Genomic DNA, 144,179 nt, shown 5'->3' on the forward strand with positions numbered 1-144,179 from the left:
CCCTTTGGTCCCTAAACAACAATTATATCAGATTATAATCAATATATTGGGTTATTTGTTCTTGTGTGGGAGGCCAAGTCAAATGTCAGGCAATCCAGGTGGAATCAAGCCAAGCACAGGCCGCTCCCTTCTCATTTCTTGCTTTCCCATCACGAAGGTCAAGCGTGAAGGCCTTACCTGCTGATTTTCCATCTACGCCCTCCCATGGGAGGTGAAGAGCTACCACAACAAAAGTTCTCTCTCCCTCCCTTTCCACCACTCACATGTTCTCATTTACACAGACATATACATTTCTGTAATATCTGCAGGCAAAATTTACAGACACAACCTGTTCAAGTATATCAAGAAAAGAAAATCTCCCCACACATTTGCCAAACCATTTTAGAGCCGCAGTTATGCCTTGGTCATCCATGGGATTTATTTTACAAATTTTGATTTAGAATCTCACTCTGAAGAGCTACATTTTTAAACTATGTTTTCTTATGAAAAACTGAGAAGTACCTCCATCTCTGCATTATAAGATGAACCCTAAAGGATATATTCAGATGCTAGATTTTTTCCGTCAAAACAAAGAGACTATCTACTCCAAAAGCATATTTGAGTACCAACCCCTTGTCAGGCAAAAAGTGTTTTCAAGCCAGGCGTGGTGGCTCACACCTGTAATCCCAGCACTTTGGGAGGCCGAGGCGGGTGGATCACGAGGTCAGGAGGTCAAGACCATCCTGGCTAACACGGTTGAAACCCTGTCTCTACTAAAAATACAAAAAAATTAGCCAGGTGTAGTTGGCAGATGCCTGTACTCCCAGCTACTCGGGAGGCTGAGGCAAGAGAATGGCATGAACCCGGGAGGCGGAGCTTGCAGTGAGCTGAGATGGTGCCACTGCACTCCAGCCTGGGCGACAGAGCAAGATTCCATCTCAAAAAAAAAAGAAAAAAAGTGTTTTCAGCTTATAAATAACAATAATTACACACAACAAAACTTCAGCTTGCCCCAAGTCTCAATCAGGACTGTGAAATGAGAAAACATAATAAGATATTATTCAGAATCCCTTTTTGACACTTGCATGATTCCACTTTTCAGATTTTCCCCCAAATTATTAAAGTATGAAAAATAAGCAGAAGAACCTGGGTACCAGTTCTTTGAGATTCTTACTAATTGTGAATCCTTGAGGATATGGACAGGAGTGATTGCCTGAGGAGCCCAGTGTGGTAGTCCCTTATACAGAAAAAAACGGGAAGCAGGTCACTTATGTTACACTAATGGCCACTGTGCTGCTGGTGTGGGTGGCATCAGGTGTCATCCTGGAGACTTCGGAGAAGAAGGAAGGGTTGAAGATGAATTTTTACATGAAACTAGCATTCCAAAGTAAATGCCCAAATTTGGTGCAAACAGAGAAAAGTGGTAGAGTTACATTCGTCCAGGAGTTTCTCCAGGTACGTTGAATTGTTCACTAAGCTGGCAGTTGTTACCTACATGCTCACTAACCCCTTCAGTAAGTTTCAGAATAATTAAGCGGGGCAGAGCTGTCCTGTGGGCTCTTTGGTTCTAATATAACTTTGCAGGGAACATAAGTCAAGTTAGATATGATGATGTAGGAGAATGGATCCTAATTAAAACACAGTGGTAGTGTGCATGCCTCACTGGTATTCCTTGAAACTTCTTCAAGGTGAATGTGCCAACCCCAGGAAAAACAGAAAATAAAGCTCATTATCTCAGAAATGGGAAAAAGAATTTGCAAAAACAAAAAAGAGCTCCCTTTATCTTTCTTGCTTACACATTCTAGACAGACTCCCAGGGAATATTTACTTCCAAAATGCTTTCTTCTCTTTTTGTATCTTACTGTCACAGCATTCTGTTAATTCCTAGAACTATAAATACTTTTCCAGGTGGAAGGCTTTTACAAATTGATAATTATTCTAACACTGCTGACATTTTATAATGAAATTGCAGATAAAAGTATTCATATAAAAATAAATTGTATAAATGATAGAAAACATATAAATGTATAACATGTCTATGTACAGATATAATCTCTCTTGTACAGCACATGATAACTGACATATATCTTGAAGGCTACATTTGGCTCAGGCTGAAGACAAAATCCAGTCAGTAGAAAAGTGTCTTGGAGATACTGCCAAGCCTCATTTGGCGACAATAGTGATGTGTGACCGCACTTAATGAAATATCATATCTTTTCAATTAAAATTTTATATACTGGAGGTTTACTTAAATTATACCAAATAATTTTTGAGTCTAGAGCTCACTGAGGCATCAGAGAATGAACTGTGTGCTATATCGAAGCATTCATGTGAACACTTCATTATTTTTCATCATTAAAAAAACACTTTTCCCCCAAATAATAAATATTGAGAGAAATGAGTGTTCTGTAAAACAACACCTATTTTTATTTTAAATGATTTATCCATTTCTGAAGAGCCAAAAGAAATTTAAACTTCATCAAAAGTGTTATTCATGCTTTCCAAACCAGAATTAATAGCCTGTCATTTTACTTATGCCGTTCTTTCATTTCTTTGATTATGGAACAGCGGTTTTCTGATTTGTTTCTTCCAGTGTGGGCAGCTGATGGTATACAGTGGTTAGCTGATATTTGTCTGGAAGTCACCATCAGTGCATTGTGGGAAGTTTCAGTCTAGAATCCTTGTCAGTGGTTCTGTCTGAGAATCAGAAAAAGGGCAAAATATATTCAGAACCTTTTTTTTTGGTCACAATTATAAAAGCAGCAGACGTGTACATTTATGAAAGATTGATTAAATGCTTCAAGCAATGCTTTTAGATGGAATTGGTAGATGCCAGATTGTCATTATGAAACTATCCAGAAGAGGAAAAGCCATTTTTAGATGAAAAGATTGCTTTCTATTTATTTTTATGTCAGTGCATGTGTACATATGACAAACTAATGGCCCTAGGAATTATCAAATTAGTAGATTTTGCATCTGCTGATTTCTCTATTTCTCAATCTCATAGTTAATTTATTTAACTGCCTCCTCATTAGGAGTTCTTAGCAAATAATATCACCATTTAGTTGGGCAGCTTTTTATGCTTTGTAAAATTCTTCAACATCTATGCTTTATTATTTTATCTTAAAAATGCCTTTGGTGCAATTGGGCTGATATTATTTTACCAACAAAGAACCTGAAACTCAGAGAGGGTACACGACCTACTTTCCGTGTATACTGCCGTTTTAAAAGCTAGAGTTAAATAGAATTTCCTCATTCCTAGTAGGATAATCTTTCCACTCTACCATATAGCCCCCACAAATGATATTTCTTCACGAATTGTGCAACTGATCCTGAAAACAAAAGTAAAGACAAGAACAGTTGTTCATTTTGCAGCCTTTCATATGGAAAATTTGGTGTGGCAACAGCTCCATATAATACAGTAACAATCAAATATATGGATTATTATAAGAAAAAGTGTCAAAAATAACTAACTGGTTGTTAGTAGGCAGTAGCCAGCTGATAGACTAATTGAGATCACATTCACAAACAGGCTTGAAGGAATTCAGGCTGGAAGGCCACAAATGACCTTTCTCTTTGGCTTCATTATCTGGGACATTTATGAAACTAGCATTGTCCCTCACCCCCATTTCTCCTTTTACTTCCCCTACATGTCATCTGACTCCTTGTCTCCCCCAGCCATCTTCCAGCACCCATACTGATATGGTTTGGTTGTTTCCCCACCCAAATATCATCTTGAATTGTAGTTCCCACAATTCCCACATGTTGTGGGAGGGACCTGGTGGGAGGTGATTGAATCATGGGGGCAGGTCTACCCCATGCTGTTCTCATAATAGTGAATAAGTCTCACCAGATCTGATGGTTTTATAAGGGGAGGTTTCCCTGCACAAGCTCTCCTCTCTTGTCTGCTGCCATGTGAGACTTGCCTTTCACCTTCCACCATGATAGTGAGACTTCCCCAGCCACGTGGAACTATGAGTCCATTAAGCTTTTTTCTTTTGTAAATTGCCTATTCTCAGGTATGTCTTTATCAGTAGCATGAAAATGGACTAATACACATACTTATTAAGAACACTGAATAGGGGTAGAGGAAGTGCTTTCCCACTCAGTCATAGAATGTTTTCTCCTTACTAAGAAATAACAAATATCAGCAACAACTTAAATCAGTGCACTTTAATCACAGCAGTGCCTCTTTGACATATATGATCTCATTTGATCATGAGACCTTTGTGAAATAAGCCAAGATAAAAGCCACCTTTGAGAGATAGAGACGACTGAGGTTCGGTGAGGGGAAAGGATCTCCTCAAGGTCCCACAGCTCAGGAGAGGCAGGTCAGGAATCATAATTCAAACATTTTGACTCTAAATTCAGCACTCTTTGAACCACATCTGTGAAAGCAGAGAACCCAGAAACTTGCTTTGAACTTTTTTTGTTTTATTTTGTTTTGTTTTTGTTTTTTTACTTCTTCTGTCGTCTTTAAAGAGGTGACTATAAGCTGATTGCCCCAGGGATATTACGTAAAGTGGTTCTAGCCTCTCTGGTGGAAACAGAGAGTAATGCTAGGACCCTTTAGACATTTTCTCATTTCTCAACAAAAATGTTGATAAGGCTTTTTCCATTAGGGAAATGCAAGCAACAGGACATATGAGGCAGGAAACAGATTTTGTACTGCCTGAAGCTTATACAACTTGGGCACCCCTTTTTTTAAGAAAAATAATACAAAATTATAAATACAAAATTAGGTATTAAAGCAAATGCTTAATTAGAATGATTCAAGAAATCTCAAATCAATTACAAATGTTAAAAAAATGTAAAATCCAGAAAACTAACATGTTATTATTTATTTACTAACCAACACATATCTAAAATACTATTTTTCTACATCGTTAGCTGAATAGCCTTTGATGGCCCCTTCATATGACAAGGATTTTGTCATATAATTTTCAATAAAGAAAGGAAAAAGATTATTCTGTCTTTTCTCTAGCATGCTTTCTTTCCTCCTCACAAATTTGGAAGCCAAACTTCATAAGGCATGTTTGTATAACTTTTACGTATGTTTAATGTAACTCTGGCCTCCATCTCCATGTCAGGATGGTAAGCATAGTGTGTAGGAAGGTTATTATGGGAAGATATTCCTATACCAGGAGAGGTTAAATAGAGGTTACTCAGTGCTCCCTAGAGGTTGCAGTCGACAATACCAGCTAGGAAACACCTTTCCAGGTAACCATCTAACAAAAACTGGTAGTGCAGAAGACACACACAGTCATGCTGGAAAATGTCCATGCTATCAAACCATAAGAGAAGCAGTAGCTTCTAAGTTTTTGTCCTAGCCTGGAAAAGTGTGGCAGAGTTTTTTTCCCACAGGCACAGAGCAAAAAGTAGTCTGTTTCCAGAAGCCGTTCTGACTGATCCTCCTTTTCATTCATTCATTCAACAAACACACACACACACACACACACACACACACACACACACAGGAGGCCAGTGTGGGGGAGTGACTTCCATGTGCCAGGCACTAAGCTAAGCACTGGAAAGGTAAGCAGTGTTCCATCTGTACCACCTTAGAGCTCACCTTTGACTGCTTAATAGAGAATGTATATTCTCCAGTGGATATAAGATTTGGGGGTAGAAAAAGTGAATTCCCCAGGAAACACTTTACAATTGTTTTCCCAGTGGTTTTATGGAATTCTTGAATTTTGACTCTAGGTTGAACTAGCTGGAGCACTACTCATGTCTGACCATCACAGGGATTAGTTCCATGTAGACACATTTCATGTGCTGACATTTGGTATCCTACATTCTATAATACAAATGAAGTCTCTGTAGCAATAATGGCAGTAGCAACATAACATTACAGGAGCAATTTAAGCCATAAAAGAAATATCTCCTCACAAGAACTCCCTGTGACAGGGCTGAGCAGAGTTATTCTATTTATTTATTTATTTATTTATTTATTTATTTAGAGATGGAGTATTGCTCTGTTGCCCAGGCTGGAGTGCTGTGGCATGACCTTGGCTCACTGCAACCTCTGCCTCCTAGGTTCAAGCAATTTTCATGTCTCGGCCTCCTGAGTAACTGGGATTACAGGCATGCACCACCATGCCTGGCTAATTTTTGTATTTTTAGTAGAGACAGGGTTTTTGCCATGTTGGCCAGGCTGGTCTCGAACTCCTCACCTCAGGTGAGCCACCCTCCTTGGCCTCCAAAAGTGCTGGGATTACAGGCGTGAGCCACTGCGCCCGACCTCCATTATTTTAAATTCATACCATAACAAAAAATTCTAGATGCCAGAAATCCCTTCAGAATGTAGACAATTGCCCACATGACACGTCACATTTTGGGGCACATTTTCATCACTACTCATTGTGTTTGTCACAAACACTTGATACTATAAACAAGACCTTCATTTTAAGAACTTCATATTCTGACACCTAATTGTCCCCCAAAAGCTATAATCCTTTGCCTGTGAAATCATCATTTATTCCTATGGAAATATGATTATGACTTCAGGTGAAGGAATAAACAGGAGAAACAGTTGAAACTTTTAAAAGCATCATTTTTCATGTAAAACTCTCTAGCAATAAAGTCAGAATTTAGAAAATAGCAAAGGCATGATGAGCTAGTGGAACTGTGACTAAATATACTGCTTGTAAAAATTTCTCAGCACCAGGTGCTTGAACGTACACAGCTTATTTAGGATGTCTGCAAGTGCTACCTCTGTGTGCCTTTTTTTTTTCAACTTTGATTTGGGGTTACTTTTAACATTGCACAGAATTTGTACCTTACTTAATTTTTAAATTTCACTCTTTCTGTAAATATTTTTAACTTTTCTCAACTAATTTTATCCAAACGGGTGAAATTTCTAAAGGACATATTTATGTCCGCAGCTTTCAGGATGAATTCTACAAATTGCCTTGTAGGTCACTGACTTTCTAACATTGTATATTTAAAATAGTAAAAAAAAAAAAAAAGTTTTAGTTTAGAACTTTTAATAAACTAATAAAACTATTAGAACTAATAAAAATACACTTATTTACTGATAGTGGTAGTTACACTGGATTAATTTCTTCAAACTGAATTCTTTTGCCCAAATTCCCTTGTTTACATTATTATTATACTCAATGATATGTTTCTCCTAAGTTCCTATTGTTGATCGTATTTTATTTTTTTAACTATTGATGTACTCAACTTCTTGATCCTTTCTCTTTTCTGGCATCACTGACATGTCTCTCTCCTGGCTCTCTTTCTGCATCTCTGATCACTCCTTCTTGGGTCTCTCTCTCAGGCTTCCACACATCATCCAGCACCTAAGTGAGGCAATTCCACAAGCCTCCAATATTGACCCTTTGCTTTTATTTCTCTGATTCATGCCTCTGTGTTTACCCCCAATCTGATGGCATTCAATGCCACCCCCTATCAAAGTCTCCAGATCAAATTCTTCCGACTTCACTTTCTAATCAGCCCATAAGATTTCTCTTGGTGGACATCCTCCTTGTGGATCACATCACATCACACTCAACAAGCAAGAAAAATGTTTTTCTAAACTTTAGACCCTTTCTTTAGCAGTTTTTGCTGCAAGTGACTTCAACATTCTTTTTATCTCAACCAGAAACCTTGAAGTTATTTTTAAATTTTCTCTATGCCTCATCCTCTGAATCCGGTGTGTCACTGTATCAAAACATTTCCATATTTAAAATGTCCTCTTTCTCTTTATTCCCACATCATTCTCATAACTGGAGACCTCATCACCATCCGGGATAGAGCTCCCAGCTGACCTTGCTCTAATCTCCTTGCCTCAACATTACTCATTCTTCCAAACAAAAATGGATTGATGATCTCCAAACAGCCCATTAAGCATACTAGTCCCTGTTTCAAGAGTATTATATTCTCCATATTTTCCATGTCATACTTCTAAACTAATATCCTTCTCATCTTGTGTATCCAACTTGATTTCCAACTAATTCCCACAATATGGTTTATAATCCAAATGTGTTTTCTAGCAATCTCTCTATTAGTACCTTTGTTCATGCTGCTTCTCTATCCAGAATGGCATCATTATTGTCTCCACCTTTTCAAACGCTATTCCTCCTTCAAAGTCCAGCAAAGTTCCCTGCTTCTACAAAGTTCACACACTCCCATCTCTAATCTGTCATAGTGAAGTTCTCAGCCACTTGTGACAATACTAACAAATGACTGAGGCTGCCTGGATGCCTACTTTAGGCCAGGTCTCATGGAGTGGCTGTGCCCTAATGAATTCACCATCATTGTAGCTATGATAACCACATTTGCACTTTCATAAACTCAAATTCTTCTGAACACCCAGGTATCATCAGGCCCTAGGCAGTAGAAAAGAGAGAAAGAGAGAGAGAAAAAAAGAGTAGGCTGGATTAGTTCTAAGTCAAGCCTAACAACACACAGCCATATGAATTCAAGAAAGTTGTTCAAACTTTCGTAAGTCTTCAGTTCCTCATGGTTAAAATTGAGGTGTTAATATCAATCTTCCCTAACATACTACACTGTTATGGAAACTAAATAAGATAATTTATGTAGAAGAACACTATAAAGCATTATACAGACTTATTTCTAATTCATGATAACAAAATTCATGAGATACTTAGTTTTAAGCCATAAAGTTAATTTAATAATTTATAAAGAGGAATAAAGATTTCTGCTGACTGGAGAGATATGTGTGCTCTAGAGGTAAAACTTGGATAAAAGGATCTAAGGAACTGACTAAATAATTATAAGGTTTTGGAAAAATAAGTCTTAGGGGACTTGAGTGGTCTTGAGTGATAGTTTGCAGTAATCCTTGATCTTTTAGGGAGGTAGTGGGTAGGTAGCAGATATAGGAGTCCTGGGCTCCTTTCTACTCTACGGTGGCATGAGAATTTGTGTTAGCTTTGAGAACAGAAGATGGTTATATTTTTTTCTTTTTTTTTATTATTATTATACTTTAAGTTTTAGGGTACATGTGCACATTGTGCAGGTTAGTTACGTATGTATACATGTGCCATGCTGGTGCGCTGCACCCACTAACTCGTCATCTAGCATTAGGTATATCTCCCAATGCTATCCCTCCCCGCTCCCCCCTCCCCACCACAGTCCCCAGAGTGTGATATTCCCCTTCCTGTGTCCATGTGATCCCATTGTTCAATTCCCACCTATGAGTGAGAATATGCGATGTTTGGTTTTTTGTTCTTGCGATAGTTTACTGAGAATGATGGTTTCCAATTTCATCCATGTCCCTACATAGGACATGAACTCATCATTTTTTATGGCTGCATATCTGTGTATTCTCCATGCAGTTGGAGACAACTTATACTTTATCACTAACAATTAACCCATGAAGATAAAGTGGCTTATAATATTTTCAAGTCTCTCAGCATTATACTCTAAGAATGAATTGCTTCCTTTTATGCGTCACATTATAACTTTATTTGTAGAATGTGGAAACCAAGCTGCCTGAAATCATACACTAGCTCTGTCACTTACTAGTTGGTTATCTTGAGTAAGTTACTTCACATACCTGTATACCTTAGTTTTCCAATCTGTAAAATGGAAATAATAATGTACTTAAATCATAGGTTGCATTGAGGATTAAGTGAGCTAATGAATGGAATATTTAAGTACTCAATAATTTCTTTGTTGCTTTAGCACGTATTTCATTATGCATTGTGTTGTAACAATTTACTTGCATATCTGTCTACTCTGCCAGACTGTAAGCATCTTCCAGACACATATTCTGTCTTACTCCTCTTTGTTAGCTTCTCAGCATCTTCCATAATGTTTTGCTCACTGAACGTGTGCAATATATTTAATGAATACATTCAGGGCTCTTTCCTGCAGGTGTTTTGCTTTCTCAACTAATATTGATTATGAAAGCTTTGTAAGTCCTCCTTGAAGGACAAAGTTATGTTTGATATTTTTCTTTTTTACATCTCCCAAATAACAGGCACTTAAATGTTGATGATTAATTGATTGTACACACAGCAGTTTCTAACATAATCATGAAACCTGAAAATGAAGTATGTTGGTTCATGATTTTTATCCCATATTCCCTTTTATATTCCCTTTTGCCATATGCCTTCAACGCCTATAGCATCAATCAGAGTAGCAGTGACTAGGACAGTGCCAATTATATGCAAAGCCAACTACAGAAGCATTGCAAATCTCATCACAGAAACAAGCACTTCTGAGATAATAAAATATTAATTGATACTTTACTACACTTTGGAAGAAACTAAATAGCACAAAAATTAATAACGACACACTGCAAAATGGCAGAAAACAAAAGCTATGAGAACAAGACCATTCATGCGCTATGGAAAAAAACTGCAAATCTGAAAGGATGTTACTCACTGATGCCTCATTTTCTTCAGAAACATAAAATGAATCCTTTCCTCCACCAACATAATGGGTAACTATCGATAGTATCACCCTGCAATATTGTCATAAGATTATTCTTTTTGCTAATTTTGCATAAACTTATTTTGATGCCGCCTTATTCTCTAAAAAACGATTTATATTCATATGTTGGATAATTCAATTAAATCTGAATTTTTAATCACCTACAATACAGTGCTATCTCTGACTATCCAGGAGAAATGATTTAATCTATTTTCGCTCTATTGTATTTTATAGCTATAAACTATATTGTTTTTTAAGAACTAATTTACATATCTATTCCACAAAATACAGCACATCTTCAATTAGGTTATGAGCTAATATAGGTGGAAGTCCTGTGTTAATTTTCCCCTGTAAGGACGTAGGACCATGTCTAGCACATGGTAGGTACTTAATAAAAGGTTGTAAAATAACTTAATGAATGAATAAAGAAACAAATACATGTTCACCGAATGCCAAGGTTCTGGGAGCTTCAAATAAAATATAAGAATGAGTGTTTGTCTGTAGGGGTTTACAATAAAGTTGAAGACAAATTATACTCAATTCAAATATAACAATATAAGACATATGGCTTTGACTTCTAGTTACAACAGTACCTGATACTGAAGTTGTCCTACCGTAAACAAATATAAAATTGGACAAAGTCACAGAGATAAGGAAGCCCCATGTTTTTCTTAGTTCTATCCACAGAGACAATTTCCCAAAAATAGCACAGATAAATGAAGCCCAAGCAGGGCACAGTGGTCTGCTAAACTAAGGAGACAAATATAGGAGTTTGAGTTGCAGAGGCTGCAGAAATCTTCATGGGAGGAAACTAGAGACAACTGATGTCGATTGAGGTGGGTTTTAAAAATCTGTGTGGAAGTTCCCCATGAGTCCTCAGCCAAAGTTTGGATATGCATACACAGGGTGAGACCACATGAGGTTTATTAGCAAATGACTACCATGGGGTTAAGAGTAGGAGACTTTGGAATGTTGTAGCAGCCAGAGTAGACAGACATTGTTCACACCATCGCTATCCAAATAAAACACAATAAAATCTACACCTTTGAATATTTCACTTAGAAGTGAAAACTATATTGCAGAGTAAAAGCTACTCTAGATCCACCATCACAATACCTAAAATGAACACTGACAAAATTCACAGAAAAGACAAAGTTTGCAATTTAAATTATACAATGTATAGAGGAGCTTTTAAAAATATGTTGAGTTTCCAATGATGCACGCTAATGAAACTAAAAATACACACATTCAGGTTGATCATCCTATAGAATAACTTCTTGTTAAAAAGGAACCATCATTCTTCAAAAAATTAATAGAATATAATTTCTCTTTAACGTATTATCTACTATACAGTAAACAGTAAACATTACTAAGCATGCAAAAAAAATGAGAATTTTTTTATAAAAAGGAGATAAAGAATGGACAAGATAAGTGAGCTGTTGGACTTAGCAAACATTCTCTCTATATATATAACTGGAGTCACAGAAAAAAAGGAGATTGGGACTAGGGCAGAAAAAATATCTGAAGGCAAAATAGTCAAAAATTTAACTAATTTTATGGCTAACAGTAATTTGATTATATAAGAAGAGAACCCCATGCAGAATCAATACAAAGAAAATCGCACCTAGATAGGCAAATGGTGAAAACCAAAAGTAAATGGAAAATCATAAAATATATCATATAAAATTCATATATGATTCATATATTTTGACATTCATATTTCATGTAAATTTTATATTCAACAAAATGTCTTTTTAAAACAAGTATGAAATAGACATTTTCAGATGAATTTAAAAAATGAAAGAAATTGTCAACAGCAGACATGCACTATAAGACACACTAAGGGTTGTTGTTCTAGCTGAAGCAAAGTGATAATAAATGGCAAATTGTATGTAGAGGAAAGAATTTAGTTGCTAAGGCAAAAACTATAAAATAGTAAAACTTAAAACTTTAAAGAAATATTTTTTAAAAAACTAATACAGGACAGCACAGAGAATTCTCATACACCTTCTACCTTATAAACACAGGTTCTCCTATTGTTTACATCTTGCATGAGTGTGGTACATTGGTAATAAATAATATTATTTTTGGACAATTCTCAGCCATTAGTGTTTTAAATATTTCTTCTTCTCTTTTCTGTTTTTCTACTCTTTCTGGTATATCGATGACTGGTATGTAACACCTTTTGTATTGGTCCTACAGGTCCTGGATATTCTGTTCTGGTTTGGAGTGATCTTTTTGTTTGTTTTACTCTGTGCATTTCAGTTGATAAGTTTCTATTGCCATATCTTCAAGCTCACTGATTGTTTTCTGAGTCATGTCTAATCTAGTGATGAACCTATCCAAGGCATTCTTCATTTCTGTTACAGTGCTTTTTATTTCTTGCATTTCCTTTTGATTTTCTTCGTGGAGTTTTCATTGTTCCCATTGCTTATATCACACATCTATTCTGGAATATTGTCAACTCTTCCCACTAGAACCCTTAATGTATTCATCATAGTTATTTTAAATTTTCTATCTGATAATTATAAAATCTATGTCATACCTGAGTCTAGTTCTGATCCTTGTTTCATCTCCTTACTTAATTTTTTGTTGAAAGCTGAACATAATGTGTCAATTAGCAGAAACTGAGTTAACTAAGTTTTTAATGTGAGGTTTTTACATTACACCTGGCTAGGAGCTTAGTGGTATTTAATGTTTGCAGTGAATGTAGATGCAAGAGTCTTCAGTTTTGTCTAGTTTCTTTGTTCTTTTGTTTGCTTGTTTTTTACCTCCTGTTGTTTTGGGGTTTCTCTCAGACCTCCTTCTTAAATTGAATCTGTGTCTTGCAGTTCTGTCAGTTGTAATCTACTGCTATACTGGAGCCCTGTTGATGTGGTACAAACAGAAGCATTCTATAATCTTATGACTGAATCTCAGCTTTTTAGTGGGCCAGAGTCATTTACTAGCCATTTTTCTTTCTTCTATGTAAGAGAGAAAAGCTCGAGGAGGCTATAGTTGTCTAACTGTCCTTGCTTCACGTCAGATAAAATTCAGGTAAAGTGGTTTCCTTTGGGAGGCAGGCATTTTTATGGAGAATTTTCTAGGTGTATTTAAAACTGTCTAATTTTATCTTTTTCTTGCCCAAAAGAGAGGAGATTTTGTTCTCTAATATTTTCTGTGAGAACCTAGTGGGGCCTAGTTTTAAGAGGTTGGGGGGTCTCATCCTTTCATGGGTCTTACCTCTAGTAAAACCTTTGTCAACACTTGGTATTGTCAATTGTTTTAGTTTTAAAATTGTTATTATAGTGAGTGTAAAGTTTTATCTCATTGTGCTTTTAATCTGCATTTCTCTAATGATTAATGATGTGAAGGACATTTATTAATATTTTCTCCAAAACTAGGCCCCCAGAAATTCTAACCATCAAGTCAGTCTACACTCAGACTCCAGCAATTCCTCAAAATTACCATAGAAGTGTTACCACTTGTTTCTGTCTCCAAGAGTTTCTGCTTCACTCTAGCTGATCTCAACTGTGATTGCATTCAGGTCACTCATCTTTCCAGAGTGGTGGTTTGCTCTGTGACCTCAGTTATCTGATATCTAGAAGAAGTCATTAATTTTTACTTTGTTTGCCTTTTTTCTCATTGTGAGGACAGGAGAGTAATAACATCCATGCTCCTTACATGTCAGATCTTAAACCAGAAGTCATCAACTGATTTTTGACAAGTTGCCAAAGTAATTCAATGAAGATACCTGTCATTTGAACAACTAGAATTCTTTATGAAAAATAAATGAATACCAAACAGTACCTCATACAAGAAAATTAAATTAATTGAAAATGAGTCATGAGGTGAAACATGAAAACTAAAAATTAAAAATATTTAGGAGAAACATAAAATCCTCATAATTTGAGGCAGGTAGAAAATTATTAGAAATGGCACCAAAAAACTCAAACTGTAAAAATATATTGAAAAATTGGACTCTATTAAAATAAAAAATATCTGCTCTTCAGAAGACACTATTTGATATTTTTAACACGGCATAGACTATGAGATATATATTTCAGTATATATATATGTATATACATACACATACACATACAAAAAGAACTCATGTGGTTCAAAAACAAGAAAAATAGGGACTTGGCTAGAACAAGCACTTTATAAAATAAAATAGACAAATGGTAAATAAGCAAATACTAAAGATGATCAATATCATTAATTAGGGAAATGCAAATTAAAACCACAATGATATATAACTTTACACCCACTATAATAAAAATTTTAAAAGTAAAAGGCAATACAAAGTGTTGACAAAGATTTTGAATAACTGAAACTATTACATATTACTGTTATGGATGGGGGTGTAAAATTCCACAACCAGTTAGGGAAACAGTTTGGAAATTTCTTACCCATTAAAAAATACACCTTCCATATGATTCAGCAATTCCTTTCATAGTGTTAAAGAGAAATGCAAATATTCTTCAAGAAAAGTATTTTTACATAAATACTTATAAATGTTTATAAAAACTTTATTCACAAAAGCTAGGAACTAAAACCAACCCAAACATCCATCAACAGATGATTTAAAAAATAAGCAAATATTCACATAAGTACATAGCCCACAGAGCCTAAAAAGCAACCACACAGTAGAAAGTATAAAGCAACCAGCTAACAAGTTCATGATATGATCAAAAGGTCACGTATGAATATTAATGAGGAATGTAAATGGCTAAATGCCCCCAAATAAAAGGCACAGAGTTGCAAGGCGGAATTAAAAAAAAAAAAAAGACCCATCCATCTGTTGTATTTGAGAGATCCATCTCAAATATAATGACAGCCATTGGTTTAAAATAAAGGGGTAGAGAAAGATCGATCATGCAAATGGAAAACAAAAAAGAACAGTGGTCACTATTCCTATATCAAACAAACTTTAAACCAACAACAATTAAAAAGGACAAAGGGCACTGTATAATGCTAAAGGGTTCAATTCAACAAGAATACTTAACTATCCTCTATAGATACATAGCCAACATTGCAGCACCCAGATTAATAAAACAAGAACTTCTAGACCTATGAAAAGACTTAGCCACAAAATAATAGTGGAGGACTTCAACACTTCACTGATAGCATTTGGCAGATTACGAAAGCAGAAAACTAACAAAGAAATCCTGGACTTAAATTTGACCCGTGATCAACCAGACCTAATAGACATCTACAGAACACTCCACCTGTCAGCCACAGAATACACATGATCCTCACCTGCACATGGAACATACTCTAAGATTAACCACATGCTCAGCCGAAAAGCAGGTCTCAATAAATGCAAAAAAACTGATATAATGCCAACATACCCTCAGACCACAGTGGAATAAACATAGAGCCCAATACTAAAAAGATCTCTCAAAATCTCAGAATTACATGGATATTATTTATTATTATTATTATTATTATTATTCAGACAGGGTCTCGCTCTGTCGTCCAGGCTGGAGTACAGTGGCATCATCACAGATGACTGCAGGCTTGACTTCCCCAGCCCAAGCAATCTTCCCACCTCAGCTTCCCAAATAGCTGGCACTACAGGCACATGCCACCACTTGACTAATTTTTATATTTTTTATAGGGACAGGGTTTCACCACGTTGCCCAGGCTGGTCTCAAATTCTCGGACTCAAGCAATCCACCTGCCTCAGCCTCCCAAAGTGCTGGAATTACAGGCATGAGCCACCACACCCAATTACATGGAAATTAAACAACCCAGTGACATTTGGGTGAATAACTAAATTAAGGCAGAAATAAGTATTCTTTGAAATAAATGAAAACAGAGACACACCATTAAAAATATCTGGGATGCAGCAAAAGCAGTGTTAAGAGGAAAGCTTATAGCACTAAATGCCTACCTCAAAAAGTTAGAAAGATTTTCAAATTAATGATCTAACACCACACCTTGGGGTACTAGAACAACAAACTCTAAAGTTAGCAGAAGAAAAGAAGTAACTAAAATCAGATCAGAACTGAATGAAATTGAGACCCAAAAATGTATACAAAGAATCAATAAAATCAAAAGTTAGGTCTTCGAAATGAAAAACAAAACCAAGACTGCTAACTAAATTAGCAAAGAAAAAAGAGAGAAGATCCAAATAAGCATCATCAGAAATGACAAAGGTGACATTAACACCAATCCCACAGAAGCACAAAAGATCCTCACAGACTATTATGAACACCTCTATGTACACAAACCAGAAAATCTAGAGGAAATGAATAAATTCCTGAAAACACATAACCTCCAGAGATTGAATGAGAAGAAATTGAAACCTTGAACAGGTAATTATAGAGTTCTGAAAATGAGTCAGTAGTATATAAACTTACTCACCAAAAAAGCCCCAGATCAAATGGACTCACAGCTAAATTTTACTGTACATACAAAGGAAGAACTGGTATCAATTCTATTGAAACTATTCCAAAAAATTGAGGAGGAGGCGCTCCTCTCTAACTCATTCTACAAAGCCAGCATCACCTTGATACCAAAACCTGACAAAGGCACAATGAGAAAAGAAAACTACAAGCCATCTTCCCTAACGAATATAATAGGGTTTGTGCTCCAGTGAGAATCTAATGCCGCCGCTGATCTGACAGAAGGCGGAGCTCAAGTGGTCATGTGCCAGTGAGCACAGCACACCTCCGGCTCTGCGGCCTGGCTCCTAACAGGCAAAGGACAGGTGCCAGTCCATGGCCTGGGGGTTTGAAACCCTTGTTCTAAAGGTAGAGAAAGATTCAGATAATCAGCAAGGCAATAAATAACTCGACAACATGCTTCCATGGAAAGAAGAAATCTATGATGAAAATTAAATCAGGATAAGGGAATAGAAAGTGAATCTATAAGAACTTTGATCAATTTTGATAAAGTGATGAAATAAGTCTTTCCTGGGGCAGTAACATTTGAACTAAACATTGAATGGAGTGATGATGCCAGCCTCATAAATATTTTAGGTGAAAGCCTTCTAGGTTAAGACCACAAGGATAGAAAGTGGTGGCATATTCCCATCACAGCAAGAAGGCCCAAGTGGCCAGAGCAGCATGGGCCAGGGCAATGATGGGAAATGAATCTGGAGAATTACTCTGGCCCAGACCATAAAGGCCCTTGTTGACTGTATTAACAGTTTGGATTTAATTTGTTAAACCAATGGGAAGCTATTTGAGGGTTTTGAATAGGGGTTATTATAACAACGTGAGCTGATGTGGGACTGAGAGATAAAGCAATGAAAGTCTAATACTAGAGAGAGCAAGTCAAAGACCACTGACAGGGAAATTTTTGATGGCTGGGACTAGGGTGGTAGAAATATTTATTGGTTTAACTATACTTTACTCCTTGTGCTATTTCCCACAAATTTCTAATTTACTTTTTGATTTCCATTTTAACTGCTAGTACTTTAATCTAGGTTCTCAACTCTTGGTTCTTAAATATATTATCTGATTATTATTACATTTGTCATAGAATATAACAGGTTTTCCTGATTCTATTCATTCATAAATTCAATCCCTCCAGCATGCCACTAGTACTGATTAAAAGTTACTCATTACAATTCCAAAGAGAGCTTTCAGTTCAAGATACATTTCTTCATTATTCTAAGAATACTCATATTCATTTATGTCTCTGTCTTTTCTCAAATGCTGGTTCCTTTTCTCAAAGAGAAAACCATTTCCTATTTATAATTGAGGTGTCTTTCAAGGTCCAATGAAATTGCCTTAACCTCCCTTCCAAACTCTCTTACCAAGTTCTTTGATCTTCTACAGTAATTATTGTCTGTACAATTCATCCCAAACTGAATTGTATGTTATTTTGTATTCATTTATTTAATTATTCATACATATGTTACTTAAATAGCTATTTAATTTGAAAAATGTTTACTAAAAAACCTATTATGTGCCAGGTATTTTGCTTTATTTCTGGGTTCTCTATTCTGTTCCATTGGTCTGTGTGCCTATTTTTATACCAATACCATGTTGTTTGGTTGACTACAGCCTTATAGTATAGTTTGAAATCAGGTAATGTGATGCCTCCAGATTTGTTCTCTTTGCTTAGTCTTGGTTTGGCCATGCAGGCTCTTTTTTTGTTCCACATGAATTTTAGAATTGTTTTTTCTAATTCTGTGAAGAATGATGGTGGTATATTGATGGGGATAGCATTGAATTTGTAGGTTGCTTTTAGCAATATGGTCATTTACACAATATTGATTCTACCCATCCATGAGCATGGGATGTGTTTCCATTTGTTTGTGTCACCTATAATCTCTTTCAGCAGTGTTCTGTAGTTTTACTTGTAGAAGTCTTTTGCCTCCTGGGTTAGGTATATTTCTAAGTTTTTTTGTTTGCTTGTTTTTGGGGGGTTTTTTTTGGCAGCCATTGTAAAGGGGGTTGAGTTCTTGATTATATTCTCTGCTTGGTCACTGTCGCTGTACAGAACAGCTACTGATTTGTGTACATTAACCTTGTATCTGGAAACATTGCTGAATTATTTTATCAGTTCTAGGAGCTTTCTGGAGGAGTCTTTAGGGTTCTCAAGGTAAACGATCATATTGTGAGCAAACACTGACAGTTTGACTTCCTCTTTACCTATTTGGATGCCCTTTATTTCTTTCTCCATCTGATTGCTCTGGCTAGGACTTCCAGTACTATGTTGAAGAGGAGTGGTAACAGTAGGCATCCTTGTCTTGTTCCAGGTCTCAGAAAAAATGCTTTCAGCTTTTTCCCATCATTATATTGGCTGCGGGGTTTGTCATAGATGGCTTTTATTACATTTTTTCTAAGATTTTTAATCATAAAGAGATGCTGGAATTTGTCAAATGCTTTTTCTGCATTTATTGAGATGATCATGTGATTTTTGTTTTTAATTCTGTTTACATGGTGTGTCACATTTATTGACTTGCATATCTTAAACCATCTCTACATCCCTGGTATGAAATCCAATTGACCATGGTGAGTTATCTTTTTCGTATGTTCTTGGATTTGGTTAGTTAGTATTTTGTTAAGGATTTTGGCGTCTGTGTCCGTCAGGGATATGGGTCTATAGACTTCTCTTTTGATTATGTCCTTCCCTAGTTTTGGTATTGGGATGATGCTGGCTTCACAGAATGAATTAGGGAGGGTTCCCTCTTTATCTTGTAAAATAGTGCCAATAGGATTGGTACCAATTCTTCTTTGAATGTCTGGTAGAATTCTGCTGTGAATCCATCTGGTCCTGGAATTTTTTGTGGTTGGTGAGTTTTAAATTACCACTTCAATCTCACTACTTGTTGTTAGTCTGTTCAGGGTATCTAATTCTTCCTGATTTAAGCTAGAAGGGTTCTATTTTTCCAGGAATTTATCCATCTCTTTTAAATTTTCCAGTTTATGTGTAAAGGTATTCATAGCAGCCTTGAATGATCTTTTGTATTTCAGTTGTTTCAGCTGTAATATTTCCATTTTGTTTCTTAATGAGGTAATTTGGATTTTCTCTCTTCTTTTCTTGGTTAATCTTGCTAATGGCCTGTCAATTTTATTTATCTTTTCAAGGAACCAGCTTTTTGTTTCATTTATCTTTTGTATTTCTTTTGTTTCAATTTCACTTAATTCTGCTCTGATCTTGGTTATTTCCTTTCTTCTGCTGGGTTTGGGTTTGGTTTGTTCTCATTTCTCTAGTTGCTTGAGGTGCGACCTTAGAAAGTCAGTTTGTGCTCTTTCAGTCTTTTTGATGTAGACGTTTAGGGCTATGAACTTTTCTCTTAGCACCTCCTTTGCTGTATCCCAGAGGTTTTGATAGGTTGTGTCATTATTGTCATTCAGTTCTAAGAATTTTTAAATTTCCATCTTGATTTTGGTTTTGCCCAAATGATGATTCAGGAGCAGGTTATTTAATTTCCATGTATTTGCATGGTTTTGAAGGTTACTTTCAGAGTTGATTTCCAGCTTTATTCCACTGTGATCTGAGAGAGTGCTTGATATAATTTTAATTTTCTTAAATTTATTGAGGCTCATTTTGTGGCCTATCATATGGTCTATCTTGGAGACAGTTCCATGCACTGTTGAATAGAATGTGTATTTTGCAGTTGTTGGATGAGATTTTCTGTATATATATTAAGTCAATTTGTTACAAGGTATAGTTTAAATCCATTGTTTATTTGTTGACTTTCTTTCTTGATGACCTGTCTCGTGCTGTCAGTGGACTATTGAAGCCACCTGCTATTATTGTGTTGCTGTCTATCTCATTTCTTTGGTCTATTAGTAATTGTTTTATAAATTTGGGATCTCCAGTGTTAAGTGCATATATGTTTAGGATTGTGATATTTTCCTGTTGGATAAGGCCTTTTACCATTATATAATGTCCCTCTTTGTCTCTTTTAATTGCTACTGTTTTAAAGTTTGTTTTGTCTGATATAATAGCTACCCCTGCTCACTTTTGGTGTCCATTTGCATGAAATGCCTTTTTCCACCCCTTTAAGTTTATGTGAGTGCTTATATGTTAGGTGAGTCTCCTGAAGGCAACAGATAGTTGGTTGGTGAGTTCTTATCCATTCTGCAGTTCTGTATCTGTTAAGTGGAGCATTTAGGTCATTTACATTCAATGTTAGTATTGAAATGTGAGATACCATTGCATTCACTGTGCTCTTTGTTGCCTGTGTAACTTGTTTTTGTTTTTTGTTTTTGCTTTTTAAATTGTATTTTTGTTTTATAGGTCTTGTGTGATTTATGCTTTAAAGAGGTTCTGTTTTGATGTGTTTCCAGGATTAGTTTCAAGATTTAGAGCTCCTTTTAGCAGTTCTTATAGTGGGGGATTGGTAGTGGCAAATTATCACAGCATTTGTTTGTCTGAAAAAGACTGTATTTTCCCTTCATATGTGATATGTAATTTTGCTGGAAACAAAATTCTTGACTGATAATTGGCTTGAGGAGGCTGAAGATAGGGCCCCAATCCCTTCTAGCTTGTAGGGTTCCTGCTGAGAAATCTGCTGTTAACCTGATAGGTTTTCATATATAGGTTACCTGGTGCTTTTGTCTCACAGCTCTTAAGATTCTTTCCTTCTTAATTTTAGATAACCCAATGAAAATGTGCCTAGGTGATGACCTTTTTGTGATGAATTTCCCAGATGTTCTTTGTGCTTCTTGTATTTGAATATCTAGGTCACTAGCAAGGCTGCTGAGACTTTCCAGAGCATTTTGCATTTCTATAAGTGTGTCCAATGTTTCCTGAGGATTTTATTGTTTTTTCTTTATGCTTTTTCCTTGAATATTTCTTTCTTCACTTCTTGTATCGTTTTTTGGATTTGTTTGCATTGGGCTTTGCCTTTCTCTGCTGCCTCCCTGATTCGCTTAATAACTAACCTCCTGAATTCTTTTTCAGGTAAATCAGGGATTTCTTCTTGGTTTGGATCCATTGCTGGCGAACTAGTGTGATTTTGGGGGGAGGTTAAAGAGCCTTGTTTTGTCATATTACCAAAGTTAATGTTCTGGTTCCTTCTCATTTGCTTAGGCTTTGTCAGAGGGAAGGTCTAGTGCTGAAGGCTGTTTTTGAGATTCTTTTGTCCCACCAGATGTTCCCTTGATATAGTACTCTCCCTCTTTTCCTACAGATGTGGATTCCTGTGAACTGAGCTGCAGTGATTGTTATCTCTCTTCTGTGTCTAGCCACCCAGCAAGTCTACCCAACTCTGGACTGGTACTCAGAGTTGTCTGCATAGAGTCCTGTGTTGTGAACTGTCTACGGGTATCTCAGCTGTGGATACCAGCACCTGTTCTGGTGGACATGGCTTGGGGGTGAAATGGACTCTGTGAGGCTTCTTAGCTTTGGTGGTTTAATGTTCTATTTTTGTGCTGGTTGGCCTCCTGCCAGGAGGTGGCGCTTTCCAGAGAGCATCAGCAGTGGTAGTATAGAGAATCGATGGTGGGTGGAGCCCTAGAATTCCCAAGAGTATATGCCCTTTGTCTTCCCCTACCAGGGTGGGTAGGGAAGGACCATCAGGTGCAGGCGGAGCTAGACGTCTATGAGCTCAGACTCTCTGGGCAGATCTTGCTGCGGCTGCTGTCAGGGATGGGGGGGTGAGGTTCCCAGATCAATAGAGTTATATACCTAGGAGGATTATGGCTGCCTCTGCTGAGTCATGCAGGTTATCAGGGAAGTGGGGGAAAGCTGGCAGTCACAGGCCTTACCTAGCTCCCATGCAATCCGAAGGGCCAGTCTCACTCCCAAGGTGTCACCCCACCCAACAGCGCCGAGTCTATTTCCAGGCAGTGACGATCAGGGCTTGAGAACTTGCCCCAGGCTACCCACCTCCCAGCTGGGAAAGAAAAGGGCTTTGGTTCTTCCTCCACCTGTGGAGTCTGCATGCTGGATTCGCACCCTTTCTAGAGTTCTGGTCAGGAGGCTTCTTGCCGAGTTCAAACTGTTACAAGTTTCAGCTGGAGACTTGCTTCTCCCTGTGGCATTTTACCCTGCACCTCTGGCCGCCCTCCTGAAGGATCCCTGTGGTGCCAGGCAGGAATAGCCTGCTTAGGGATGCGGTGAGCTCCCAGGCCTTTCCTGCTGCTACCTCTACCCCTGTATTTCGCTCGGGTCTCTAAATTGACTCAGCTCCCCATATAGTCAGAAACTTCTCCTGCAAACTAGACTTTCAGTTTCCCCGGTGGTGGGTGTGTGATCAGGAGCAGAGGATCTCCCTTGCCCACTTCTGCAGTTTGGGTACTCACAGTATTTGGGGTGTCCCCCAGGTCGTGCAGGAGCAGTCGGCTTCCTTCAGAGGCTCTGTGGGTCCTCTTGGGATTCCTAGGTTTAATATTTTTGAATAGAAGATACAGCACAGGAGGAGAGTGGGCAAGATAACTTCCCAAGGTAAGGAGACTTCTTCAGATCTCCTTGCTCCACATGAGAGCATTTGGGATTAATTATCCCATATGAATTTTAGATAACTTCTTCTAATTAAATTAAAAATGACTTTGGTAGTTTGATAGGAATACTGTTGAATTTGTAAATTGCTTTGGGCAGTATGGCCATTTTAACAATATTGATTCTTCCTATCCATGACCATGGAATCTAGAGGTCTAGGTTGCATGCTCCTTATAAGAATCTTAACTAATGCCTGATGATCTGAGGTGGAGCAGTTTCATCCATAAAGCATCCCTCCACTAAACCCCTCTGTCTGTGAAAATATTGTCTTCCATGAAACTGGTCCCTGGTGCCAAAAATGTCGGGGACCGCTGTTGTAGAATATAATAAGTTCCATGAGAACAGGGCTCTTGTTCACTAGTGGTTCTCCAAAGACTTTTGTGAGTGAATGAGTGGGTCAGAAAAGCCCATCTCCAACACTAATTAGCTGTGTGCACTTAGGAAAGTTACTTAAATTTTTTAAGTCTAAGAATCATCATTCCTTTAATGGAGATAAACTACCACTACCCAGGGTTTTATGAGAATTTAATTGGAGAATGAATATATTTAAAGGACCCAATATAGTGCCAACCCTGAATAAGCAATGAATAAATGGTAGTTCTCACCAGTTGGATGTAGCAAATGCATTCTGGCATCTTAAAAGATGACGAATTTTAACGTTCTTCCATTTATAGTAAAGGATATGTATTTTTCCCCAAAATTCTGAAGGCTTTTCTTATCAGAGTTCCCATCCATGTATTCACTTTCGGTTCTAGGAAAGCCCACGTGGAAAATTATTAGCAAAGTTCTAGGGCATAAGGCTCCATGTTTTCATTTGTTTGATTTTTAAAACAGACTAAGCTCACATGCTCTATCTGTAGAACAACCATTTATAGAGCTTACGGTTGTTGTGATTCCTTGAGGCAAACGACTATAAACTTGTTTAAGAGAAAATGAAAAAAAATAGTTTCACCTTTCATGTCAGTTCAAGTTATTGAAGTTTTGGTTGTAACATGATTCCAAGTATATAAAAATTCAATCTGAAGTGAAGGCGTTTACAACCCAGTTGGTGAATGCACCATAAAAGGATGAAACACATCACACATCCCATGACCAGGTGCACAACTGCAGCTTCCCAGGCCAGGTCATGCAAACCTGGGTAACATGCATCACTCCCACCATGATAGAAAACTGAGTTCCCAGAACCATTCTACTGGACATTGGAAGACATAATTTGTCCACACTCTGTATTATAAAAACACTTTTCAACATCAGGAAATAACTTGGAAGACTAAGGAGAAAAGCTCATTTTATTACAGCTTCGCTATTTTAAAATATTTATCCCAGTACCACATATGTTGTCTCTGGGTCTCTGAAAACAGATTTTGTGTGGCCACAAGTCATTCAAAGGAATTTTATGTGGAAGTCCAGGTAGCTCCCCAATGAGTCTCACCATCCCCATTCTAATCTGTGTTCCATACTTCTAGTAGAAGAATATGCCCAACATGCAATATTTTTCCTGCCAGTCCTTTCCACAGGCATTTATTGGGTTCCCCACATCTATGGTTTGAAGCCCAAATGTCTGGGGTTGACATTCAAAAGCCTGAACTTTTGATTATCTTACTAATCATATCTCCTACTACTCCCGTATGGATACTCTCACTTCTTGCTAAATATCGTTTCCAAATTGGTGCTTTTCTATCCCTGGGCCCTACTCACCTCATTTTCCCTTCTAGGTGGACCATTTACACCCTTATTCTGTCCAAATATTCGTAAAATTAGAGTCTACCTTGAGAATCTCTTGGCTTTCTTTTTGTATATTACTTCCACTCTTTGTAACACTACGTGTTTAGATAAGACTGTTGTACCTGTGACAATTTCTGCTCATTCATTTTAATCGTTCCATGCATTTCTACTAGGCACCAGGTGCTATGCTAGGCAGTGGAGCTTCAGTACTTAACAGAAACAGACTAGAGTGTTGATCTCATGGCATTTTAGTTAGTGGGCCTTCAGATATTATCTACATGTCAGAAACATATGTAAAATTATAACCATGACAATGAATTCGAGATACAAAAGCTATGAGTCTCTATTATAGTAAATTTGACCTAGTTAAGAAGATTAGGAAAGGCTTGACTAAGGAAATGGCAACGGGAATAATGAAATCAGAAAATGTCTTCAAGGTTACTGGATACAGAGGGTTAGAAAGAGAGTTTCCGTCAGTGACCTGTGTTGGAAGGGAATAGGATAAGGGACTGAAAATGTCATGGCTCAGAGAGAGAAGGTTGGCGTGGAAAGTTAGGTAAGTGACTTGGAAAGTTAGGTAGTGCCAAGCTATGAGTGACATTCCAGACCTGTGATTCTCAAATGTTTTAGTGTCAAGAAACCCTCACACTCTTAAAAGTTACCAAGAACTCCAAGAAGCTTTTGCTCATGTGCAGTATATCTATTATTTATTCTATTTTATTTATTTATTTATTTGAGATGGAATCTCACTCTATCGCCCAGGCTGCAGTGCAGTGGCACAATCTCGGCTGACTGCAATCTTCGCCTCTCCGGTTCAAGCAATTCTCCTGACTCAGCCTCCCAAGTAGCTGGGATTATAAGCGCCCACAACCATGACCAGCTAATTTTTGTAATTTTAGTAGAGATGGAGTTTCACCATGTTGGACCAGGCTGGTCTCAAACTCCTGATCTCAGGTGATCTGCCCACCTTGGCCCCCCAAAGTGCTGGGATTACAGGTGTGAGCCAATGCGCCCGGCCAATGTCCACTATTTTTATCTGAGGTAGCTATCATAGTATTTGGCACATAATTGATGTGCTGAAATATCGGCTGCTCCAAGTCAGCTCCTGTGTTACCCTGTGGTTTTCCTTTGCTATGCAGACAGGAAATTCTCAGCTGTTTGCTTTCCCAACTTTTGTTTTTGAGATGGAGTATTGCTCTGTCGCCCAGGCTGGAGTGCAGTGGCGTGATCTCAGCTCACTGCAACCTCCGCCTTCCGGGTTCACACCATTCTCCTGCCTCAGCCTCCCGAGTAGCTGGGACTACAGGCGCCTGCCATCATGCCCGGCTAATTTTCTGTATTTTTAGTAGAGACAGGGTTTCACCGTGTTAGCCAGGATGGTCTCAATCTCCTGACCTCATGATCCATCCACCTAGGCCTCCCAAAGTGCTGGGATTACAGGCGTGAGCCACTGCGCCTGGCCAAACCTGAGAGTTTTCTAAAGAATTTGTCCTATTCCATTTGTGCTGTGCTGCTATAAAGAAATTACCACAAAATGAGTAATTTATAAACAATATAAATGTATTTCTAACTGTTCTGGAGGCTGGGAAGTCTAAGATCAAGGCACCAGTAGGTTCAGTGTCTGAGGAAGGCTCAGTCTCTGCTTCCAAGATGGTACCTTGAATTCAAGGTTTATAAATTACTCATTTTGTGGTAATTTCTTTTAACAGCTACCTCAGATAAAAATACAAAAGGGAGAACATTTATACTCTGGAGATAGACATTTGTAAATATATAATTTCAAACCAATGTGCTTTGTGCCATGTTTTTCTTAGTCTCTTTCCATTGCTTGAAAGAAAAGGTGCAAGGAGTTTAAATTCTCTGTGATAACAAGGGTATTGAAAAGGCAGTGGAACCTGGAATTTGAAGAAATTAAGCAGCAGCCAAGAATTCAAACTATAGGAAGTTACAGTAAGGCTTACTTAGATCCAATAGAAATGACATCTAATCTTTAGAGAAATCTATGTATTTTGGCAAAAAAAAAAAAAAAATCAGCAAAAGCAGAAACACTGGAGGTGAAATATTGCCTATAGTTTTGACTTGGGTTAATTGACAACCAAACAGGCAAACTAGACCAAAGAGACTATTGGTTGTAGCTGTAACCAAAAAATGGAGGCAGCTATTAAAAGAAACCAGAGGTATTTGTTACTATCTTGCCTAGGATGTTATTCTAGTTAACTTCTTCAAATATTTGAGATAAGTGACTGAAAGAAAAATCAAAGTTAGCTTACATTCTAATTGTGGAAATAACATTTGTACAAAATATATTACTTTAGCCCTAGAATTTTTATTTTCTTATACCTGCCTTAAGTTACTTTGTAGAGTACTGGTTGATAAATACATTTTTGTGGGAAAAGGTTATTTATTAATTTTAAAAGTGTTTTTGACTCTATGTGTGATACAATGTGCTAGTTAATTATGGGATTGAAGGCAACTCAAACATGGTGTAGATTTATTCACCTCTTTGAGCACTTTACAAGAAATTAATGAAGGTAAACTTTAACAGGATAGCAGAATGTTCTAACAAATACATACTACCTAGAATCTTGTTAACATGTTCAATATCAGAAATTAAGCAGGAATAAAATCAGAGTGCATGTCAGAGATATTCCTCCTCTGTGTGCCTTTGGACATTTGCTATGGATCAGGAAGAAATGTAATTTTTACCAAGTTACTGTTGGTGGTCAGTCGCCAAGACTTAACCCACTCCTATTTCCTTACAGCACAGGACAAGGAATATGAGAGAAGCTTACTAAATGTGTGTGGAATTCAGTTGATTAAAAAAAAAAAAAGAGCAAGATATATGAATATAAACCTTTACCCAAAAATTTCACTGTAAATTTGACCCATGATGCGGTGACAATAAACCCACCATGGACTCAGCTTAGTGCGGTAGGTAAACATGTTTTAAAATAACGGGCTAAGATGAAAGAGAAAATGGCAGGATGTCCAAAGTGCTACTGGAACAAATGTGAGAGCTACAAAATGACCTAGAAGGAGGATAACCCAAAAAAGAAATGTTTGAGGTGTGTTTTAAACACTGATAGACATTTGCCAAGAAAAGAAAAAGTGAGCAAGCCAGGCTAGGTAGGGAGGCAAAATAATCAAAGAAACAGTACGGCACAAGAATATGGTATATCTGTGGATTGATCATCATCTGGCATTGCTCACGTAAGATGATTTTTGGATTGGGACTGACAGAACTTGAGCCTTAAAAAGGCTGAAGGAAAAACACCAGATGGTGAAGATCCTCTGATACCATATAAAGGAGTTTGGGCTTTAGCTATACATTTGCAGAAGAAAGATTTTAACATCAATTTCCTATTTTATAAAACTATATCATTTATAAAAGTTTAATTCATGAAAACAAATAAAAATGAACAAGAAGTAGAATACCCACACCACATTTAGTACCTTCTTCAATCCTGGAGGGGATGGAGAAGAAAACAGAGAGTGTGAGAGTCAAGCAATGCTGAGGAAGTAGCATTGGATCATCCCATCCTTAGAGACCTACCCAGCCAAACTTGTAAGCTGCCTTCCCGCAGGAGGGAAGGTAAGTCTTCTCTGACCACACTCCATCCATGTTATTTGTTCTACCCATCCAATATTATCTATGAGTCATCATCACAGGATTCAATCTATGTATTTGTCCTTTACAAGTTGTTCGACAGGAGTTCCACCTTAAACTATTCCTTACCCTACATACTTTTTGTAAGATCTCATCCTCTCTTGTGGCTTAATTAAGACCCTTATGCCAATGACCCCCAAATGCATATCATTAATCCTGCTATCTCACCTGAAAATCTACATGGCTGTCTCCTCATCTCAAACTCAGAATGCTAAAATCATGGTATTAGAAAGGATTTGAAAGATCTTTCTTTCCTATGCCTACATTTTGCCAATGAGAAACAAAACCTGGAGATGTTGACTGCTCCCTCCAAGTTGTTCTTTCTGTTCCGTGTCTGAAATGAGGATAGAGCCCAAACGCCCCGACTCATATTTCTCCTTCCCTCCATTATGTAATTTGACATATGCATTGACCCCAGTGAGACTCTGTGGTATGGGAAAAGCACTGATCTAAACACCTTAAGAAACATAAAGATGAATAAGATACTCCAAGCAGCTTATAATCAAGTAAAAAGAACAAATATATACCAGAACACAAGGGAAAAGATAAATGCCCCATGAGAGCTATAAAGAAAGAGTGATGGGGTTTAAATGAGGGATGCTGTGTGTTGCTTTGTTTTTGTATTTTTAAAGATATGATATGCATTTGTATGTTTCTTGAAGAATGTAGCTATATTCCTAACCACATTTACTTTCTCATATCAAACAGAGTTGGCATGCACATAGTTCCTAGTCAAAGGAAAGTTAAAAATTAACTTTAGGATCATAGCTGGGGTTTTGCGTATTTTTCCCCAAACAGGAGCATCAATTCATTAACTCTCTAAGTCTGGGAAAATACGGGGGTGGAAACAGATATAAAAGGGCAGTAAGTGAAGCAAGTTGAGGGCATTGAGTCTGGCATGTCACAGAAACTGCACAGTAGATCATAAGACAAGACATCAGGACCTCTTCCCACACTGCTGCAACACTTCAGCAGAGCCTTGAATTCAGAAAACAGCCTGTTTGTTTCTTTCAACTGCAGCAACCATGAGAGGGAGTCAAGCTTTCAATTGCAGCATCCACCATAGTTCTTTCTGCCTTCTCTGAGACTTCCTTAGGTTAAGAACTCATTAGGGAAGCAGAGCTCACTAAAGTACAATGCATATCACTAGGAACCTTTTCACTTTAAGTTTGTAGAGAGAATACCTATTAGGAAAGACGTTACTGCATGAGATCCCCGAAGTCCTCTTATGGACTGTGAACGATGATAATAAAGAACAAGAGTTTGGCAAGATCCACTGAGAATCTAAATTTTAAAAAGGGTCTGACTGGCATTTTCCTAGGTTATACCCTCCGGCTCAGAAAAAAGAGGAAAATTATGACAATGAAAAAGTAACATTAATCTTCCCTGGGTCCCCCATAGCTCTTGTACCTGCAAAATTCAAAGCAGCATAAAATGATCATAGATTCATTCCCGGTGCAGTAGGAGAGCTGGGGAGAAAGTGCCCTGAGTAACAGTGAAAGGACTGGGAAATAAACTTCGAAGGAAAACTTATAGGCAAGAACGCTGAAAAAGTATCCCTCATGACATCAATACGTGCAATATATTTGTAAAAACACACCACAAAATACAGGACTAAAGATATCCAAGAGGTAGCTTGGTATAAAGCAGGGATTTTTCAAACCTTAATGAGAGTCTAAATCACCTAGACAAGTTATTAAAATGCAGATTCTGTGCCAGTAGATCTTGGAAAGGGCCTGGGATTCTGCATTTTTAACAAGTTTCCAGGTAATGCTGCAGATTCTGTGTACTCATGGACCACACTCCAAATAGCCAGAGGAAGGAAAGGGGAATAGCGGATGAGAGGTGGAGTACACCTCCTCCCTTCTCCCCACTGCAAACACACCACAAACTATAATCTGTAGCCAGAAACCTAACGTTATTAAATTGTATAATCTGCAGCCAGCAACCTAACCTGACTGGGCCTCAATTCCTATAAAATGAGATACTAATTATAAAATAGAGTTTAGTTGAGAAATAATGTGTATGAAAATACTTTAAGTATAAATGAACATATAAATACATTGTTACTGTTATTTGAATGAACAAAAATTGTTTATCTTAAAAGAAGAAACACTAAGGGCAGTGATGGTTAGTATGTAAAAGTTTCTTCTTTTAGAAAATGGAATTAAATTGCTCCTTTTTCTCTGGAGACAACAGCTTTGCATCTATACGAGTGGTTCTTAAACTTGCTGCTCATTAACTCACCCAAAGAGCTTTAAAAACAATAACAACAACAACAACAACAAAAACACTGGCCAGGCGCTGTGGCTCACACCTGTAATCCCAGCACTTTGGGAGGCCGAGGCTGGTGAATTACAAGGTCAGGAGATCGAGACCATCCTGGCCAACATGGTGAAACCCTGTCTCTACTAAAAATACAAAAATTAGCTGGGTGTGGTGGCGGGCGCCTGTAGTCCCAGCTACTCAGGAGGCTGAGGCAGGAGAATGGCTTGAACCCGGGAGGTGGAAGTTGCAGTGAGCTGAGATCACGCCACTGCACTCCAGTCTGGGTGACAGAGCAAGACTCCATCTCAAAAACAAAACAAAACAAAACAACCACTGCCTGAGCACTCCTCATCTTGACGTATGATTCTGATGCAATTGGTCTAAAGGGAGACTCAGGCACAAAGAGGTTTCCTAAAAAAAACTCTACAAGTAATTCTGATGGATAGTCAGAATTACTGACTTGAGTTGAAATTACAACTTGAGTTGAAAGGAATAATTGAGCAGAGCCAGCTGGGAATGTCAGGGAAAGTTGACTGGGCTGCTACAGAAATGGAAAAGGAGATCCAGAGGGATGTCCATGTCTAATGTGCTCTTTTCCACTGAAGAAAAACTGGTTTGTCCATTGAAAAGATATTCAAAGAAAATGGGAGCAGCTGGCAAAGGTGATAATAAGGCTTATCTCCCTATTGGTTGTTAGGATCAAATGAGATAATGTCTATAAAGGCACTTGAAGGTCTGTTAAGTGCCATAAAAATATGAAGGGCTGTTGTTAACAGATTCATCAAACATTTCTTATTACGAGAAGACAGTGTAAGTGTTAAGAAAGGTTCCTTTAAAGCAGTCTCCTTCAGAATTTCCCTTTTAACACAACGTCTTGTATACTGACCAAAATTAACAGAGGAATCTGTGCAGTATGAACTAAGTAGACTCTCTGTTATCTGCATTGTGTTGTTGTTGGTATTTTTTTTTATATTAAAGATTATTCAGTACTTTATTATGTGCTCTTGGAAACTTCAGTTCTGAAACAGAAACAAGTTTTTGGCAGCCACTTAAAAACAAAACAAAAAACCTTTAAGTGGCTGCAAACAAAAATAAAAATAATAAATTAGAGACAGACAGGTGTGTTGCAGACAAATTTATGTAACAAGCAGGTGTTGAAAATAAAAATCCAGTAGAAGAGAAAGCATTTGCCCAAAGGAATGGTGTAGAGAGGAGGTGAGGCAGCATTTCCTGTTCTCTGCAATGGCATAAAAAGTTCATAGCACTTTGCCCAATGCTATCTAGGAAACCATCACAGGCTCTTATCCATAAAATGATCTTGGACATAAAGTCTTTCAGGAGTGTCAGGGACTCTGCAGTATGGAGAATGAATATAATAGTGTTGAGACACAGTTAGCAAGATGAATCTCATTTGGGGAAAAACCACTGGAGGTGAGACATGTCAATTGCTGATGAGAAAGTGAGCACTGGGGTAGAACTAACATTCCTAGTTGGGTAACTGGGAAATCACTGTTGTCCTTAACAGTGCTGTTTCAGAAGATGGTTTGAAATAGGTGGGTTTCTAATTCCAGGGATTCAAGAAATGAGTTACATGATGGGAAAATGAGGACATCCAAGGACTTTAGCAGATAAGGAAAGGAGAGAGATTGGATTGAATTGAAAATGCAAGCAAGAGAGATCATCAGTGAAAATCTCAAAGGATTTAGATTACACGATTTAGGATATAAAGAGGTGAAACTGTATCTGGAAGGAGAAAAGTCTGAATAGAGATTGTGTAAACAGCAGCATGAATATATACATATATATGTGTATATATATATGTGTGTGTATATATGTTATATATGTGTGTGTGTATATATATATATATATATATATATATATATAGAGAGAGAGAGAGAGAGAGAGAGAGTAAGTGGAAAGTCTGAAGCGGAAAGAAAGAAATCAGAGGTAAATCATGGCATCTAGTCCCATGCCTGCCCCCACCGAACTAAAGAAGGTGATAAAGTCTTCTTAAAAATGGAATCAACAGGAATAGGATGAGTCATTTAAGGAGAGTCACAAATGCATATAACACAGAAAGTACTGCCTATAGCGTGAGCTAACTGTAGTCAGAAATCATATCTGGGTCCCTGGCTCTACATAAAGTATCTTTTACTGAAAAGCTGCTTAGTTCCCATTGCCTAGTGAATAAGTGGTTTGGATTTATAGAGGAAGAAAGTGAGAAGTCTTAATTCGGGTAGTCTGATTATGTCATTCTTTCCCATACAGAATCAAGTCTAAACTCTTCGGCATGGCTCACAATATCTCTCATGATCTGGCCACAACCTAACTTTCTAGCCTGCCTTCCTGCATCTTCTCCCACAGGCCAATTCCTCTGGCCCAGCTAAATTGTTCTCTATTCCTGTAATAGGCTGTGCTTTAAATTTTTAAGACTTTGTGCATGCTGTTCATTCCATCTAGATGGCATTCCAAGTGGGATATGTTATCATCTTACCATGAATGCCTGCTAAACTCCAACCCATCTTTTAAGCCACTGATTAAATGTCTCCTCCTTTTTGAAACTTTGCAATTCTCATCACATAATTATACTCTGACTTCTCTTGGTTTCTTTGGCATTTTATAGATAACCTAACTTTATGACATTTATTGCACTGTATTTTACTACTTGTTAGTATGTTCAAGTAGCTCAGGATCAGGGTCCATCTTATACACAGCTGTAAACACCCGGGATCCATTACTACAATGCTTGGAATATATTATACCCTCAATATGCTTTTACTATATGAATGAATAATCAGCATATTTAAACAACTGCCTTTTTCCAATGCTGTTTTATTGAACAAGATTTGAATCACTGATATGTCTGGTAAAATCACAATTTTAAATTTATCACAAATTTATGAGGACAAAGCCTTGTATATTATATGCTAAAATGAGTAATGTTGGCTTTACCAACCATACCTAAAAAAAAATCAAGATATCATTGTTTGTGGCAGAAAAACATATAAAATATACTTATAACTTTGCCCAGATATTAAGTCAATCAAATTTAAAAGAGATAGAGACAGAAATGACACCAGCAAAATAGCAAAGTAGGCAGCTCCAAATGCTCATCACGCCACAGAAACAACAAAAAAACAGCAGAAACTATTAGAACTAACTTCCTCCAAACTCTAGAATAAAGTCAAAAGTTTACAGCAACCAAGCAAATGCTGTTTCAAGAAAAAGCAACTTGAAAACAGAGTGAAAGCTTTGTGGTATTTCCACTTGTCCTTTCCTAATCCCTCCCCAGCTCAGCAGCCATCTTGAATGTGGCAGCCTGCATGTCCAGTGTGGAAACATGGAACCTGATTCCAGGGGAGGCAAAATAGCCCTTACATGAAATATTATGCTCGTCTATTCTAACCTGTATGGAGCTACCTGAAACACTAATTCAAGACAGTAGTCTCGATTTCACCCCTCATACTCATGGAAAAGTGGCAAGAATTGCTTGGAAACATTGTAAGGTGAATGAAAAATGTATAGCCACCTGGGGTGAAAAGGTTAGGATCGAGACAAATAATATATAGTCATGCTCATGCTCAGAGCAGAATGAATGCTCACAGAAGATCTGAGAAGACCCTAAGCTTTCACCTCTGGCTGATCTCTAGACTCAGTGCAAGCAGTAAGTGAAGTCTAAGGCACAGTTGTAAATGGCCTAAGTGTTGAAGAAGTGCCACAGCACAGAGCCAATCCATAAAGACTGGAGTAAGTGTTTGTTTATTCTGTTTTAGCCTCTGGTGTCCAGAAAATTTTGTCAAAACACTAGCTTAATACAAACTAAAGAAACAAAGACTTCAGTGAATACACATGACAAAGAATATAATCATAGCAAAAATCACTGGAAAAAGTAACTAAACAGATGACTATAGCCTTCAACAAGCAAGAAGAGCAAACTATGAGGAAGGAGAATTTTATTTTCAGAGTAACCATGTCATAATATTCAATTGTGTAGTTTTCACAAAAAAAAATCACAAATCATAGAAACAAAAAGTATTGTTCAAAAAAATCTATTCAAATAAAAAAGAATAGATTTTTTTCTATTCCCTGAGGAAGCCCAGACATTGAACATACTTATCAAAGACATTAAATCAACTATCAAAAAAGACAGAGGGATGTTTACAAATGCAAAAACAGGTCAATATTTTAGCATTATTTCTAGAAAATAACATTGAATCTACGTTTTGAATCATGTTCTACATGAGCCAGTAATGGAATGAGGTTTACAAGTTCTGCATCATTTTAACATAGAAGTGTTAATCAAGTCTTGGGGTAAAAAAAAAGTTTGGGATAGACGTTACCAGCTGAACTGACCATCTCTAAAAACTTCTAGCTAGACAACCTTAGAGAAATAGACACATCTTAAGAACTACTCTCATGTATATGCTTTGATGAGTGTCAACTTATAAAATGTATCCCTGTGGTCTGAATAATTTCAATTGTAGAAAGTTTTGCTATACAGCAATTCCAACTCCACCTACAAAGAGAAAAAAACTATTTTCTGAGTATTTAGTATGCGATAAGCAATGTGTCAAACACTTTATATGGAAATTTTCATAGGAACTCTCAGAAATAACTGTCATTCCCATTTTTCTGATAAGAGAAAATAGGCTTAAAGAAGTTGAACAATTAACGAAAAATCTCAGTGACAGTCAGTGGGAGAGGAGAGTTGAACACCATTGACTCACTCCAGAGCTTATAAACACTTATCTACCATGGTAGTGTCTCCCATGTGCTGTAAACAAAAGCCATCTAGGTAATTCAGAGTATTTGTTTATTTTTATCCCATCCTTGTTAAGAAGGTAGAGCTCAGCTTTCTTATATTTGATCATCCAGTAAAAATATATCAAGCCTGTAATTTATAGCAATCCTCAGGATTTAATATGTAATATCTAACACAATTAATATTAGACAACTCAATAAAGACTAGAATTAGTAGCACAGATGTCTGCCAACTTAAGTATTTTTACCTTATGAATGTGTGAGTCTCTTACTACTCAAATAGAGTTTACCATATACCCATGTTCTCCACTTCTAAAATTAAAGCAAACACAACTGGCTACTGTAGTTAATCCCTTGCCTTCCATTTAAAAAGGTAAAGAACAAGACTTTCTATTTTGAACAAATTTCTAGTAGTACATGCCTTTTAGACAGCTTGGTTCAGCTGAAAATGTGAATGACCAGTAATTGACATAAAAGTAAAAGATGTAAAAATACATGGCATATATATGCATATATATAGCATAGTTATTAAAAAAGTAAAATAGCAAAACTAAGTAATAAAAACAAATAATTGTTATACCTAAGTGGTTTGGAAAATTCTTGGCAATGAATTCTGTGGCAATAAATCGAATGTTTTCATTCTGAAATATTATCCTTGCCTTTCACCTTGATGAGTTGAAAGTCCTAAATGAGAGATTGAGTCAGGATGGTTATTGGGAGAACCAGAGAAGCAAGTGGGCATAAAGAGAGAATGAAATTGAAGCACTGCTGAGGACAGAAAAGAATATTTACTTTTCAAGTGGAAATTGGGCCCAACACAGGATGAGGGAAACCCCGCTGGAGAGAGCGCACTGCAGACAAAAGTGAAGAACACAGGTGGCTAATGGACAGAATGATTCACCTGACGCTGAATTTTTCTAAAAAACCGCATTTCTAAATTGGGCATCTTTTGTTATGAGTGTCAGGAGAATACAAAGACAGTCTAAATCCAACAAAGGAAATCATTGATTCAAAAAGAAGAGATGAAAACCCATTGATAATAATCCCCAGAGCAATTCAACCTCAAAAATATTTGGCAGCACACACTGAATGTGGCTCACCTCCTTAGGGAATTTCATACCCAGCCAAAGACTTGTCCCAGGATTTTATTATCATTTTAGCAAATTCTCTTTAATTGGGATGACTTTTATTTAGTACTGAGGACACATTTATAAAACTTTATCCTGGCTAAAAAACAAAAGTCAGTGTACTGAAGAGCCATTCATATTTTTCAATCATGGCTTTAGAAGGTTTCTCTCACTCTGATACATAACTCAGCAACTTCCAAATGTGTCACATTGCTTTGTTTTTACCTATCTTTCTTACCCAAGAGTATTTGGACAAAGTTTAAATAATCAGCTAGCCTCAGTCCACTGAGCTATAGAAAAATTAGAATCTTTATAGTACTGATATGTTTTCAAGCTAATTTAGGAAAGTTTATAATTTTAAGAGATTCAGCTGAACATCACCTCTTGCTTTCATCTAGACCTTTAGAATAGAATGTAAGCTTTCAGGTTTTGAGAAACACAGTATGTGTAAATTCAAGTCATATCCCTCCCCTACCCACCCTTTCATCCATCAACCTTGAGTTAAAAAATAATTCATATTTTCTGTAGAGTGGTTGAGGGGTATATAGGAAAACAAATCACTTTCACAGGGATGTTTACTGTATAACACAAGTAGAGAAAGAGTGCCATGGTTTCTGCAAGGACTGCCTACTTGTCAGATTTGATTCCATTGTAAAGTATGTATGAGTGCATTCCATAATTCTGGTATATTGGTGAAGACAGGCAGGCAAGCACCAAGGAAAGAAGAAGGAAAGAAGGAAATGTTTCTTCATTGTCTTCTAAAAAGAAAGATAGTTGAGCCAACTGCAGTCTGTTCTGCAGATATTAACTTTCCAATTCCTTTTAGTTTTAAATTTGACTTCAGGCAGGACATTTTAATTTCCTCAAATCAGTCAATTTCTGTTTACTGGTACAAATCTTAGGGATATAAAATTCCCTATAGATAATTCACTGTTCAAAGATGACTGCCAACACTCACTCTTGGTTACCTAGACTGCAAGCAGCTGAGACCAAGGGCTCCTCCTTCTTCCAGCTTGAGGGGACTGCACTAGGCTTCCAAAGTCTCCTATATGCAACGCAGCTGGCCTTCTTGACAACTTCACTAAACAAATGACAAGTTATTCAGTGCCTCAGTGATCCAACAATCTTCCCATTGATAAAACTGTTCTTATGAATAGGTACAATGGGTAAGGACCCTCCCCTGGAATGCCAACTGCAGTAAAGGGTTAACGCAGTGTCTCTGAGGATGTTCAAACCCTGAGAATTCCAGAGAAAAGCCTGTCTTTTGACTTCCGGCAGGTAACCTCTAAGCCCTTAGAACATCCTGCCCAGTAAAATCATCTTGGTTTATCTGGCACCTTGGGTCACACCAATTAGTCTATGCTAACAATGTGATTTATATTGGGGAACGTGGGCCACATGTTAGCAGTTTGATCTCTGAAGGAACTTCAGACCAAATAATTAAGGTCAGCCTTGTGGATATTCTGTGCCAATGTGATCAACCCTCAATAAAAACCCTGGACACAAAGGATTGAGTGAGCTTCCCTGGTTTACAATACTCCATGTGTTGTCACATATTGTTGGGACGATAAAGCAGTATCTGTACAACTCCACTGGGAGAAGATGGCTGCAAGCTCTTGCTAGTCTCTCCTGAACTCCGCCCTATGTGCATTTCCCATTGCTGACATTAGTCTGTACCCTTTCACTATAATAAACCACAACTGTGAGAATAACTGCTTTTCTGAGTTCTGTGAGTGCTTCTAGCAAATCACCTGAGGGAGATCCTGGGGACTCCTGACCACACTATCCCACTACAGTGCATTCAGCGGAGTCTCTTGGCCCTAGCATACTCCTTCAAGAAGACCCTTTATGACCCTTGGCTCAGAAGTTCCTCCTGTGAAATCTGTTCCTTAATCCACTCCAAATTGTGTGGTGCTATAGAATTCACTGACAGTAGGTGCAGAAGCCATGAGTCATTACTCACTACATCACACATTATTAAGACATCTATGAACAAAATGACAGGAATTCTATACTTTTTCATTTTTAATTATTTTGAAAATTTGAACCTTTAATCAGATTCAACTGGATGTAATTTAGGATTCCAATATCACTGAGTTACATGTGTGATTCACTTATTTGCTACCTAGTACCAAATCCTCAGACTAATTGTTGATTGAAAATGCGTAAAAAAATCAGGTAAACAAATAATTGGGAAAGAAAATTTCTAACACTATAGTCAGAAAAGCTAAATTAATAAATAAATTAAAAATGCATTGCAAAACCTAAAGCTTATTATATGTTTATTATAGTAATTTAGGATTTGTGAAATTTTGAACTATACCATTGTCAAATTCTAAGAATTCATCATTGCCTATATGTAGATTTTATACAAAAGGTCACCATTTACAAACACAGATAAATCTCAAGTCTCAGATAAAAGTTATGTAAATTTACACATTTGCAATATTTAGTATGACCAATGTTATAACACATAAAGAACCTCGGCCACCTACCTGTGTCAGTGTGCCAAAAATAATGCATAGATAATTTTTTCAGGAGTGGGGTAGACAACTGCTACCAGAATAGGCCAAGGCCAATTTTTGAGCTCTGTAAAGTGTGCCTCTGCCTCCAATCCTACCACCTCTCTGTCCCAGCTCCTTGCTACCTAACACCACTCCTCTCTCTTAGCCTTTCAAATATTTGTTCATGCGCATTTGTGCATTGCACACATGCCAGACTCAGTGTTCTTTAGGTATGGGTGACTATCATGCCCAGCACAGAGATTGCCACATTGGAGGCACTCAGCATGGGTTAAACAAATAGCCCAATATTCTTAATTTCTCAATTATATAAACATGCCTTTCAGGGAGACATTTCCCTTTCAATTCAGGGTTCAGGATTCAGATCAGCCAACCACATATCCCCTTGTCCACTTGACTTTTTAAAGCAGGATAAATAAGTAAATTTTGTGGGTTCTACAAGGACACAATCTTTTTGCATATATAAGATATATATCTCATATATAAGATATATATATATATATCTCAAAACAGACTGATCACATAATTTTTAAGTCAAGAATAAAGAAAAGAAAAGGGACTCTTGCTTTTGTCACAGTTTAGAATGAGATATTTATTTAGTGAATGCAGGTGCAATAGACAACTGAGGTAATTTGCAGTGAACAGAATAAAACCTGTTTTGCTTTTATTGCAAAGATTGCTGTTGGTGTTTTAAATAAATCCTCCAGAAGAAACCTCTTCCTTGTTCCTGTGATACTGTTTTCTTTTTAAACTTTGTGACTGTGACATTTAATACATTGTTTCCTAAATTAAAATTTCTCATGGTAGTTTATCTCTTTTTTTTTTTTTTTTTTTTTTTTTATTGAGATGAAGTCTCGCTCTGTTGCCCAGGCTGGAGTGCAGTGGCACAATCTTGGCTCACTGCAACCTCCACCTCCCAGGCTCAAGTGATCCTCCTGCCTCAGTCTCTCAGGTAGCTGGGACCACAGACACATGCCACCACACCCAGCTAATTTTTGTATTTTTGGTAGAGACGGGGTTTCACCATGTTGCCCAGGCTAGTCTCACATTCCTGAGCTCAAATGATCCACCTGCCTCGGCCTCCCAAAGTGCTGGGATTACAGGCGTAAGCCACCGCGCCCAGCCGCTAGTTTTTTTCTTCTAATAGATTGTAAATTTCTTGAGGGTAGTGGTCTCATTTTTACATGATCCTAGAACAGTTGTAACATCTAGGAGATGGTAGTTGCTCAATAAATATTGGTGCAAGTAAATGACTGGTTCCTAAAGGAACCTTGCCCCTTGTTTTTACTCTGTGTATGTGTGTATGTGTGTGTGGGTATGCATGTGTGTGCATGTGTGTGTTTTCTTTTTTCCCTGTATAAAAGCTCATTTTGAGCATAACTGAGAATCAAAGCTAAGCTATGCAATATGAATACACTCTACCTCATGATTCTTTGTGAATATATTAAACTATTATCTCACACTACTCAATACATTAAGTAAGTAGTCACCACCAGCAGGTACCAACAAAGATACCTTTCTGCAAATGCCAGCTGTCACCTCCCTCTTGGTCACCTTGTAATCACCTTGCAGTCTTGACTGACACCCAAACTTCTGGATCACAGCCCACCATCTGGACTTCTGCCTCCTCCAAGTGCATTCGCCATACTGAGCTGCTGCTTAGTGGTTAATTAGTAACACCGATTGGAACAAAATGTCCTACTCATGATTATTTAAATTATAACTGCTTTTATCCCCCACAACAGCAATAATTGCCAAATACCCTTCATTCCAAGCTTATCTAATTCTCAGTTTACCAATGTGTTACTTACACATTTAGAATAAATGTTCTTAGAGGTTTGGCCAGAGAAATAGTCTTTCTTTAAGTTTTCAGGAATTACCTTTTAAAAAGGAGACACTGAAAGAGCAAACAAAATCATTGAATGGTTAAGGTCAGGGCTGGAATGTTCCAGACTTGCCAGCCGGGCCCAGCCAGCTGCCCCTGACTTTCCACACATCAGCAAGTTCCCCTCATAAAAGGTTTACAGCTCAAGTCAAGCTGGTTTCAGACAGAGTTAAACCAACACCGCACAAAGAAGTGAAGGGAAAACAGTGTGAGACCAATTAAAACAAATTGGTAATGAAAGCAACAGCTGGATGTCAACATGTTCTACTCTGTTATTGGCATGTCAATGGAGTGATTTTTAGAGAAACTGGTGCTGTCAGAAGGAAAGGAGAGACCAGTGCCCTAATAGGTCAGCACAGGCCTGTAACTCACCAAATACATTCATTCCTGTCCACTCGCCCCAGAAAGCCACCTGCACAGATGAAAACCCATGCGTGCAAGAAGCTTTTCTCTCTACTAAAGTCTCCAGCTGAACTATCGCCACAGGGAATAACATCTCTTCCACCTTAATGCTAAACTCAGAGCTCATTTGGCAAATAATGTTGTGACAGAGTGTGAGACAGCCAGTGCAGCATGAAAAGCACTGGGAAGCCAGATGACCGGGGTTCTGGGTCTAGTACTGTCATTACAGCCTTTGCCCTACAACATGCCAAACACCTGATCTGTAAAGAGGAAAATATAGAGTCTTCCCCTAGTATCCCTGGAGAATTGGTTTCAGAACCTCTCTGACTTAAAATCCATGAATGCTCAAGTTCCTTATATAAAATAGTGTAGTGTTTGCATATAATCTATGTACACCTTCCCGTATACTTTAAATTATCTCTAGATCACATATAGTACCTAGTACAATGCCAGGTAAATAGTTGTTAAACTATATTGTTCAGGGAATAATGATGAAAAAGTCTATACGTGTTCAATAGCAGATGCAATTTTTTAAAATATTTTCAATCCAGGGTTGGTTGAATACAGGGATGCAGAACCCATGGATACGGAGGGCCAAATGCACTGCCTTCTTTTGCCTGCTCTACATGGATGTCATGAAAATGACACGAGAAATTATACGTGCAGACAGTTTAAAAATTGAACACATTACCTATCAAAGATCTCTTCTTAAGTGGCTGGCTGGAGTATTTTTGAAAAACACTTTCATAACTGTTGTAGAGCATGTAATGGCCAGTCTAGTATTGGACCACTTGCTTCTTGCCACAGCACAGGGTAAATCCAGGACCATATGATTGCTGAGAAATCGTAGGTCAGGTGCAATATCCTATGTTGGTTGAGTGCCTGTGTGCTGGATCTTATAATCATTTCATCAATAACAAGTCTCTGAATTAGGTATTAGCATTCCACTTTACAGATAAAGAAACTGAGACTCAGAGAGGTTAAGTTGCACACAGCTATTCAGTTAAACACGCAGGACATGAACCATAAAGCGTTTGCTTTTTTTTCTTTTTTACTTTTTTTCTTTTTTTCTTTTTGATAGAGGGTCTTGCTTTGTTGCCTAGGCTGGAGTGCAGTGGCCAATCATAGCTCACTGCAGCCTTGAACTCCTGACCTCAAAGAATCCTCTGGAGTAGCTGGGATTATAGGTATGCACCACCACACCCGGTTGATTTATTTTTATTTTTTTTTTTGTAGACATGAGTCTTGCCATATTACCCAAGCTTAAAGCCTTTGCTTTCAACTGCTATGCTGTCTCTGCCTTTGTTGTCCTCATTGTAACACAACAAGATGCTGAAATGGAATTAAACCCCAAAGGCCAACAGCAAAATAATATGTGCCAAGATACTAAATCTGAACCACTTACCAGGATCAAGCCTGGGATAATTTCCACTCAAGAAGACAGCTTTTAGGGAATGCACAACCAGCTACCACATGTGAAACCCAGAAACTTAAGTGGCCAGTCGAAGGAAATCTCCCACCCCTTCCTAAAAAGTGGGTCCTTTCTGGAGAAGTAGAGTATTCCATAAACTTAGGAAAGCATCTCATGAGACAGCAACATCTATGAGGAATCCAGAAAGGGCAACATGCCAGTTCAAAAGAGGATAGTCAACAAAAATGTTTTCTACCACATACTTCCTCCATCTCCTTGTGGAAGTCAGAGGCTCCCTATTGAGAAGGAATAGATAAGAAGTGAAAGACAACGGGAATGGGAAAAAGGAAAAATCATCCCACCACAGCAGGTCTCAACTGAAAAAAGGGAGATTCGTGAACTTGGAATTAAGTAAGGAATTTTTATTACACTGGAGGATTTATTTTAATTACTGTTCTTGTGACCACCTGTAAACCAAGGATTTTTTTTTAAACCTACCATATCCAGAAGCCTGGGTAAACTATGGAAACTTCCCACATTTTCATTAAATATCAGGAAAAAACTAGGTCCCTGAGGGAGTTTGGAGTTAAAGAAGAGAAAAAAGTTTGGTTGCTTTATATATTACTCCACTCTTAAATATAGAGTTACAGTTTCCTGGACCTAGAAGTGAGTGGAAAATGTCTAGGGCTTAAGAAATATTTTTGTCCATGGAGATATACAGCATGGCTTGAAATAGGTGTTTTAGGGGGTGAATATGCGGGAGAAGAAAAGATAGGATCAGGACGAATTTTCCATAGATTTTAACATATCCCCGGTCCAGGGCCAAGTTCTCTGAAGTGTGTGGACCTCGTTTATAGATGAGCCCACAGCCTGCTAGCCTGCCCAGTCCCTTGAAAGGCCAAGTGCCCTTTGGGTCCCTGTCTGCTTCTTCCTCTTTTGCCTTCTCCCTGCTGTCCTTTGGAGAGTTATGCTTACTTCTGTAGGCTGTCAAGGGTAAAATGAACCATGGAATCATTTCCCAGCCAAGAATATGTTCTTACAGACCCTATAGTCGTGCATCAGTGATTGCAATAACCACAGATTTACAGAATAAAAAGAAAACTCAGCACAAATAAAGTCTATGCCAGTTTAGTGGTGGGTGATTGTGAATCCAAGCAGCAGACTGGCCAACATTTGCTGGTCCCCTTACTCTGCCAGGAAATGAGAAGTGACATATTTACATGCAAATAGGAAGGAAACTGAATAAAATTCATTTACAGAAGGTGAAACTATAAATATATATGTATGTATGTGTGTGCATATATACATACATTTATATATATACACACACATACATACACACTTAAATATACCCTAGGCAACTTCAGCCCTAGATTAAAACAGAAGTAAAGGGAATTAGTCCAACGCTATAATTCAGGTGCATAACTGTTCATTTCTCCTATATAGGCAGTTCTATCATCAAATAATTAGTGATTACTAAAAATATAATTTTAATAATTTACTGATATTATAAAGCTTAATGACTATCAAGAGACATTATCATCTTTAATAGTCAGCCTGCTACTATCCTTGGAACCGAAGCCCTGGCTGGAGCCAAATTGCAGACGTTTTCAATCCTCCTTCCAGATTTTCTTCAGAACAGGGCTTTCTACCTATTAATTTTTGGTAGCACAGAATTAATAACTCTCCTGAGTGGGAATAAAAAATGACATTTAGTGGCACCTACAATGTGCGTATATCATTCATTATTTACTTCTCACAGAAGCCCTATGAGGTATCTAATATTATCCCCATGGTGTAGATGGGAACATTGGCACTCAGAGAAGTTGTATCATGCCTAGTAGGGGCCAAGCTGAGATAAGAGCACAAGACCCTTGAGTGCAATTGCAGGGCACTTACTACTAGCACCTTACAATGTCTTTCCTCTTACAAGGTAACTCAAACAGGCGCAGCATTCACCTCAGTGGAGAAGCTGATGGAATTGTTCATTGGTGGCTCTAACCTCTTCATCCCTGAACCCTCTGTCACCTCATTGTTTCTCCTTTCTCATCAAGGGCAAATACCCTTATCATTGGGTAATGCTGAAAGTGAGAATCCTTGAAGTTGTTCCAGGCAGGATTGGCTTCATGAATGGGCAACCTGTGCAGTCTCATAGAGCCCTACATCCAAAAGGGCTCTGGACTTGGTTTAATGCTATGCTAAAACTATATTAGTCCATTTTTATGCTGCTGATAGGTACATACCCAAGACTGGGAAGAAAAAGAGGTTTAATCGGACTTACAGTTCCACATGGCTGGGGAGGCCTCAGAATCATGGCAGGAGGTGAAAGGCACTTCTTACATGGTGGTGGCAAAAGAAAATAAGGAAGATACAAAAGCGGAAACCCCTGATAAAACCATCCAATCTCGTGAGACTTATTCACTACCATGAGAACAGTATGGGGGAAACTGCCTCCGTGATTCAAATTATCTCCCACCACGTCCCTCCCACAACCCATGGGAATTATGGGAGTACAATTCAAGATGAGATTTGGGTGGGGACACAGCCAAACCATAACATTCCGCCCTTGGCCCCTCCAAATCTCATGTCCTCACATTTCAAAACCAATCTTGCCTTCCCAACAGTCCCCCAAAGTCTTAACTCATTTCAGCATTAACTCAAAAGTCCACATTCCAAAGTCTCATCTGAGACAAGTCCCTTCCACCTATGAGCCTGTAAAATCAAAAGCAAACTAGTTACTTCCTAGATACAGTGGGGATAAAGGTATTGGGTAAATACAGCCATTCCAAATGGAAGAAACTGGCTAAAACAAAGGGGTTACAGGGCCCATGCAAGTCAAAAATGCAGTGGGGCAGTCAAATTTTAAAACTCCAAAATGATCTCCTTTGACTCGAGGTCTCATATCCAGGTCAGGCTAATGCAACAGATGGGTTCCCATGGTCTTGGACAGCTCCACCCCTGTGGCTTTGCAGTGTACAGCCTCCCTTCCAGCTGCTTTCACAGGTTGGCATTGCGTGTCTGAAGCTTTTCCAGGCAAACGGTGTAAGCTGTTGGTGGATCTACCATTCTGGGGTCTGGAGGACAGTGGCCCTCTTCTCACAGGTCCACTAGGCAGTGCTCTGGTAGGAACTGTGTGTGTAGGCTCCAGCCCCACATGTCCCTTCCCCACTGCTGTAGCAGAGGTTCTCCATAAGCACCTTGCCCCTGTAGCAAACTTCTGCCTGGGCATCCAGGCATTTCCATACATCTTCTGAAATCTAGGCAGAGGTTCCCGAACCCCAATTCTTGAATTCTGTGCACTCGTAGGCTCAACATCACATGGAAGCTGCCAAGGAGAGAGGCTTCCACCCTCTGAAGCCATGGCCCAAGCTCTACATTGGCCCCTTTCAGTCATGGCTGGAGTGGCTGGGACCCAGGGCAACAAGTCCCTAGGCTGCACACAGCACACAGGGATCCTGGGCCCAGCCCATGAAACCATTTTCTCCTAGGCCTCTGGGCCTGTGACAGAAGGGGCTGCCGTGAAGACCTCTGACATGCCCTAGAGATATTTTCCCCATTGTTTTAGGGATTAACTTTCTGCTCCTTCTTACTTATGCAAATTTCTGCAGCAGGTTTGAATTTCTCCTAAGAAAATGTTTTTTTTCTTTTCTATCACATTGTCAAGCTGCAAATTTTCTAAACTTTTATGCTCTGCTTCCCTTATAAAACTGAATGCCTTTAACAGCAACCAAGTCACCTCTTGAATGCTTTGCTGCTTAGAAAGTTCTTCTGCCAGATACCCTAAATCATCCATCTCAAGTTCAAAGTTCCACAAATCTCTAGGGCAGGGGTAAAATGCCTCCAGTCTCTTTGCTAAAACATAACAAGAGTCACCTTTACTCCAGTTCCCAACAAGTTCCTCATCTCCATCTGAGATGACCTCAGCCTGGACCTTATTGTCCATATCACTATCAGGCTTTTGGTCAAAGCCATTCAACAAGTCCCTAGGAAGTTCCAAACTTTCCCACATTTTCCTGTCTTCTTCTGAGCCCTCCAAACTGTTCCAACCTCTGCCTGTTACCCAGTTCCAAAGTCACTTCCACATTTTCGGGTATCTTTTCAGCAATGCCCCACTCTACTGGTACCAATTTACTGTATTAACCTCTTTCACACCACTGATAAAGACATACCCGAGACTGTGAAGAAAAAGAAGTTTAACTGGACTTACAGTGCTATCTATGAACATGGTTGGGGAGGCTTGGAATCATGGCAGGAGGCAAAAGGCACTTCTTACATGGCAGCAGGAAGACAAAATGAGGAAGATGCAAAAGCGGAAACCCCTGATAAAACTATCAGATCTCATGAGACTTATTCACTACCATGAGAACAGTATGGGGGAAACTGCCCCCATGATTCAAATTATCTCCCACCAGGTCCCTCCCACAACATGTGGGAATTATGGGAGTACAATTCACGATGAGATATGGGTGGGGATACAGCCAAACCATATCAGTAACCATATTGAAATTGTTAATAACTTTATCATTAAATTCACGTTTTGTAAGTGAAGTCAAATAGAACAATGGAGCGTGGTCACAAGCAGAGGAGATAATGCATATCTGCCTGTTCCTTGCCACCAAATTTGCTTATAGCACTGGGGATGCCCTGTGAGCACAGAATTTTGGTGAACTCACAATACATGAGAATTGAACCAAACTTCAAACAAATGCTAGGTTCTGAATGTTTGTGTCCCTCCAAAATTCATACGTGGAAACCTAGTCCCCAACACAATAGCATTAAGAGTTGGGACTATTAAAAGGTGATTTGGTCATGAGGGTGGAGCCTTCATAAATAAGATTAGTGCCCTTATACAGGAGACCCAAGGGACCTTGTTTGTCCCCTGCCATGTGAGGACACAGCAAGGTGTTATCTATGAACCAGGAAACAGACCCTTACCACATACTATACCCACAGGCTCCATGGACTTCCAGCCTTCAGAACTGAGAAATGAATTTTTGTTGTTTATAAACTATCTGGTCTATGGTATTTTGTTGTAGCATCCCAAACAGACTAAGACAGCAAGTATAAGGTAAGCAAGCATGGACTAAGTAGGCAAGGGCACTCATGTCTCAGAGACTATGCTTTCTGTTAGAACAAGAAAGAAGACAATGGGATTCTAAGAGGCACAACGACAAAGGAAACGTATCCTAGTCTTTCTCACTCCTGTTACTTACCTATGTTTTGTTTCTTTACCTTTTTGTTCTTTCTTACTAATTTGTAAACCAAGGATAGAAAGTGTTGTTAGAATGTATATCCATCAAGTAAAATAAAAAGGGTTGAGTTCTTTTTTGTGCAGTATTTCTTCTCTTTTGGTAAGAACAAAATATTTATGTATGAACTATGTAATTTTGGTGACACCACAAACAACTTAAATGCCTTTATGTTTGCATTATAATTGGCATTGCACAGTGTAAAGATGAATGGTAAAATTCTTGTTAATTATTTAAAATGTAACTTTTCTGGTCAGGTGTGGGAACAACAGCTTGCAGAGTAGGTGGTGATGAGAGCATGTGACCTTTCCTTAGGCAGGGGGCCAAGGGGAAAAAAAAAGACAAAATTCAACTTTTCCCTACTTAGAATGACATTAAATTGTAAATTTAAAAAACACTGTGACAAGTTAAGGGTGAGTGAGACCACCGAAGACAAAGAAAGACTTTTTATTTTAGTAACCATCATTACCCTTTTTCAGGCTCTTTTTCTTTGCTTTTTTTTCTTCGTTTTACACTGGGCCCAGAAGATTAGTAGCTGGCCCCAGACCTAGAGAAACACGCATTCTGCAATTTTCAAAATGCAACCTCAGCTTTTGCACCTACTTGACCTTTTGTGGCTTGGGTGGAGCCATAAGAACTTAAAATCAACTAAGCCTACAATAACAGACAACTCAGAAAAGGAAGTTTAAAGTCATGACCTTAGGCATAGAGGGTTGGCATTCTGTTTCTAGAGTAAAAAACTTCTATTTTGCTGCAATCGGTGAAAATAGGAATATGAATCTAGGGAATAGATTACACTGAAAGATTTGAAATACAAATATTTTCCCTCATGGTTTCAAGGTAAGGAGAATAAGGCTTGTATTGCATATTGGGGTTTGGCTACAAATATAATGACATTGTGTCAGGAAGAGTGGCACTGGTCTTCGGTATGTTCTCATGCAATGGACATGGAGAGGATACTATAATAATTCAGAGCATGAAGCCAGAATTACTCAATTTTGTCTATTTACTGCTCAAAAGCAAAAATAACCAGACATTTGAGGGGTACGATAACAATTTAAAAGAGAAAGAGAGAGTGCAAAACGGACACCCTATGCCAGATAAGGCCCAAATATTGGACCAGATAACTTAAGTTTTAAAAATAATCATTAAAAATACTGTAAAAGAGATAAGGGAAGGTATTAGTAAAATGAAGCAGGACAAAGTAGAAATCCATGTTCAAAAATATAAAGAACTTAACAGATAAGCTATATAACAAAATATATGTACTAGAATAGCAAAATTATTTCCAGGAATATCAGATAAAGGAATTCTGTCAAAACTCACTAAAAATAAAAAAAGATTAAAAATTTCAAAAGTAAAGTTGAGTTATACTTAATACTGGGAATGACAGAAAAAGAAGAGAAATACTTTTTTAAAATCAGTGATAAAATTCAAAACTTTTTTAAAGAAAAATATTGGAAAAATACTAAAGAAAAACAAATTTCTAAATGTTTCTGGAGAAAGCAGTACTTACAAAGAATAAGATGTCAAATTTGTAACAGGCTCAAAAATAGCTGAACTCTAGAGACAATACAATGAAGTCATATGTGTAAGTGATTGAAGGTAAATAATTTTGAACCTAGAATTGTACATCCACCAATACTATTATTTAATTGTGAGAGCTAAATAAAGACATTAACAGCATAGGAGGTTTCAAAAGTTTTACTACACAAAGTCCCTCTCTGAAAAAGTAGAAAAAGATTCAATTAAAACAATGAAGAAATCCACACGCATACTCAGCATTTGCAGGTTCAGTAAATAACTGATATAGTTTATTTTGGTCTAAAAAAGCAAGGACTGGTAGGGGAAAAGTCCATGTGGTCCATAAAAACCCACAAGCAAAACGTAAGCACTTTTAATGTACTGGGGATTAAGGGAGTGTTTGGGAATCAAGGCTCTGGAGGTGGAAAACAGATACAGTCTTTTGTATGTTTATTGTGAATATACATTTTCATCATCTACATATTCCACATTCATGAAGGATATGTCTAAGATCTTTGTGAATCCCATATTTGCAACTATCATTAAATTATTCCAACATTAAATGAAGAAAAAGATAAATGAAAATATTAAGTGACATCAAACTGCTAACAATTCCATAATTGGAATACCAAATCAGAAGTCTTGATTCCCTAATTTATGTTTCTGGCATTTGACGCCAGCTGTTTCTCAGGGTCTTTAAGTACCAGTACACCTTAATCTCTCAGAGCCTCAAAGTGAGGTTTGAAACTATGAGCCCTTTAAGCAAACCATGAAGGAGGAGACGATTCCAATGGAATAAGAAGGAAGTGTTCAAACTCTTTTATAAAACAACTACGATTAAACCAAAACCTGACCAGATTGCAAAAAAGAAAAGGATGATTTAAATCTAAAATTCATCATATTATCAAGAGTTCATTGGACAAAATATATTATGTGATCATCTGAAAATAGGCTGAAAACATATTTGGCCAAATTCAACACCCATTGTAAAGGTTGTAAAAAACTAAGTAGTATTTAATGCACAGTGTTCAATAGTACTCAACAGATATTTTGTGAATTTTATATATATAACTAATTTACATATTTGCATATTCTATTTATACATAGTATAAGGCCAGTATTTATATTGATATTAAACTGATATATGTTTTTATATTTATTTATTTTTGAAACACATAATAAGGGGTATTTCTATATTACTGGTATTCATATATTAAACTGATATATATATATATTTAAGTAGAAAATGTGTCTATATGTGAGTAATAGGTACTGATAAGTTCTATATTACTAATATATATAAAATTTTAGATATATTTATGTGTATGTATATATTTTATATATATAACACATATAATGATGTATACTGATAGAGAAGTAATTTATTACATGGGAGAGGGAAAGTATTTTTTTAATTAAGGCTCAAAATCCAAAAGCCATAAAAATATTGATAACTTTAAGCAAAAAAATAAAAAAAATTCCACTTTGTACAAAACACGGTAAGGACAGCTGAAAGGAACTGACGAATACGAAAAATATCTGCAAATCACTTTTTAGATACAGGACTAACTTACTTGATATTGAATAAGAGCACCTAGACATGAAAATAAGATACAAAGAGATAGTTTACCTAAAAGTACATTCATACAAAACCTTGCTCGAATTCACACACGATAAAAGAAATGTAAATTATAACTAGGGGATACCATAGTTCATTTATTATGATAGCAAAAAAACTGAAAGTGCCACAATATACTTTAGTAAGACTGTACTGAGACAAGTGCTCTTAGATACCACAGGTATAAGTGTAAGTACATACAATGACTATAAAAGAAAATTGGGAAATAACAATCAAGCATACAAATTCATTTACTATTGCCCCAGAAATCTCACTTCAGGAAATATATTCATAAATAAACCTGAATCGACTTAAAATGATATATGAACAAGGTTATTTATTAGAAGATATTTTTCAAAAGCCAAAAAATTTAACCACTCAAGTGGATATCTATGAGAATGTAGTTAAAGAAAATATGATTTAGCTCTAACATAGACTACTATCAAGCTGCAAAAATAAAAAAATATATAGAAACTCTGTTCTAATTGACTAACGCTGCATAACAAACCATTTTAAACTTACTGACATAAAATAACCACTTTATTATTTTCATAAATTCTCTCTGGGCCAAGAATTTTAAAAAGGCCTCATGAGGACAGCTTATCTCTGCTCCAGGACATATGGGGCCTTAACTGGGAAGGCTTGAAGGCTGGCTGTCCTGTTTAGCTGGAGGCTAAAATCACGGGAAGGTTTGCTCACTTACATATGTGTTGCTTGATGCTGGCTTATGGAACACCCGCTGGGGCTGAAGTCACAACACATTCGCAGGACTTCTCAGTGATTGCTTAGGTTTTCCTACACGATGGCTGGGTTCCAAGAGCAGTATCCTAAAGACATAGCTAGAAGGAAGCTGCATCACCTTTTATATTCTAGCCTCTTCACACTGCATCGTTTTCTCCATGGTCTCAACTCCATCCAGATTCAAGGAGTGGGAACATGGGCCCATCTCTTGATGGAAACAGTGTCAAAGTCACACTGGAAGAAAAGAAGGTGAGATTGGCAGCTACTGTTGCCACCATTTTTGAAAAATATAATCTGCCCTACTGAGTGGAAAGATTTACAGGATCAAGAGTTAGGTCCAAAAGCAAGGTATAGCTCGGTGCAGTAGTCTGAGCTGCTCAGGAGGTTGAGCAAGGAGGATCACTTGGGCCCAGGAGTTTGAGTCTGCAGTAAGATATGATCACATAACTGCACTGCAGCCTAAGTGACAGAGTGAGACCCTGTCTCTATGAAAACAAAAGAGAAGAATTAAGTTTTGATAAAGAAACCCTGGAGAAATACACACAAAACTACCTCCCAAAATTGCTAACTTTTGTGGGAGGAGTTTGGAAGAGACTGTAGAGAAACGGGTAATGATGCCAAAAGAGACGTTTTCTGCATGTTTGTTGCACATCATTTGAAAAATACTAAATAGTAATAACTGACAAACACACTGACACACATACACATTTACACACATGCGTAGTTTATTCTTCCACTAGAATCATTACATGGATTTATGGTTTGGGTAAGTTTTTAAAAAATGCTTACATATGTAGGCCTCCCCTGATACCCCCAAGCAAAGAGCATGTTTCTTGATACAAATAAAAAGCTTTGTAATAGAAAACTTTGTAATAGAAAACTACTTTTTGTTCATTCATACTTTGAATGAACAGTCAGTGATACTTGCAGTATAAGGCTTGGAATCAATTCTTTTTTATTGCATTTTATTTCCACCTGTGAAAGTTAAAATATCAGCTGATGGTGAATGTTTAATCTTCCCTCTCTTTCCTTTTCTTTCTGTCTCTCTCTCAGTTTTCAGTAAATCCCCTAAATAAGCAATATTTATTTAGTTTTACCCTGAGTCTTGCTTTTTGCTATTTCAAATGGAACATATATTATAATCTTCACAACTTTGTGAGGAAGGAACTATTATTCTGCCAGTTTTACAGATAAGTTTGCAAAATACCAAAATACATACCATACAATGTGTATGGTATGTAGTTGAGACTGTGCCTGTGAAGGTTTGGTTATTCTCCAATCTTCTTCTCCAATCTCGATTCTAAGACCTCCTTTCCTAATACAACAGTTAATACTCATTTGGAAAACTTTTTAGCAAACCAAGAGGACATTTAGTTGGAGGGAAATCTGAAGAGCACATGAGCTAACCTTCTCAATTACAGAAACAGAAATTAGGTCAGAGAGAAAAAAAGTCATCATGCAAACTTCACACAGCTCCTGGGAGGAGAATCCAGGTCTCCTGACTCCCAGGGCATTGTGCTCCCCACTGCCACAAATGTTTTCCTTCAAAAACCACAAGAATGCACTTGTCACCTAATAACCCTGCCACAACTGCAGTGACAGATTGTGTTCAAACCAAATCCATTTAGAGGTGCACTTACAACAGAGCTGCAACAGCCCAAGGGAAAGCTGATGAGCAGCACAAAGGGAGGGAAATGGCCCACTTTCTCTGGGCTAGAAAAAGAGTCCTAAGTATGCTAATACACTTAGAAAACAGCAGTTTATAGATGGCATAGTAGGTTGCTAACAAACAAGTATGGAATTTGAATGGTCTGTAATGGGGAATGTGTCCCAGTTGAAGGGCATTCTAGAGGAAGATATTTCAGGTGCTTCCATTGTCCATGGACTTCAAGCAGGTCCTCACCAGGAATCAATCTGACTGACCGAAGCTAACTTTGAACCTGCCCATTGCCCAGTTTACCCTATGGAGTGAAAGAAGAGTATGTTCCAGCTACAGCATCTCATTAACATTCAGTGTTCATTCGTACATGGAGAAATGTCTTACTGAGCACCTTCTCTGTGCCCTTTACCTTCTCGGGGAAGCAAAGATGAATCAGGTCCCATCACTGATACCCAGACCACCACCAGTGTGGATTAAGTTACTTCATCCATCAATGTCAGTGTCATAAATGAGCTACTTTATTTGTAATCCCTCAATTCCTTAATCAATACAGTGTGAGTGTGTGTGTGTGTGTGTGTGTGTGTTAATTTCCAGCTGTGAGTCTAATATTTTAAACACTTTTTTTTTGTTTCCATATATTAATCACTGCTGCTGCTGAGCGAGTTAAGGGGTAGGCTTCCACAAAGTAGCTCATGTCAAATTCCTGTAACTAATGTTTCACCTATAGTCAAAGCCCACGATAGGGTTGAAAGGGAAGGGCAGAGAAAAGTACCCGTAGACAAGGCAACAGAAACTGGAAGCTACTTTAGCAGAAATTAGCTTGTGATAGGACAATGAATGGTGTTTGAAATTATTTATGACTACCTTGTTTTATTGTCCTATGGCAGAATTACACCAAGCCAAGATAAACCTATGACTTTTTTTGGACTTGGCCACCTTAAAAGGAGTGGACCTAAAGTGCTGATTTCTAATGTTAGGGATCAAAACCTGGCTGAGCTGTGTGAATAATTAAAAGATTTTAATATTCTGCATATTTCTAAGAAAACATTGCATTCCTGCCTTCCAAGACCTTGAAACATTATTATGTTTGATTCTTCCTGTGTCCAACAGATATCATAAGGCTGGAACACAGGGGAAAAAAAGAAGCTCTGTTCCTGCCTAAACCATACAAGAAATACCCAGAGTTATCCCACTGACAGTTAGAAGCAGCCCTCTCTCTGAGCTTGAACTGATGTTCCCCTAGGTAACCTGTAGATTTTCTTTTTAATGTTTTTGTCTTACAATAAGGTCCACGGGTTTTCTTCAGTATGTATTATTCTAATATAATGTATGTGTGTGTGTATATTACCATGACGGAATATTCTCACATACCCAAAGATGCAGGAACATGTCATGGAAAGATTACTACACTATGAGGCAGGATATCTGAGTACTAATGCCAGTGCTATCACTTCCCAGCTGATTTTGAGTAAGTAATAAATTCTCTGAACAATATTTTTCAAATCTATAAAATGAGGATAATTGAACTCTATCCTAATTTTCTGTCAAAAGTTTTATAAACAAGTGGGAAAACTCATGTGAAAGCCCTTTGAAAACTGTTAATCCAGTAAATTTGTAAAGTGCTACTATCTAAAATAAAAAAAGTTGCAATAAAAATGACAAATTAAAACAAGCTATTATTTTGTTGGTGATGTTTTCCACTTGTCCCATGTAAAATGTATTAGTCAAGAGAAATATAACCCATAGTATGTATGCACACATATATAGAAAGAGAGATTTATTTTAAGGAATTGGGCACCCATAATTGTGGAGGCTTGGCAAGTCCAAAATCTACAAGGTGGGCTGGGAAGCCGGAGAACCAGAGAATTGTAGTTTCAGTACAATGGCAGTCTGCTGCAAGAATTCCCTCTTTTTTGGGACAGGTTCATCTTTTTCTCTTAAGCATTCAACTGGTTTGAAGAGGCCCACCTACATTATGGATGGTAATCTGCTTTACTCAAAGCCTATCAATTTAAATGTTCATCACATGTAAAGAGTACATTCAAAGAAACATCTAGAATGTTTGATCAAATATCTGAATACTCTGGTCTAGCCAAGTTGACATGTGAAATGAACTATCACAGAGAGTTACTATTTAGAATCAACAGACAGTAAGTTCATTGAACATAAACCCTGCTTTTTTTAATTTCCCCCAACCTATGTCTATAGCATCTTGTATATGCACGAAAAGTTTCTTGAATGAATGAATGAAAACTAGAAATGTGTCTAGCCCAATATAGCTTCATGGTACCTTTCATCTCCCTGAAATAATTTCTAAATATAAAAACTAAGAGGAAACACTCAAAAGCAAAACTGAATATTCCAAGGGATTGCCATCCAAAATAGTTGGAGAGACCATGAAGAACCTTTAGCTTGTTTTTCTTTGGTTACTTGCTTTTCAGGTTCTGAAGTCACTACCTCATTTACTGCTGGCCCTCTTTGGTATCCTCTTCGCTGGCTTTCAAAGTTCATCCCAAATTTCTCTTATCGACCACACCTTGTTTTCGGCATCACATCCATAGCTCAAATGGACCACACATCATTAGCCTGCCAAAGTCAACCCTACCTCAGATTGGAACTTAAAGAACTACAGCCTTCAAAGGTCCAATTAAATCCTGTGTGTTTTATAATATTTCTGTAGGTACTATTCAGTTGGAGAAAAAATAAATAGAAATGTTGATATAAAATCCCTCCAACGCTACAACTTCTGTCTAACATAATGGTATTGACTAAGGTGTGCAAATAATTAACCATACCTTGTTTCTGACTTCCAACTAGGTTTGGAAAATTGTAATTTATTAGGTATGATTAATAAACATTTCATGCTAGCTATAATTTCGTTATAAAACCAAATATCTCTATATGTTGTTTTTAAAGCACAGGATCTAAAACAAAATCATTCCCTAAAAAGTTGTCAAGCATTCACTGCATTTCATGCCCTGCTGGGTAAATTGATAAACAAGTTTTTAGAACTGGTTTGTCTGTCCCTGCAGCTGTGCTAAAGAAAACCACTGGAGTCAGTTTTCCCCAGGGTAACGGGTTGCAAACCTAGTCTTTGATAGCTCATGGCCCAGGTAAGAGGGGAAAAAATCTCCCAGGAACAACTAGACACTTCTTTTTTTTCCCCATGGTTGATGTAGTGAATAAAAATCATATTTAGAGTCATAAGACCTGAGTATAGGTTCTTCTTAGCCACATACTAGCTGAGTGGCTTGGCCAATTTACTTTACAGGAATCTAGAGACACACTGATACCTACTTTATAAGTCTATTTTGAGAGTCAAATGAGCAAATAAGTGATATAATATTGAAATCTGTATGACACTACACAAATTTATTAGTTTACTATTTCTGCAAAGTTTAATCCATATTTCTTGAAACCTAATATGGGCCAGCCCTATGCTATATCTAAGAAAACAGCAATGAAGAAGATACTTTGTATAACCAAGACTTCTTGTGTTGCCAATATGCATTGCCCTCTTCTTCCAGTTATTAGCTGGATATTCACTTGCCAGTTAAAGGTTATATGTTTCAGCTTCTCTGCAGTTAGGTGTCAGCCTAGTCAATGGGATGCAAGCAGAAATAGGGTGTGAAACGTCTGAGAAATATTTATTAAAGGTGTAAGGCATGCCTTTTTTGGCATTTTTTCTTCTGTTCTACTGACTGAAATTTGGATACATTGATTGAAACAAAGGCAGCTTTAGGGAAAAACGAGATGTCCTAAAAATGGAAGCCTAATGTCATGTCAGGTAAAGTAAACACCTAATCCATGTAGGATGGCTTTTAGGACATAACTCATCCTCCCTAAGACAAGTAGGTCCAGCCCTGTTTATCACTCATCAGTCAGTCATTTGCTATGGGCTTCCCTGAGAGGGAATATGCCATTTATGGGAAAGGTTGGGATCAGTTCTCCTGAAAAGAGGGGCAGTGAGCTTGGATTACCCATAGCAGGCTGAGTAATGGGTGCACTGAAAGGAATTTAGATGGAACATCACAATATCTACAACTATGACTGAATGGAAAGGGGAGGGAGCCAAAGATAATTTATGCATGCAACAAATGTCAAATGAGTATCTATATCTTAGAGACTATTAGTGTCTTCTTCCATATGGGATCATTCTTACGATACAAACATGTTTTCTAAAACCTACGTGCTGTCTATCTTTACCCTACGTCTTCACTTTCTCTGTCTATGTTTGCTTTCTCCGTCTCCATACTTCATATTCTCTATTTAACCTGCTCCTGTCAGGCTCTTATGTCTGTTCCTCCACTGCACACATTTGTCTCCAAAATCTCACCAAATCAAATGGTCTGTTCCTAATCTTCAGGTAACTTTTCAACAACATTTGACAGTTATCATTTCCTCTTTGAAATATTTTTCTTTACTTGGCTTCTCAAACCATACTCTCAGTTTTCCTTCTCCTTCAATAACCACTTTCTTGCTGTTCCTTAACTGCACCCTCCTCACAGTGTCTTGTCTCAAAATGTTAGTGCCTCAGCCTTCTTCTATTCTCTGTTTAAACTCCCTCCTAAACCATCTCATATAGTCACATAGATTTCAGTAGCTTCTTAAATCAGAGTTTCTTAATCCCAGAACTACTGACATTTTGGGTCTAATGATTCTTTGTTGCACGAGGCTGTCCTGTACATTGTAGGATATTTAGCAACACCTCTGGCATCTGTATCCTTGCTAAATGCCAGTAGCAACTCTAGCTGTTTCAATCAAAAATATCTCCAGACTAATATCTCTGAAAGGCAAAACTGTCTCCCAGTTGAAAATGACTGTTCTAAATTATGATATTTTCCAAATTTTTATTTCAAGCCCTGATCTCTCTGCTGTGTTCGACTCCTAAATCCAACTGCCCAGCTGACATCTCCACTTGGAAATGTATCAGGTATCTTATACTCAACATGTCCCAAAGAATCCCCCCGAACTTGTCTGTAGCCTGGTCCATCCTTAATATTTCAAGTCTTGGTAAATGGCAACATCATTCTCCCTATTATTCAGGCTTAAAACCTAGGAATCATCTTTGATTCCTTTCTTTCCTCCTATTCCACATTTAATTTGGCTGCAGCCAGTCTTGCTTACAATCCAAATCTATCCCAAATTGGACCACTTGGCCTTTCTACCATCACCATCCTAGTCCTTTGTCATGACTTACCTGGACTCAGGCAGCAGTCTTCTGTTTTATTTCCCAGTTTCCACACTTGCCTCCTTACAGCCATTTCTTTACACAGTAACCAGTGTTCTTTAAAAAATGTCAACCAGATTAAGTTCCTTTCCTACTCCAAACTCTCCGAGCTCTTCTCATTACACTCAGAACAAAATATAAATGCCTTTTTATGGCTTACCCTGCCGTCAATGATTGGGCAGATCTAGGTCTACATCTAATATTCCTCTCTGCTTTGCTTACTGTATACTCCAACAACACTGACTCTCACCGTGGTCACAGAGCCTTGTCGTTGCTAGTCCTTTCTATCTGGAATGTTACTCCAGTGTTGCCAGGGCTTCATCTTCTCACTTCGTTCAGGTCTGTAATCAAAAACCACTTTTTCACAAAGGTCTTCCCTTACGTATTTAAAATTGCACTCACCAGGGCTGGGCGCAGTGGCTCATGCCTGTAGTCCTAGCACTTTGGGAGGCCAAGGTGGGCAAATCACTTGAGGTCAGGAGTTTGAGCCCAGCCTGGTCAACATGGTGAGATCCCGTCTCTATTAAAAATACCAAAAAAAAAAAAAAATAGCCAGGCATGGTGGTGGGTGCCCATAATCCCAGCTACTAGAGAGGCTGAGGCAGGAGAATCACTTGAACCCAGGAGGTAGAAGTTGCAGTGAGCTGAGACCACTGCACTCCAGCCTGGGCGACAGAGCAAGACTCCATCTCAAAAAATAAATAAATAAAAATAAACTTTGCACTCACCCTAGTCATTCTCGAACTGTAATTTGCCTTTCTTCACAGTACTTATTAAGACCCAATAGCAATACAGATGCTTGTTTTGTATCTTTCATTAGAATGCAAATTTCATGAGTGACAAAAATACATCTGTCTTGTTTGTCTTGCATCCTTCAGCCTAGCGCAGGGTAGGCACTCAACAAAAAGTTGTTCAATGAATGAATCAATTAATGTTATGCACTAAAGAAATATTTGTTGCACACTTAGAACTATAATCTGTGTTAAGCGTCCTACAAACATTGTTATATTCAGCAAAAATCTAATCTGGTAGTATGTTAATTGGTCTGAGCTACTATAACAAAACTACCATAGATTGAGTGGCTTAAACAACAGAAATGCATTTCTCACAGTTTGGGAAGCTGTGAAGTCCAAAATTAACATGCCAGCAAATTCAGTTTCTGGTGAGGACCCTTTTCTGGCTACGGCCTCATATGATGGAGAGATAGAGAAGTAACAAGTTATCTTATGTCTCTTTTTATAACCCGATTACCTCTCAAAAGTCCTATCACTAGATACCATCACATTGGGAATTAGGCTTCCCCTGTGAATTTGGGGAGAGATACAAACATTCAGTCCATAGCATGTAGGTACTTTTCTAATCCCCCTTTTAAATATGCAAAACCTAAGTTTTTTCCAGGTTCTCACAGGTAGAAAGTGACAGAGTGGTACTTCAAACTCAGGCCCTTTAACCACTGTAGTGTATCCTCATCCACATTTCTAGCTGGTGGTAGTGCCATCAACTGAATGGTGATGAAGTGGGTGGGGTAGAGCATGGTGGGGTTGGTGATGAACTTAGCCTGGGCTGATTAATTTTGATGTGTTTATGGGACATTTAAGTAGAGGTGATGAACCCAAAGAATGAAGCAAAAGTCAGGATTAGAGATAAAACAAAAAGATGATTTTCAAAACTGTGGCCTAGAGAGAATTCTCATGTAGAATAAGTTTTAGAAGTCCCCTTAAACAGAGAAAAACGTAAATAATGGAGAAATAAGAAACATCAGCGCTTATTGTAAAGAAACACATTCCTATGAGATATTCCCAAAGGAGAATGTCAATTATCACCAGTTATCTTCAGGTCACATAATGTTTCAGAACTTAACTACTAAAACCTTCACAAGACAAAGTCTCATCATATTATCTTTTAAAAATTCAAACTTTGAGGGTTTTTCTGAAACTCTAATTTAAAAAATGATCATGTCAACATTTCATAATAAACTTTTATACCAACTTGAAGCTTATTCTGAACTGTAGACATACTAATCATTCCAACTTTTCCCTCTGGACAAAAATGAGCTTCTAGATTTGCCAAATTATATTTGAATCTTATTGGCAACCCTAATACTAACTCATAGGCATAATTGCAAAACAGGCCTAACTTCCACCTCACCTCCTCAGTTAGAATCGTTAGTGTCATATTTATTAAAAGCTCACCTTTTATAAATTTTGTAGCATTTTATTTTTATTTATATCTATTTGTTTTTATATATAAATATGTAATAAATATATACGTGTGTATGTGTGCATGCATGTACAGATGAACTAGATAGAAACAGTCTGCCCTCATAGAGTTTACATTCTAGGATGTTTCTAAGATGCTAACCTGGCAAAGCGGAGAGTGCTACGGAGCACCTGGCAAATGTGTATTGAGTTCCTTTTATCCCCATGCCACAGAATTAAATCAAATTTATCTTTAAAGAACCCATTTAAAGGCTACCTTTTTTTTTATGAATCTTTTCCTAAGTTCTGATCCAGTGGAAAGAGACATTTTCCTCCTCTTAAATTCCATAATAGTTCATTATTGATTTATCTACCTGTTTATTCAGTATACATTTAGTGAACATTTACCCTGTGCACGGGATACCCATTCAAAGTCGCTCAATGAAAGAACCATAGTACATGGATGTTAGACAACAAAGTGCATATCACCCACTTAGTAAGAACAAGAATTGATTAAGTGCCCTACATGTAGTTCTTTATTCCACAATAGTCCAATGTGATGGGGTTGTTTAAAAGACTGAGGATACAGCAGTGAATAAAACAAAGGGAGCTCCTTTGAAGGTTATATTCCAGTAGGAGAATGAGACAATAAACACAAAATAAACATGCAATATTTCAAGGAGATATAATAACAGTGTTAAGTTCTATGAAGAAAAGTGTGGTAGTGAGAAAGAGGATGATAGTGGTCTAATGTCAGATTGAATTGAATGTGGGTGGAGTTCTGAATGAACTGAAGGGATGGAACGAAGGGTACATCTGAGGGAAGAACATTCTGGGCAGAAGAAAAATAATTTTTTTTATTATTACACTTCAAGTTCTGGGATACATGTGCAGAACCTGCAGGTTTGTTACATACGTATACACGTGCCATGGTGGTTTGCTGCACCCATCAACCCGTCATCTACATTAGGTATTTCTCCTAATGCTATCCCTCCCCTAACCCCCAGCCCTCGACAGGCTCCAATGTGTGATGTTCCCCTCCCTGTGTCCATGTATTCTCATTGTTCAACTCCCACTTATGACTCAGAAGATGTGGTGTTTGGTTTTCTGTTCCTGTGTTAGTTTGCTGAGAATGATGGTTTCCAGCTTCATCCATGTCCCTGCAAAGGACATGAACTCATCCTTTTATATGGCTGTATAGTATTCCATGGTGTATATGTGCCACATTTTCTTTATCCAGTCTATCATTGATGGGCATTTGGGTTGGTTCCAAGTCTTTGCTATTGTGAATAGTGCTGCAATAAACATACATGTGCATGTGTCTTTATGGTAGAATGATTTATAATCCTTTGGGTATATACCCAGTAATGGGATTGCTGGGTCAAATGGTATTTCTGGTTCTAGATCCCTGGGGAATCGCCACACTGTCTTCCTCAGTGATTTTACATGTTCTTTTTCCTCTGCCCAGAACATGTGTGTGTAGCTGAAGAGGAGTGAGTAGGAGGGAGAAAGAATATGAAGTCAGAAGTATAGCTAAGAGGCAGATTCTACTATATTTTGTAGGTCAAGTCAAAAAAAAATTGGTAGAGTATTAATATAATGCTGTCTTGAATTTTTTAAAAAGTATTTAAATTTTAAGAGGACAGATGTAATATAGTATAATACAGTAGCAAGAAGAACATTATACTTTAATCCAAAAAATAAACAAAAAATATCGAAGGCAAGTAAACATCAGGCTTCCTTACACGAACCACATTATTAACATTCCTGAGCCTATTTTCCGTTTTGTAAAATGAGGACAGCACTGTCTGAAGGCAGAGGTGAGAACAATGCATTCCTAAAAGCTAAGAGTTAAACCTTAAATCTGGCACATATCACATGAAATCTCTTCTATATGAAAAACACCTCGGGAAAGGAAAATTGTTCCCTATGCCAGAAGCAGGAAGGAAAATAATCTGGCTGTTACTATATGATAAAAATCACATATCTCAAGAAAGGATCAGAAAATGAATCAGTCAGCAAGGGGTATAAGAGAACGGAAGGCATAAATTATCAGCACGCCTCCAGCACTGACTGGAGAACAAAGCGTCCTAGGAAGATAAAATGATGTGAATGTGTCCAGTTCTCCTTATTGTTGAGACAGACCTATCAGACCATCAGAGGCTGATGCCTTGAAACATACGAGTTATCCAGCCCACTATCATCATTCTGATTCCATGCTCATGAGCTACCTTCTGATAATCGAACTTCCCAGGATGTTTTTCTACAGGGAGAGAATGCTCTGGTGTGCTGGAAAGGTATATTTCTCTATAAATTACAGCATCGGCTTTCTGGGTTCTACACTTTATTCTCCTGCAGATTTAGTTGATGTGAACCAGCATGTGTAAGTCCAGTACAGCTCTGGAAAACTGACAGTGTCTGTTTTCTAAATCTGTAACACAGAGGGGTCAGACCTTGGGCTGTGATGAACTCAGAAGGCAATGCCTCTCGGGGGGGATGTTGGTAACTAGCCAGCCACATACATTAGTTTTAGCTTCTCCACTACCTACTTCAAAAGGACTGTGGGGCTTAGATGAAATAATGTATTTGAAACTCTTTAAAAACTTTAAAGTTCTTCAGAGGAACCCTGAAAAGTGCCAAAGAGATGACAAGAGGAACAAACTGAGTAGGTACTGTGCTCCTTGCCCATCTGGCTATTGAGAACTGTCTATGGGATAAAAGAAAAACTTCCCGATCTAGGAATAATGGGCATCTAAGCCCATGGAGAACGTCAAACTCACAGGGACAGGTTCAGGTACCGAGTAAGCCACCTTTCCCTGTTCGAATATTTTTCTTTCAGAGATATAAATTCTCTATTTTCCTTTTAGGAATGCAATATTCCAATATAACAATATGAAACCCCCACTGATTCCTTTGAGGTATATATGCCTCTGTGTATGCACATATATACATATAGATATACATGTATAGTACCAATGATGCATCAAGCACCAGGCCCAGCTATATAATTTGTAGGGCCCTATGCAAAATGAAAATATAGAGTCCTTTGTTCAAAAAACAATTTAAAAGTGCCATAAAAGGTATTAAAATATAAAGACATTTTCTTTCTTCCACAGTCTGTCTTTTGACTTGTCATGATGTTTTTCATTTAATTTAATTTCATTCTAAATATGGAAAACTTTTCAAAATTTTAGCATGAATTTAATTGTCAATCTTTATATTGTACAATACCAATTTTAAATGAAAATGTAAGAGCATGATCTCCTGCACAACTGTTGGAGTTGTGGAATTCATATATCTCACAGGTTGTACATATATATATATTTTTCCTTGATAGAACAGAGGAAACTATACAAAAAGAACTCCGCTATTTTTATTTCATGTCTTGATACAGACACATTCTACCAACACTGACTACTTTCAGCTCACTGATGAGCAAGAAAGAACTGAAAGGAAAAAGAACTATGAGTTCTTTCTCTTTCCTTCTACCTCATCATTTTCAGCATAAATGACTGGCTAATAAAGGGAAATAAAATGAGTAAGAAATAATATGATAGGGCTTTTTTGGTCATTTCTGTTTCTTAGAATGCCATTGCCTTCTTTCTGCCTTTGAAGATAGTTCTGGTTTGAACAAAAAGTATAGTGTCTTGGAGCTGTCTGTGCTCTCTTTTAATCAGTCATAGACATAACACATTCACCTTGTGCTCACTGAACTCACACATTTGGGTCCACTAACATTCGGTGCTCATGGGGCATCACAAATAATATGTGCTCACACAGCAGCAAGGAACAGAATGGACATGCCTATTAAGCCTGCCTTCTCTGCTCATATGCATGCTTAACATTACTAAGAAAAATAAATTATTGGCTGGGTGCGGTGGCTCACGCCTGTAATCCCAACACTCTGGGAGGCCGAGGCGGGTGGATCACAAGGTCAGGAGTTCAAGACCAGCCTGGCCAAGATGGTGAAACCCCGTCTCTACTAAAAAAAATGCAAAAATTAGCTGGGCATGGTGGCGGGCACCTGTAATCCCAGCTACTCGGGAGGCTGAGACAGAGAACTGCTAGAACCCGGGAGGCAGAGGGTGCAGTGAGCAGAGATCACACCACTGCACTCTAGCCTGGGCAACAGAGTAAGACTCTGTCTCAAAAAGAAAAGAAAAATATGAAATTATTATTAATTTTAAGACAGATACAGCAGAACATTAATCTAAGCCTAAGCATGGGATTGTTCCGAGCATGGCATCTTGTGTGCACAGGTCACATGTCTGTGAAACCAGCCTGGCCAGGTACTGGTTTAAGAAAAAATACTAAACTTTGATAACAACTGTGTGAAGTTAGCCCTGTAATTATCTCCTGTTCAGACTGAGAAAATAGGCACATAAAGGTTAAATAGCTCATTTAAGTGCTAATAAGAGCTAATAAGTGGCAGAACTGGGATTTGAACCCAGGTTTTTAAGCTCAAGAAACCATGATCTTTACCAATACACAGTAAAAGCATCGATTTTTTTAAATTAAATCTCAAGTTTCCTTGGCTCTTTCTCCCTTACTTTTCAAAAATCTTTAAAAGTCAATTTATATTCATCATAAAGAAGACGACAGGTATTGCAGGTATTTATTGTAATTGACTACAGTTTATCTTAGCAGCTATAATGAATAATGATAATAGTTATCAAAGAGTGCTTTGTTGTTTTTAAAATTATACTTTAAGTTCTGGGATATATGTGCAGAACATGCAGGTTTGTTACATAGGTATAAATGTGCCATGGTGGTTTGCTGCACCTATCAACCCATGATCTACATTAGGTATTTCTCCTAATGCTATCCTTTCCCTAGCCCCCCAACCCCCAACAGGCCCCAGTGTATGATGTTCCCCTATCAGGGAGTGCTTTCTATAGGCATAGCAATTTGATGAGATGGTTGCAGTTATTGTCTGTGCTTACAGATAACGATATAGAGGTTTAGAGAAATTAAGTAACTTGCATCAAACTCAGATAATAAGTGATAGAGTCAGAAATTAGCCTCAGACAATTTGACACCAACATCCATGAGCCTACCTACTTTATCATAGTGCTATAATTCTCCAGAGGTCTATTTTAATGGTGCCAAAGGTAAGCAACTGGGATCAGACCTATACAGATATAGTTTACTTCTGCCAGGTTTCTGTTCAGGTTCACAAGCTCAAAATTAGAGGTTTAATTCAATTGCAAAAATAGAGTTTGACATTGAAATTTGTACCCTAGGACAAATTTGCTGTTTTCCTTTAAGAGCTTATTGCTCTGCTTGAAGAATGCTCAAACAGGTTTAGCCTAGAACAAAATGCCGGAAAGATAAAGGAGCCACAAAGGTTTAGGATGCTGCCCTTGGAGAAACTTATCATGAGCTGATAACTTCTAAACAAATAGAGGTAGTAATTGGATGAGCTCTCTTAATTGAATGCAATAGAGAAAGTGCAAATTCTGGTCTTGCTTCTGATGTGCATTAATACTACATAATTTTTGAACAACCTTGAGACAAGAAGTGACAGACGAAAGACTGGAAAGCTCCAAGATCATCCTCAAAAAGAGAATAGTGTATTCAAATACTGCTTTCAGAATAGCATAAATTGTTACAGTAGATCACACAATTGTTACAGTAGATCACACAATAACAAAAGAATAATCACAATAACCATCTCCAAAAATCTTACTAAATTGGGTGATATAAAAAAGAAAAGAAAGCCTGAAGAAGTAATTTTGGTTTAGGTCATAAAATTAACTAAAGAGCTAAGGGACTGTTAAAGTCCAGAAGCCATGTGTAATGATGGAAGACTTTTAAATTCCTGGCAAATTTTCAAGACACATAAAGGAAAATTAGGACTGTTCCTCCTAACAGATTTTTAATTATAAAAGCATTTTCTTCAAAATTAGTTGAATTATTTTACCCTCTCTTGTATATTCTGCAATTAATTGAAGATCTATTACAGAACACTTGGTTCTTCTATTGCTTTTCACCTAAGGATCTCTACATATTACAGACATTTTAAAAGTAACTGAAGACCTAAGCTCATTTGGAAAAAAAAAGGGAATAAAGGGATACAGAAGCATACTTTCTTGTGAAAAAAACATTCATTCCTTTCCCTATTTTTTTTATTGGACCACACAGCTCCCCTATTTTCTATTCTTTAAACAGCAGCTATCTTACCTTGGGTTCCCCAGAAGGCAGAGCCAGAAATAAAAGCTTAAGTGCAATAATTTGGAAGACAGTGTTGGCAATGAGGGATAGGGAAACCAAAACAGAGAAGAAGGGAGATGAAACAAGAATGCATTATGGAGTTGGCCACTGCTACTATGGAGAAAACGGTGCAGTAATTGAAAAGAGCAAATGAGAAGTCATATGGAAAATATCTCAGCATGTGTCTCCCTAGGAAAAAGAAAAGGAGGTATTTATCTATTGACAGTTATTCTTTGGTCTAAGGGTCACCATCCCCAACACACACACACACACACACACACATATACACTTCAGGATACCACATGTGTGGGTGCCAAGTAGGTGCCAGTGGATGTCTCACACACCTGTGAACAAGAAGCTGCAGGTCAGCCAGCCAGACACATGCACTGGGCAGTCCTGAGATGCTGCCAGGGTGCTCCTGCATGAAGCTGGGGGAAGCCCACCTAGCACAGATCACTGCAGCTGTGGCTGGAGTAAGAGGTGCAGTGGAGAGGACTTTACTGTTGCCCAAGAGGAGCCTAATAGAGTGGCCATGTTCACTCCAGACCAATTTCCACTCTGAGTTCTGAGTAGCTGTTTTACAAGCATTTTGGTGGCACAGATAAATTGTACTACTATCTTCTTAAAGTAGTAATAATGTGTTTTAAAGGATTCACAAACATCCCTCAAGTTAGTCTTAAATGATCTCCCTCCTCAAATTCCACATCATCTTGCACTCCTTCCTCTCGTCTCTAATGAAGAGTGAACCTCCACTAGGGTCAAATCTAGCATTTATGGCCCACTGGATGCACACATGCCCCCTCAAGATTAGTGGTATATCCCTGAGTTGCCAAATCTTGCTGTCTTCTCTCTGCCTAGGGCATCTTCTCCCTTCTATTTCCCTGGAGTGATCAGGCACATTCTCCCTGAAGATGAACACTTTTTGCTTCCATGGCCATTTTTCTTCAGCTTGTTCTACTTCTCTGCATTAACCTTTCTCACCCTTCTAGTCTCCCTTGCTCTTCTCTCTAAAGTATGATATCCCCAAGATTCTGACCTGCATTCTCAAATTCAGTCAGTGACTGCATCATCCTCTGTCTCCCCAAGAAGGCCCATTTCCCCACTCCCAACCTTCTAACCACTCCTTCTGCTGTCTCCTCGCTGACGCCCAGTTGTAAGTGTTGAAATCAGCATCTCAAATGCAGTCGGTTCTACTTAAATTTGTGACCTTCCCTATAAAGCAGCGTCTCCTTCTGTGTTTCTTATTGCTGTGACAACACACTTATTCTTCCAGTGTCCCAGGTCCTAAGCCCTGTTTCTCAGCACTCCCCATACACTTATTCTAGTTTCTCAAAAACAAATAGCATATGATTCACTTCCCATTAAATAAGTCAATGGCAAATGTACCCAAGATGTAAATCCCCTGAAGGCCACTTCTGCCTTCACTTTACAATCAGTCCCCAACATACGGACCTCTTGGTCCTAGAAATATTAAAAGATAAAAATTAAAAAAAAAAAAAGGAAAATTTAACCTCTGGAAGGGGTGCATTACCTCAGGACCAGCCAAGGGTTTAGTTCAAACCCTGTTTTAAAACGTATTTTTATATGCATACTGACAGAATTCTAATTTTACATGACAAGGATAAGATACACATACAATGTATTTATGCAGAAATACAATTATGCATTCCTTTTCATTTGTACTTTACATTTTGCGTTTCCTCTTATTCCCCACTCTATCCAGTTAACTTCTTTCCTGCTTCCTCCCCACTAGATGACCCAAGTTAACAACCTAAAATGTAACTTTTCACATTTTTTCTCAGTGCCCACAGTCACATACATATTCAAATATATACATATATATGTATTTACACACAGATATCCATGTATAGGAAAAATGTGCTAATATATGTAATGTCATAGAAATTGTATAAAGTATCTGGCATAGTTCTCGTTCATTGCTGTTAGTGGTTTGGAAGCACAATAATTTATTTATTTTTTTTATTGATTTTTTTTCTCCACTATGAACAATGCTGATGTAAACAACCTTGTAGAGAATCCTTACATACGGATACTTTTTTTTTTGGTAGGGAATAGATTATTAGGAAAGGGATTACTGGGTTTTAGGGTATATGCATTTTTTATAAGTGTTTAGGGATTGCGCTCACATTTCTTTTCGCATTTTATAAGCATGCCATTTTTCCCATTCCCAGGCAGCAATAGATTTTATGTTCACTTCAACATTTGCCAGACTAAAAGGTAAAACGTTAAATCTATTACTTTAATCTCTCTTTTCTTCACTACTAATGTATGCATGCATCTTTTCATTATTTTTGACTACATGGCTTCTCACTGATACAAACATTCTCTTCATCTGTTGCCTTTTTTCTATTTTTTATATTTCTCTTATTAACTTTTGAGTCTTTTATATAGTATGCATGTTAGCTGTTTTATCTGCTATGCAAGTTCTTTTTTCCAAATTTATTGTTGGTTTATTCACTTTATTTATAGTATCTTTGCCATAATAGGAACTTTTAGATTTTATAGACACAATTAGTCTTATCTGTTGTTTTATAGCTTCTGAGGGTTAGACGCCTTCGCTTGCTTCTGGCATGTTTATATAGTCTTCCAGAATTTTCTTACTAGGTTTTTTTAAATTTTACATTTAAATATCTAACCCAACTAGGAATTACATTTGATATAGAGAAGAAAGGGGCCCACTTTTAATTTTTTCTTGGCAGATAGGTTGTGCTCTATTAAATATTTCATTGCTTTTATTTGCATTATTAAATAATCCATTATTTTCCCTTTATATTGAAATACTGTCATATTTATTTATTTTAAATTGACAGGGAAATCTGTATGTGTTTGCCACCATACTGTTTTGAAGTATACATACAGTAGGGAATGACTAAATCTAGCTAATTAACATATGTATTACCTCACATAGTTATCATTTTTGTGGTGAGAATATTTCACATCCACTCTCAGCACTTTTCAAGAACACAATATATTGTTAACTACAGTCACCATATTGTACAATAGACCTCTTGAACTTATTTATCTCACAGAAATTTTGTATCCTTTGACTAACATATTTCTGACCGCTTTAACCCCATAGTCCCTGGAAAACACCGTTCTACTCTCTACTTTTGTAAGATCAGCTCTTTCAGATTCCATCAATGAGTGAGATCATGCAGCATTCATCTTTCATTTTTAAATGCTCACATGCACTAGGATCTACTTTTGGATTCTCTCTTCCTTGTTTCCGCTTTGTCTATTGCCGTGGCCATATCATAATGATTTATGAGAAGAAGCTTTCCGTTTAGTAATATATTCTGAATCTCTTTGACAAGTCACTTCTATTTCTCCCTTGAGTATCCCTGAAGATTTATTCTTATGTGTATACTTAAACATCATTTTATTTAAAAAGAACTATTGAGAGTCTAACTCTAAATGTGTTAAAGGTATATATTAAGTTTGGAAGAACTGATATTTTTAAAGTATTAAATACTCTAAGGCAAGACCAAATATTGTGTAATGTCATCAGATTTTATAATTTCCTTCAGGCAGATCTTACATCAGTCTTGTTAAATTAATTAGTAAATAATGTATTGATATTTTGCTACTGAGAGTAGACTATTTCTCTTTTTAGGAACTGAGTTCACTTGTTCTATTTTAGACATGGCCTTGCTGGGCACCAATTTTCCCTGATTTTCTTTCCTCGTATAATTACAGATAGAGTTGACCAAAGTGAAGTTTCATGGAATATTTGAGGTAGAAATGAAGATGCAGCCATATAGCTCTGAATAAAGGCACAAGCGTGTTCCAGTTTGTTTGTTTTTTTCTCTTCCCCAACTCTCCTTCCTAACCTCTGGTTCTACTGACCATCAATGACCTGCCACCAGCGCTTCACTGTGAACTCAAAGAGGTAGTGGCCATGATGAACCAAATATCATTCATTGACATGTACACAACCTTCCATGAACCTCTATGCAAGTCTATTCATGGTTCCAACTACAGTAACCAGATCAACCTACCTTCTAGGTATGCAAGCTGGGAAATACCTGTATCAGGGTTAGTTATTTTTCTTTGATTTTTTAAACTCTTCTTTTGGAAACTTTACTTTCCAAGGACTACATTGAGTAATGTTTAATTCCTGCAATAAATTTTCTCTTCCATGATACTCCAAGTAGTTCTACTTCCCTAATAAAAACACAGTTAATACTAGAGGGAAAATATGGGGGTTTTTGGTATGTTTCTATTATACACAGCCACTTTATTAAATTCTCTTATCAAATATCTTAAAGTTTTATAAAATATCTTATATTTTTCAGTATACAATCTTATCAAGAAAAAGAGATCTTTTTCTTTTTCCTTTAACTTTTAATTTCAGGGATACTTGTGCAGGCTTCTTATATAGGTAAATTCATGTCATGGGGATTTGTACAGATTACTTCATTGCCAGATATTAAGCCTAGTATACAACAGTTACTTTTCCTGATCCTCTCCCTGCTCCCTCCCTCCACCCTCAAATAGGCTCCAGTTTCTATTATTTTCCTCTTTGTGCCCATGTGTTCTCAATATTTAGCTCCCACTTATAAGTAAGAACATGCAGTATTTGGTTTTCTGTTCCTGCATTAGTTTGCTAAGGATAATGGCCTCCAGCTCCATCCATGTATCTGCAAAGAATATGATCTTACTCTTTTTTGTGACTGCATAGTGTTCCACGGTGTATATTTACCAGGTTTTCTCTATCAAGTCTACCACTGAAGGACATTTGGGTTGGTTCTATCTCTTTGCTGTTGTGAACAGTGCTGCAGTGAACATATACATGCACATGTCTTTATGACAGAACAATTTCTATTCCTTTGGGTATACCCAGTAATGGGATTGCTGGGTTGAAAGGTAGTTCTGTTTCTAGGTCTTTGAGGAATAACCACACTGTTTTCCACAATGGCTGAACTAATTCACGCTCCCACGAACAGCATATAAGCCTTCCTTTTTCTCCTCAACCTTACCAATATCTGTTATTTTTTGACAGATCTGTTATTTTTAATAATAGCTATTCTGACTGGTGTGAGATGGTATCTCCCTGTGGTTTTGATTTGTATTTCTCTACTGATTAGTGATACTGAGCTTTTAAAAATATGCTTGTTGGCTGCATGTATGTCTTCTTTTGAAAACTGCCTGTTCATGTCCTTTGCTCACTTTTTAATGGGGTTGTTTTTCTCTTGTAAATTTGTTAAGTTCCTTATAGATGCTGGATATTAGACCTTTGCTGTTGTGGGAAGTCAGGGACCCCAAACGCAGGGACCGGCTGAAGCTGCGGCAGAAGAACATAAATTGTGAAGATTTCATGGATATTTATTAGTTCCCCAAATTAATACTTTTATAATCTCTTACACCTGTCTTTACTGCAATCTCTGAACATAAATTGTGAAGATTTCATGGACATTTATCACTTTCCCAGACAATACTCTTATAGTTTCCTATGCCTGTCTTTACTTTAATCTCTTAATCCCATCATCTTCATAAGCTGGGGATGTATGTTGCCTCAGGCCCCTGTGATGATTGCGTTATCTGTACAAATTGTTTGTAAAACATGTGTGTTTGAACAATATGAAATCTGGGCATCCTAAAAGAACAGGATAACAGCGATTTTCAGGGAACAAGGGAGATAACCATAAAGTCTGACTGCCTGCGGGGCCAGGCAGAACAGAGTCATATTTGTCTTCTTTCAGAAAGCAAATAGGAGAAATATCGCTGAATTCTTTTCTCAGCAAGGAATAACCCTGGGAAAACGAATGCATTCCCGGGGGAGGTCTCTAAAATGGCCGCTCTGGGAGTGTCTTATGCAGTTGTAGATAAGGGATGAAATATGCCCTGGTCTCCTGCAGCTCCCTGAGGCTTGTTAGGATTGGGAAATTCCAGCCTGGCGAAATTCTAGTCAGACTGGTTGTCTGCTCTCAAACCCTGATTCCTGTTAAGATGTTTATCAATAACAATGTGTGCCCAGCGGGACATGGACCTTCATCAGTAATTCTAGTTTTGCCCTGGCCTTGTGATCTCACTCTGCCTCTCTGCCCTTGTGATATTTTATTGCCTTTGAAGCATGTGATCTCTGTGATCCACTCCCTATTCGTACACCCCTCCCCTTTTGAAATCCATAATAAAAACTTGCTGGTTTTGCGGCTCAGGGGGCATCACGGAACCTGCCGACATGTGATTTCATCCCCGGAGACCCAGCTGTAAAATTTCTTTCTTTTGTACTCTATCTCTTTATTTCTCAGACTGGCGGACACTTAGGGAAAATAGGAAAGAACCTATGTTGAAATATTGGGGGCTGGTTCCCCCGATACTTTGCCAGATGCATAATTTTCAAAAATTTTCTCCCATTCTGTAGCTGTCTGTTTACTCTGTTGATAGTTTCTTTTGCTGTGCCAAAGCTCTTTAATTTAACTCCATTTGTCAAATTTGCTTTTGTTGCAATTTGCTTTTGGCATCTTTGTCATGAAATCTTTACCCATTCCTATGACCAGAAGAATACTGCCTAGGTTGTCTTCCAGGATTTTTATTTTTTTTACATTTAAGTATTTAATCCACCATGAGTTGATTTTTGTATATGGTGTAAGAAAGGGGTCCAGTTTTAATCTTCTGCATATGGCTAGTCAGTTTCCCAGCACCATTTATTGATTAGAAAGTCCTTTCCCCATTGCTTGTTTTTGTCAGGTTTTTTGAAGATAGTTGTAGGTGTATGGCCTTATTTCTGGATCTCTAGTCTGTTCCATTCATGCATGTGTCTGCTTTTGTAACAGTACCATGCTGTTTTGGTTATTTCATTTAGGTAGCATGATGCCTCAAGCTTTGCTCTTTTTGCTTAAGATTGCCTTTGTTATTTGGACTGTACTTTGATTCCATATTAATTTTTAAATAATCTTTTCTAATTCTGTGAAGAATGTCATTGGTAGTTTACTAAGAATAGCATTGAACCTATAAATTATTTTGTGGAGTGTGGTCATTTTGATATTGATACATCCTATCCATGAGCATGGAATGTTTTCCCATTTGTTTGTGTCATCTCTGATTTCTTTCAGCAGTGTTTTGTAGTTCTCCTTGTAGAGCTCTTTCACCTCCCTGGTTATCTGTACTCCTAGGTATTTTATTCTTTTGGGGGGCAATTGTGAATGGGATTGCATTCCTGTTTTGGCTCTCAGCTTGACTGTTGTTAGTGTATAGGAATGGCTAGTGATTTTTGTACATTGATTTTGTATCCTGAGACTTTGCTGAATTTCTTATCAGCTTAAGGAGCTTTGAGGCCAAGACTATTGGGTTTTCTAGATATAGGATCATGTCATCTGCAAACAGGGATAGTTTGACTTCCTTTCTTCCTATTTGGATGCCCTTTCTTTCTCTTGCCTGATTATTCTGGCCAGGACTTCTAGTACTATGTTGAACAGAAGTGATGATACAAGGAATCCTTGTCTTGTGCAGGTTTTCAAGAAGAATGCTTCCAGCTTTTGTCCTCAGTATGATGCTGGCTATGGGTTTGTCATGGATGGTTCCTTTTATCTGTGGTATGTTCCTTCAATTCGTAGTTTATTGAGAGTTTTTAACATGAAGGAATGTTTAATTTTATCAAAGCCTTTTCTGCATCTATTGAGAAAATCATGTGATTTTGTCTTTAGTTCTGTTTATGTCATGAATCACATTGATTGATTTGTGTATGTTGAACCAACCTTGCATCCCAGGGATAAAGCCTACTCAATCATGCTGGATAAGCTTTTCGATGTGCTGCTGGATTCAGTTTGCCAGTATTTTGTTGAGGATTTTTGCATTGATGTTCATCAAAGATATTCATCTGCAGTTTTCTTTTTTTGTTGTGACTCTGCCAAGTCATGGTATCAGGATGATGCCAGCCTCATAGAATGAGTTAGAGAGGAGTCCTTACTCCTCAGTTTTCTGGAATAGTTTTAGTAGGAATAGTACCAGCTCTTTTTGTACATCTGGTAGAATTCAGCTGTGAATCCATCCATTCCTGAGCTTTCTTTGGTTGGTAGGCAATTTATTACTGACTCATTTTCAGGGATTCAATTTCTTCCTGGTTCAGTCATGGGAAGGTGTATGTGTCCTGGAATTGATCCATTTCTTCTAGATTTTCTAGTTTATATGCATAGAGGTGTTTGTATATTCTCTGATGGTTTGTATTTCTGTGAGGTCAGTGGTGCTATCCCCCCTTACCATTTCTGATCTTGTCTAGTTGATTTTTATCTCTTTTTTATTAGTCTAGCTAACAGTCTATCTATTTTATTCTTTCAGAAAACCAGCTCCTGGATTTCTTGATTTTTTTGGAGGGTTTTTTGTGTCTCTATCTTCTTCAGTTCCACTCTGATTTTGGTTATTTCTTGCCTTCTGCTAGTTTTGGGGTTTGCTCTTGGTTCTCTAGTTCCTTTAGTTGTCATGTTAGGTTGCTGATTTGAGATCTTTCTAGCTTTTTGATGTGGGCATTTAGTGCTATATATTTCCCTCTTAACATTGCTTTAGCTGTGTCACAGAGATTCTGGTACATTGTTTCATTGTTCTCATTCGTTTCAAAGAACTTATTGATTGCCGACTTCATTTTATTATTTACCCAAGATTCATTCAGGAGAAGGTTGTTCAATTTCCACGTAGTTGTGTGGTTTTGAGTTTCTTAATCTTGAATTTTAATTTGATTGTGCTGTGATCTGAGGGACTGTTATGATTTCAGTATTTTTTTTTTTTGCATTTACTGAGAAGTGTTTTACTTCTGATTATGTGATCAATTTTAGAGTAAGTGCATGTGGCAATGAGAAGAATGTATATTCTGTTGTTTTCGGCTGGAAAGTTCCATAGATATCTATCAAGTCCACTTGATCCAGAGCTGAGTTCAAGTCCTGAATATCTTTGTTAACTTTCTGTCTCAATGATCTAATATTGTCAGTGTGGTGTTAACATCCCCTAGTATTCTTGTGTGGGAGTCTAAGTCTCTTTGCAGGTCTGTAAGAACTTCTTTTATGAATCTGGGTGTGCCTGTGTTGGATATATATATGTGTGTGTGTGTGTGTGTGTGTGTGTGTGTGTGTGTGTGTGTGTGTGTGTGTGTATGTAAAACTATATATATAAATATTATATATATTAATTAAGTCTTTTTGTTGAATTGAACACTTCAACATTATGTAATTCCCTTCTTTGTCTTTTTTGACCTTTGTTTAAAGTCTGTTTTTTCTGAAATTAGGATTGCAACCACTGTGTTTTTCTGTTTTCCATTTGCTTGGTAGATTTTTCTCCACTCCTTTATTTTGAGCCTACAAGTGTCATTGTCTAGTTTCACTCCTGTAGCAGCAATGATGCAACGGTGGGCACTGGCAGGAGCAGGGCTGGCTGGCTCTGTACCTGCCAATACTCTGACTTTAATGGCAGTCAGTCAGGGCAGGGAAGGTTGCACTTCCATTGCAACAGTGGCAAGGCAGGGTGCATGCACACACATGGGCATTTTGGGGCAAGGAAAGCAAAACCTGCTTCCGCACACACATGCTGGGAAAGTAATGGGGGGAGGGTGGTTGCTGTGGGCCCAGGGGAGGGAGTGGGTGGGCTGTGTGTGTGGCTGTAGAATCTACGCTGCTGGAGCTCTCCTCCAGTCAGGTAGGGTCCACCCCCCAGAAGCTATAATGGAGCCCCTAGGGCACCCGAGGCTGCCCTGCCAGTGCATGTGGCCAAGCTGGAGCCCTAGGAGACACCAGCAGACTAAGCGGTGGCTCAGGTTGCATGTCCCCGTCTGATGGGCAAGACCACCCTGCAGAATTCAGCACTGACAGTTCCCCTAGGGCTAAAGTCTCCTATAGGAGAAAGTCAAGCCTGGGGGAATGGCTGTCCTTGGCTGTACTCTGCTACAGAGGCTCTCGTACCAAATCTGCCCTCTACATTGGCTGGCTTGCTTCCCCTACCACTTCTCTAAGCAGCTCTTTCTGCCAGCTCAAGGGTCCATGGAGGTGAGTCTTCTCCTGCCAGGATTCCAGAGGCTCATGGCAAGAGTGTGTTGCTCCTTGCCAGTTCAACTCACCCCTGGAGTCATTGGGGGCCAGGAATGAGCCTCGGTGCACAGTAGCCCCATACAAGGCTTCCAGCTTTCTGCCCCTTCAGCCCACTTGTGTGTCGTGTCTCTGTCCACTCTCGGTGCCTTCCCTCTGAAGATCTGATAAGAGTAGGCCAATCATCTTGGTCCCTTGGTGGCAGCTTTTCTACCTGGCTATGTCTAGTTGGCCATCTTGCCCTCTCTCAAATTTTTAAAAATTTCTTCAATGTCTATATCAGTTCTCTTCTTTTTCTTTTCTTTTTTTTTTTTTTTTTTTTTTTTTTTACTTTTGACCATTGATTAATAGTATTTGCTATTCCAGATCAGTGTCAAATAAGATGAAGTAACCAAACCCTGTGGGCTAGTGGTACAGTAGCAGGCAGGATGCCAGTCACTTGATGAGATATTAGGAGGAAGCCTCTTTGCTTCCCAGTCCACTCACACTCCCTGAGCCTCACACATGGGAGAACTCAGCCCATCAGTTTAGCTGCTTGATTCTTGGGCTAGGGAGTCTGACACAATCATACAAGATTGATGTTTGCATACTCCTTTTCTTACCACACCTACATCCACTTAGGACTAGATGAGTGTGCAATCTGTACAGCCACATAAGGCCCTGAACTTAGAAGGGCCCATTCTTTGTTTAATGCTCTGCCATCATCTAACATTTTCTAATAACGTTTCAACAAGGGTTTCTGCACTTTTGTTTTACACTGGATCCTCAAGTTATATAGCTGGTCCTGCTCCCACATATCGTTGAGTCAAGATCTCTTAGAAAGTGTCTTAGTTCTAATCCTTCTCTCTGGGCTATTAGATGTTAGTATTCTATCTCTAGTCTGGTCCACACCAGTTCTCACTACCTGTATTCCCACAGCACGCAATGCATTATGTGCATCCAGGAGTGTGTTGCCCCAGCAGCCATTTGATCCATATGAGACAGATGACTACTGTTGAAAAGGGAAGGGTAAAAAATTGTGGCAGGCAGTCATTTCTCTAGAATTCCTTGCTAAATCTTTAATGTGGCAATATTAGCATTAAAAATGAATAAAATTGTATCTATGTGTCTCAAAAGGTTCTGAATTATTCTAACAAAAGTGAGGGCTAGAATACTCCATTGTCATGATGAGGGAAAGGAATAGGGTCAGTGGAAGTGAATGAGTAAAGGAAGTATCAGAACGGCACCAAAGAACTGCAAGGTTCATGGTAAATAGGACAGATAGATTCATACTGAATGAGAAAATTGACATTTTCCTGGTTATACAATCTATTGGAAAGAATTAAAGGGTGGAGGCAAAGTTCAATAATAAAACCCCCACAGTTATTAAAAGACTTTAGTTATTTGATACTCATGTGTCCTTAGTAAACACGTATGCTGAATATATTTTAAACTTTCTCAAAAATTAAGGAGCTTTAGGGTTTTTTTGTGTGTGTTATCAATGTGAACTCCAAGAGTCTTTGTAGAGCAATACATACATGTAGAAGACACATTATATTGAATTGAAAGTTTCTTAAATAACAGGACATATTCTAGGAACTGTACATGTAACATAGAAACTACAAGATCAGCAAATATTTTGAGGGCTTACAACTTGCCAGACAACATATGCTTTTCAGTAGATTTATATTATTTAATCCTCAAATTAATTCTATAAGCTGAGTATTATTCTCTTTATACACATAAGAAAAACAAACTATAAAGAGGTTTCACGACTACTTTTAGGTCTCACAAGAAACCAGAATTCAAATAAAAAAATGCTTCATAATAACTTTTTAAGGGTGGTCTGTTTCACTGAAAAATCTGAAATAGAATTGAAGCTTTGTCATTTAAGTTGAGAAGTTCCCAGGCTGCCAAAGTGAGGAGGAGGAAGAGAAACAGAAGGAGAAGAAATAAAGACGGAAGAGTCTGGAAGAAGACATACACGTGGCCAACAAGTATATGAAAAAATACTCAATATCACTAATCATTACAGAAATGCAGATCAAAACCACAGTGAGACATCATCTCACACCAGTCAGAATGACTATTACTAAAAAAGTCAAAACATAACAGCTGCTGGTGAGATTGTGAAGAAAAGGGAATGCTTACACTGCTGGTGGGAATGTAAATTAGTTCAGCCATTGTGGAAAGCAGTATGGCAATTCTTCAAAGAACTTAAAACACAGTTACCATCCAACCCAGCAATCCCATTATTGAGTATATACCCAAAGGAATATAAATTGTTCTACTATAAAGACATATGCATGTGGATGTTCATTGCAGCACTATTCACAACAGCAAAGACATGGAATCAACCTGAATGCCCATCAATAGTAGCCTATATAAAGAAAATATGGTACATATACACTATAGAATACTATCTGGCCATAAAAAAGAATGAGATCACGTCCTTTACAGGAACATGGATGGAGCTGGAGGCCATCAGCCTAAGTGAACTAAATGCAGGGAAAGAATACCAATTACAGCATGTTCTCACTTACAAGTGGGAGCTAAACAGTGAGAACATAAGGATACAGAGAAGGGAACAATAGACACTAGGCCCTCGGTGGGAGGAGGGAGATAATCAAAAAACTACCTATCCAGTACTATGCTCTTTACCTGGTGATGAAATACTCTGCACACCGAACCCCCATAACATGCAATTTGCCTGTATAACAAACCTGCACATGAACACCTGAATCTAAAATAAATGTTAAAAATAGGAGAGAAAGAAAGTGGAAAGGGAGAAATGGAGAGTGAGAAGCAATATGGTGTAACAGTGGAGTTTTAATCAGAAAAACAAACACAATTTCTAGTATTTAATTCAGAGGGAATTTAATTCAGGGGATTGGTTACACAGGTGATGGAGGAGCTGAGAAATCTATGTAATTTAGAGATTAGCAACACAAAACCCCACTATACCCTAGAGCTGGAGAGACAAAATGATACAGAGACAGTATTACCAAAACTCAGAGTCAGGGTTACCTGAAAGAAACTGGAACATGACTGATCTATTAGAAAGGAGTTGGAGTCATGGATGGTCCCACCCCCGTCAGACATGCCGCTGGAGACAGAATGGAAATTGGAGTGTTTCCTCCTCCCATGTTCCAGATTTACATCAGTACACCTTTTGGGTGAACAGAGATGGAAGTTATTTGACATGGAACATGGGATATGCTGCCTATAGATGTCAGCTTCTTTGTAATACAGAGCAGTTCATGAGACAAAGAAAAATTGGATCTGAGGGATACCTGTGACATGCTCACGCACAGTAGGTAAAATCAGAACCCTGGTTGAACTTGGCCTACCATATTGCTCTCAGACTTGGGGTGAATGATTCATAGCTATGGTCCAGAGAATAACCTAGAATAAAGGTGAGAATGCAGCTCCCGATGAAAAAATTCTACATGTAAATGTACATACATAAAATAGAAGGGAAAGATTCAGTAGGGCACACTGAGAGGAATTGTTATGGCAAGAATGAAATGCCAATGAATAATTGAACACGAGCACCTGGTACACTTTTAAACACAGGTGGATGATGAAAAGGGAGGAATACAAGAGCTAAACTGGCAATATGGCAATAGCCCCTGGAAAGTGAAGGGGACAAAGTAAAATAGTCACTGTTTGAGAAGAATTAGCTGCCTCCTGAGTTGGCTGAATTGTCCTGGGGACAAGCAAAAGGCTGAGATCTGTAGAAAAGATGAAAAATAAGGATATTTTTGTTTCCGTTTATATGATGTCAAATTCTCAGTTGCTGCATGAACACTGAACGTGTCCCGTGAATGCTATCTGAAAAAGCAATAAATAAAAGGATTTAACTAGTCATGACACCAAATGACACTACTAATGGCACAAAACTTCCCTCCATATTAACTTATAACTGGTTTGCATTTAACTCCTTTCAGAATTTCATCTACCCCAAGCTTTTAACTTCCTAACAGGCTGTGAACACAGACGGCAGTTTATCTTTACGTTACTGGTTTCCGATTGTGCTTTTCAGAGCCTGGACAGTATTTACATAGCCATCAGCTGAGATACTTGGGTATTTCTTTGTTAATGAGAATCTCTTGTGGTAAGGTACAGAATTATACCTTTTATCATACCTCAGCTGATTTCCATGCATGCTTCAATTTGGGAACCTATATTTATGGCTCTCTGCAGGTTCCTCTGGGCCACCACAGAAGGAAGGAACAAGAAAAGAGACAAGAATATAAAGTTCCAAATTGCCACCTCTCCCTGTAATAGTTCTACATGTTTGTCTTTCAGAAAGATTTCAATGGAATAATTTGTTTTGTGGTCAAAAGGGTGGATAAGAAAAATCATGGATCTGTATAAATCTGAAAAATCGTGAATCCATTAATCTGGGCCCATTTTAATGTATCCCATATTTTTATCTAATTGCTTGTCTGAAGCCCCCTTTTCTGTTTTTCTAGGTCATACTTCCAATCCATTCCTAGTAGGCTGCTAGGTATCCCCAGTAAAGTCATTGTTTTATAGTTTTCAGAAGACATATTTTTCCCTGTTTTAGGGTTCTGACCTTCTGTTACTTTCCATGTTTCTTCAGATTATTGTTGGCAACAACATCCATTCATTCTGCCAACGTTGGTGAGCACCTGCACTGGACCAGACCCCAGGCAAGTATCTGCTGGGCACTCAGAATTCAAAATTAAATTAGTCAAGAATATACAATATTTTTTACTACCTGTGATCAAACCTGTACACACCTGAAAAGTTGAACACAACTCCTCCTTAAACCTTTGGCCTACATTTCTTTAAGGCCATTATGGCAAGCCTTATTGAGAAAGAAATCAGAAGAATAGAAGCTGAAGTTGAAAAATTGACTGTTCTCTTAGTCGTCTGGAAATATTGTATCACTGTCTTAGTCTGTTTGTATTGCTAGAAAGGAATACCTGAGACTGGATAGTTTTTAAAGAAAAAAAAGGTTTACTTGGCTTACAATTCTGCTGGCTGAAAGATTGGACACCTGTTGAAATCCTCAGACTGTGTCCATTCATGGCCAAAGGTGAAGGGGAGCTGATGTGTGTAGAGATCACATGGTGAAAAAGGAAGCTAGAGAGAGAATAAGATGGGGGAGGTGCCAGGCTCTTTTTAACAACCAGTTATCACAGAAGAATAGAGTGAGAACTCACTCCTAAGGGAGGAAATTAATCTATTCATGAGGGATCCACTCCATGACCCAAACACCTCCCCACCTCCAACCTCGGGGATCAAATTTCAACATGAGGTTTGGAGAGAATAAATTTCCAAACTATAGCAATCACTATAATACACAATAGGTCTAAACCTCATTATTTGTCTTCTTATTGTAAATATATCTTTAATTTTTATACTATTATTTTGGATTTTAAACTTTCAAAACTAATTCTTAGACTCTTTGGTGTTTCAACTTTGGTATATGTCACTCATTCTGTCTTTTGCACATGATCTCTAACTAAATATGTGAATTCATGTATTTTTGTGCCCAGTTACATATCATATGTTAGACAATTGAATAACAAGATATAATAATTTTCCAACTATTTACAAGGAATATTTTATGATGATATATGAACATATCATTTTATATATTTTAAACTAAAAGGACATCAGAAAATAGTGAGCCAATTTTAAAAGATTATTTAACCTTCCAAGCAGAAAGTACAGCCATGAACTTTCAGAAAATAAAGTAGGGATTTCCATTTGTAGATGTGATTCATGTGACAACATATAGAAGGAAAGAAAATAAGAGTAACAAAATTGGAGAAAATTAAAAAGCAGAGAAAACTGTACAGATTCAGTTAAAGAAATGAGAATAAAAGAGAAGTAATGGATTTAAGAGAAAAATATTAGGAAACATGCTATTCTAATTTTAAAAAAGGAATTAAATAACATACGTTTTCAAGAGTAGTCTCAGGAGCAAAGGAAGTCATAAAGCAAGGATAAAGATGTGAGCAAATGCCAGGTTGCCAATTCAAGAATAAAGAGAGAATTTTAGCATGGAATCAGAAGGCCTGGGTTTGATCCCAACTTCTGAACTTACTAGCTTTCTGAATTTTCTTAGGAAGAATCTCAACTTCTTAGTGAATTTTAAAGACCTTCCCAAATTTGAGGGTCCACAACTCATAAGCACAATTATTTTTAAAGCAGACATTGCAGCAACAGAAGTTAGCAGATTATTCAGTGTTTTTATGTGTTATTCATGAAGCATTGATTCAACTGACATTTTGAAATTATGCTTTGTATTTGGGACTGTGCTAGATGCTAGACACATGAATATAAGCAAAAAACGGTTTAGCTATAGAGAAGCTCTCAATTCACCAGGAAAAGAGAATATGTAGAGAAGCTATACATTACTACACATTATGATAAATAAAACTTTGAGTGAAGAACAAAGTGACACAAAATAAAATCAGGCTACTTTTAGGAAGAAGGTGGCACCTGAAATTGGGTTTTTGAGATCTTTCTTTCTAAACAGACTTTGTTTACATTATCAATGAAGTTTATAAAATATTGAAATGACTCAAGTATATGAGTAAGAAGTATTAACAGTGTAAAAATAACATTTTTAATTTTAGATATAAAGTTCAAATTGAAACCAATGACATTTCTAAATATAGAATGTAGATTTGGATTCTTAAAACTCTTGTACCAAAAACATTTAGAGCTGCATAAAAATAATGCATATAGAGAAATGGCTGGTTATATAGTTAACAACTTAATATAACTTGAGAAAAAACCATCATTGACTGAAGGAGAGCAGGTACACATGAGGGAACTTCAAAAGTTTGTGGAAAATGGAATTAAAAGACAAAAACAAAAAATGTAAACTTTATTTCTCAACATATTCTTCATCAAATTCAAGACACTTTTTTAAGCAATGATACCAGCATTTAATCCGTCCCTAAAGGACTGAGGGCCCTGGGAATTTAATCATTATCAATGCAGTCTTTTTACATTATTAAGTGAAGAACACTAGGTGACTGTATTAGTCCATTTTCATGCTGCTGATAGAGACATACCCAAGACTCAGCAATTTACAAAAGGAAAAGGTTTAATGGGCTCACAGTTCCACATGGCTAGGGAGGCCTCACAATCATGGCAGAAGGTGAAAGGCACACCTCACATGGCAGCAAACAAGAGAAGATGAGAGCTTCTGCAGGGAAACTCCCCTTTATAAAACCATCAGATCTCATGAGACTTATTCACTATCAGAAGAATAGCATGGGAAAGACCCACCCCCATGATTCAATTACCTCCCACTGGGTCCCTCCCACAACATATGGGAATTGTGGGAGTTACAATTCAAGATGAGATTTGGGTGGGGACACAACCAAACCATATCAGTGCCCTTTACAGATTTTTTGGGATTAGGAAACAAAAAGAAGTCACAAGGAGCCAAATCAGAACAGAAAGATGGTTATCTAGTGATTTCCCATCAGAACTCTTACAAAATTACCGTTTGATAAAATAAATGAGCTGGAACGTTGTCATCGTGGTGAAGAACTCTCTGTTGAAGCTTTCCTAGGCACTTTTCTGCTAAATCTTTGGCTCACTTTGTCAGAACATTCTCATAATAAGCAGATGTTACTGTTCTCTGCCCCTCCAGAAAGTCAACAAGTCAAATGCTTTAAGCATCCCCCAAAAAAGTTGCTATGATTTTTGCTCTTGACCACTCTGTTTTTGCTTTGACTGGACCACTTCAACCTCTTCGTAGCCATTGCTTTGATTATGCCTTGTCTTCAGGTTCATACTGGTAAAGCCATGTTTCATCTCCTGTTACAGTTCTTCAAAGAAATACTTCAAGATCTTGATCCCTCCTGTTTAAAATTTCCATTGAAAGCTCTGCTCTCATCTGCAGCTAATCTGGGCACGATGATTTTGGTACCCAGAGAGTGGATAATTTGCTCAACTTTAATTTTTCAGTGAGAATGGTGAGCTGAACTAGTTGAGATGTCTACGGTATCTGCTACTGTTTCTGCTGTCAATCACTGGCCCTCTTTAATTAGGGCATGTATAAAATTAATTTTTTCCTGGCCAATTAATGTGGATGATCTGCTGCTGCCAGCTTCATCTTCAACACTGCCTCTTCCTTTCTTAAAATGAGTTATCCATTCGCAAACTACTAATTTATTTGTGGCATCGTCTCCATAAACTTTTCATAAAACATCAATGATTTCACATTCTTCCACCCAAGCTTCACCATAAATTTGATGTCTGTTTTTGCCTCAGTTTTAGAAGAATTCATGTTACTCTGATAGGGGCTCCTTTCAAACTGATGTCTTATCCTTCTTGGTACCTCAAACTAGATCCTATACAGCTAGGTTATAACAAGTTAGTATAAATTTATTTTTGTGCAACAATTTTGAAATCTGTATAGTTTTTTTCATAATATGCATTTCCTATGAACTTATTAAAGACACCCTCATATTATGAAATCCTTAAAACACATTTTTATGGACAAAATTATATTTTTCTTTAAAATCAGATACTGAAAAACAAAGAAAAGTGCTATTTAAATATGCAAAATATCTCATTATGCCAGTAATGAGAAGTTTTGGAATTAAATTGGCAAATGAAATAAATCAAGATTGTCCCCTTAAAGCAAGTGGTCTATAGAATACAACTTGAGTACTGGAGTTACCTCATGTTAAGACAAAAAAAGATTAGGAATGGACAGACCAAGCTCAGACATAGTTTATACAAACTGCATCACAGAGACCACAACAGAAGAGACCTCTCAATATCTCAAAAATATCTCCATATAAGCTGGAATCTGAGTCTCAACCAACCAAAGTCAAAACAGAAAGGGAAGACAGAACTGTATTAATAGTATAAAGACAGAAGGCAAGCCAAAGAGAATTATTTCTACACTTTGTAGAAGAAATAGTTGCCATAGTAAAAAAAAAAAAAAAAAAAAAACAGAATTGAAAGAAGCAATAAAAGGAATTAACTTGTACTAATTTGGAAGTTACACCTCATACTATTGTTTTAATTTACCAGCTTTGATTTCCCATCTGGTAACAGCATGTTGATTCTCCTTAGCCTCCTTTTCCAGCTCTGACTCCATATTTGTCTGGACTCCTGCAGTCAAGGATATTTTCTGGGTTAGATTCTCTCAGAAGCTGATTCTAAGCCAAGAATTTGATTGCAAATGATTTTTTTAGGAGGTGCTTCCCAAATAATCCACAAGAAAGGGGGAGGAGAAAGATAGGGAAGAGGAGGAAGTCATACAAGCATGTGATTTAGGGTAAAGTTCTACCCTGTTCAATGCCAGAGAAAGAGAGCTCTGAAGTATAAAGTTGCAAATTAGAGTTTGTTTTGCCTCACAGCAAGGGAGCTTGTCTTTTATATCTGTCTTGTAAGTTACTATGGGCTGACCCAGAACCAATATAGACTTACAGACATTCTTTCTTTTCCATGATGTCTCTATCTCTCTTTCTTTCTCTCTCTTTCTCTGAGTCAAGACAGTTCAGGGCAATCCTCTGAAGATTGCAGCTGCAAGGCAATAGCAGCAAAGCACACAGTACTCAACGATAGGCCAAAAGGGCATGCAAAGAAGATCAGGAGATATTTCCAGGGCACTAGTAATGTCCACTACAGGTGAACACATTAAGCAATCTGGGCAAAAGCATATTCCTTGCCCTGGATGTAATGAGTGTTTTCATAATAGCATATGCCCCAAAGCTGTCTAATCAGTGAGTAAGCACCCAGAGAGGGGCTCAGAGAAGTTAAATGGGAGTTTGGAGCTTCCAGAAGGCATCTTTCCATCATAAAAAGAACGTCCACCTAAGGTTGAAATAAAGTAAGAGGGAAGCACTGTAAAGAGATAGTGAGCACACGGCTAAGTCTGGTGACATTATTTGAACCACTCTATCTCCTGGTTTGACACTTAAACCAGAGTTTCTATGATAAGACCCTTAATAAATTACCTTTCTATGCCTGGGCTAGATTGAGTTTCTCTTACTTGCAAAACAATATTATCTTTTAATTATTACTAGTAAGGTAACAGTGTTGATTCAGTTTCTGAATAATTTGCTGAAAGGCAAGGTCCTTATATGTTTATTCTATGAAAGCTGTTAGTCTAATATAAGAACCTCTACATGGTGTGCTGCTGAAGGGAGCTACTATCATGGCTCTGTGAAAGAAAAATAACAACTTAGAAGGCTGCATCTTTCACAGGCAAGGTAGCCAGTTATGATCAATACAGAACTGTCTCACAATTTAATGTTTTTGTTTTACCCCAAGAGGTTTGAAAAAGAAATGGTGGCAAATCTGTGAATTCCACCTCATCCATATTGAAAAACAGATGGTCAAGAAGAGATTCAGAAAAGACATGGTGAAAAATAAAACCATAGAGAGAAAATGCTGAGCACCCAAAAGAACAAAGAAGAAAGAGTGAAATGAAGAAATAGACAATGTGAAACTGGTAGCTCAACATTAGGAGAATTTAAAAGAGCAAGGTGTGGATAAAAGATACAGTAAAACAGAGATAGTTTATGGAATATTTGTATTCAATCCTTTGTTTGCTTATTCATTTATTAATTCATTTAGTAAAAACTTTTCTCAAGACAGGGTTCCACTCTGTCACCCAGGCTGGAGTGCAGTGGTGCAATCAGAGCTCATTGCAGCCTCAGTCTCCCTGGTTGAAGCGATCCTCCTCCCTCAGCCTCCAAAATAGCTAGGACTACTGGCATGAGCCACCATGCCTGGCTAATTTTTTGTATTTTTATGCAGATGGAATCTTCCTATATTGCCTAGGCTGGCTTGAACTCCCGGTCTCAAGCAATCCTCCCACCTCAACCTCCCAAAGTCCTGTGATTACAGGCATGAGCCACCACTCCCAGCCCACTTAGTAAATATTAATTAGAATAATTAACTATGTCCCAGGTCTTGTGTTAGGCACCTGGGATACATAAAATGTTCCTGTCTTCATGAAGCAAATTGTCTTTCTCCTCGTCTTCCTCTTTCTCCATCACTATTGTCATCATCATCATTCTGGTACATACCTAGTAACTGCTTGAATGAAGAAATCAATATGGTAGGGCTAAAAACTCTTTAAAGAATAAAGCCAAATTTTAAACAAACAGGCAATAAGAATAAAAAAGTAAGACTCAAGACAAAAAGTTAAAGAAAAATCAAAAAGTTCTGAGTAATATTTAACAAATATTTTTAAAGCATCTACTCTGTAGACATTAAGTGTTCTCACAGACACAACACAAAGGTAACTATTGGAAGTGATGGATGTGTTAATTAGATTTGACTGTGTTAATAGTAGTTTCATAGTGGTAATCATTTCATAGTGTATATGAATATCATATCATCATGATGTACACATTAAATGTATTCAAATTTATCAATTATATCTCAATAAAGCTGGAAAAATAGATATAAAGTTTAATTTGTGTTAATCTGCCATTTGAAATAAAATCAGTCATAAAAATAAAAATGAAGAAATAAACTATCTACTCTGTGACCCACACTGGGTTAAGAACTAGTCATAAGAAATATCTTTTTCTATTTGGTTCTGTTTTATAGTTTTTATTTCTCTTCTGAGATGTTATAACTTCAAACATCATGAGCATATTTTCTTTACATTCACTGAGCATAGTCATAAAACTTGCTTTAAAATACTTGTCTAGTTTTAATGTTTTGGTCATGTGGGAGTCAGTCTCCACTGATTATCTTTTTGCTTCAAAGTAGATCACAATTTCCTGGTTCTCATACATGAAGAAATTTTGGATTGTGTCCTGAATATTGTTAGTTGTGGACCCTAGGATCTACTATATTCTTCCAAAGAGTGTTTTCCTTTATCGTCTATTTTAAAAGGCAATTAATGTGTTTGGACTCAAGCTCCAAACTCTACCTTTTGAATGGTTGTTCAAATCTCAGTTCAGTTCTTTTGTCCTTAGCTTTAGAGCTGGAAGGTCACCCTACTCATGCATGGTTGATGGGCCAGCCAGAGATTTGAGCAAACTTTATACTCAGAATTTAGGGCTTTCTGTTTCTGGTTCTCTCTTTTCTGGGATTTCTTTTCTATTTTCTAACAGCTGTGGTTGTCTCAAACTGTGCCCTCTGGTCCTTCAGGACAGAAAAATTGTACGGTTTTCTATCTGATTTTAACCCTCTCTATCTGCTCCTCAAATCAGTGACTACAACATACTCTTAGGCTAAAACCTGTAAAAGTAGGAAATGCAATCAGTGTTTTTCCCTTCTTCTGTATAATTCCCCTAGAAAATCTGCTCACTTTTGATCACTTCACTTTCCCCTGTCCTCAGGAATTTTTTTTTTCTGAGACAGAATCTCCCTCTGTCACCCAGCCTGGAGTGCCATTGTGCGACCTCGACTCATTGCAGCCTCTGCCTCCCGGGTTCAAATCATTCTGCCTCAGCCTCCCAAATAGTTGGGATTACAAGTGTGCGTCACCATGCCCGGCTAATTTTTGTATTTTTAAGTAGAGATAAGGTTTCACCATGTTGGCCAGGGTGGTCTTGAACTCCTGACCTCAAGTAATCCACCCGTCTCAGCCTTCCAAAGTGCTAGGATTACAGGTGTGAGCCACCGCACCCAGCCAGGAATTTTTTTCCAATTTTACCCAGAGTTTATGGCTGCTATCTGTGGGAGGGTCAATTTGGCAGGAATTCCTACCAGCCCAAAAGAAAGTGGAGTTCCCCAAAATAAAGGTATTTCAGTTTTTAGTTACTGGGAAAATAAAATATAAGTATTTAAAATGTGAATATTTTAACTCTCTATACTTTTTACCATAATCTGTGAGGATTAAACAATTATCGATGTGAAAGTATAGATGTAAAAGACAGAAAATTAGTAAAGAAGGAAAATGCAAACATTTGTTGTGCTGTGAGCCTATGAGTTCAAATATACTCTTGTTAATCATACCTATATTTTACAGAAGGAAATAACTTCTAAGGTTGTTAGGGTGATTATTTTCACATAAACACATTTTAGAAACCGAAAAACAAAAGTGGAAATCATCTAGTAAAGTCAGTATTAGCATCTGCTGATTTCTCACGAAATTATTTATTTGCTTGTTAAATGTGGTAATTTTCTGCTAGATTTGAAGGAGAGAGAATCAGGTATTTCCTCACAGTCTTTCTTTAATCATCTCAGGAAAGATACGGTTTTCTTAGTATGAGCCACTAAAGGCCCTAAAAGCCACATACATTCTATATGACAAAATATAATAAATCCATAAACCACTATTTTGATCTATATACCAAGCTGTACTGAACCTTAAATTGAGTGGGACATTCTGATTTTATAGTATCTTAAAGAGAACTCAGATGTAAGTCTGGACATAAACAGAAAAAAAAAAATCCAGTCTGGCTGGTTTTGCTATTCCTTAACTGTTGAGCAGACGACTTTGAATTATTTGGCAGAATTCATTGCAAATATTTTCTCTATTCTTCTTCCTTAAAAACCACCTCACAAACAAGGTGCTGTGGTGTTAAACTTTTCTAATATAACTAATTTAAAAGTGAGCAATTCATTCAAGCACATGCGGAAGGATTTGTCTGCACCAGTGGTTGCCTTGTCCTTGAAAACAGAGGTACCCATCCCCGTAAATTCTCTTTCAGGCAGTGTAAGTATCCCCTTTTGTAGGTTGGAGCATCACAGTCACAAGCCAAGTCTAAACAGAACAGACAAGGAAGGATATGCTTAGCTCAAGGAAGATAAGTTTGTTTTCTCTCCATCACTCTCTACTCAGCACTGAGATAGCTCCAGGCTGCCTCCTGGTGCTTCTAACTTCAGTAAGACCATATGGGGAATATCACTGGATATTACCTGATTGCAAATTACTACTTGGAAAAGTTAAACTTTAGTCCTAATTAGGGCATATTCTTAGTTCAGACCCATGGGGTCTAGCTTTTGCACCACAGAAGTGTTGATTACTTATCTAATTCCCTAGTGTATCTGAAAGAGCTCTCCCAAATATTGCTAACTAGTGATCAAGTCACTCTGACCTCTCTATAACGTACTTGAGCTTTTATGTCTCCGGGACATTTATTCCTGCAACTTTTCTGTTTTGGACTTTTTTCTTATAGTCGGCCTTTCCCATTAAGTCTGCTCAAATCACTTTACAAAATTCTTGCCTTAATTTTCTTCATGGCACCAAGCCCAGGATGGACTAATTATGTGGCCACTTTACCAGATTAATGCCCCAGTGTCCTTACATGGGCAGGCCAAAACCAAATTCGTTCCTTTAGTATTGAGTATCTTTCCAACTCCATGAGAATATAAACCCATGGGATCAGGGGCATTGCTTTGTATACTGCACTATAGACCGAGAATTCAGATCAGAGACTGACAAAGAGTAGGTGCTTACATATATTTGCTTTATGAATTAATGACTAAATCAAAAATTTAAATAACTCCACATCCCCCTAAGGATCTTCATTCAAAAAGGCAGTGCAACTGTTCTTGCCCTTTTTCTTCCCTTCTCTTCCTAAAAAAATGCACTCCTAAAGTAACTGGTGAAGCAAGGGAAGGTAGTTGGCCACACTGGTAAGGGGTGGGCTGGGGAAGCTGTGATGGTGTAGAATGAGATGTCAGAGACCCTGAGCAAAGTGACACAAAGGTGGCTACATCCAGGCTGTGGATTGTTGCTGGATGTGGGGTGTAAGATCTCGAGTAAGGTTAAAGCTGGTGCCCATGCAGGGCATCAGCCCAAGCAAGGTGAACAGACAAATAACACATGGGGACAGCCCAGAGTGGTAAATGTAACATTCCAACAGAGAGGCGGCCCCATAAGTGGCATCAGAGATCAAGCAGGATAAAAAGGGCAACCTCCAGAGGTGAGGGAAACCCAGTATAGGAAGTCAGAGCCTCAGTGGTGAGGCAGGTATTTATCAGAGATCCAGACTGGTGCAGATTTTCAGGGCTCAAGCAAGAGAAGGGCATCCTGGTTGGGAGTTAGACCCCATGGTGGCATCCATGCTTGGGGGCAGCCTGGCCTGAGGTATCAGAAAACAAGCAGAGTCAAGAATAGTCCATGCCAGGATGCATCCTGGAGTGGACAGTCAGCCAGAGACAGGAGATTGTCCATGGTAGGGAAGAAAATGGCCTAGGGTAGTAGACTCGCATACACAAGATAAGGAATGAAACACAGAATGAGGGAATTAGCAGCAGATGGTGGGTTAGTTAACATGTGGGCAGATAAATTTTAAAAGTATAATAAAGGCAATGGAGCTAGGTTTCTCACCATCAGATAAATGAGTTACAAATGTGGAAAGGAGAAAACTAGAATAAACCCTGTGCTACTAGATTGGAATTAGAAGTATCTGTACAAACTCATGGTTTTTAATCAATAAAGCTAGAGAAAGGTATACAGATATTGATGTATGCCTATGTGTATATACATTTATATATCTTTAAGTGCTATCTGCTGCAAGGGCCTGGGAGCAATGACACCCCAATATAAATGAGCACATCTACCTCCCAAATCTTGGCTTCTAAATACCATTCTCCACTAAAATGAACTTTGTGGTCCTTGAGAAAATAGATTTTAGGTTTGGGGCAGGGCAAGTACAAGCCTAGATCATAATGTTGTGACAGAAAGTGCTCCAAGAAGTGAGAAACATGTCAAAAAGACACAGAAACCAGATTGAAGGGTTCCACTTGGCCAAACTGGGAGCAAATTAAACATCAAAACAAATAGTGACAATAATGGATGGTAATGCATGGAATTAAGTAAGAAAATATGTCTCAATACAGATACAAATAAACAACTACATTAAAAGTTTGATGAGGAACAAGATATTTACATAGTGAAAAGTTCCTTCCCACAATAAACTTATCTACTAAGTGAAAAGGTAAGTGGAAAAGCCTGACAGACATCATCAGAATCAAATTATCAAAATTTGCATCATTAATAGTTGGGATAATAAAAATTGTGCACCATTTGACAGGATACAGTGAGAAAAACACATCATTACTTCTGATGTTCTTGTCAAAGATACATGACCTGAATCTAGTCATAATGAAAAACTCAAATTGAGAGGCATTCTACTACAAAATATTGACCTGTAATCTCCAAAAGTGGCAAGGTCATGAAAGCTAAGGAAACATTAAGTAACTGTTATAGACCTAAGGAGAATAAAGAGACATAATAATCAAATGTAACACATGATTCTGAACTGTATCATTCTACTCTAGAGGGCATTAATAGGAAAAATTGATGGGGCTGTTGAGTGGGGTCTGAGAATTCAGTGATGTTGCAATCACAATGGCTGTGTAATAAATCATCCCATACATGCTAATCACATGCACACTAAAATAGAAGTGATTTGGGCAACAGGTTACTGCTTGCTCTCAAACGGTTCAGGAAAAAATATATATATTTATACTGTACTTTCAATACTTCTGTAAATTTATTGTTTCAAAGCTTAAAAAGTATATATGCTAATAAACAAAATAATTTTCTTAAAAAGTGAATGAGGGAAAATGGCGATGTATAAACTCACTGCATCATTTCTGTCCCTCCATGTCCTCTGCAGAGATCAGACTGACAAACTCACAGTAAATGTAGTCCCGAGTCATCCAGGAATTCCTTCTCTGACATCATACCAATCTACTGTCTGCTGCACACATCTTTATCTTGAACCCTTTTATGTTTATTTATATATATATATATATATACACGCACATATATATACATATATATGTATACGTACACACACACTATATATGTATATGTTACATAATACACAAAGAAATGTATGTTTTTATTGACTAGAGTATAAATTAATCACTACCATCAAGTTATGCATAGAAAAACAATGTTCCAGTATTTGCATCTGTATTAGTGCAAGACTTACTCCACCAAGACAAAATTATTTAAAGGAAATATAAGTCAAATTGTGGAGTCAAGTCTTCAGAGAACCACAAAAATTGCATTAGACACTTGAGTGGCTTTCTATTTAGGTTAATGTGGCAAAGCTAGCTTGCTTTTCACAAATCCTTTTCCCTTTCCTCTTGGGCTCCCAGGTAGAATGTATTTCTCAAAGCCCTTGTTGGCCTGGATTCCTCAATGACTATGTGACACAGCACTCTTCTCCCCCATCACCATTTTCTCTTTAAATGAGCAAAAATAAGTTTCTACTTTTGAAGGCGCACTGTATTTTTTTTCCTGCCATAGTAAGTACCATCATCTAAACCAGCGCATTTACTTACTGTCAGATCTAGTGGGAGCCCATCGCTGATTGTGGGTATTAAGCCCCTCAGTTTGGTAGAATAAACATTCACAGGACAAAACAGCCATTCTCTTGCTAATACTGGCTGCCTCTTAAAGGATAAATCTTCTCTTCATTGTGCTAATGAAATCATTCATTTTTTTCCCCATCTATCAAAGGCCCTTTTCCAGGAACGGAGTGAGAAGGAGGAGAAAAGATCAATCTGCCACATTTACATCACTATCTAGCCATCCATCTGTTACCATCTATGTACTAAAGCCTGTTACATACTAGCTGCAGAACGTCATGTCTAATGAATAAGAAAACATGCACTAAAAAGAATTTGATTACTTCAAATAATTCAAGTGTGGTGAATACAACAGCAGAGTGTCATAGAAGCACAGAAGCAAACAGTAGAAGAGTGAACCTGGTTTAAGAATGAGGACAGGCTTCCCAGAGAATGTATCAGCACGGAGCTCTCTGAATCCCTCTGCAAAGGTTACCTTCCTGGCTTTAGGCCAGGTATGTTTCCTGAGCAGCTCAGTCCTTCACCATGTATAGGACTCTCCTTGGTAACTGACAACAAGCCATTTTATCTCTACATTCTGTTGTTTTCTGTAGTGCAAACCACCTTGAATTCTTCTATCTGTAAAATGGGGCTAGAAACACATATCTAACAAATATATTACGAGGTTAAAGATGTAGATGTATGAGGAAATGCCCAGCATACCAACAGGCAGATAATAAATTGCAATTTTATACCTTAAGGCCAGATTTTTTCAATACAGCACAGTAGCTACTAGACATATGTTGTTTATCCCTTACCCACTTTGGAGGTACATATTGATCTTTTGTCATATACCTAAATATAAATAAATGTTCGAGTATTAAAATCTATACTTTCCCTGAATTTTACCCTTCCGAGGTATAGATACAGATAGTCCCCATCTTACGATGGTTCAACTTATGTTTTGTTTTGTTTTGTTTTACTTTACAAGTGATAAGAAAGTGATGCACAGTAGAAACCTTACTTCAAATTTTGAATTTTGATCTTTTTCTAGGCGAGAGATAAGTGGTAGGACATACTCTTGCAATCTTGGGCAATGACAAGCCACAGCTTACACTCAGCCACACAATCACCATGTAAAGCAACCCATACTCTACAGTATTTGCACTGCAAGATGATTTTGCCCAAGTGTAGACTAATACAAGTGTTCTGAACACATTTAAGGTAGGTTCGGCTAAGCTATGATGTTCACAAGCTATGAAGCTACCAGATTAGGAATATCAAATGCACTTTTGACTGAAAATATTTTCAGCCTACAGTGGGTTTATTGGGATGTAATCCCATTGTAGGTCCAGGAGCATGCATGTGCGTACGTGCGTGTGTGTGTGTGTGTTTTAGCTGAATCTGACTATAACTTTGCTCTCCTCCGTAAGTTGACAAATGTATGCATATTGGTTCAGGTTAAATCTGTTGCCTACTTCCCTGCATACAAAATAATGATCTGGTCAACTCAGAAAACTGCAGTAAAATAATCATAATCATAATATTAGAGCTATCTTTTGAATTTTTACTATATATCAGGGATCTTTTTGGTAATAATAATTTTTATCTTCATAAAATCATAAAGTACCTCACAATATTTATATTTTATGAATGAGTGTATTGAAGTTTACAGTGGTTGAGTGATGTATCTGCCCAGATTTATACAACTAGTTGGTACCAGACAAGGGATTCAAACTGAGGTCAGTTTGCCTCCAAGGTATCCATGTTTTCCTCTATACAAAATGCCATCCCACAATCAACTTCCAAAATGTCTTCTTGTGACTTTATTTTATTGCCACAATTTCTGAGTCACAATCATTATTCGTAAATATATTTAGTGGGCACATCAAAATTCCATGAATTTGGAATCTGAGGATATGGTCAGAAAAAAGCAACATAAAAGTCTAAAATACAACAATTGAGTGAAAACATACCATCTCGGAAAGTGTAATGTGACACCATGTAACAACAGGGTATTTGGGCAATTGAAAAACAATTTGAGTAGTAAAAACCGTTTGTGTTACTTCAGCATGAACCAGGGTAAAGGGGACTCCACTAATGTCTACTTGCTGGTTTACCAGGTTATAGCCCTTAAAAATGAAGATGACATTGTCTATGTACATGAGCAAATTCATTTGTTTCTCATACTACTCCTTTTCTTCCTAGCCTTAGCTTACTGGCAATTGGATTCTCCTATTGGAAAAGAGCATGCTGACCAGTTGCATTAGATATATCAGTCTGTTTAACAGGGGTCAAATTTTCCAATCTGTGTTTAAGTGGGTGTTATGTGAGAGGCACTTTAGGGAGAATTCTATCTCTGTGCATAAATCATTGGCCTTTCGTTGAAAAGTTCGTTTTCTACTTTTGGCTTAGTGTCCCACAAACTGTTCCCCTTGAGAAATGAGTAAAATACATTTCTCAAACTGAGAAATGAGACTCCAGGTAAAGCTGAGGATCAGACCCTAGGTGAAGAAAATACCATCAGCAAGCAAAAGCCAGCATCAATCCATTAATTATTACCATTCCAGCGGATCACGAGGTCAGGAGATCCAGACCATCCTGGATAACATGGTGAAACCCCCGTCTCTACTAAAAATACAAAAAAATTAGGCAGGCATGGTGGTGGGTGCCTGTAGTCCCAGCTACTCGGGAGGCTGAGGCAGGAGAATGGCGCGAACCCAGGAGGCGGAGCTTGCAGTGAGCCGAGATCATGCCACTGCACTCCAACCTGGGCGACAGAGCGAGACTCCCTCTCCAAAATAAAAACAAAAAATTGCCATTCCAGAAGAACGTTGAATTAAATATAAAACTACTTTCCACTCAAAAAGGAAAGTTAGGAATACAATGGACAACAGGATAGTCCCTGAAGTCTCCATGTCTCTCCTAATAGCTTTCTTTATTGATTCTATCATCCAAGAGTTTTTTTTCCCCCTAATTCTTAGAGTTAACTATCTGCTGCAGCGTATTCTTTTTATGTGTCTTGAAACGATTTCTCCTACGCCTTATCCCTTGGTTTACTTGGAAGGGAAAGCTTGCTTTTTTGTTCTTATTTTGACAGTAGTCTCCCCAAGCCTTCTGGAACTCTTCATGGTCCTCCTAAAGAAACTCAATGTAACTCCTTTCACAAGCTGACTTTATATTTGGCCTCTGATGAAATATGTGAGCACACATTGCCCTAACTCTCCCAATCCTTGGGAATGAAGTAATTATATGAATTACTATTCTCCAGCTGATTTGTTGTGGCCAAATTTGCTGCAATGTAAGCTCTAGGGAGTCAAATATTTCAAATAATAACGGAAGAGAATTAAAGAATAGTATCAAATAGGCAGAAATATATTTATAAGCAATGTTACACTAGGATGGACTATGTAGAGATTACCCTTAGGCAGAAATTTATTGAATTACATGATAAATCTAGTTCTCTGACATCCAAATAAATAATTACCAAAAATAGAGGCACCCTCTTTTTTATTTGTCTGTATCTTTTCCTATCATCAAAAAGGGATATTTCTTTAAATTATAGGCTCAAACCTTATTTTTTCATACTATGCCTTAAGTGGAATATTTCCATGTATATTTGGAAGGAGGCTATCATGAAATTCCATGTGCCTTGCTTATAACACTTCCTATTTTCTCAGCCCACCTGTTAATATAGATTAGGCTCCTGACATTATTTAATGGGGATGAAACAGTCACTCTTAATAATATGCTACTCTAAAGAAGTTTAGTATTAATGGTCTTTCTCTCATAAAACTATAATAAAACTTGGTATAATCAGGAATTCTGTGATCCAGAACATCTAACATTAAAGTAGAGAATGTTATTAAATGTATAGTATGCAAGGATTTTTGTTTTTCAAAAAGTGAAATTCCCTCCGTATAGGTATTTGACATTAAAATACTACTGACTATAATTTGTTCTTTGATGATGCAGAATTCCTAAGAATTCCTAATATCCTTTTGATGAATCAATATGATTCAATAAATAAAGAACCTTAACTACAAAATAAAACTTAGGCATGAGTTCTAAAAGGCACATAAAAGTGATTAGTCAAGTTTTTGTCCTCAAATACCTTTTGTATTTTCTAAACATCAAGATTTTTTACATTTCATTTTCAGTTGACATGTAATAATTGTACATAATTATGGAATACAGAATATTTCATATGTGTTATAATATGTAATAAAATCAGAATAATTAGCATATCCATCACCTCATACATGTACCATTTATTGATACTGTGAACATTCAAAATCCTCTTCTCTAGTTTTGTAAAAATATATACTAAATTATTGTTGACCATATTCATTCCACTGTGCTGCAGAACACTAGAATTTATTTCTTCCATCTAGCTGTAACTTTGTATCCCTTAACCAACCTCTCTCTAGCTTCTCTTTGTCCCTGCACCTCCTATCCTCTAACTACCACAGTTCTACTCTCTACTTCTTTGGGCTCAGTTTTAAACATCAGGTTTATTAAGTTCTGATACATGTGCAGAATGTGCAGGTTTGTTACATAGGTATACACGTGCCATGGTGGTTTGCTGCACCCATCAATCCATCATCTACATTAGGTATTTCTCCTAATGCTATCCCTCCCCTTGCCTGCCAACCCCTGACAGGCCCCAGTGTGTGATGTTCCCCTCCCTGTGTCCATGTATTCTCACTGTTCAACTCCCACTTATGAGTGAGAACATGTGGTGTTTGGTTTTCTGTTCCTGTGTTAGTTTGCTGAGAATGATGGTTTCCAGCTTCATTCATGTCCCTGCAAAGGACATGAACTCATCCATTTTTATGGCTGCATAGTATTCCATGGTATATACGTGCCATATTTTCTTTATCCAGTCTATCAATGGGCATTTGGGTTGGTTCCCAGTCTTTGCTAGTGTGAACAGTTCTGCAATAAACATATGTGTGCATGTATCTTTATAGTAGAATGATTTATAATCCTTTGGGTATATACCCAGTAATGGGATTGCTGGGTCAACTGGTATTTCTGGTTCTAGATTCTTGAGGGATTGCCACACTGTCTTCCTCAGGGATTTTACATGTTCTTTTTCCTCTGCCCAGAACATGTGGGTGTAGTTGAAGAGGAGTGAGTGGGAGGGAGAAAGAAAATTATTTGTAATCCTTTTGGTAAATACCCAGTAATGTGATTGCTGGGTCAAAAGGTATTTCTGGTTCTAGGTCCCTGAGGAATCACCACGCTGTCTTCCACAATGGTTGAACCAATTTACACTCCCAACAAGAGTGTAAAAGCATTCCTATTTCTCCACATCCTCTCCAGCATCTGTTGTTTCCTGACTTTTTAATGATCACCATTCTAACTGGTGTGAGATGGTATCTCATTGTGGTTTTGATTTGCATTTCTCTGATGACCAGTGATGATGAGATTTTTTCATGTTTTTGACTGTATAAATGTCTTATTTTGAGAAGTGTCTGTTCATATTCTTTGTCTACTTTTTGATGCAGTTATTTTTTTCTTGTAAATTTGTTAAAATTCCTTGTAGATTCTGGATACTAGACCTTTATCACATGGATAGATTGCAAAAATTTTCTCCCATTCTGTAGGTTGACTGTTCACTCTGATGATAGTTTCTTTAACTGTGCAGAAGCTCTTTAGTTTAATTATATCCCATTTGTCAATTTTGGCTTTTGTTGCGATTGCTTTTGGTGTTTCAATACTATTCCCATCAAGCTACCATTGACTTTCTTCACAGAATTAGAGAAAACTACTTTAAATTTCATATGGAACCAAAAAAGATCCCATATAGCCAAGATAATCCTAAGCAAAAAGAACAAAGCTGGAGGCATCACACTACCTGATTTCAAACTATGCTACAAGGCCACAGTAACCAAAACAGCATGGTATTGGTACCAAAACAGATATATAGACCAATGGAATGGAACAGAGGCCTCAGAAATAACACCACACATCTACAACCATCCGACCTTTGATAAATCTGACAAAAACAAGCAATGGGGAAAGGATTCCCTATTTAATAAATGGTATTGGGAAAACTGGCTAGCCACATGCAGAAAACTGAAACTGGACATTTTCCTTACACCTTATACAAAAATTAACTCAACATGGACTAAAGACTTAAATGTAAGACCTAAAGCCATAAAAAATTCTAGAAGGAAACCTAGGCAATACCATTCAAGACACAGGCATGGGCAAAGACTTCATGACTAAACATCAGTTTTAACTGAAGTGAAGATGTGGGGGATTTCAAGGTTTTGGGGATTTCAGCTGACTGAATACTAACTAGCGGGGTGTTTAAAATACTATGAAAGATAAGGATCTCATAGAAAATATAAGAATATTCTAGACAGTTTCTGTAAAAAGGAATATTACAGAGATATTGTGGGTTCTGATCCAGACTACCACAACAAAGTAGACATTGCAATAAAGCAAGTCACATTTTTTTTGGTTTTCCAGTACATATAAAACATTTGTGTATACCAGACTATAGTCTATTAAGTGTGCAATAGAATTATGTCTAAAAATCTACATATTTTAAAGTCCTTTATTGCTAAAAATTGCTCTCATCTGAGCCTTTAGCAAGTCATAATATTTTTGCTGTGGGTAATTCTTGACTCAATATTGATGGCTGCTGATTGATCAGGGTGGTGGTTGATGAAGGCTGGAGTGGCTGCAGCAATTTCTTAAAATAAGAGAACAATGAAATTTGCCACACCCATTGACTCTTCCTTTCATGAAAAATTTTTGGGAGCATGCTATACTATTTGATAGCATTTTACCCACAGAAGAACTTCTTTCAAAATTTTAATAAATTCTCTCAAATCCTGCTGCTGCTTTACCAACCAAATTTATTTAATATTCTAAATCCTTTGTTGTCCTTTCAACAAGGATCACAGCATCGTCACCAGAAGTAGCTTCCATCTCATGAAGCTACTTTATTTCTTCATCCATAAAAAGCAACTCCTCATCCATTCAAGTCTGATCATGAGGTTGTGGAAATTCAGTCACGTCTTCAGACTTCACTTCTAACTTAGTTCTCTGGCTATTTCCACAACATCTACAGTGATTTCTTCCATTCAAGTCTCGAACCCCTCAAAGCCATACATCAGGATTGGCATCAACTTCTTCCAAAATCCTGTTAATTTTGATGTTTTTATTCCCTCCTTCCACGAATCATAAATGTTCTTAATGGCATCTAGAATGGTGAATCGTTTCCAGAAGTTTTTCAATTTACTTTGCCCAGATCCATCAGAGGAATCACTATGACAGCTATATTCTTATAAAGTGTATTTTTAAAATAATAAGATTTAAGAGTCAAAATTACTCCTTGATCCATGGGCTGCAGAATGTTTGTTGTGTTAGCAGGCATGAAAACAACATTAATCTCCTTGTATACCTCCATCAGAGGTCTTGAGTGACCAAGTGCTCTGTCAATAAGCAGTAATATTTTGAAAAAATTTATTCAAAATTTGAGACTTACTGAGTAGTAAGTCTCAACAGTGGACTTAAAATATTCAGTAAACTATGCTGCAAACAAATGTGCTGTCATTCAGGAGTTACTGTTCCATTTATAGGGCACAGGCAGGGTAGACTTCGCATAATTCTGAAGGTCCATAGGATTTTCAGAATAGTAAATAAGCATTGGCTTCAATTTCAAGACATCAACTCTTTTAGTCCCTGCCAAGAGAGTCAGTCCACGTTTTAAAACTTTAAAAATTGGCATTGGCTTCTCTTTTCTAGCTATGAAAGTCCCAGATGGTATCCTCTTCCAATAGAAGCCTGTTTCATCTACATTGAAAATCTGTTGCTAAATGTAGCCACGTTCATCAATGATCTTACCTAGATCTTCTGGATAACTTGCTACAGCTTCTCCTTCAGCACTTCCTGCTTCATCTTGCACTTTTTGTTATGAAGACGGCTTCTTTTCTTAAACCTCACAAACCAAACTCTGCTAGGTTCAGACTTTTTCCTGCAACCTCCTCACCTTCTCAGTCTTGATAGAATTAAAGAGAATTAGGGACTTGCTCTGGGTCGGGTTTTGGCTGAAGGGAATGTTGTGGCTGGTTCGTTCGATCTTCTATCCACACCACTAAAACTTTCTGCATATCAGCCATAAGGCTGTTTCCCTCTCATTTGTGTGTTCATTGGAATAGCACTTTTAGTTTCCTTCAGTAACTTTTCTTTTGCATTCACAACTTGGCTGTTTGATACATGAGGCCTAGCTTTTGGGTTTATCTTAGCTTTGGACATGTCTTCCTTACTAATATTAATTATATCTTAGCTTTGGACATGTCTTCCTTACTAATATTAATTATTTCCAGCCTTTGATTTCAAGTGAGACATTAGACTCCTCCTTTCACTTGAACACTTAGAGACCATTGCAGAGTTATTAATTGTCCTAATTTCAATATTTTGATGTCTAAGGGAGCAGAATGACCACAACAAAGAAGAGAGATGCAGAATGGCCAGTAGGTGAAGCAGTCAGAATACATGCGACATTTATGAAATAAATTCATTCTCTCTTATGGGTGTAGTTTGTGGCACTCTGAAACAATTACAACAGTAAAATCAAAAATCACTGATCACAGATCACCATAACATAATAATAAAATTTTGAAATAGTGCAAGAATTACCAAAACGTGACATAGAGACATGAAGTAAGAACATGCTCTTATAAAAATGACATCTATGATTTGCTCGAGGCCAGAAACCTTCAATTTGTAAAAACCGTGGCTGGGCGTGGTGGCTCATGCCTGCAATCCCAGCACTTTGGGAGACCAAGGCTGGAGGATCACTTTGAGCTCAGGAGTTGGAGACCAGCCTGGGCAATAAAGTGAAACGCTGTCTCTATAAAAAATACAAAACATAGCTGGGTGTGATAGTGTACCCCTGTGATGCCAGCTGTTCGGGAGGCTGTGGCGCCAGAATCACTTGAACCCAGGAGGCAGAGGTTGCAGTAAGCCGCGATCGTGCCACTGCAATTCAGACTGGGTGACACAGTGAGACTCCGTCTCAAAAAAACAAAAACAAAAACCTCTGCATTATCTGTGAAGCACAATAAAGCAAAGTGTAATAAAGCAAGGCATGTCTGCATGTTTCCTCCTCTGTCATGATAGGCAATCATCCAAAAATGCCATAGGCCCCCTCTATCCTTTCTGAACGTATCTACAATACAAAGTTCAAAGTCCTTATCTGTGGCATCCTCATGATCTGGTCTTACCTACATTTTTATTCCAATTTCTTCAATTTAGGGATGACAATAAAAGCCAGCAAGGCTTGGGCACCAACAAGAAAAAAACAAACAGCAGTCGCCCTGAAGCAAGGGATCAGAGGCCTCCTTCATTGTAGAGCAATTACCCTTTAGTTGTTAGATTTGCAGAATGTTGAAGGGAAAGGGGAAAGGCAGTCAGTTCATCAGTGGGAGGATCACCCGAGGGAGTTAGGGAGGTGGCAGTTTACAACTTGGATGCTCGTAAGTCAACATTTTAGCAAACAGTTAAAATGTGTGCCAGGAGCCTATCAACTCTGCTCCATCTGCTTGCTTCTCAGTGAATGCCCTTTACTCCTGTCAAACCAAACTAGTTAGTATTCCTGAAATGTTTCATATCTAACTAGCTAATTTCCCCTAAATGTTTCATACCCATCTAGTTAACATTCCTTGAATGTTTCATTCCAATAATTAATATTCCAGAAATGTTCCATTGCAATGTTATTCCTTCTGCCTGAAATGCCTCTCCCTCTCCTTTCTATTCACTTGGATAAATAACTTTTTAAGACCTTGGTCAGGTTTCACAGAGGATGTGATATTTAAACACTGTGCCTGAAGGCTCCTCCCTTTGCCTTTTCTGGTCCTCACCACTTCCTCAAACCACTACATTAAAGGTGCCATCTATGTGTAAGATTACATAATGGTATCTTGGCATTTATTTGATTACATGTCTTGGCATTTATTTGATTACATGACTTTCTCCATTACTGGACTGTTAGCTCCTGAAAATAAGGATACTATCTTATTTAATTTCCCTGGCTCCTAGAAGTATATAAATAAAGCCCTACTCACATCATAGATCCCCACTAAAAGGAAGGCCAATGAAATTGGAATCTCTTCCTTTGAACTTTGCCCATCTGCTGGGTAAAGGTAAACTGGCCCATATGCAGAGTCTGTTCAATATTATTAGATCAGTGATTTCCAAACTGTCATGCATCAGAATTAGCTAAATGCCTTAAACACAGAGTACTAGGTGCCCTCCTCAGAGTTTCTGATTCAGTAGGTCTGAGAATAACAGTGGTTCTCAAAGCATGGTTCCCGGAACAATAGCACCAACATCACCTGGAAACTAATGGAAATAAAAATTCTCAGACTCCACCCCAGATCTACTGAATCAGTAACTGTGGAGTGGAACCCAGCAATCTGTGCTTTAATAAGCCCTCCAGAGATATGCTAAATTTGAGAAACAATAGAGCATTTCTCTAAAGCAGGGATGATGTCATCTATTGAAATACCACAAAGCATAGTGTTTTGAGTATAATAGTGTTTGTTTTGTTTTAGTCTGTTTTGTTTTACTATTAAATTTTAAGGTGGCAAATGTTCACATTGGCATCATGAAGGAATTTGTTGACACAGATTCATCTCAATCTTTTCAACGCATTTCTTATTCTGGCCAGCACTATTTTCCACAGGAGACCCTCCTTGTCATTAGAAGAGATTAAGTGGATTCGACTAGCAGGAGTATTTTACATGTGTCACAATTGACAAAGATAGATCTCATAAGATTGTCATGTTGTTTCTGGAGATAGCCTGAGTCAATATAATAAGTTGAAGGACTTGAATGATAAAACAGTGATAACCCCTCAATGAGCAACAATGATAATGATCTTCTTATTGACAACACAGTCTCACATACCCACCCCAGAATAAAGATATTGATTCTCACTCTCATTTAGCAATAAAAATATTGGGGAAGGTAGCTAAAAGAGCATCTGCTGGTGTTTTGCTAAAGCACTAGTCCAAATACAGATTTCCCTGTCAAGTTCAATGATGGTTCTTACACCAGCTGATGGACACAGTGTTCCAGATGGTAGGTGTCAGGACCAGGGCTCACCCTGAAATCTCCCTGCCCACAATAGCTGTGGTCTCCTTACGATACCTACTGCATCGCATCATAAACTTCACAACCGCCAACCCAGGAAATTACCTCTGAAGGTAGGATCTTTTATTTTATAATCTGAATAGAGGGTAAAAAAAAAAAAAGTGCCATACCATATGCAATCAACCCACAGACCAGGAAAATTCATATTTGAACTTACTTTTCCATTCAGTTTAATAATTTGTTGATAACCATTTTATAATTGGGCTGTTCAGTTCAAATTGCTAACTCAGTTGTGATGTATGTAAGGGAAAAAGTATAATACTGAAACTGAGGGCTAATCTTTTTAGTTGCTTGCTTCTTGATTTTTTTTAACCTACCTAGTTGAAAGCTGCACTGCTAAACACTCTTTAATTTAACCTTCACTAGCTTCTGTAGAGGTAAAACCTCTAACATGTGTCACCAGGTAATGACTACTCAAGTTGTTTTTCACAAAATTGAGGGAAGCTCTTGTCCAGCTTGAACTGGCTGAGACCACTGACGCTTCAACTGGGCCTGTGCAAATGCCTAAGAGGCAATAAGAAAGCTTTTGACATCAGAGAACCAAAAATTCTCCCTCATATCATGCTAATGCTGCCATTGTCTGAACATGTGTCCTAGGAAGACCCCTGAACTCTCACTATGTTTGCACGATCACCAATTGCCTCATTTTCCACATGGCCAATTACCTGTCCCCATACCTTAGACCACCCTGTTTCTTTACCCCATAAATACCCTTAAGCCCTATATTCTAGAAGCTGGATTTGAGAGATATTCTCCTGTGTCCTCAATGGGCTGCCCTGTGAATAAACTTTTTCTCTACTGCAAAACTCATCTTCTTAGTCATTGGCTTTCTGCACCACAGGAAGAACAAACCTGGTCCAATATTAATACAATGATTAAGAGTAGGGAATTGGTTTCAGACCAGGCTTGGGTTCCAATTCAAGATAGCCTTCCTACAGATGTGCACAATTTGTCACTTCATCCTTCTAATCCTGCTGCATATAAATGTTAACTTCTGTAATAGAGCAAAATGAACATCTATAATGATGATACTCAGATGTTATTTTTAGCTATCAAATGAACCTGAACCCTGTATCTTTAACTGCACTGTAGATATTTTCACCCTCCAAATGTCTATTTTTGACCTTTTGATTACTCATCAATATTTGTCTCTTTTTTTTTCCTGGATATAATAGAGACTATACCAATCAAGCCACCCTTTAGTTAATTGAGGGGAAAATAACAGTTTTAGCTGAGGAATGTGTGGACAAAAGTAAAGCATCAATTCTGACAAACCTGTATGGTTTCCCCATTTCTCTTCTCCTACCACAGTGACCAGGAGGAAGCTTTGTCTTGAGAATACCACTGAGTTATCACATGGAGTGCAGCTGCCCTGGGGAGGCACTAGGGAGAGAATCCAACTATTCTCACGAGAAATATATTTTTGTCACATTGCAACACTGAGAACTGGGAAGAATGCTTACACAGTATAAGCTATCCTGACTAATACAATGTCCCAAAACAACCGTATCTATTTTCAACCTTAAGCACATTATCCTTCTGACGTCATGCTTTTCAGCAATCATATTAAAAGATAACTTTTTAGTCACTCTTTATCCATTCTTCTCTTTCAGCCACTTGGGCCTCCCATGTTTTGCTACATTCATCATTTTATATCTTTAAAAATGTATCTCAGTTTTTATATACTCCTAAGCATGATAGAGAAATAACTGAATCCTGTCTTCTGCCTCTAGATGAAAGACATTTCAATTATTTTGAACAATGAGGAACCTTACATCCCTAGGATTTGTGACTTGGTAGCTTGTATTTGTAAAATCCAAGAATCTCTCTGCCTGGCTTTCAAGATCCTCAACTTATCTTCCACTATAATCCCCTCGTACTTCCCAGCACACACTCAACTTCACCCCGGCAACTCATACATGCCACTCGGCTCATGGATCTACACCTTTGCTCTCTGTCTTCTCCACTCCTCAGCTTTCAAACTGAAATTCAAATCCCATTCCTTCCATGATGTCTTTCCTCATTTCTGTAGCCTCATTGATCTACCCTTCCTCAGAACTTTTCTTTCCATGAAGCAGTAGTTCCTTATAGTTTCCTGCCTAATACTTCTCTAATTGTTTCATCTCTGTTATCACTGGCTTTTAAAAGGGAGTAGCTAAGCTTCACACTGCTTTTAAATATGTCACAATATTTAACCCAAAGACGACACAAAGTAAGTGTTCAATATTTGTTATCTACTTAAACGCATTGATAGACTCTCATATGAAAATCAGTTTTTTCCAGGAAAATGTTGTGACTTATAACACACCACACTCCTTTTTGTCACAACGTCTTAGACCTTGGAGTCTCCCACTAGGAAACCTGGCTGAGAGATTAGTGATTTGTTCATGGAAAAGGGAATTGACCAATGAGTAGATGAGAAATCTCTGTATCCTTCCACTCAATTTTGCTGTGAACCTAAGACTGTTCTAGAAGATGAAGTTCTATTTTATATATATATACACACACACATATACATACATATATACACATATATGAGTCTTGTTACTCCTTTTTTCCATGTTCCTAGTATAGCACATATGTATGTATATGTGTCTGTATATATGTGTGTATATATATATATTGTGTGTGTGTGTGTGTGTGTGTGTATACGTATTTATATATATGAAGAGAACTGGACATTAACTGTTGGTTTTTCAAAACCTTTGAGCTGAATGGATGGTCCTTACTTTCTTGGTAGTGGATCAGTGGCATATAACATTTCTTAGCATTTGCTTTCAGAAATGAGTTCAATTCTTTTCTAATTACATGTTGTCAGACAAACTTTAAGAGTATTGCCAGATTAGTTCTGTTAATTAAACTGGCTTGCTTAGGTACTGTACAGATGCATCATGATGATAATGTAGATAATGTAGGTGGTTTTATTGGCCCTGCTTCCATTGCTTTTTTCTAAAGTTATGTTGAATATAATTGGTATTTTTTGTGCTCAAAAAGATTCTGAGTTGTGACTTCCAATGATGTTTGGTGATTATTATAGCTGTAGTTTGTTTGTTTTAAATGCTTTCAATAAAGGTTTCTCAGTAATTAAATGCCACTGACCTACTTTTCACTGCTTTAGTCTGTAATACGTTTAACCTCCAAGGTTCATAAGCAATTAAACAGATAAATGACAAAATAGCAAAAGAAGAAAATAAAAAAACCAACGGGTTCAAATAATTCACACATTGAATTCTCACTCACAGGATACCTAAGAGATTACTGTAATGCAATAATGAAGTACACTCTCTAAATGCAATTACAACACAGCCAGACACCACCATTTCCTCCTCATTAGTACACACTAGCCCTTTGTAGAAACATGCTGTAGTATTTCACATTCAAAGGTTTCTTTTTAAATCTATTCACTAATGAGATTCAGTGGGCTGTTGCCTTTATTCTAAAATAGTTTTCAAAACTTAGTTGTACCACTAATGAAGAGTGGTGCTTTGACTTAAAAAATATAGGCCCAAATCCATTGCTTAGAGGAATCATTCTTGGATACCTGACTCCCTTTTTAGCTAAAACTATCAAGAGCCTTTAAAAAATATTAATTTATTCATCAAATATTTTGAACCCTAAGTACTATACTAGGAACATGGAAAAAAGGAGTAACAAGACTCATGTACTCTCTCTGCCAACATGAAATTCTTTCAAAGCTGTGTGGTCCAACATAATAGCCACTAGCTGCATGTGCGTGTTGGCTACTTGAAAGGTGGCTTGTCTAAACTGAGATGTGCTGTCAATGAAAACACATACCAGATTTTGAAGACTAACCATGAAAAACAATATAAAATATCTCACTTCATTTTTTTACTTATTACATGTTGAAATAATACTATTTTGGATATTCCGGGTTAATATATTAATAAAATTAATTTAAGCTGTTATTTTGTTTTTGCTTATTTTAATGTGGCTGCTAGAAAATTTAACTTTACATTCCTGATTGTCTGTGGGGGATACATTCCAAGGACCCCAGTGGATACCTGAAACTGTGGATAGCACTAAACCTGATATATACTACGTTTCTTTCTATACACACATACCAATGATATTTTAATTTATAAATTAGGCACCATAAGAGATTAGCAAAAATAACTAATAATATGGACAATTAGAATAAAATGCTATAATAGAAAAGTATGTGAATGTGGTCTGTCTCAAAATATCTTACTGTGCTATACTGTGGGTAACCAAAACCTGGGAAAGTGAAACCATACATAAAGGGGGGGGACTACTGTAAGTAACTGGCTTGCATTTGTGTCTCACATTACACTTTTATTGTATAGCACCCCTAAAATCTCCAGAGAAAAAGGCCATTAACCATTATCCTGAGCACAAAACAGAAAATCAGATACCATGTGTTCTCACTTAAAAGTGGGAACTAAACATTGGGTACTCATGGACATAAAGATGGCAACAATAAACAATGGAAACCATGAACGGGGCGAGGAAGGGAAGGGAGGAAGGGTTGAAAAACTAACTATTGGGTACTATGTGCACTACCTGGGTGACAGGATTAACTGTACTCCAAATCTCAGCATCATGCAATATACCCATGTAACAAACCTGCACATGTATCCCCTGAATCTAAAGTTGCAATTATTAGAAAAGGAAAATAAACAACAGCATCCAAAAACAAAAACAAAAAGGCCATCAAATAAGTATTAATAATTATTACAGAAAGTATGAAGAATTAGGTAGCAAAAATATGAAGGCCTTGAGTTATGATCAGATTTTAGGATTCTTCTGGTAACCAGGTTCACATCCAAGGAGTCCCAGACTAAATGGCTACTTTGGCTAATTTAAAAGAATCCTCTTTTGCTATCCCCTAGTGATATGATTGGGCTGTGTCCCCACCCAAATCTTATCTTGAATTGTAGTTCCCATAATCCCCATGTGTCATGGGAGGGACCCGGTAGAAGGTAATTGAATCATGGGGGCAGTTAACCCCATGCTGTTCTCGTGATAGTGAGTGAGTTCTTATGAGATCTGATGGTTTTATAAGGGACTTCTCCTTTTGCTCAGCACTCATTCCCTCTCCTGCCACCCTGTGAAGACGTGCCTTCTGCCATGATTATAAGTTTCCTGAGGCCTCCCAAGCCATGTAGAACTGTGAGTCAGTTAAACCTCTTTCCTTTATAAATGACCCAGTCTCAGGTATGTCCTTATAGCAGTGTGAAAATGAGGTAATACAGTAAATTGGTAGCAAGGGAGTAAGGCGCTGCTGTAAGGATAACGGAAAATGTGAAAGTGACTTTGGAACTGGGTAAAAAGCAGGCATTGGAACAGTTTGAAGGGCTCAGAAGAAGAAAGGAAAACGTGGGGAGGTCTGGAACTTCCTACAGACTTGTTAAATGGCTTTGACCAAAACGCTGATAGTGATAAGGACAATGAAGTCCAGGCTAAGGTGCTCTCAGATGGAAATGCTCCAGTTGGGAACTGGAGCAAAGGTGGCTCTTGCTATGGTTTAGCAAAGAGACTAGTGGAATTTCGCCCCCGCCTTAAAGATCTGTAGAACTTTGAACTTGAGAGAGATGATCTGAAATTGGAACTTATGTTTAAAAGGGAAGCAGAGCATAAAAGTTTGGAAAGTTTGCAGCCTGACAATGCAATAGACAAGAAAAACTCATTTTGGAGGGAGAAATTCAAGCCCACTGTAGAAATTTGCATAACGAGGAGCCAAATATTAATCACCAAGACAATGGGGAAAATGTCTCCAGGGCATGTCAGAGACTTTCATAGCAGCCCCTCTCATCACTAGCCTGGAGGCCTAGGAGGAAAAAATAGTTTCATGGGTCAGGCCCAGAACGTTGCTGCTTTGTGCAGTCTCACGACTTGGTGTCCTGCATCCCAACCATGGCTAAAAGGGGCCAATGTACAGCCCATGCCATTGCTTCAGAGTGTGCAAGCCCAAAGCTTTAGTGACTTCCACATGGTGTTGGCCCACAGGTGCACAGAAGTCAAGAATTCAGGTTTGGGAACCTTCGCCTACATATCAGAGGATGTATGGAAATGCCTGAATATCCAGGCAGAAGTTTGCTGCAGGGGTGGAGCTCTCATGGAGAACCTCCGCTAGGGCAGTGCAGAAGGGAAATGTGGGGTCAGAGCCCCCACACAGAGTCTCCACTGGGGCACTGCCTAGTAGAACTGTGAGAAGAGGGCCACTGTCCTCCAGACCCCAGAATGGTAGATCCACCAACAGCTTGCACCGTGAGCCCGGAAAAGCTGCAGGCATTCAATGTAAGCCTGTGAAAGCAGCCAGGAGGGGAGCTGTACCCTGCAAAGCCACAGAAGCAGAGCTCCCCAAGGCCATGGGAGCCCACCTCTTGCATCAGTGTGACCTGGATGTGAGACATGGAGTCAAAGAAGATCATTTTGGAACTTTAAGTTTTAATGACTGCACTATTGGATTCTGGACTTGCATGGAGCCTGTGGCGCCTTTGTTTTGGCCAATTTCTTCCATTTAGAGTGGATGTATTTACCCAATGCCTGTACCTCCATTGTATCTAGGAAGTAACTAACTTGCTTTTGATTTTACAGGTTTGTATGCAAAAGGGACTTGCCTTGTCTCAGATGAGACTTTGATCTCGAACTTTTGGGTTCATGCTGGAATGAGTTAATACTCTGAGGGACTGTTGGAAGGGCATGATTATGTTTTGAAATGTGAGGACTTGAGATTTGGGAGGGGCCACAGGTGGAATGATATGATTTGGCTGTGTCACCACCCAAATCTCACCTTGAATTATAGTTCCCATAATCCCCATGTGTCGAGGGAGGTAACTGAATCATGGGGGCAGTTACCCTCATGCTGTTCTTGTGATAGTGAGTTCTCACAAGATCCATTGGTTTTATAAGGGGCATTTCCCCCTTTGCTAGGCACTTCCTCTCCTGCCACCTTGTGAAGAAAGATGTTTTCACTTCCCTTTCTGCCTTGATTGTAAGTTTCCTGTGGCCTCCCCAGCCATGCAGAACTGTGAATCAATTAAACCTCCTTCCTTTATAAGTTATCCAGTCTCAAGTATTTCTTCATAGCAGTATGAGAATGGACTAATACACTTAGTATACTGCATGTACTATTTTGGCACTCAGGATATTGTATTTTCAGTAATTTAATTCAATAACAAATACTTATTGAGCTAAACACTCTTATTCATCTTGACTTTCTTAGTACATGTCAATGTTCTTATACATAGTGGGTGTGTATTAAATGATGAAAAATGCCCTCTGGAGCACTATGAACTAAAGGTAACAACGTGGTATATCTTTGCATACAAATAATACTCCTATAAGGAACCATCGTATGCCGCCGTCTCTGCCCCGGAACTGGGAGATTTTGTTATTCACTCCCTACAGATGTCCAGCCTAGTGGAGCTGATTTTTAATGGTACTATTGTCAACACCTGATGATCCACTGCTTCCTAGATCCTGGCATTTGGAAACTGTCTGCCATCTAATATGAAACATGGCAGGATAGTGGTGTCCTGGAAGTTATGCACCAGTAACAGATCCAGTCTCACATCCATAAAGAAAACTGGATAGCGTTCCTGCATGGTAGACTTTCATTTCAGTCTGAGGTTTGATGTATCTTTGACTGACAGACTACCAGATGACGTGTTGGCTTCCTGAACGTGGTTTATGTCCTTGCCTCATATTGTATCACCTTGCATGCTACTGAAGTGGAAAAAAATCAATCACTGCAGTTAATCTGTATTTCAGAAACTCCAAGTCTGTCTGGCAGAAGTTTACATAAGGCCCTTTCTTCCTCATAAGCTTATTGTCCCCCACTTTCATAAAAGAGAACATGACCTTCTTCAAATGCTCCCAGGCAGACCCCAAAAAGCAATGATCAATGAAAAAACACTTCAGTTTGATGATTTCAAAGTGTTTGAAAGAGTTCTTCAGGTTTTATCTATATAGGCCCTGGGAGTAATTTTATTTTATTTTTTTTAATTAACTGATGTGGAAAGTTGGTCCCTGGAAAAAAAAAAGTCAAACCAAACAACCAGCTCTTCTAGTTTCATCACTGAATTGACAAAACCTATTGGCTATTTTAGGTCAAACAAATAGTGCCTCAATCAGTGATTAATCAATTAACATACAATTGTTGAGCCTTCATGTTGGCCCAGAATTTTACAAATACTAAAGTGCATATAAAAGATGAAAAACATAGTTTTGTCTTTATGGAGATTAAAAACTAAGATAGATTAAAAAGTTATAAATTCAGGAGTTATGTAATAGAGAGATACTTTCTATAATCCTTGGTGTTGTCAGCATTGAGAAGAAAGTGATTAATAGGAAATATAGTATCCCTAGAAGACTATATTTTGCTCTAAGGCTGTTTCTATGGAATTTCAATGCCTCACTCTCCCCCAAAATTATCAATAAATAATAATTTCACATTTAGAATTCAATATGAAGAAGCACTTCTGCCTCCTGTAGTACAGCAGATAAATTATTCTGGATAGCCTTGTTATTTAGCATCTAGATGGCCAAATAAGTTGCAACAAATACAAATCTAAATGATTGCTGAGCAGTGGCAAATACAGAGCAGACACAGGAAGCAAACACCTAGGGATACTTTTGGAGCCTCTGTTTAAGGCTTTTAGCTTGGCAGGAACAGACAATGAAGCAACTGTCACAGTGTTCTAACTCTCTTTTGAGAAGTTCAAACATCTGGAACTATTCGCTGAATTACAATGCATATAATTCCAGGGGCCTAGGATGGCTCCTGCAGTCTGCAAGACTCCAGCTCCTACTTGGACTCTCCATGGACTTTGATATCATTAGGCTAATACTAGAGTTGAATGGCTGTTGCAAATTTTCCTAATACTAGTGTTCACTGCTATAGCTAGCTTTCATATTTTGAAATTTTTTGCTACCTTTTTTGGGTTCTTTTAAGATATTAGAGTTTTATTGTCTTTGTATTCCCTGACCTTATACCCAAGCATTTATGAACTGCTTCATTGTATAAAAATGTTGCATTATCATTTTATTTTAAACCAAATTCTGATTATTTTCTAGTGTATTCAATAATTTTACTTTTGTAATTAACAAAAATTTTATGTATTTATGATATACAATATGATGTTTTGAGAGAGGGATACATACACACACACACACACACACACACACATTGTGGAATGATTAAACCAAGCAAATTAACATATACATCACCACATATATTAATACTTGTGATGAGAGTATTAAAATCTACTCTCATGGTAATTTTCAAGTACACAATGCATTACTGTCATGGGTAGTCATCATGCATTTAAATAGATCTTCAGAACTTATTTCTCCTAAGTGAAACTTTGTACCCTTTGACCAACATTTCCCCTTACATCCCACCGCTGCCCTAGCTCCTGTTAAACCAACATTTCACTTTCTGCTTCTATGAGTCTGAGTTTTTTAGATTCCATATATAAGTGAGATCATGCATGAACATTACCCAACGAGTTAAAAAAAGAACTATCATATGATCTAGCAGTTCCACTTCGGATATATATTCAAAGGATATGAAATCAATTACGTTGAAGAAAAATCTGCATTCCTGTGTTCACTGCAGCATTATTCACAATAGCCAAGGTATGGAATCTACCTAACTGCTCATCAATGGATGAATGGATAAAGAAAATGTAGTATATAGGTACACACTGAAATATTACTCAGTTTTAAAAAAGAAGACAACCTTGTCATTTGCAACAGCATGGATGAATCTGGAGGACATTATGCTAAGTGAAGCCATGCATAGAAAAACCATTTTACTTTCAAACTGCTATCTACCTTAGTTCTTTTTCTTTGTTAATATTGTAAAACATATCCTGAAAATTGCATGGTAGCTACTTTTTGGTCTGAAAACCTTGCAAATACACACACACTCTCTCTCTCTCTCTCATATACACACAACTTTTACCAAATAATTGAATGAATTAATATTAAAATAGACAGTGTGGGATTTTATTTTTAGTAGCAACTCAAGTAAATAGCTTGATTATACAAAATAATCTACATTTCACTGGGAATAGGTAGATAAAGGAGATAGTTGTCCCTAGAAAAGACAATATATTTTTATACAAATAAGAAAAATGCAAGATGAGATCAGGCACAAGCTTTGTGCAAGCTTACAGCTTTAATTTAGCTAAATATATGATATTAAAGTCATGCTTCTCTTTCCAAAGTAAATATGCATAGACAAAAAGACAGTGAGCCAAAACCTTAAGAAGAAGAGCTCTGAAGACAGACAACACAAAACTGCACTCTAATTCTGTATCTACCACATATGGACTTAGTGGCCTCATGGTTTTCATCTATAAATTTGAGACTGTGAAACCTATCCAGGAGGATTATTTTGAGTAATACATGACATAGAGATGTCTCCAATGTAGTTGGTGTTAAAACACTAACTAGTGCTCACCAAAAGCTATACCCTACTTTCTCACACATATACATACACCATAGCTATTTCCATTCATATTAGGTCATCATTAACTTGCTTTGAAAAGTAGGAGAGAAATATCAATTAAATATATATATATATATAGACAACCCAGGAGAGGATCATCTGACATTATACAAGGTAGAGACTGCATTCCAGCTATAGCCTTTAATACTGGGCTTCCCTGTTAGGCAAATCTCCGGCTTTGCATTTACTATACTAGCAGCTCTTAGAAAACAGTTGAGAATTAATATTTAATTTCAACTTAGTGTTTATAAGACCAATTCTTGTTGGTGTTATTTACCTGCAAAATTGGTAGTAATATGTCTCTATTGTTTCCAGCCTGGAACACAACAAAGGAAAGGTGGAATCAAGAGTTACTTGTTAGTTGCATTCCAAATTTCAGATTTCATGCATAAGAGAGATTTAGGAAAAAAATACAGCATTAGCACTCAACTTCTTATCTATAATCGATAATGGATGAGTTGAGATTTTAGAGAAATCTACTGCAATAAAGCTCAGTCATTCATTTTCAGTATTATCCATTAATATGGTACAATGAGTGGAGGCACTAGAATATCAAGAGGTCCTCTCCTAAAAACTACCCATTGAATTGAAATAAAAGCTTCTTTTCTTACCCCAGAACAAACTGGCTGTATCTAAAAGAAAATATAAAGTCTTATTAAGTTATGTGATTAACTGAGTGTTATTACTCTTATTGCTTCAAAGCAATTTAACATTATTTAATTAAAAGTTAATCCTTTTATGTTTAATTAGATTTCTAGATTTTAATGAGAGTTAAGATAGTATCATACTGCCTTTGACTTGCATATTACTAGTTTGCCTTACATTTTCTAGAAACAGAAAGCCTAGAATGAAGAATCCCATCTCCTTGTTTCTCTGTCATCAATTTTTAAATGACATTACTCTTTTTTAAAAGTTCTCATTAAATGGTACCTAGATCCAACTCACTAAAACTAGACGGGGGCACAATAGGCATAAAGATGCTCTTAACCTTCCCTCCCCTCCTAGTTGAATTATATCTGTAGAGGAAACCATTGTCACAGAAGATTTCCATTCTTCTCAAGCACTAAATCACTCATATTATTGGAAGATGTTGGAGACTTGGGGAGAAGTGTTAGAACTTTAAAGGGTATTTTTTAGTGTTCAACATTCTATTTAGTTTAGTCAATTAATTAAGAGAATAAATAAGGCCAATATGGTATAGCTAATACAAGCGTGTTGGCACAGATGTCAGTGAGCTATCTCATTAATGCAGGTAATCAGTTCCAGGCTGTATAGAAATCAGGATATGATGGTGTAAGATTGCTCATAGACCAAAGACATTTTCAGGAAAACAGTTCAACTCCTCTACTGACACTTTGTCACAAAGGCTGTCTGAGAGTACTTCCATCATAGACTAGCAGACTGGAAAGCACGTTAGGGCTTATCCCTTCATCTTAAAGATAAGAATTTGAAGCCCAGAAAAAAAGAGTAATGTGGTTTATCTAAGCTCGAAAATCATATACATATGGAAGTGTGCATATAGCAAACATCAAAAAGATTTAAAATTCAGATAAATGTGGATCTGATGCGTTAGACACAATAAAAGAACACAAACGATTGTTTATATTGAAACAGTTAAGTATTACCCAATCTGAGGGAAATATCCACAGACTTCAGTGTTAGAAGGACCTAGACTCACATCCCAGCTCTGCAACTCAAATTCTATGACCCTTGTGCAAGTGACTTCAGCTCTCTAAACCAGAGTCCTAATTTTTTAAATTAAGAACAAAACTCCCATCTAGTATGGCTGCTGTGAGGAATAAATGAGATACTGTACATAAAAAATACCTAAGACAGTATCCTAGTAAAAGTGTATTTCTCCTTTCTATCCTTTTTTAAATCTATTAGTTGATTTGCTTTGGGGCTAAAGAATAACATCCAAGGTGACAGGTGCCTGAAACTCAACAAAAAAACAACTATTATGAAAAGGGAAGTATTAAATATTTTATTTAGTCTACCTATAGAAAAAAAGTCTGGATTAACGTATATCAAGGACTTAACAGTATTTTTGTTTATGTTATAGGATATTTTAGTCCATTCAGGCTGCTATAACAAAATACCATAAATTGCATGGCTTGTAAACAACAAAAATGTATTTCTCATAGTTTTGGAGACTGGGGAGTCCAAGATAAAGCACCAGCAGATCAGGCATCTAGTAAGGGCCTGCTTTCTAGTTCACAGATACTGTTTTCTAACTGTATCCCTGCAAGGTTAGAGGTTAGAGGTTAGAGGGGCAAGGTAGCTTCCTTAGACCTCTTTTATAAGAGCACTAATCATCTTCCAAAGGCCTCACCTCCCAACACCATCATTCTAAGGGTTGAGTTCAACATATGAATGTTGAGGGGACACAAATATTTCAGACCACTGAAGGGGGCTGTAACTTTGAAAGCCCATATATCACTAATATTTGAAATATTTTATAATGATAATTTATTACCTTGATGATACATAGGAAATATAAGCTAAAAAGGAGAATAATTAACCACATCTATTATATACAACTCTTTCACTGCATTTACTATATTAGGTATGTTAATCCCCTTGGCTATTCTCCTTAGATTTCACAATTTACTTAAGAGGACCAAGTGGACAAGTTCAATGAGTAGAAGGAAGAATCCATAAACAAATGTCATTTTTGGTCAAGATGTGATTTTTTGGCTATCAATCCTTTTTAATAATTTGTATCCTTAAAACACATTCAGGCAAAACTTTTGATTCACAGACTTTGGCTTTCCTTACACTTGTATTTTCCATTCCAAATAATAGAATGTTCATTAACCTGTCCCATACATCAAAAATTTCAACATTTATTTGATCATCAAAACCCTTTCCATCTCTTATATAGTGTGCTACAAGTAGACACTATGGATATGTGATAAGCCATTTGGTATATCATGAAGGTCACTACTTTCTGATTCTTTATGATGTAATCTAAACCTTGCTGTTTTTAGTAACTATTCTAAAGTGGGAATGGTTAATGAATACAAACAAAAGTTAGAAAGAATGAATAAGACCTACTAGTTGACAGCACAAGAGAGTGACCGTACTCAGTAATAATTTAATTGCACATTTTCAAATAACTAAAAGAGAGTGATTGGATTGTTTGTAACACAAAGGATAAATGCTTGAGGGTATGGATACCTCACTTTCTATGATGTGATTATTATGCATTGCACACCTGTATTAAAACATCTTATGTATCCCATAAATATATACACCTATAATGTACCCACAAATGTACTCAAAAATTTAAAATTATAAAATAATAATACATGCCGGGCATGGTGGCTCACGCCTGTAATCCCAGCACTTTGGGAGGCCGAGGCTGGTGGATCACAAGGTCAGAAGATCGAGATCATCCTGGCTAACATAGTGAAACCCAGTCTCTACTAAAAATACAAAAAAAAATTAGTCGGGTGTGGTGGTGGGTGCCTGTAGTCCCAGCTACTCAGGAAGCTGAGGCAGAAGAATGGTGTGAATCCGGGAGGTGGAGCTTGCAGTGAGCCAAGATCACACCACTGCACTCCAGCCTGGGCAACAGAGCAAGACTCTGTCTCAAAATAATAAAAATTAAAATTAAAAATAATAATAATAATAATAATGATACCTATGCTATATTCTTGGCACCTGTTCATCAGGGGATCTGTGAAAATCTTTGGAGTCCTTTTCTCCCAAGCCATTGAAAAACTACATATTTCACATTTGGGCAGCTATTGTTTTACTTCTGGCTGTTTCCTGCCACGTATTTCCTTTGAACTCATTAAGCTGGAAGCTTCCTGAGGGTTTGCATTTGGACATTCTCCCCTTTATATCCCCAGCAAATAGTAATGAACCAGAATAGGAAAGAAGTTTCTTTTCACATTATACTTACTGTTCTGTCCCTAACAAGAAAGCCAATTCTTTAATTTGATGGCAACCTCTACAGGCAAAAAATACTCAACTGATCTACTTCTTGGGGTGAAAGCACCCTCCTCTTAGCCACTTTTTTAAAATAGAAAACAGGGTCTAATATTGTTGAAAAGGGAATTCAAAGACCAATGCACTATATTCCAAGAACCACGACATATGTTCAAAATAACTACTGACCACCCTTTCAAATTATTTACGGATTATATACAGTATTCTTGGAAAGCAAGAGAGAGAGAGAGAGAGAGAAAGAGAGAAAAAGACAGAGATCTTTGACCTCCATATCTAAGAAGTTTGGCATTTGTAACATCATCATTCCCACAGGGCTAAACTGTTTTCTCCTTCACCATGTATTATAGCAATCTGTTATACTCCTTCTCTCTATCCATGCACAGAAGAGAACATATGGGTTTTATGATTATTATAATGAAAAATTACCAAATCTAAGATAATTCATATGTTTCTTGCTATGGTCTGCTTGACGAATGTCATTAGAAACCCAATCCTAAAACTTTTAATGAAACTTTACAGGAGATTAATGTCTATGAAAACACGATCCTGAGTTAAGGATATATCTATCCTTAGAGAACTATCATGGGAGAGAAACAATATGAATCAAAGAAAATAAGAGCTGCAGTCAAAATCTCAATGGGCATGGAGTGGTGCATTAACTACAATTAAGCAGGGAAAGGAAAAACACAGAAATATTGGGGTTTTTCTACATAGAAACCATTTTATAAAACATTAATTTTCATTTTTTAAAAAGAACATTTCTCTATGTAAGTGACTGAAAGCCAGTTTCTCCATTTCCCATAACTAAGCACACCTGGCTGAGTCCTTTAATAGTTTTCTACCCTAAGCCTCATCAAGCAGGGCAATATTTTAACAGTTGAAATGAGCGAGGAATTAATCTTGCTATCTTAAGCTCAGTTTCTTGATGTTTCTGAGGTAAGCCTTTGGGTATCCAAGCCGCAGTCACCTATTACCAGTTCACATTCACCAGTGCCACACCAAAGTCTCCATTCACCAAGTCACAGTCATCGGTCACCAGTTCAGTCACCAAATGCCAAGTCACAGTCTCTAGTCACCAGTCACTAAGCCACAGTCACCAGTTACCACCACAAAGTCTCTATTCGCCAAGTTATAGTTACCAGCCACCAAGTCACAGTCACCGGGTTATAGTCATCAGTCAGCAGGTCACAGCAACTAGTCATCAAGTCAGTCAAGTAACTGAGTTATAATCACCAAAGTGACAGATGTCAGTCTGCTATGGTCTGAATGTTTGTGTCCCCGCCAAAATTTCTATGTTGAAATCCTGATGTTCAAGGTGCTGGTATTAGAAGGTGGAGCCTTTGGGAGGTGATTAGGTCATGAGGGTCCTGTATAGAATGAATGTCCTTATAAAAGAAACCCAATAGAGGGAGATTCCTTGTTCCTTCTCACCATGTGAGGACACAACTATAATAGAAGGCTCCAGCTATGAATAAATAGACCCTCAGAAGATGCTGAATCTGCCAGGGTCTTGATCTTGGATTTCCTAGCCTGAAGAGTTATGAGAAATAAATTTGTTGTTTATAAGCCACCCAACTTGCAGTATTTTGTTGTAACAATCCGAACACATGCACAGTTCATGCCATGCTTTTTTAGTTTGATTGACTTTACGAAAGGCTGACAAACCTCTTCAGTAAAGAACCAGATAATAAATATTTCAGTTTTCTAATATCCATATCCTCCCTGCCAGACTACACTACCAACATGATTCACAAATAATTAGCTTGAGTCAGAGCAATGACGTACACTCTGGAGAAGGAGTTTGCCGTGTTGATTTGCTGCAATCTGCTTGACATTAAGATACAAGGTTCTGAGGATAATGATCCCCCAAAGTGCATAGCAAGTTCTCTGAGGCTTAAGTAGCATACTGAATTTGGAATGCATGGGATCAGGATTGAAATGTCCAGTGGTATAAAGAGCAGCATCATTTATCAAACCTGAAGATCACCCCCCCCCTCCACATTCTCTCTGTTTCATCTGTATCATGCCCCTAGAGCTTATATGGTAACGCGGTAGCCGTATCTGTCCTTCCCAGGAGATTCATCTGACCCCGCAGTTTTTTTTTAAACTGATATGGTTTAGAACATTTAAAAATCAAATAATTTCTTATAAAAGCTCAGATAGACAGCTTTTGTTTTTGAAAAATAAGTCTAAATAGCAAGAAACAAAAGCAATAGCCAAATAAACAAAAACTGGCTGTTGCCAAGCAGTAGTTATCCCATTTCAGTGCTGCATGTGCCATCGCATTTGCTGATGCTCCACCCTGGCCCTCCCTGATTCACTTACTGCTTTACCTACCTAGCCTTGGAGAGCATTTTACCTTGAAAACTCAGCTGAAGAGAAAATAAATGCCAAAAAAGATTAAATTAGCCTAAGAGCATGTCACTCTTCCCTGGTATAAATGTGAGTCACTGAGTTCAGAGTGTTCCTTTCCCCGCTGGAAGAACTGGGTCTCCTTAACTGATCCTGACAGCTTAAGACCATGAATAGACTAGGGAGTCTGAACTCTCAAGACAGAAAGCTTTAGTCTTCAAAGTTGCTCATTGACTCTCCGGGTAGGCACATCTTCTACAGGAGCTCTCCCTGCCCATCAGCCTATTGAGGACATCAAAAGTAAGACTCATAGCTAACCACCATAGGTAAGGCCAACTGTGTCAGGCCTGCTCTCTTACTTGAGATAATCTCAACGTGTATCACACAAGATGAAACACCATGGACACCATGACGTAACCAATTTGGGCCAGTGACCCAGAAGGTTTTTGCTTGAGTCAGAGATGTGAAGTGGCAGGAGCTCATCAAATGTGAATTGTGAGGGAAGGAGAAAGTCCAAGCCCCTTAAAACTGACAACACAGAAAAGATGTGTGTGGGTGTGTGTGTGTGTGTGTGTGTGTGTGTGTGTGTGTGAATTCATAGAAGAGTAGAGGACACAATAATGGGAACTTGGTGATGGATCTGGTTGTTTTACCTGACAATACACATCCCTTGATCACAGAGTAAGGTCTCATGTCAGATGATACCTAGGACAAATGTACAGTCAGGCTTCATGGAGAACATGTTCTTCTGAGCCATGGGGCTAGAAATTTCTATCCAGTTCCCTGTAAGAGTCATCATTCAGAGAGTAGGAATAAATAATTTTTTGATTGATTTCAATTTATCCATGGTATGAAGACCCAGAGCATTATTTAAGGCCCTGTAAAAAATGCTGCCTCTGCTTTGAATGATTCTCTTCTGCTCTTCTACTCTTGTTTACTGATAACCTGGTTTCTGATTTTAAATTTGCTATTTTACATGTAAATTTTATTTAACTGCGTGATGGCTTTAATATATTTTTTAAATTTTTTTTTAAACAGCTAGTCTACAAAAGAAAAATCACAAGGACCATTTGGCCTCATTCCCAGAAATGAAATGGTCTTACAAAATAGCACTTTTCTATACCACCACCACTCCCAATCCTCAGCTTCCCTCCAAACCACAAGTAACATTTCTGCCTGTATTAGTTAATTATAGGTATGAGGTACATGATGCTATATAATTTTGAGTATAATTAATTCTAATCTTTTTATGAGCAAAATATGCAAAACATTTTATGTTAAAACAGCGATTTAACATACTTACAATGAGTAAAAATGTGAATTCACCTTAATCAGCATACCTGAATCTCTATTTCTCTCATCTTAGAAATAAAGACTAACATAAAACTGGCCTTAAGTAGTTGCAGATTCTTTGCCTAATCTTCTGTTTCACCATTTCCCACTCAAATGACCCTCTCTTTCCCTATTCACATATGGACTCTTATTGCATAATTTTTATTTTATTCAACAGTAAGTTTAGTATTATACATGCTAGGTATAAGCATGATAATGGAATATAGGTATATAAAGAAAAGTTTAACACTATATTTTCTTCAAAAATCTCATAATATTTTAGAATATATTTAAGTTAAAACATTTTACTAAGGGCAAGGTGGGCAGATCACGAGGTCAGGAGATCGAGACCATCCTGGCTAACACAGTGAAACCCCGTCTCTACTAAAAATACAAAAAAATTAGCCTGGCATGGTGGCGGGTGCCTGTAGTCCCAGCTGCTCGGGAGGCTGAGGCAGGAGAATGGCGGGTACCTGGGAGGTGGAGCTTGCAGTGAGCTGAGATCGCGCCACTGCATTCCAGCTTGGGTGACAGAGCGAGACTCTGCCTCAAAAAAAAAAAAAATTTTTATTAAGGCATTTATTTCTTTTATCAACTACAAATAACTGAGTACCTAATAACTGTCTGTTATTGTGTAAAGATAGGGTAAAAAGAAAAATCACTGCTGGTGATATCACAATGTTTACAATTCAGTGAGTGGATGATAGACAAAATGCATAAATTTAATATGTAATTAAAATAGAATAAATCTTATGAAGGTAAGTAGGATGCTGTAAAGACTAATAAAGGAAGAAATGTACTAAGAGATAGAAATTGCAAGGTCCAAAAGGGGCAGAGACATCAAGACATCAAATGAAAATCAAGAGAGCCAAGAAAGGAGACTTTCAATGAAAAGGATGGTCCATTCTGGCAAACAGCACTTGGCAGAACTGAGGAGTATTTTCTCATATGCCTATCTGGGCTGGGGGTTGGAGAGTGTTATGGAAAACATCTCAGAGAAGGTTACTCTGGAGTTGGGTCTTAGTGCATATACAGAAGTGTGACAATACACAAAAGGAAGATGTGCCGTATTTCTAGCAAAGGGGATAGATATACAAATGCACAGAAGTATAAAAAAGTATAACCCACTTATGTACGAGAAAGCCTATCTATAGAGCTGGGACATAAGTTCTTCAGTTGAGAGAAACAGTATCTGAAATACTGATAATGAAATATGAAGAGGTCTTTCATGCCATAGTTAGGAGTTTGAACTTTATCTGGTAGAATATTGAAAAAATTTATTTTACATAGAAAAATGATGTGACCAGATTTGTATTTGAAAAGGTCACTCTGATTATGAAGGAATAACACTAAGGGTAAGAATTTGGCAGAGGAAAAAGAAGTAAAAAGGAGTACATTCTGATCATAACATAGAAAAAGTATATAGAATACAGAGTCTCAGTGTGATCCACCAAAGTAATTCAGTTATGAATTTATGAAGTTCAGAGTTATGGTGGTAGAAGAAAGTACAAAAAGCACAACAGATACAATAATGGAATATGCCCCAGGAGTTGGCATCAGATAATCCAGAAAACTTAAGGGAGGCACAAAGCAAAAATGACTATAGGATTTATGATGGGAGCCCCATTAATCCAGATCAAAACCTCCTCTTATTTAAAATAAATAAATCAAAGGGATATCAAAGAAAGAATTACACATTCGAACCTGTGGTTCAAGAAAGAAGAAGCTTGAAGATTGTTATTTTTAGAACCATTCATTTAGCAAGTACAGTTGGATCCTTGAAAGTACACAAGAGAAAGCAATGTATAAGCCTTTTATAATAACTATAGATCCAGAAATACAGAAGATTAAGTACCAATCTATAGCCACAGCCTATATTTGGAGGCAGGAAAGACAGTACTAAGGAATATATTGAAACAACATCTAAAGGAAAAGGAGAACCAGAACACTAATGTGCCATGATATCCAGTAGATGAGAAGACGATGTTTTCAGACACTGGGTGAAAACTGACGTGTTTAGAGAGAGCAGTCACAGTAGATAAACAGAAGTAGAACTCAGTTGGCAAGTAGTTATGTGTATTAGCAGTAAAAGAAAATTCTTGCCTCTATATCCATTTCACTCTTTCCATTTCAAAGGGAGAATAAATTACTGCACTAGTTGCTCAGATTCAGGATTGTCATCTGACCACCTCTTACTGGTAGGAAGAGTTATTCTACTGCAAAATGTTGTTTTTTTCTACTCTGTAACCCAAGATTGAACAACAGAGTCAGGGTGCCCACTTGGAATATGGCTATTTTTTCTTCTCAAAAACAGAGAGGTCGTGGTGGGCAGATTGCCTAAGGTTGGGAATCTGAGACCAGCCTGGTCAACCTGATGAAACTCTGTCTCTACTAAAAATACAAAATTAGCTGGGTGTGGTGGCACATGCCCGTAATCCTAGCTACTTGGGAGATTGAGGCAAGAGAATTGCTTGAACCCGGGTGGCGGAGGTTGCAATGAGCTGAGATTGCACCCCAGCCTGGGCGACAAGATCAAAACTCAGTCTCAAAAAAAAAAAAAAAGAAAAGAAAGAAAAAAAGGAAATGGTGGTTAATAGCGAATACCCAGCTGCTGATTTTGTTTTGCATTATCACTTGGGCAACGTAATAAGCAAATTCAGAAATTTTGGATATCCTAAGGCAAGAAAGATTTGGTTATTTCTGCAATACTAAGTGAAATACATAGTACCACTAAAACTCCTAACAGGGAAGTGAGTAATAAGCAATAAGAGATTATGAAAGTATACTACTGGTTCATTATTGAGGATATAGTATTTTTAGTTTTAAAAATTCTATTTTTTTATGGTTTATTTTTGTCCACTGAAATTTCCTAATTTTTAATGTATTGTGTGCATTCCTTTATGCTCTTGACACAGTTCTCATAGCTGCTTTAAAATTGTTTAATTGGAACATCTGGGTCATTTCACGGTAGATCTTTTGGTTTCAGGTTGGTGTGATATGGAGACCCCACATTTTGTTATTTTTCTCTGAAAGGTGTTGCTTTTTTGTTTTCACAGATAGTTTACTTGGTTGAACTCAGATTGCAAATTCTGTCTCTTGGTTGGCACCTCAAGTCTCAGTTCATATCTTTTGTCCCTAGCTGACCTATTTGGAATCTATTCCATGCATGAATATGTTAAGGATCAGCCAGAGATTTAGACAAAGTTTATACATAGAGCTTGCAGCTCCTCCTGTCTGTCCCCTTTCCAGGGTTCATCTCTCAATTTTCAGAAGCAGTGATTGCCTTGAATTCTGTCTTTTGAGTATTCAAATGCCAAAGGCCCCTCAAACACCTTCAAATTAAGATGATTTCTAGATTCCTCATCATTCTGCCAGTGATATTCTGAACACAGCATGATTTAAATGACCTTGTTTAAATACAATTTTTAAGAAAGTTTCTGTTAGTACAGAACATTTTATGGCGATTATCTCCCTTACCCAGGACAGGATATTTTAATTCATGCTATTAAGATTGCATTCACAATGTGGTAGCCATCAGTTCCTTTAAAGCTTCAGATCAATTAAAATCATCAAATTGTTCTTTTGTTTTGTTTATCACAAAGCAAGTTCTCAATCAATATTTGTCAATTAAAAGAACATCAACATAAGCCTCCTCTACTTTGTAGACATGTAATTTATTTAGGACTTGACCTAAAATTATCTCCACATAATTTCAATGGGTTTGTTATAGATTCATTCATTAATTCATATTTATTCCTTCAGGAAATATTTATTGTAAACCTTTCAGGCACTTGGGAACACAGTAATGAACAGCACTGACAAAATCATTGTTCATATGTAATTCATATTCTAATCTGGGGTGCCAAACAACACACAAGCAAACAAGTAACATTGTGAGATAAAGCAATTATGAAGAAAATAAAACAGATAATATGGTAATATAGAGTGACAGAGGACGTTTGATTTGAATTGAGCATTAGTGATGTCCTATCTAAAGAAGTGTCATTTGACCTGAAATATGAATGCTGACATCGAGCCTATGAAATAAGTTGAAATCTAGGTGTTATCATAGTGATCTTTTTCCTATATTTGAGCCATCTGCAGATAACTCTATGTCTTTTTCTCATTCTTTTTTAGAAATCCTGAAAAGCTCAGAGTCAGAGACATAGCCATGTGACAATTCAGTAAATTGCTCTTTTTTTTTTTTTTTTTTTTGGAGATGGAGTCTTGCTCTGTTGACCAGGCTGACGAGCAGTGCAGTGGCTACTCACCAGCATGTCATGGCACACCACAGCCTGGAGCTACTGGTCTCAAGTCTCTGCTTAGTTCATTACATTGTTCCTTCTGGCCAACATGCTCTATGAACCCTCTTTGGGTATTTTAAGTCATGAAGTAATGATTCCATTTAATGTTTATGCAGTGTTTCTCTATCCAGTCATAATTATATCATCAGATAATTTATTCAATTATATTTTTCACTTATTAAATTTTTTTCTCCATTTTTTAACCAAAGCGATTTACACTGGTTTGAGTTCTATATCATTTGTCTTTATCTTCCATCCCTTCATTTATTCCAAATGACAAAGTGCACATATATATGTATGTATAAAAATAATAGAAGATAAAAAATTTCTGAGCGTGGGCCAGGCGTGGTGGCTCACGCCTGTAATCCCAGCACTTTGGGAGGCCATGGTGGGCAGATCACCTGAGGTCAGGAGTTCTAGACCATCTTGGCCAACATGGCAAAACCCCGTCTCTACTAAAAGAAGACAAAAATTAGCTGTGCATGGTAGTGGGCGCCTGTAATCCCAGCTAGACCATCCTGGCCAACATAGCAAAACCCTGTCTCTACCAAAAAAAGATAAAAATTAGCTACACCTGGTTACAGGCACCTATAATCCCAGCTACTCGGGAGGCTGAGACAGAAGAATTGCTTGAACCCAGGAGGCAGAGGTTGCAGCAAGCCAAGATTACACCACTGCACTCCAGCTTGGGTGACAGAGCAAGACTCTGTCTCAAAAAAAATTTTTTTAATTAAAAAAAATTTCTGAGACTGTGAACATGGCAAGTATTCATCTTTCCTTTTTCGCTAAACTACCAAGTGTCAAAAACAATGTCTCTTACATGGTAGGTAGGCAATAAATGTAAAATGAATTATTAAATAAAATAATTGAGTATAGAAAGATGTTCAATTAAATGGCCATAAAATAAGGAAATAATTGATACAATCGGATAAATGAAAGGGTTTTAGCAAACTGTTATATCCTGGACAAATGGAGCATTTTCTACATGAGTAATGGAGGTAACATTACCATTCTTATTCCATAGCAACATAATTTATGACATCAAATTCCTGGTGGGGAAACAGCCATTACAAATTTCGTGTTTCATGTCATGATGCATATCATAGTTCTTCGGATAGCATCTAGTAAGTATGTATCTTGACATAGTCACCTATTAAACTTTACCTATGGAAGAAAAATGATCCAATATAATATAGTAGATGAGAAAGATTCTCTGAGCCCTTATTTAGTCATTCCCAGAGAAGAAAGTGGTCACTTTGAAGAACAGTCCTTTCTAAAATGTTTCTTGATGCTATACATTTTATACCAGTTTCATAACACATCTTCATAACAAATTGTACGCTATCTTCCATCATCTTCTAATTGTTGGTTATAGAGATAAGCCAGTTAGGAAAGAAAATCCAACCTGATTTGAATTTATTTCCTTCTACTAAATGTTATTTGCCAATACAAATGTAACGGGCACACAATCTACCCTAAAAGACAACAATATTTCAGCAAGCATGATGGGAAAAATTTAAAACTACTCACATCACTTCAAGGAAATGCACCCCAGGTCTGGTTTTGATATAATACACAGCATATAAATGTTTCTGTATATAGAGAACACAGAATACTTCATTATCAATTTTAATAAATTACAAAACACTTAGGAATGCTTAGATTTGTACATGTTAGGTTGGTTATTTCACTTTTCTCTATCTCAGACTAATTAATCTTTATTCTTATATCTTTTGTACCATATTTTAATCTCCTTAGTATGCATTAAATCCAAATTTTTAAAAAATCTTTAGAATTATGGTGTTAAACTGGGCACACAGCTCCAATAACAGGTGTTTAATAAGTGCTGGCTTTCCCGGGAGGATCAAGGCACTGTGCTTACATGCTGTTCTCAAGTCTGTGAGTCCCAAGGTTATACTCACAAATGAAAGGAATACAAGAACTTCTAAAGGAAGGAAATCAATGAAAATATTTCATAATTACTTTGCTTCCTTAACATTCTGAAATAAAATGTTTGCCTCGACAATATATATAAGCAGCACTATCATTTTAGAAAATGCATGTGCACACATAAACACTCCTAGGCTAGACCCAAGCACCTACAGCACTGAGCATTTGCACATTGATTTTAGGGTACTATATTAAGGAATAATCTGATATTTTGATCACTATGGTCAAATAAAAATACAGGGGAATAAAAAGTCAACCTCCAATGAGTCATCCTTATATATCTTCAGAAAAACATATTTTACTCCTTAAAAGAAAATAATATATTAACAATATTCTCAGTGCTTCCAAATTATTTTATGCTTATATGTTTATATAAAATGTTTATAATTTTAATGCTTATAACATTTTATATGTTTATATAAATATCCTTGGAAGCACCAAGAATATCATCAATCATATATAGCCAGAAATAATGTTGGAAGGTAAGAAAATAAAAATAATACATTAATAAATGAAGTATCTTCTTACCAATAGTCTCTAAGCTCCATCTAGAAAAAGGTAATTATCCAACTGAGAAAATAAATTATTTTGTATTTTTTTAGTAAGGCATTTCTCTATTTTTTATTAAATTTTTAAACAAATGAACACATGAAATACTATGTATTCATCATGTACAACACATGTATATACACTGTGGAATGACTAAATCTAACCAATTAACATATACATTATCTCACACTGTTATCATTTTTGTGGTAGAAGCACTTTACATCCACTCTTTTAGCATTTTTTAAGACTACAATACAGTCAACTCTTGAACAAATGTTGGGGTTAGAGGTACCAAAACCTTGTGCAGCTGAAAACTTGTATATAACTTTTAACTCCCTTAAAACTTAACTACTAATAACCTACTGTTGACTGGAAGTCTTATCAATAACATAAACAGTTGCTTAACACACATTTCATAAATTATATGTATTATATACTGTATTCTTACAATAAAGTAAGCTAGAGAAAAGGAAATGCCGCTGGGTGTGGTGGCTCAAGCCTGTAATCCCAGCACTTCCGGAGGCCGAGGCAGGTGGATCACTTGAGTTCAGGAGTTCATGACCAGCCTGGCCAACATAGTAAAACCCTGTCTCTACTAAAAATAGAAAAATTTGCCGGGCATGGAGGTGCACACTTGTGGTCCCAGCTACTCAGGAGGCTGAGGCACGAGAATCACTTGAACACAGAGGCGGAGACTGGAGTGAGCCAAGATTGCACCACTGCACTCCAGCCTGGGTGACAGAGTGAGACTCTGTCTCAAAAAAACAGAAAGAGAGACAGAGAAAAGAAAATGTTAAATCATAAGGAAGAGAAAATATATTATTCATTAATAGGAAGTGGATCATCATAAAGGTCTTCATGCTCATTGTCTTCATGTTGAGTAGGCTGAGGAGGAGGAAGCAGGGGTGGGTCTTGTAGTCTCAGGGGTGGAAGAGGTAAAGGGAGTGGAAGGGGAGGCAGGAAAGGCAGGCTTACTCTCTGGAACTTTTATTGAAAGAAGTCCACATATAACTAGACCCACAAAGTTCAAACCTGTTGTTCAAGGATCAACTGTATATATTAATTTTTGAAAATTATTTTAAAAATTTTATGTGGGTACATAGGTTTATATATTTATATGTGGGTACATGAGACGTTTTGATACAGGCATGCAATGTAAATAAGCACATCATGGAGAATGGGATATCCATCCCCTCAAGCATTTATCTTTTGAGTTACAAACAATGCAACTGCATTCTTCAAAATGCTATTAAGTATAGTCACAATGTTGTATAATAAATCTCTTGAACTTATTTTTCCTATCTAACTGAAATTTCGCATTCTTTTATCAACAGCTCTCTAAATACCCCAACCACCCCACCCCCGGTAACAGCCACTTAACTCTCTACTTTTAAGAGATCAACGTTTTTACATTCCAGATGAGCAAGAATAGGGCTTTAACTAGTCCTGCCATGAATATAAGAGTGCAGATACGTCTTCAACATGGTGATTTCATTTCCTTTTGGTATATACCCAGTAGTGGGAATGCTAGCTCATTTGTTTCATTTTTAATGTCTTGAGAAACATCCAGATTGGGTTTTTTAAGTTCTGGGATAAGCGTGCAGAACGTGCAGGTTTGTTACCTAGGTATACATGTGCCATGGTGGTTTGCTGCACCTATTAACCCCGTCATCTAGGTTTTAAGCCCTGCATGCACTAGGTATTTGTCCTAATACTCTCCCTTCCCTTGCCCCCCAAATCCCCAAGAGGCCCCAGTGTGTGATGTTCCCCTCTCTGTGTACATTTGTTCTCACTGTTCAACTCCCACTTAGAAGTTAGAACATGTGGTGATTGCTTTTCTATTCCTGTGTTAGTTTGCTCAGAATGATGGCTTCCAGCTTCATTCATGTCCCCACAGAGGACATGAACTCATCCTTTTTTATGGCTGCATAGTATTCCATAGCGTATATGTGCCACATTTTCTTTATCCAGTCTATCATTGATGGGCATTTGGGTTGGTTCCAAGTCTTTAATATTGTAAATAGTGCTGCAATAAACATACATGTGCATGTGTCTTTATAGCAGAATGATTTATAATCCTTTGGGTATATACCCAGTAAAGGGACTGCTGGATCAAATGGTATTTCTGGCTCTAGATCCTTGAGAAATTGCCACACTGTCTTCCATAGTGGTTGAACTAATTTACACTCCCACCAAGAGTGTAAAATCATTCTTTTTCTTTTTTTTTTTTTTCTTGAAACGGAGTCTCACTCTGTCACCCAGGCTGGAGTGCAGTGGCACGATCTCGGCTCACTGCAAGCTCCACCTCCCGGGTTCATGCCATTCTCCTGCCAAAGCCTCCCAAGTAGTTGGGACTACAGGCACCCACCACCATGCCCGACTGATTTTTTTTGTATTTTTAGTAGAGACGGGGTTTCACCGTGTTAGCCAGGATGGTCTCGATCTCCTGAACTCGTGATCCGCCCGCCTCGGCCTCCCAAAAAAATCGTTCCTATTTCTCCACAGCTTTGCTAGCATCTGTTGTTTCCTGACATTTTTAATGATCACCATTCTAACTGGTTGTGAGATGCTATCTGATTGTGGTTTTGATTTGCATTTCTCAGCTGTTATTCATAGGTTTGTTGCATCCAGATTGTTTTCCATGATGGTTTTACTAATTTACATTCTTACCACCAGCGTGCAAGGGTTTTGTTTTCTTCACATCCTTGCCACACTTACCTTTTGTCTTTTTGATAACTGTAAATCTAACAAGTACAAGGTGATATCTTACTGTGGTTTTAATTTGCATTTCCCTGATGATAGTAATCTTGAACATTGTTTAACATGCCTATTGGCTATTTGTATGTCTTCTCTTGAGAAATGTCTATTCAGATGCTTTGCCCATCTTTCAGTTGAGTTGTTTTCTTTTTTTCTTTTTTTGTTTGAGATGGAGTCTCACTCTGTCGCCCAGGCTGGAGTGCAGTGGTGCCATCTCGGCTCACTGCAAGCTCCACCTCCCGGGTTCATGCCATTCTCCTGCCTCAGCTTCCAGAGTACCTGGGACTACAGGCGCCCGCCACCATGCCCGGCTAATTTTTTTTTTTTTTTTGTACTTTTAGTAGAGACAGCATTTCACCGTGTTAGCCAGGATGGTCTCAATCTCCTGACCTCGTAATCTGCCCCCTCTGCCTCCCAAAGAGCTGGGATTACAAGCGTGAGCCACTGCGCCCGGCCAATTGCGTTGTTTTCTTACTACTGAGTTGTCTGTGTTCTAAATTGCTTTAATAAAGTATGGTGATTTCTTAGTGGCTGAATTAGACTCTCTATCACTGAGTGGGGGCACTGCTTTAACAAAACCCCTTCCCCTGCTTTATGAGGATTTGTCCTTTGGTTAACTAACTTTGTTTCTCTAGGCAACAGATAAAGGTAGAATGTCAACTCTGCTACTAGAAAATAGATTATAATATTATAGAAATGATCCCAGACTTCATTTTGACTGGGAGAAATACAAATACATGATTGAAGGTGTTGGGGACACCCGGTAGGGACACGCACTTTGGGCTTCCTTCCCTAAGTATAGTGATGCTTGTGTCCAGAAATTGCCACCGGAAGCTATGCTTATGGAGATAATACAAGAGATTTTGACTCTTGGCTTGTAAGTAAGATTTTGACATGTGGCTTGTAAGTAAGGGAGGCTCTGGAATTTACCCATGTAAATCTCACCTCCTTGTATCTGAGATATCACTTGGGAGAAGATAATTCCCCGTTAGCTGCGTAGAATGCTACAAACTACTGCAGAAGAGAAATGCCTGGCACTGCTCTGTTAGCAAGATAGAGTTCCCTTCTAAGTAGATTGGTGCCAAATATAGTATATGGTGGCCTTATGAGTCTGAGTGTTGACTTGGGCCACCCCTATAACACATATACACATGTAGTCCTTACACACTGAAATATGTTGTAGACATAATGTGCCCAGGTCTCCAGTTTTAAATAAATATGTCTTTTGGGGTGAGGGGGATGGTGGGGAATGGAGTCTCCCTCTTGTTGCCCAGGCTAGATTGCAGTGGCACAACCTCAGCTCACTGCAACCTCCGCCTCCCGGGTTCAAGCAATTCTCCTGCCTCAGCCTCCTGAGTAGCTGGGATTACAGGCACCCACCACCACGCCCGCGTAATTTTTTGTGTGTTTTTGGTAGAGATGGGGTTGCACCATGTTGGCCAGGCTGGTCTCCAACTCCTGACCTCAGGTGATCCACCTGCCTCAGCCACCAAAGTGCTGGAATTATAGGGACGAGCCACTGCACCCAGCCGAATATGTCATTTTTAAAGACCTAATATGATATATCTTGTGTGAGTGTCTGAGTGTGTGTGTGTGTGTGTATGTATTTACCACTAACATACTCTGGGTGAGTACTTTGTCTTTAGAGATTATAAATACAATAATAAAACCAACTGAGACTGGTTTGCTTCTTGAGATCTCCAAGTATCCACAATTTGAAACGATGTCAATGATAAAATATTCTTCCCCACAGGAATAAAAAGCTCCCACTTTCCTACCTTTGCTACATGCTGATGGCAGCAGTGGCCCATCTAGAGTGGCCACTGCCAAAACACTGCTGCAGCAGGGAGGTGCCGCTGGGGCTATATACTCCACGGAGCAGGCAGGAGCACCGTGCCCCACACACACTCCACGGAGCAGGCAGGAGTCCTGTGCTGCTGCAGCTGTCCAGATTCAGGCCTCTCTGTGCTCTTGGGGGCAGGCTTGGAAGTGCCTTTTCCTGCTGCCTGCCTTCTCCCTGCTGTCAGTGCCTGCTCCAACATCAGAGGCATGGCCGGGGCTGCATGCTCTACTGAGCCAGGGGAGCTGGGGACAAGTGGGAGTCCTGCCTCTTCCAATTTTGCTGGGTAGGAGCTCACAGGTGCAGCTGCGCCGCCCAAGCCCAGCTGTGGACCCAGGTATATCAGTGCTCTTGGAGGCCCAGGAAGGACCTCCTGCCCTCTGAAGGCCCAGAAGTGCCTGCTCCCACTGCCTGACCTCTCTCCACTCTCCCGGGGCACCCACTTCAACTGTGGAGCAGGGTTGGGGCTGAGCCAGGGGGCTTTCGCAGCCCAGTGGGGTGGGTGCACACTCAGGGGAGAGCTGACATGCCAGCCCCCTGCCACCTCTGTCCCCTCTGGACTTTGGGCACTGAGGAGCACAGGAGGGAAGCTAAAGGGGGTTTGAGGGCAGCTCAGCGCTGGCCTGCAGGCACCCCTCAGCAAGAACAGCCCAGGGACCATGGACCGTAGCAGAAGGCAGACAGGCTCCTGGGCCATAGATCATGGCAGGATGCGGATAGGCTCCTAGGCGGAAGCAGGCGGGTCCTGGTGAAGCCTCACCTTCAGTGTTAGGAAGGCCTAAAGCCTCGGTAGGGGCTGCCAGACCTGCTAACTCAAGGGGGAACTCATGGTGCTTTTTCCTGGCCCCGCCTATGGCTGCCCATGGACTAATCAGCATGCACTTCCTCCCTCTGAAGAACATAAAATCCTCAGGACTCAGCCAGAGCAAAGCAGAGCAGACATCCTGACAACCAGCTGCAGAGAGCTGTAGACATCCCGATGACCAGCTAGAGAGAGGAGCTACCCTCTCTGCTGAGAGCTGAACACTCATCAGGATGACCTACCTACAGAGAGGAGCCACTCACTCCAGGATCTCCTCTCTGCTGAGAGCTGAACACTCCATGGGGACAACCTGCCTACAGAGAGGAGCTACCCATTCCAGGCCTCCTCTCTGCTAAGAGCTGCAGAGATGGGAGGACCTGCCTGCAGACAGGGGCCACCCAGTCCAGGGCCTCCTCTCTGCTGAGAGCTGAACACTCAACGGGGATGACCTGCCTACAGAGAGGAGCTACCCACTGCAGGACTCCTCTGAGCTGTTCTAACACTCACTGAAGCTCCTCTTTATCTTGCTCAACCTCCACTTGTCTGCATACCTCATTCTTCCTGGACGCAGGACAAGAACTTGGGCAAATGTGTCACTGGCCACAGAGGTTTCTGGCCAGAAAAGCAACAGCCCAAAGATTCCATAACACATGCCATAAGCTGTTTATCAAACAGCATCCAACTTTCAAGGATATTTATGTAAATCTAATGGGAGTTAGAATCCAAGGCCCTAGGTAGACTTATAATTGCCAAATGATTAGGAACCAAAAGAATAGTTACTAGTAATTTTATTGTAACAATTGCATTCTTATCTCCTTTCATTAAACACTTTCCAAGGAGTCTAAAACCACTGCTAAAATACAGCGACTTCCCCCACCACCACCATGACCAACAATACCAGAACTTTACAGATGAGGTGAGTCAGGGAAGAAACTAACCAGGGTGGTGAAGGCATTTTTCCATAAAACAGTTTAGGCAAAAAGGAGATGAAACTATTTTGAGTTTCCACCATATTTTGGCCTATACTTGGCTTTTAATGAAAAAAAATTCACAATAAAAGTAAATGTACAGATGCCTGGTAATCTTAAAGTTACCTTAAGTAGACCTACATAGCTATATAGTGTAAAGGCAAAGTTTTAAGAATTTTAACGCGACCTGTTATCCATCATTAGAGTCTAATCTACCTGTTATCCATCATTAGAGTCTAATGTACAAACTCCCTTCAATTCTACTTCAGACATAGCAGGAAACTCCAAACAAAGAACATATATTTGTTAGAAGAAAGAGATCCACTCAAAAACTCTCCAAAGAGAAAGGAAAAGCATAGATGTCTGCAATTTAACATCTCTTTGCGTCTATTCAGATCTATTTGGCCACTTTGCCAGTGAGTAACAGATTTCATCCTCATTATTTTCAATCCAGGTCAATGTCTCTGAAATTCTAGTAGTCCTTGGTCTAAATGTTGTCAAGGTCCTTTCTTCTTTCAAAGTCTATGGACTTTTAATTCACTAAACTTGTTGGCTGTATATAGAACCTGATAAAAGAAACACTTAGTAAATACATCTCTATTCCTTGAAAAACAAATCACAGTCATGCCATAGTTTGGTAAGTAACTGTTTTTTCTTTCCATATTTTTTTTTTTTTGAGATGGAGTCTTGCTCTGTCACCAGGGTGGAGTGCAGTAGTATGCTCTCGGCTCACTGCAACCTCCACCTCCCTGGTTCAAGCAATTCCCCTGCCTCAGCCTCCCAAGTAGCTGGGATTACAGGTGCACGCCACCACGTCCAGCTAATTTTTTTGTATTTTTTGTAGAAACAGGGTTTCACCAGGTTGGCCAGACTGGTCATGAACCCCTGACCTCAGGCAATCCACCCACCTCGGCCTCCCAAAGTGCTGGGATTACAGGCGTGAGCCACCACACCCGGCCTCTTTCCATCTTTAAAATGCCTTTTGCATTGTGACTTTGTCTTATCCAAGCTTAGTCTCCTTGATCACTGATTTTTGAAAAAGTTATTGAAATCTCTTATTCCACAACTAAATTATGCCTCTGTAAGTGATATAAATAGTTTAGACATTCCCTTTTCCTCCATTTATCTTAATCAAAAGTTACTTCAATAAAGAACGCAAGTGCTATGGTAATCAGCTTTATGAATCAGAGAAGAATTAGGAGAGGAATCCAAGGACTAGGATGTAATCAACAAAGGACATTGGTCAGTAAGTGTCAGGCTAATAGAATTGTTTTAAATCTTGGATAAATTAAGGTAAGACCACATAATTTCAGACACTACAAATAATTCCCTACTGGGATGAAATCTTTTGTAGACAAGATCAGAGATCAATGACAACTAACTACTTTAAACACAATGCATTCCTTTCTCATTAAATGTTTCTGTAAATGCTTTCTCAGCAATGGGATAAATTAGTTTCCAGTAGACACTAATTCTACATATAAGTGTGTAAAGTATAACATCTTTTTAATTTTTAAAATCCAGAAGAATGTTACATTTCTGAGAGAAAGTATCCTCTGAACTACTATGCCTTCAGTGTCTTAAGAAATACAAGCAACCAGCTCAACTTAAAAACAAAACCACAAATCTTTGAAACAAGATTATATATGGTGTATAGTCACCAGGAGGAAGGTGGTATTTTAACATTCAAGGGAAATATGTCATTATCACACATTAGCAGCAGTACTAAACTGTAACTTACAGCAAAGACTACGTTGCCTGCATATTTTTGTTATTGTGAGTTTGATGGCAAAGGGAAAGATGAATGGGAATTATGCCTGGAAAATAAATAAATCAATGAATAAAACATAATTTTAATTTGGTAAGAAAGAAAACAACTTGAAGATAAAATTAAATAAGAAAAAGAGAGAAAAATGGTGCAGGGGAAAACCACTCAGCCCTGACTTTACCTGAATATCCTGGTGGGTACTATGATACAGAACCAATAAAGAATGCCTTGCATTATGAGCAAGATAGCCCATTTGAGATTATCATTCATTCCTGCCCTAATGTTAAATAAGCCTGGGGTGGTAGAAAGGGTAGGGGCTTTGGAACCAGATAGAAATGGGTTTCGATTAAGTCTCCAACAAATACTGTGCATGAGAACATGGCCAATTCATCAACCACTCTGGGCTTTAGTGATTTTCTGAATTTTAGGAATAATATTACCCAGAAATTGTCAGGGCAGGATTAAATTATGATAATGTATTTAAAATGTCTGTGAAGGAACCTATTTAGATGCCAAAGAAATTAACATAAACTGGGTGGCTTAAAACAAGAGGAATTTATTCTCTCATAATTCAGGAGGCAAGAAGTCCAAAATCAAAGTGTTGGCAAGACTGCACCTCTCTAGAGGCCCTGGGCCTTCTAGCTTATGGTGGATTTAGGCATTCCTTGGCTTCCTGCTGCATCACGCCAATTTCTGACTCTGTCTTCACATGGTTTTCCCCTCTGTGTGTTTTCTTATCTTCTGTCTCTTAGGTGGCATTTACCATTGAATTTAGGACCCATTTGGATAATCCAGGATGATCTCATCTCATCTCAAGATCCTTAACTTCACTTTATCTACAATGACCCTAATTTCAAGTAAGTTCACATTCATAAATTTTTGGACATGAGTTTTTGGAGGCCTATCATTCAACCTACTAGAAGACCTAAAACAGAAAAATACTCAATAAATGGCAGATGTTTCCTTATAAAATGTAAAATTCATAAATTTATAGGAAGCTGGAGGAAGATATAGAAGGATGAACAGTGAAACATAGAACACTGAAAGTAAAATCTGTCCTCAGCTGACTAAGGTCACCATTTTTCTAAGACTGAAAGACTTATTTAAATTGTGTAATTTTCTTATATTCACTTAAGTTCACTATTTTACAGAATAGTTCTAGAGAGAAAGAGCCATGCCCTACCATTTCTTATTATATATCAAGGCCATTATACAGTGCCTGGCATTTAGTGGGAGGTCAATAAATATCAATTAAATAAATGAATAAATAGAGAGAAATGTCCATATGCAAAAGTCTCTCTGTTAGCCAGAAATGGTGGCTCATGTCTGTAGTCCCAGCTACTCAGGAGGCCAAGGCAGGATGATCCCTTGAGACCAGGGGTTCAAGACTAGCCTGGGCAACATAGCAAGATCCTGTTTCTAAAAAATAAAAAATGAAATAACTTTAAAAGTCTCACAGCTAACTGAACCAGAGCTATGCTTAGAAACTGGTTTTTCTGATTATCATTGCTAGTATTGGAAGACCATTTTTGTGTTTGTTAGTTTCTTTTTAATACAAGCAAATTAAGTTGCACATTAGTACTGTATGAAAGTACCCAGAGGAATTCACCCTGCTGTTTGAGTTGGAACTACTAGGCGGCCAATCAGTCATTTAGGGAGCCTCATCACTGACAAAGCCATATGGTTCTGATTAGTTACACTGAATAGATCAAAGGGATTCTCTGCAAGATAATATTAGTACTCAAAACATGTCATGAGCAACCAGAGCTAGGATTATTGCAAAAAGGAGCCTATGTGGTAGGATTTGGAGAGCACTGGAAAAGGTTCCTGCCAAAATGTATCTTCCACTTTCTAAAAGTTTCATGGGAGATTATTCTTTAGTGTGTGAAGACATTGCATTTTTGAAAAGTCTCCCATAAAAATGCAAATACTCCCTAAGAGGGAAACATATTTTAAGTTTTCTATTAAGCAATGTAAATGTGTGGAACACATACAGTGTGTGGCATTGAGAGGTGACAGTGTGCTGGCAGCCCTCGCTCGCTCTCAGTGCCTCCTCAGCCTTGGCGCCCACTCTGGCTGCACTTGAGGAGCCCTTCAGCCCGCCACTGCACTGTGGGAGCCCCTCTCTGGGATGGCCAAGGCCAGAGCCAGCTCCCTCTGCTTGTGGGGAGGTGTGGAGGGAGAGGCATGGGCAGGAACCTGGGCCAGCATGAGTTAAGGGTGGATGCAGGCTCAGCGGGCCCCGCACTTGGAGCAGCCGGCTGGCCCCTGGCTGTGAGGGGCTTAGCACCCAGGCCAGCAGCTGTGGAGGGTGCGCCAGGTCCCCCAGCAGCGCCGGCCCGCCGGCGACGCACTCAAATTCTCATCAGGCCTCGGCTGCCTCCCAACAGGGCAGGGCTCGGGACCTGCAGCCCGCCATGCCTGAGCCTCCCCACCCACCCCATGGGCTCCCGCATGGCCCGAGCCTCCCTGACGAGCACCGCCCCCTGCTCCACAGCGCCCGGTCCCATCGGCTGCCCAAGGGCTCAGGAGTGCGGGCGCATGGTGTGGGACTGAAGGGCAGCTCTGCCCACAGCCCTGGTGTGGGATCTACTAGGCAAAGCCAACTGGGCTCCTGAGTCGATTGGGGACTTGGAGAACTTTTGTGTCTAGCTGCAGGATTGTAAATGCACCAATCAGCATTCTGGGTCTAGCTCGGGGTTCGTGGATGCACCAATCAGCACTCTGTGTCTAGCTCAAGGTTTGTAAACGCACCAATCAGCACCCTGTGTCTAGCTCAAGGTTTGTAAATGCACCAATCAGTGCTCTGTGTCTAGCTAATCTAGTGGGGACTTGAAGAACTTTTATGTCTAGCTAAAGGATTGTAAATGCACCAATTAGCACTCTGTGTCTAGCTCAGGGATTGTAAACACACCAGTCAGCACCCTGTCAAAACAGACCAATCAGCTCTCTGTAAAACGGACCAATCAGCTCTCTGTAAAATGGACCAATCAGCTCTCTGTAAAATGGACCAATCAGCAGGATGTGGGTGGGGTCAGATAAGGGAATAAAAGCAGGCTGCCCAAGCCAGCAGCAAAAACCTGCTGGGGTCCCCTTCTACACTGTGGAAGGTTTGTTCTTTCGCTCTTTGCAATAAATCTTGCTGCTGCTCACTCTTTGGGTGCGCACTGCCTTTATGAGATGTACCACTCACCGCAAAGGTCTGCATCTTCACTCCTGAGGCCAGCGAGACCACGAACCCACCGGGAGGAATGAACAACTCCGGACGGAAGGAACAAACAACTCCAGACGCACCGCCTTTAAGAGCTGTAACACTCACCGCAAAGGTCTGCAGCTTCACTCCTGAAGCCAGCGAGACTGTGAACCCACCAGAAGGAAGAAACTCTGAACATCAGAAGGAACAAACTCCGGACACACCATCTTTAAGAACTGTAACACTCACTGCGAGGGTGCGCAGCTTCATTCTTGAAGTCAGTGAGACCAAGCACCCACCAATTTTGGACACACCATTGTGCTAAACATTGTGAAGTCTATGACAACAAACAGGATACTGCACTTGCTCTCAAGAAGTTTGTGGTCCAGTGGGACAGACAACATATGTACAATGAAATCTAATTCAAGGCAGAAAGTCTTATATTCCAAAATAAAGGTGCCAAGAGTGATAGGAACATAAAGACTGAAGCTATTAATTCTGATTGAAAGGAAAAAGAAGTGAAAAGTAGTAGAACTTCAAATGGATTTTGAAAAGTAGGCTGGGTTTTGACAAGGAAACATGAAGGACAGGCCATTAAAAGATAAGTAGGAAAAGATAATGCTGTCAACAGCCAAATAATCATAATAATAAGGAACAGGGAGCAAAAGAATAGAGGAGTGGGAAGGAAAGCACCAACTCTATCTTAAGTTTTTAACATGCTTTCAGTCTTTTCTAGGATTGCAGAGGAAGCCCAGAGGGACAAACAAGTACTGGGATGTTGGATTTGGGGGATGGAAGGCCCTGAGAAAGTCAAAGACAGCACATTCAGAAAAGAGCACGCTTTCGGAAGACCAAGTCCAAAGTTGAATGTTGTGAACAAGAAATGAATTCCCTGAACTCATTCCTATCCTTTTCCAGACTTCTATGTTGATCTTTGAAGCCACCCAGTGTATAGGGCCTAGTGGGTGAGCCATTCAGCTCCTTTCAGGCTGCCCAAGGCTGTTGTCTGCAACACAGAGAAGTGTACTTCCCACTCAGTGACTGCTCAGCCAAGCAGCCCAGAACCCCACCTAGCCTTTTCTCTTTGTTCTCATGGCTACCAGTTATTTAGGTAGGAGCTCCTCCAAGCCATTTTCCAGCTCCAATGCAACCACTATTTTTATTTTTTTCTTTCTCATTTCTTGCCCCTCTTCTTCATGCTGTTGGCCAAGATCTATCCTCTTTATTCTCCTCAATACTCGTGCTGAGTTGATATGTAATATCTGCAGGTAGTTGTAGAAGAAATAAGAAGACAGTGATATCAAAGGTCCTTAAAAGCACTTAGTGGCCCCCAAATACTTACAGATAAAAAAAAATCTCCATTTAAGTGATTCAGTGAGGGAAAAGAACATATTGCATAACTGGGGAAATTGCTTCTTCAGTGCATTTTCATGGCCTAATAAGGAATTAATATCACACCTAGTATGGAAGTAGCATTGCAAAGTCTCAGTCTATGCCTCTAAGCCCAAAATTACATTTTCTAATGTCTATTTCCTGCTGAGCTACTTTTGTTCCCTTCAGGAAACTTCCCTGATCTATTATGGCTGATACATGCTTCTAATTTTCTTGAACATACAGCCATTTCTGAAGATGACTTTATGCATCTTACATAGGGCTTTTAAAACAATTTGTGAATAAAAAGTATTTAACACCCCGTATCTAAATGTCTGGGTGCTTTGGGGCATGGGGTGATGTCACTTAGATATTTTTTTCTCTATAGGGAGATTTTTTTTAAGTCTGGCTTTTTCATGGCTATTGTTCAAGCTCAAAGATAGAAATTAATGATTTTCCTGAAGATTCATGTTTCCCCTGTTTAAGTAGGGGGTTATTTAGGGCTAGGCACTTTTTAGGACACTGTTATTTTAGATATCATTTGGGCAATATGAGGACATTGACGTAACCATAAGTTAACTCACATTTTCTAGTTCCTGAAAACTTAAAATAGTTATATATGAAAGATTAC

Source organism: Pan paniscus, chromosome 12, assembly GCF_029289425.2.
Source record: "Pan paniscus chromosome 12, NHGRI_mPanPan1-v2.0_pri, whole genome shotgun sequence".
In the NCBI taxonomy this organism is placed as follows: Eukaryota; Metazoa; Chordata; class Mammalia; order Primates; family Hominidae; genus Pan; species Pan paniscus.